Source organism: Rana temporaria, chromosome 1 (assembly GCF_905171775.1).
Source record: "Rana temporaria chromosome 1, aRanTem1.1, whole genome shotgun sequence".
Taxonomy (NCBI): domain Eukaryota; kingdom Metazoa; phylum Chordata; class Amphibia; order Anura; family Ranidae; genus Rana; species Rana temporaria.
The window spans coordinates 248,362,194-248,506,372 of NC_053489.1; the positions used below are offsets into that span (position 1 = coordinate 248,362,194).

At 43.9% G+C, this 144,179-nt stretch overlaps 2 protein-coding genes across 5 annotated transcripts; both read left to right on the plus strand.

The window, feature by feature from the left end:
* Positions 1-6,277: 6,277 nt before the first annotated feature.
* Positions 6,278-54,340, plus strand: LOC120940369 (leukotriene B4 receptor 1-like). 4 transcript variants are annotated; one of them, XM_040353177.1, is made up of 3 exons: positions 6,278-7,218; positions 42,749-42,794; positions 53,090-54,340. In XM_040353177.1, exons 2-3 carry the CDS (start codon positions 42,786-42,788, stop codon positions 54,131-54,133), a joined length of 1,053 nt encoding a protein of 350 aa, XP_040209111.1. In that variant the 5' UTR covers positions 6,278-7,218; positions 42,749-42,785; the 3' UTR covers positions 54,134-54,340. The 4 variants fall into 4 exon arrangements, with proteins under 4 accessions (XP_040209111.1, XP_040209128.1, XP_040209138.1 ...); XM_040353194.1 differs by having other exon boundaries at positions 42,752-42,794; XM_040353204.1 differs by lacking the exon at positions 6,278-7,218 and adding an exon at positions 17,440-17,792.
* Positions 54,341-121,476: 67,136 nt separating this feature from the next.
* LOC120940389 (leukotriene B4 receptor 1-like) lies at positions 121,477-137,234 on the plus strand. The gene is made up of 2 exons (XM_040353214.1): positions 121,477-121,639; positions 134,866-137,234. The coding sequence occupies exons 1-2, from the start codon at positions 121,628-121,630 to the stop codon at positions 135,904-135,906; spliced, it is 1,053 nt and encodes a 350-aa protein (XP_040209148.1). The 5' UTR covers positions 121,477-121,627; the 3' UTR covers positions 135,907-137,234.
* Positions 137,235-144,179: the final 6,945 nt, after the last annotated feature.

Consider the following 144,179-nt stretch of genomic DNA (forward strand, 5'->3'; position numbering starts at 1 on the left):
CTTCTCATTCTCAGCCTCAGCCTCGGACGAGAGGACATCCGTGATAGGCGGAACACTGAACAGAGGCTCTGATGGGAAAATTACTGTTCCGCCTATCACGGAACAGCCTGAGGAGGAGGCGCGGCTTTTGAATAATGGATGGCCACCGTCTGACATCTCTGCAAACAGGAGAAGGTAGGGAGATCGTCGAGGCATGTTTACAGATGGCACAGTGAGGCATGTTACAGATGGCACAGTGAGGCATGTTACAGATGGCACAGTGAGGCATGTTACAGATGGCACAGTGAGGCATGTTACAGATGGCACAGTGAGGCATGTTACAGATGGTACAGTGAGGCATGTTACAGATGGCACAGTGAGGCATGTTACAGATGGCACAGTGAGGCATGTTACAGATGGCACAGTGAGGCATGTTACAGATGGCACAGTGAGGCATGTTACAGATGGTACAGTGAGGCATGTTACAGATGGTACAGTGAGGCATGTTACAGATGGCACAGTGAGGCATGTTACAGATGGCACAGTGAGGCATGTTACAGATGGCACAGTGAGGCATGTTACAGATGGCACAGTGAGGCATGTTACAGATGGTACAGTGAGGCATGTTACAGATGGCACAGTGAGGCATGTTTTAGAATATAAAAAAAAAAATCACTAACGCAATTACTTTTTCGGAGAAGTAATTTGTAACTGTAACTAATTACTTTTTTAAAGTAAGATGAGCAACACTGCCCATACACACGATATGAGTTTCCGTCGGAATAAACTCTGACAGGTTTTTCCGACAGAAATTCCGCTCAAGCTGTCTTGCATACACACTGTCACACCAAATTCCGACCCTCAAAAATGTGGTGATGTACAACACTACGACGAGCCTAGAAAAATTAAGTTCAATGCTTCCGAGCATGCGTCACATTGTTTCCAAGCATGAGTGTTTTTTTCTCCGTCGGAGTTCCATACAGACAAACGGAACATGTTCTCTTTCTAACTATCTGATGAAAAAATTCCTTCTGACTTTTTCCATCGGAAATTCCGATCGTGTGTACGAGGCATAAGAGGGGACCCTCACTCTGGAGAGATTTCCTATTACTTCCTGTTGTGTCTCTCGGACACGAAGGATAATCTCCCCAACAGGACATCCGCAAAAATCTGAGAGGGAATCTAATCATTGCCTACTTATTCCAAAAGTAGAAAGAAGTTGTGGTCTTAGATATACTTTAACCTATCTGTACATTTTTGATTAAATGAGTAAATAAGGAGAGAAAAGGCTAGGAATAATTCTTATACGACTGAGTGGATGTTAGTGGAAATATCATACCTTTTGGGATTAAGAAACCACTCAATTTGCTGACTCCTGTTTCAGACTTCTGGACCTAGTAGTTGTGGTCAGCTTGCAAAAAAAAAAAATGATTGCCCAGTAAATAAGTGCCATGCCGAGCATGTTCTGAGGGATGCATTAAGAATTCAAGGAATGAGAAATGCTTACTGTACATGTACAACTCTATTTGATCTAAAAGACCTCATTTGCATTTACTTCCCAGGGAGCATTGCCTGAAGTCTCTGTAATTGCATTTAATGCTCCAATTTACTTTGTGAATTGTGGAACGTTACCATAGGACTACAGTGCTACAAGGTTTTTACCATATATATTTTAGCACCCCTGCCCTGGTTCAAATCCTGTTCAGGACACTCTCTGCATGAAGTTTGCATGTTTTTCCTCTGCTTGCGTGGGTTTCCTCTGGATCCATTATAAATTGGTATGAGTATCTAAGCATGGGACACAGGGACATTAGATTGTAAGCTCCTTGAGGGCAAGGACTGACATGAATGTACAGTATGTTAAGCACTGCATTAACTTGTCTGTGCTGTATAAATGTCTGCAATAAATGATTCAATAAATATATTGGAGGATCCATTACAACAATTACTTTGACCAAAATTTCCATAGTATCTTGTAAATGTGATTACAGTGACCAACAAAAAGCCATTAAATGCTAAATGCTAGTAGCCTCTGGCTAGTTTTGTAGCTTGTGGTAGAAACACTTTAAAGCTATTAAGAAGCAATGCAATGGTTCTGATTTACGAAAGGCAAATAGTCTGTTCACTGTGCAAGGGAATTGTCACTTTGTACGGGAATTTTCCCTTAGCTTAGTGGATGAGATAAAGTCAGGGGCAAACCTACAGGGGTCGCCATTGAGACCTGGCCCCATGTTCCAGGGGGCCCGTGTGGCCCCGCCAGTACGCCTGGATAGGAGAGTGGCAGCATGTAGAGGAACCAATCCCTCCATGTAGCCGCTGAATGCTGGCTTCTCCTCTCTCTCTCTCCCGCAGACTTTCAGCAGCTGCAGGACAGAAATGGAGGGCATTGGTTCCTCCACATGCCACTCTCGCCAACTCCCTATCCCTGTCCTGTTGCCCTGGGCCCCTGTATGCTTCCCTGCCCCCCCTCTCTGTAAACCCAGGCTGCAGCGATGCTGATTTTCCCCTCCCACTGGCTGCTGTGGTGGATCTGTCAGGATGGAGAGTGGGGAAGGTAAATGTGTCATTTACCGGCCCCCTCCTTTTCTTAATGAATAGAGTCAGTGTTTGGTAACTGTGTTTACTATGACTTTATGACAGAGCTATTCCTGTCCATTCATTCTGTGCAGCTGATGAATCAGTCCTCAGCCCCTTTTCTCTGTTTAAAACGTGAGACATCAGGGGTGTTTAGACCCCTGATAATTCACCAAAGCCACCCCAATGGGGGTCCTAAGAAATATGTGAAGAATAATTTTATTATTTTATGAAATAAAAAAAAAATAAAATAAAAGACTACCAACACCAGTGGTGGAATTACCAGGGTCACAAAGATTGCACTTGTGACTGTGCTCTGGCGTTCCGCCACCATGGGGGGATCCCAGATGGCAGGAAGGTGGACCCCTGGTGAGAGTAAAGGGCCCCGGAATCAGTGGGAAGGGTCCTGGTCGGCCCTTCATGGTTTCTTGCATGGGGGGCCCTGAAGGTTCTAGTTACACCTCTGGGTAAGGCTTTGCTGGCTTGATGACCACTTCCACTATCAAATCATTTTGCAAACAAAAAAAAGGAAACAAGAAAAAAGGCTACTCAGAGAGTAACCATAGGCCGGACTTTGGAGGCATAGAAAACAATGGAGAAGTAGAAAAAATATAACAATATTTATTGAAAAAAGTACATAGTATAATCAAAAGTGTTCAAAAATTGGATAAAAATCATAGAAAGATTATACAATTTGTAAAGTGAGACCTTGTGCGTCAACACGTTTCACCATTAGGCTTCTTCAGGACACGATCAAGGTTCAAAGAGGTAGCAAAAAGAAAGAACGAGTCTCACTGTCTGGAACGAAATATATTCGAATTACAAATCCAATAAATAACACATACAATACAAGCATATACTTGACTGTCCTGAGGAAAATAACTGACACATGGGGACATAGCGAGACCACGGAATACTTTATAATATATATTCAAATATATTTTGTCCCAGACAGTGAGACTCGCTCTCTCTTTTTGCTATCTCTTTGAACCTTGATCGTGTCCTGAAGAAGCCTAACGGTGAAACGCATTGACGCACAAGGGCTCACTGTACAAGTTGTATCCTTTTTATATGCCTTTTATCCAATTTTTAACACTTTTGACTATACTATGTACTTTTTTCAATAAATATTGTTATATTTTTTCTACTTCTCCGTTATTTTCTATGCCTCCAAAGTCCGGCCTATGGTTACTCTCTGACTACCCTTTTTTCTTGTTTCCTCTCTAAATTTACGGATGTGGCAATGTGAGTGCTTCCTTTTCTCATTTTTCACAGGGTTTTTTTCCTTGCACGTAATTGTATATGTTTGCAAAGTTAATTTTTACCACATTCACTAAGTTAAAGGGAAAATGCCAAATTCATGCATTAAATAAATACATAAATATCAACATGAATATGTTATGTTCCTAATACAAAATGTTGCATCGCCTTCCTAAAATGTATTTCTGAATTACCTGATAATGATAATTGAACAACATTTTGGAAAAGGGAATTAAGAGGCTCATTGTTTTTGGGGAATAAAATAGTTTTTATTTAGAGCAAACACGGGTATTCATAAAGAGTGACGTAGCCTAGCTGTAAAAGTCCATTGTGCCTATGCACAACAAATGTATGTGTGGGCAACAGATTTCTTACCTGTTGGAAACATTTGTTGGGGAAAGCACCATGTGTGGAGGCGCACTAAGACAAGCACTCTATCCTCAGTGCAGCTGAGCTCCCTCAGCAGCCGAGGAGTATTGAAGATGGGTGGGCGGAGACTGATAGGGATTCAGAGACACTAGGTCACAAATAAATCCACTCCCCCTGTGATTGATAACAGACAGTGGGCAGATCCACAGCCAATAGACAGCTTGCTATTGGATATAGAATCGGCCCACTGTCTACTGTCTATTACAAAGACCTGATGGGGAACTATTTTCTCAGCTATCTCATTAGGCTCCACCCACTGCAGCATCATTGGTTGTTAGGAGGCTGTCGACTGCAAAGCCAACACTGCCCTTAAATCAGAAAAAAAGTGTCAGTACCTACCTGTAACAGTCTGCCTTCAACGAAGGGTCCTTAACCGGCATTTTCTCCCTTGCCTCTTTGCAGTGCCGGTTTTAGGCCATCTTGATTGGCTAGCACAGGATGACTTCACTCTTGTGCATGTTCAGATGTCATTCATCCCAGCATTCAGGGGCTGTGCATGCGCAGCTCAGTGAACAACCTCAGAAAGACTGTGGGCAGCCAGGTAGATAGTCTGCGTGCAAATGTTTAAATTTTACATTTAGCTTAAAGTGGATGTAAACCCACTCTCATCCTTTCTAAACTACTGCCATAGTGCTGATCTATAAGGATATACATGCCTCCTGCATGTATCCTCACCTGTCAAATATCTCCCCTCTGTCTGTTACAAGAACTAAAAAACTGCAAATTCTGTGGGTGGATCTGTTGTCTGGAGCTCTGTGGGTGGAGTCGTGATGTCAGTAGACTCCCCGCCCTCCTCTACACTCCCCTTGTCAACATGCATTTTCTCCTATGTATTTCTTACACTAAATTCTGCTATGATCACTAACATCCAGTCACATCCATGATGATGTGCGTACACACCATCGTTCCAAAAACTGATCGGGTCAGAACGCGGTGACGTCAAACACACGATGTGCTGAATAAAACGAAGTTCATTGCTTCCAAGCATGCGTCGACTTGATTCTGAGCATGCGCGGGTTTTGAACCGATGCTTTCTGTACTAACATCAGTTTGGATTGATCGGGCCATCGGTTCCATTTTAAAGCATGTTTTAAAATTTTGGACCGAAGGAAAACAGACAGATGGGCTATACACATGGTCGGTTTGGACCGATGAAACTGAACCTCGGTCCAGTCTCATCGGTTTTGTCCGACCGTGTGTAAAATGGCATTGCAGTGGATTGATGGTAGAAAAAAAATATCTTAAGGCTCGTACACACGGTCGGACTTTCGACCAACAAACTTCAAAATCAACAAGTTTTCACATTTGTCCGACCGTGTGTACGCTCCATCGGACCAACTTTTTCGGGTTTCGTTGGACCAAAAGTTCGGTCTGCAAACGGACAAACTTTACGACAACAAAAGTCTGATGGTGCTAGTCCGACCTTGTGTACAGCAAGTACAAACACCCATGCCCAGAACCAATGTTAAAATCAACCAACAATAGCAGAAGTTAACCAAAGGGTGGCGATAAAGAGCAGAAAAGAGCAGAAAAACCATGTGATGTTGGGAAAGTTTTAGAAAAGTTTTCAGAAAAGTCCGAGCGTGTGTATGCTATGGGTGTGACCGGACAAATCACTTCGGACAAAAATCCAAGGGAAAGTTTGTCGGATGTCCCGTCCGTGTGTACGAGGCTTAAGACATTATTGAAGTCACAGCAAGCAACCCATCACCCAACCACTACAGGGTTGATGAGGAAACAGCCAAACAGTACCATATATTGGGGATTATTTACGAAAGGCAAATCCACTTTGCAGTACAAGTGCAAAGTACAAGTGCAAAGTGCACTTGAAATTCCACTGAAAGTACACTTGGAACTGCATTCGCTGTACATCTGAGGGGTCGATCTGAAATGAAGGGAAGCTCTTCTGATTTTATCATCCAATCATGTGCAAGCTAAAATGCTGTTTTCTATTTTCCTTGCATGTCCCCCTCGAATCTACAGCGACTGCACTTCCAAGTGAAGTTTTAGTGCAATTTCAAGTGCACTTTGCACTTGTAGTTTGCACTTGTAGTGCAAAGTGGATTTACCTTTAGTAAATAACCCCCATTGTGTTATTTACGTGTACTGTACATGAATAATTATGTATGAGTCCTAATAGTGGTTACTTGTTTTTTAACTTTTTGTACAATAAATACTTTATATTTTAACCCATTTTTTTTGGAGTGGTAGGTACAGTTAAAGTCCTCAATCTAGCTGTTAGGGTTTATTTTTTGTGTATTATCGAAGCAATAAAACATGCATACTCACACATCCAGGTCAGGATTTGAACCTTTTTATTTGTGTTTATGATTCATTTATTTTTTTATTGGCCTGGGTATGAAATAATTTCCCTTGCCTTTAAATGTGTCTCTACCTGTCTGCTCTGCATTACATTTTTGCGCAAGACCAAAGAAAAGGACCGGTTTCCAGTAAATCATGCCAGTCTTGCTGAGTTGTTAGGAATCAGCACTTTCTACTTAAACTGAGTTACTTGTGTGTGTTTACCAGGAATTAGCACTGTAATACTTGCTCACTCCTTACTTTCGACACATGTTGTACTTATTGCAAATGCTTTACTGCTCAGCAGAGGGTGCTACAGGCCTGAATTAGCACAGATGTAAAGTTCTGTTTTTTTAAGGAACATGAAAACAACAGGTAATGCATGTTTAAATATTCTGCAGGATATGGCATGGCTGCTGCCAAATACCTATGGGACAGTTAATCTTACTGGCATAGACGCAGTACTGATGGCAATCATTGTGTAAAAACATGGTTACACTAGTGTCACTGAGTACTTGTGCCTTCTGAGAAAGCCATGTGGGTGGAGTAGAGAGCAAATGTGTTCTTCACTGATTGCAAGCTATCAGCATCACATTGGATTAGCTGTGCTGCTTGACTTCACTATTCTGGGATACCTTCTGACACTACAGAAGTCAAAGGATATATACCATAAAAGTGAGTATATCTGGTGAATAATACTTTCACTTCCTGTGATATGGTTACTAACATCTATTTCAGTTAGGGTGTGTTAGGAAAAGGCAGATTGAGTAATTATATAGTCTTTTTCCTTCCTTTATCTTTCACAACCTTGTAAGATTGCAGATGTTGCGATATGCTGTACGATGTGTATGACATTTTTTTTTTTTGGACAGATATCTCATTCTACTGAATGATATAACTTCTCATGCCAGTTACCTTTAGGCTGGATTCACACCTATGCATTTTTTGTGCTTTTTGTAGATCTGCACTACAGCCCATTTAACATGGTTTCCTATGGAACACGTTCTGTAGAGCAAAATGCAAAAAGCATTTAAAATGCATAGGTTTGAATCAACTTAACGACCAGGTTTCCGTTCCAATGACCAGGTCATTAAACAAACTGGTCGTTAATATATTTTATAGATATATTTTAAGAATTCTTAACTACTGTACTATATTGTGAAAAAAAAGATCTAAACACACAACTCCAGCTCAATAATGTTTTAATTTGCATAAGTACAGAACACAAAACGAAAATTCTGTACTGTACTGTACAATACAATGATGTATAGCGTGTCGGTCGGGTGGGGAGAGCTGGTCGTAAGTCTGAGTGGTCGTTAAACAGGTAGGTCGTTAAACAAGGAGTATCTGTATATTACAATTATTGTGTTGCAAATAAGAGATTGCCAAGAGGTGGTTTCATTGTACAACAGTGAGAGATTCAAATTGACCATGTAGCTTAGTCCTTATAGCCTAAGACCCCGTACACACGTCCGAGAAACTCGACGGGCAAAACACATCGTTTTGCTCGTCGAGTTCCTTGTGAAGCCGTCGAGGATCTCGGCGAGACAAAATTTCCCATTCTCTATTTGGCCCGACGAGATCCTCGTCGGTTTCCTCTGCGAAAAGTGTACACACGGCCGGGTTTCTCGGCAGAATACGTCTCCCATCGAGTTTCTGGCTGAATTCTGCCGAGAAACTCGGTCGTGTGTACGGGGCCTTATAGTCCTTATAATCCTATAGGTACATTGGTGGATCACTTATAAATGAAATGGACAAAATTCATCTAGATTGTAATCTCTCAGAAGCAGGGTCATCCCAACCCTCTTTTTTTTTGTATTGTATTGTAGCCTTATGCCCTGTACACACGATCGGTTCATCTGATGTAAACGGTCTGATGGATTTTTTCATCAGATATCCGATGAAGCTGACTTTTATTAGTCTTGCCTACACACCATCGGTTAAAAAAACGATCGTGTCAGAACGCGGTGACGTAAAACACAACGACGTGCTGAGAAAAATGAAGTTCAATACTTTCAAACATGCGTCGACTTGATTCTGTTCATGCATTGATTTTTAACCGATGGACGTGCCCACAGACGATAGTTTTTTTAAGCATCAGATAATTTTAAAACAAGTTCCTAGTTTTTTCACTGATGGATAAAAAACCGATGGGGCCCGCACACGATCGGTTCGTCTGATGAAAACGGTCCATCAGACCGTTTTCATCAGACGAACCGATCATGTGTACGCGGCATTACTCTCGCTTCCTATTCTGTAAAGCTCTGCACAAATGGGTGGTGTTATATAAATCCTGTATAATATTAATAATAATCAATGGATGGACTTTTTTGAGTCAGACTAACTATGTATGTAATGACACAAAGGGTGTTGTATCATGTATAGTTTCAAAAGTGTGATTAAGAAGCACACTATATAACAAGATATCTTTGTCACATTTGAACCTATTGTCCAAAAACATAGAAAATTATGGCCTATCTAGTCTACCCCATTAATTTTATGTATATATATATATATATATATATATATATATATATATATATATATATATATTCATACATACATACATACATACGGTGGGTATAGAAAAGAATCACCCTCTTTAAAATAATCACATTTTGATGCTTTGCAGCCTGAAAATGAAAACAGACACAATTTTTGTTTTATCCAGCTGTATTTATAACATCCAAGTGAAAGATATAACACCAATGTGTCAGAAAAAAATAAATGGATAAAAATCCACATAACAGAATCACTGAGTTGGAAAAATGATCACCCCCTTGTGTTAGTATTTTGTTGAACCAACTTTTGCTTTATTACAGCCTTTAGTCTGTTAGGATATGTCTCTACTAACTTCTAGACTTTTCAATATTTGCCTATTCTACTTTGCAGAACTGTTCAAGTTAAAGCGGAGGTTCCGACAATTTTAAAAAAAAAAAAAGCCAGCAGCTACAAATGCTGCAGCTGCTGACTTTTAAACTATGGACACTTACCTGTCCAGCGTGCCTGCAATGTCAGCAGCAGAGGACAAGCAATCGCTTGTCCCTCGGCTGCACCCGCCGCCATCCTCGGTGAGGGAATAGGGAAGTGAAGCGTTGCGGGTTCACTGCCCGGTTCCCTACTGCGCATGCGCGAGTAGTTCGGGGCGTCTTCACTGGTACTCGCTCTCTCCTGGGAACAGTGTGTTTCCCAGAAGACAGCGGGGGGTAAGGGCGTGACTGCCGCAGTAGTGTATTCCCAGAAGTGGGTGAAAATACCTGTATTACACAGGTATCTGCACCCCCCTCCCCCTGAAAGGTAAAAAATGTGACACCGGAGACTCCGAAAAGCAGAAGTTCCATTTTTGGGTGGAACTCCGCTTTAACCACTTAAGGACCGCCTCCTGCACATATACGTCGGCAGAATGGCACGGCTGGGCACAGGCACGTACAGGTACCCACTGGCACGCTCACACGACATGGTCCGAAGCTCCGTGACCGTAGCTGCGGGACCCACGGACCCGATCGCCGCCAGGCATCTTTTCCCTGATATAGGGAAAGACGATCAATGATGTCACATGTCCAGCCCCACCCCCCTACAGTTAGAAACACATATCAGGTCACAGTTAACCCCTACAGTGCCCCCTAGTGGTTAACTCCTAAACTGAAATTGTCATTTTCACAGTAATCAATGCATTTTTATAGCACTTTTTGCTGTGAAAATGACAATGGTCCCAAAAATGTGTCAAAATTGTCCGATGTGTCTGTTTTCCTAATCAATATGCAAACTGCAATCTGCATAGGTGTGAATCAGGCCTAAAGATTTAGAACTACTTTAAAGTGTTTTAAGACCTGATTTACACCTATGCAGATTGCAGTTTGCATATTGAAGGTGCATTTTGCGTTTTTCAATGCACGCTTTTGATTCATTGAAGTCTATGGAACCAAAAACCATAACATGCATGGATGTGAACTTGACCCATAGGAAACCATGTTAAATGGACTGTAGTGTGTTTCTGCAAAACTAAAAATGCACAAAAAAATGCATAGGTGTGCCCCAAGCACCTTGCCCCAATGTTGATGGGGACAAGGGCCTCTTTCTGACAACCCTTGCTCCGTGGTTGTCAGGGTCTGGGGGGCTTATCGGAATCTGGAATCTGGAAGCCCCCTTAAACAAGAGCGCCCCCAGATCGGCCTTCCCCCTATGTGAATGAGTATAGGGTACATTGTACCCCTACCCATTCACCCAAAAAAGAAGTGTGAAAAAATACAGTAGACAGTTTTTGACAAGTCTTTTTATGAAAAATATCTTCTTATGCATCTTCCTCCTCTGGATTTCTCCTTCTCCAACTTCTTCTTCCGCTCTTCTTGTTTCTCCGGTCTTCTTTGCTTGGTGTGCTTCTTCCTCTGCCGCTGCGTCCCACTGATCTGTCCGTGACGATGTCAAGAATTTTTTAGATAACAGTGGGGGCGTGGTCATCAGATGACGTCATCCAGAGGCCCCACCCCCTGTGACCTCACAGACCCTTCATGCCCCGTGCGGTGATGTCTCAAGGGGGGGGCCTCTGGATGACATCACCATATCTAAGAAAAGCTTGACATTGGCGCGGACAGATCAACGGGACGCAGCATCAGAGGAGGGTCGAAGGTGGGAGCGGAGGCACAGAGAAGGACAAAGAACACCAGAGAAAGAAGAAGAGAGGAAGGAGAAGCCCGGAAGAGGAAGATGCAGGAGAAGATGCAGGAAGACCAGAGGGAGAAGAAGATATTTTTAATAAAAGACAAAAACTAAAAATCTAAAAAAATCTACTGTATTTTTTCACACTACACTACTTTTTTTTGGTGAGTGAGAAGGGGTACAATGTACCGCATACTCATTCACATGGGGGGGGAGGCCAGGATCTGGGGGCGGCTTCCAGATTCGCCTGCAGACCCCAACAACCACCAGCTAGGGTTGTCAACATGGGGGCAAGGTGCATTGGGGTGGGGGTTGCTGAGCAACCGTCCCCTTCCTTTCCTGACCTGCCGGGCTGGTATGGATTTTGAGGGGACCCATGGCATTTTGGAAAAAAAGTTGGCGTGGGGGGAATCCATACTAGACCCAAGGGCCTGGAGACCCCACGCAGTTTTTTTTTTAGCCGACAATTCTTTTTTTTTACATTCAGCTGTCAGCGTTGTCTCTCTCTCTATAATAATATCACTAAATTTATTTCTCAATGGAAATCACTCCCTATCTCTTTTTTTAACTGCATTGTGACCATTAAAATGGCTATTATACCAAAATGACTACAACTATATGCAATCGGCGGACTGACCCATCGGGCACTGCCAGTAGGGGACCCCATCCATGTTGCCAGCCGCCCATAAATATGGGGATGTCGGCTATACTTGTAACAAAGCCGTGTGTCTCTGTTGTATTCTAACAGAGCTCAGCGAGCACAGCTCCCTCCCTCCACAGAAATGGTAGAGACCAGGCCCGGATTGGCCATAGGGCAAACCGGGCATTTGCCCGGTGGGCCACGGCCGCCGGGCCACTGTTCTGACTTGCAGGGCCAAGGCAGGCTGCTCTTTAAGCCCGCGCCGGTCCTCCGACCTTTCCGCGGCCGCCCGCTGCCTGTTTAGCTTCAGGCTCAGCCTTCGGCGTCGGCATCAGCAGCTCCTGAAGGGGGAGGGACTAGAGGAGACACCGCAGCCACCAGTGAAGTTCAGCCGTTGGTGCCGGGGGGCGTGACCAGGAAGGGAGAGGAGCCTGTTCCAGCCTGTGTTCTGCCGATGGGATCTCTCAGCAAAAACGTAAGTGCAGCCCCTGTAACCTGAATAGGAGGAGCGGTGGCTGCATATAGAAGAATAATTCTCTCCATCGCCCCCCCGCGGTCTCTGAATGCCTGCTTCTGCTCCTCTCCCTCTCGCAGGCATTCAGGTACTGCGGGAAGAAGATGGAGAGAATGATTCTTCTATATGCAGCCACCCCACCGCTCCTCCTATCCTGCTTATCTCTGCTGTCCCCCCAGTGCTCTCTAGTCTCTACCCCCCCAGTGCTCTCTAGTCTCTACCCCCCACAGTGCTCTCTAGCCCCCCCAGTGCTCTCCACCTCCCCCATGCTCTCTGCTGCCGCCCACCTCTCTTCCTGTGCTCTGCACCTCCCCCCTGTGATATCCACCTCCCCCATGCTCTCCGCTGCCCCCTGTGCCCTCCACTTCTCCCCAAGTGCTATCCAGCCCCCCCTGTGCTCTCCACCTCCCCCATGCTATAGGCTGCCCCCCTGTGCCCTTCACCTCTCCCCTTGTGCTTTTTACCTCCCCCTGTGCTCTCCACCTCCCTACATGCTCTACGGTCTCCCCCTGTGCCCTCCGCCTCTCCCCCTGTGCTCTTCACCTCCCCCAATGCTCTCCAGTCCCCCCAGTGCTCTCCACCTCCCCCCATGCTCTCCACCTCCATCCTGTGTTCTTCACCTCCCCCCTGTGCCCTCTGCCTCTCCTCCTCTCCCTATGCTCTACACTTCCCCCTGTGCTCTTCACCTCCCCCCAATGCTCTCCAACACCCCCAGTGCTCTCTAGCCCCCCCCAGTGCTCTCCAGCCTCACCTTCTCTCCACCTTCCTCCTGTGTTCTCCATCTCCCCCCATGCTCTATGCTGCCCCCTGTGCCCTCCATCTCTCCCCCTGTGCTCTCCACCTCCCCCATGCTCTACGCTCCCCCCTGTGCCCTCCGTCTCTCCCCCTGTGCTCTCCACCTCCCCCCATGCTCTACGCTGCCCCCTGTGCCCTCTGCCTCTCCCCCTGTGCTCTCCACCTCCCCCCATGCTCTACGCTGCCCCCTGTGCCCTCCACCTCTCCCCCTGTGCTCTCCACCTCCCCCTGTGCTCTTTTCAATTCCCCCTAATTCTCTACAGAATCCCCCCTCCTCCATCTCTCCCCCTGTGCTCTCCACCTTCCCAATGCTCTACGCTGCCCCCCTGTGCCCTCCGCCTCTCGCCCTGTGCTTTTCACTGCCCCCTGTGCTCTCCACCTCCCCCATGCTCTACGCTGCCCCCTGTGCCCTCTGCCTCTCCCCCTGTGCTCTCCACCTCCCCCTTTGCTCTTTTCAATTCCCCCTAATTCTCTCCATCCCCCCCAGTGCTCTCTATACCCCCCAGTGCTCTCCAGCCCCCCTCTTCTCTCCACCTCCCTCCTGTGCTCTCCACCTCCCCCCATGCTCTACGCTGCCCCCTGTGCCCTCCGCCTCTCCCCCTGTGCTCTCCTCCTCCCCCTGTGCTCTTTTCAATTCCCCCTAATTCTCTACAGCCCCCCCCAGTGCTCTCTATCCCCCCAGTGCTCTCCAGCCCCCCTCTTTTCTCCACCTCCCTCCTGTGCTCTCCACCTCCCCCCATGCTCTAGGCTGCCCCCTATGACCTCCATTTCTCCCCCTGTGCTCTCCACCTTCCCAATGCTCTACGCTGCCCCCTGTGCCCTCTGCCTCTCCCCCAGTGCTTTCTAGCCCCCCAGTGCCCTCTAGCCTCCCCTGTGCTCTCTAGCCTCCCCTGTGCTCTCTAGCCTCCCCTGTGCTCTCCAGCCCCCCGGTGCTCTTTAACACCCCAGCCCAGTGCTTTCCACCTCCCACATGCTCTACGCTGCCCCCCTGTGCCCTCCGTCTCTCCCCCTGTGCTCTCCACCTTCCCAATGCTCTACGCTGCCCCCCCTGTGCCCTCCGCCTCTCCCCCTGTGCTTTTCACTGCCCCCTGTGCTCTCCACCTCCCCCATGCTCTACACTTCCCCCTGTGCCCTCTGCCTCTCCCCCTGTGCTCTCCACCTCCCCCTGTGCTCTTTTCAAATCCCCCTAATTCTCTCCAGCCCCCCCCCAGTGCTCTCCAGCCCCCCCAGTGCTCTCCACCTCCCCCCATGCTCTACGCTGCCCCCTATGCCCTCTGTCTCTCCCCCTGTGCTCTCCACCTCCCCTATGGTCTACGCTGCCCCCTGTGCCCTCTGCCTCTCCCCCCAGTGCTTTTTAGCCCCCCCTGTGCTCTCCACCTCCCCCATGCTCTACGCTGCCCCCTGTACCCTATGCCTCTCCCCCAGTGCTCTCTAGCCCCCCGGTGCTCTCCACCTCCTCCCATGCTCTACGCTGCCCCCTGTACCCTCTGCCTCTCCCCCAGTACTCTCCAGCCCCCCATTGATCTTCACCTACCCCTGTGCTCTCCACCTCCTCCCATGCTCTCTGCTGCCCCCCCTGTGCCCTTCGCCTCCCCCCAGTGATCTTCGCCTCCCCCAGTGATCTTCGCCTCCCCCATTGATCTCCGCCTCCCCCATGTGTTCTCCTGCCCTCCCTAAGCTCTCTGCCCCACCCTTTGTTTTTGCTTCCCCTTGTGCTCTCCAACCCCCCACTCCATGTGCTCTCCAGGCCCCCATGCTCTCCAGCCCCCTTGTGCTCTCCTCTTCCTCCCTGTGTTCTCTGCCTCTCCCCCGTGCTCTCACCCCACCCCATGTTCTCAAGGTTCTTCCCGGTGCTCTCTGCCCCCCCGCTCTTTCCCTGTCCCCTTGCCCCCTGCACCTTTGCAGGGTTTCCCCCTCCCCTCTCCCGGGGCATTCCTCAGGATGAAAAGTGGAGAAGGAGCCGGTTAAGATGTCATGGGCTGCTCATTTGAAAATGCCCGGGCCTATTTTTTGTGCCAGTCCGGGCCTGGTAGAGACTGCTGGATCCGATCGACTCTGCCTCATCCCTCCTTTTTCCTGCCCCTGTCCACACTCCATGCAGCCCATGTTCTGCATCTGAAGGGGACGTGGGGGCGGGACAGCTACAGAAGCCGCGGACTATGCCAGTGAGCCTTCTGGGATCATCCAAGTAAGTTAGTACTGTCATTGTGGCCGGATTCTAGCCCTCTCTCTCTCTCCCTGCCCTCTCTCTTCTATATTTCTCTCACTCCCCCTCTTTCCTTTTTGTCCTCCAGCCAGTGCTGGGACAAGGCCATTTGGTGCCCAGGGCGAAGATGGCAAACTGCAATAGAACAAAGGACTATTCCCCCTTGAGTGGGACTTTGAAAGCCACAGACACTGTGAGGCCTTGTACACACGACCGAGTTTCTCGGCAAAAACCAGCAAGAAACTTGCTGTTTTTTTTTTTTTTGCCGAGGAAACCGGTCGTGTGTACACTTTTCGACGAGGAAACTGTCGAGGATCTCGTCGAGCCAAAAAGAGAGCATGTCTTCTTTTTCCTCGACGGGAATGTGGAAATTTGGCTCGCCGAGATCCTCGACAGCCTAACAAGGAACTCGACGAGCAAAACGATGTGTTTCGCCCGTCGAGTTTCTCGGTCGTGTGTATGAGGCCTGATGCGTATAGAAGCAATAATTTGTTACATGAAAATGTAAATTGACATTGAATATGGTTGCTTTAAAAGCACTATAGCGCTAATTATAGCACCTGCGAAATGACCTAAAACAGCCGCTGCTGTCTCTCCAGTGTGAAAGCCCAAAGGGATTTCACACTGGAGAGGTGCGCTACCAGGACGGTAAAAAAAGTCCTGCTAGCAGCATCTTTGGTGCGATGAAGGAGCAGTGTGTATACCGCTCCTGGCCATTGAAATCAATGGGGCACTGCGGCTATGACGCCAGCAAAGTGCCAATACAGTGGCGCTTTGCAGCCGGTTTTAACCCTTTTTCATCCGTTAGCGGGGGTTAAAAGTGTCCCGCTAGTGGCTGAAAACCTCCGCGAAAACGGCGTTAAGCGCCACTAAAAATAGCAGTGATTTACCGCTGACGTCGCCTCCGCCCCAGTGTGAAAGAGGCCAAAGAGGTACAATTAAAGTCTCACATCTTTTTGCACATTCCTTTATGGAGTGACTACTTGCTTTAATTCACATACAGTTCATACTCCAATTTTATGCACTTTCACAGTGGGGGTGCCACTTTTGGAACACATGAACAGGGGGCAGCAACAATGCCAGTCAGAGATGGCAAGCATGGCTCATTTAAAATAACGCAAAACCTTGTTTTATCTGCTGTTTTTTTAATAAGACACAGTAGTGTTCATTCACCTTGCCTCAGTCAGCCTCTCAGTGTAGTGACGTCACGCCGCTGGCAGGGAGGACTATGAGACTCCTTCGTAGGGGGAGACACTAAACTTCACAGTGAAGAGAGGTGACGATCCGCACTCGGAGGAGCGCCCTCAGCATACATTTTGTACAGTGCTGCTGCCCGCTCGCTATGACACAGCCAAGTGACACACTGGCGGGCGGCCATGGCAGAACTTCACCTGCAACTGCGCCCCCCCCCCCTCCTATATTAAATGGTACCGCCCAGGGAACTTGTTCCTCCCGCCCCAGCCTTGTACCGGCCCTGCCTCTAGCAGTCAAACATTTTCACCAACCTATGCTAGTATAAAAAGAAAAGAAGAAACCGCGCTATTAAAAAAAAAAAATTATAAACTGAATAGTGAAGCAGCAAACCACCTGTGGAACATATACACAGTAAATCACATACAAAAATCAACAGGTTGCGCTAATAAATCAACAAAATAGTGAATTAATAACTTCATGTAAAATGCATCAATAAAAATTATTGAAAACAGTCCATAGATGCTGTGAAAGTGGATCCTGAAAAACTTCACCAACTGTCACTGAAGTGATAACAATCAGTGCTCCACCAATAGCTGTAGGGCCTGCTCACCGGCTCCTATTCATCCCTAATTACAAGGGATTAATAATGCTTGTGGCTATGAAAGTGGCAGCCATCCCTGCAAGTTATTAGTCACAAAATGCCCTAATAACTATTAGGCATGGCTTCCACTTTCATGGAGAGCAGAGGGAAATGCATACAGGTAGAAGAGCAAACATTTTCAGGGGCTGTATTGTTTGCAAACTATTCACATCTAAATCAGATCCTCAAATCTGAGACATAATATGACTGTGTGTGGGTAGCATTTGACTGATAAGTCTAGACTGTGTGATAACCTTATCCAGCCATACCTGTGTCATAAACTAGGCGTATTATAGGCGGTGCTCAAGTCTCATTTGTAATAGTAAATGAATCAGATGCAACCTCCTCTTGAGTAGCACTGGCCAAACCTGCCTCACCTGTTCTTCCTGAACCTCTTCTCCTTGTGTATTGAGACTTCAGGCTGATAAGGAAACCGATCTAATAACTATCCCGGATAAGACCCTGAAACAAAGATTACATCTCAGCCTACACGGTACTAAAGACTGATTCAGTGGGAGATCAACTGGACCCGGTATAAAGGCCTTGGCTGGGCTATAGCCAGAAGCGTTATTGATACCTTGTAATGAGGGATCAATAGGATCCGGTAAGCAGGCACTACAGCTATTGGTGGAGGCACTGATTGTTATTACTTCGGTGGCGGTTGGTGAAGATTTTCAGGATCCACCTTCACAGCATCTATGGACTGTTTTTAATCATTTTCATTGATGCATTTTACATGAAATTCATTGTTGATTTATTAGCACAACATGCAGGGCCGGTGCTACCACTAGGCAAACTAGGCAGCCGCCTAGGGCGCACTTCTGCCTAGGGCGCCAACCACTGGTGTTCCTACTCTCTTCGCTCTCCAGCAAGCAACCAAGTCTCAGCATTAGCAGGCAGCCGCACATAGTGTCAGAGGCGCAGTGGCGGTGGAGGACTGTGTCTGTGTCCCGCTGGTGAGGCTGCATTTGATGGGCGCTGGAGAGGCTGCATTGATGGGCGCTGGTGGGCTACATTGAGGGGCGCTGGAGAGGCTGCATTGATGGGCACTGGTAAGGATGCATTGATGGGCGCTGGAGAGGCTGCATTGATGGGCGCTGGTGGGCTACATTGAGGGGCGCTGGAGAGGCTGTATTGATAGGCGCTGGTAAGGCTGCATTGATGGGCGCTGGAGAGGCTGCATAAATGGGTGCTGGTAGGTTGCATTTGATGGGTGTGGGTGAGGCTGCATTTAATGGGCGCTTAATTAAAAAGGTGGGGTATACATGGGCAGGGCAAATAGGGTGGAGTCAGGGGTGGAGCCAAGGGGAGGAGGCGGCAAAATTAGGTTTCGCCTAGTGTGTCAAGAATCCTTGCACCGACCCTGACAACCTGTTTGTGAAAGACTCACCCGGGACAGACGCTTTCGGAGGGGACTGTATGCTAGCCTCTTGCCTACCGATTATGGGCCCTGGATTTTAAGGGAGCAATACTCTTTGTTAGGTGTATGACTAGGGACCCTTGAAGTAATGTTACTTTGGATTCAAGTCCATTTTCCCCCAAGGCACACAGACTATGGGAACCTTATATATGTCATATTATAAATAGTGACTGTTTCATACTGCTGGGACTCATAACAGATGCTGATGTCATCAACTGCAGCCACCTGTCTGTCTGTTGTCTGCTATAATGTGTTTATTGTGAATAAGTCTAGTGTGGGCTCCAGGGGTCTTTCACCCACTGTTTGTGCTATTTAACTCTGCTATTGTGTGAAGGAGTTCTGTGTTGATATTTATGATGTGTATTGCATAGTCAGTGAGCCTGGAGACGACAAGGCTGAACTGAAAGGCCATATCCTTGAGTCACCTAGTCTGGTAAAATGATTAGTCAATTAGCTCATGTTAATTAGGTTTTTGGTTACAGTTTGAATTGTCATGCTGGTGTATATATTTGTGTGGGATCTGAAATAAACCAGTTCATGTTGAGCAACCATACGAGTACTGCCTAGTTTCTGGTTGTCAGTGGTTTGGAAAATCTGATATCTATATTCAGACTGGGAGGAAGCGGTATATGAGGAAAGCACTAAAGCGGAGTGTGGGACGTTTCATTACACTGTTGAACCTATGCTAGTAGTTGGTCCCATCATGTTCCTAAGTGGGTTCACACTGATGCGCTGCAGTTCAGTCGCAGTGCTGGCGTATACGCAGTTTTCCCCCATTTTAGCCGCAATATACTTCTATTAGTTTGCACATTTTTTTTGCCACGTTTTCTGAAAGCACACCAAATGTTCTGTATGCTGCAACTTTGGTGCACTTTCAGAAAACACAGTAAAATTACACAACCTAATAGAAGTCTATAGGACTACGGCTAAAAATGGCGATAAAATGCAGGAAAACTGTGTTTACGCCAGCGCTGCGACAAACTCCAGCACACCAGCATGAACCCAAAGGCTTCTTCACGCTTGCAGCAGGCCCTCCCGCTCAAATGAAAAGTGATCTATGCTCAGGCCACTTTTCAGAGGCATTTGACAGGCAGTGAGGAGGTGGATGCTTATTCTCACTGCCTGTTTAAACCTCCTAAAAGCTGTTCTGACTGACTAAACACCGGTCGGATGATGGTGTGAAGTTTACTGAGGAGAAACAGGAAGTGAGAAATTCAGACAAAGAAAATAAACATTTAGAAGGGAAATCGAAGGAAAAGGGTAAGTGAACCAACAATGCACTAGCTTAAAGTAACCTATTTAGAAAATAAAAACGAACCTTTACAACCCCTTTAAGGCTGGTTTCACACTAGTGCGAATCGAATGCGGATCCAATGCGAATTGCACAGGGGGTCCTGTGCATCTTTTGGTCCATTTCAGGTCCGCATTCAGGAGAAGTACGGGAAAGCTTGTTTGGCTGTACTTCTCCTGTGAATCACAGGAGTGGTTAGTTCTGCAGTCCTGTGATCTGTTTTCAGCCGACATGCTGGCTATAGTCCACTGTCAGTTAGCATTACATAGCCGGTCCAGGCTCTGGAAAGATCCCAACTTTAAAGTTCAGATCCCCCAGAAGCCTGGACCAGCATCTGCTCTAGCATCTCAACGAGCCGCTGAGAGCCTGAGCCAGCTGCTTCCACCCGCTCCACAGCCCAACGCTCCCATGAGGGGTAGAGCATACAGCCAATTACTGACAGTCACAGCTCTCTGCTCAGAGTGGCAGTGTTTGATTGCACAGATCAAAGCCTTATGCCGCATACACACCATCACTTTTTGTGATGAAAAAAAAACGAAATTTTTAAAAACGTCATTTAAAATGACCGTGTGTGGGGAAAACGTTGTTTTATGTCTTCTGAAAAACGACAAAAAAAAAATCGAACATGCTTCAATTTTTTGTGTCGTTTTTCAAAACGTCGTTTTTTGTGTCACAAAAAATGATAGTGTGTGGGTAAAACGACGTTTAAAATGACGTTTTTAAACCCGCGCATGCTCAGAAGCAAGTTATGACGGGAGCTTGAATGGAACAGAGTGCTGTCGTACGTGCTGAACGTAACCGCGCTTTGCTAGAGCATTTTGAAAAAACGATGGTGTGGAGCTGCGGTGGCTCAACGCGATTGGCACTGCGCTGACAAGCCATTCACCTCTGCAGCTAGGGGTTCGGATCCCGGTCTCGGCTACATGTGAATTGAGTTTGGTGGTCTCAGCCCGGCTCCCGGTGGGTGTGCTATGCGAGGTAAGCCTGCGCTTAGTACGCCCACCCCCTCCCACAAAAACCACCACACTTACACGCACTCGAAATTGGGTTAACATCACGCACTTTGACCACGCGGTCTCTAAAAAGAGAGGCGAAGGACTAACGGGGCTGGTTGAGCGGGCTAATCCTCTCACTCCCTTATAGGGAGTCCCTCTGCCCCGTTGGGCTTCAAAGCGGAGCAGGTAGGGCGGGCTGTGTGGGAGGACCCCCTCACACACCTGCCATTGCCACCCGGGGCATGGAGAAAGGTGGCAGATTGCCTCTGGGGGAGGCCTGCCTACTCCCAACTCCTGCAGTCTGGCTCCTCTCTCGAGTACACGCACAAAATACACTTTAAAAAAAAAAAAAAAAACGATGGTGTGTAGGCAATGTCGTTTTTTAAAATGAAGTTTGAAAAACGTCATTTCGTTTCATGATAAAAAACTTTGTTTTATTTCATCACAAACAACGACCGTGTGTACGCGGCATTAGAACTGGCAGGGAACACCCAGGTAAAGATGATTTTGGAAAAAAACAATTGCATGGTCATGCAATCCTTTACCCAAATGAAATTTTGATCATTTTTTCTCCACAAATAGTGCTTTCTTTTGGTGGTATTTGATCACCTCTGCAGTTTTTATTTTATGTGCTAAAAAACAAAAGAAGAACGACAATTAAAAAAAAAAAGCAACATTTTTTATTTTTTGCTATAATAAATATCCCCCAAAAATATATAAAAAAACATTTTTTCCCTCAGTTTTGGTCGATATATTCTTCTACATGTTTTTGTATATACTTATTGGTTTGCACAATAAATATAGCGGCTACAAAATAGGGGATAGATTTATAGCATTTTTATTTGTTTTACTAGTTTAACGCTACCCCCTCAGGAGCTGCTGGTTTGTTTTGGGATCGGCATATTTAAGTTACCTCTCAGTGTTGTCCAGGGGTGTAGCTGATGAGTAGAGTAGTGAGCGAATGTCCAGTCAATAAAAGAAGGTTTTTAAATGCTTTATTTCCAGGCCCAACATGGCCAACATCAACATGAGGTAGAGCAAAAAGGTTGATGAAGCGATAGAAAACTTTGCGGTATCAGGCCTGGATAGGAAGCGAGCAATCCTGCTCTCAACAGCACAGTAGTAGTAGTCACAGTTCGTCGCCACTCTAGCCAGAGTGGGTGAAGTGCCCCCGGACAGACTTCTGCCACAAGCCTGGCAGCCGTAGTGTCACTTTAGATTGCTGGGAGGAACAGGCCTCTCTCACAGACCTGGCTCTAGTGACCTCTGCCACAGGTCTAATACTTGGATGAGCTGAACGGATTGAGCGAATCCTCCCAGTAGATTTGATTAAGGTCCCCGGGTGACAGGAGAAATGTACCTGTCAATGTCCCGATCACCAGATCCCCAATGGTTCGTTCAAGCCCTATTGGACAACCTGCCTCCAGGTTCTCCTCAAGCCGACCCCTCATCGAACGGCACCCAGCCTGGGATCTCCTCAATAGAGCGGGGGACCCAGCAAGTCACTGGGGCCCCTTTCAGCAACATGGAGCTCCGCGTAGCATGCGACCCCGGCCTGGTAGGCCATATCCCTGGGGTCCATTGGATGCGCACACCCTAAAAGTGGGTGCCGCACCTGGAACCTGGAACCCGCGAAGAACCAACAAAAATGGCGTCTGCCACAGATATACCCTCCCTCAGCGTGCCCCGCGAGGGAAAACTCCTCTAATTGGCTGCTGGGGAAAAGCAGCTCTGCCAGAACCCCTCTAGCGCCACCTGTCGCCCAGGGGTGGAATCAGCACCCCTGGAGCGCAGACTGACCTACAGGACAGTTCAGGAATGACAGCAGCCCAGAATTTAGCAAATTGCGAATGGGAGCAAAATAACTCTCCCATTCCCCACTAACTTTAGCGTAATGCCCATACTGAAAGTAAGGGGGCGCTACACTAGTAATGTCAGGCATGAGTAAATGCCAATGTTTTCCCAAAGCTTGTTTAAGGTAGTCCCAGTGTGTACCATAATTAGTCACCAAGCCTACCCTATCTGTATTAATTTTGTCTTTTCTTTCCTCATCCAGTTCTAAACCTAGGATCTTTTCTCGTGGTTTTTTCCATGCTTTAAATTTAGCTTGTTTTATCGTAGATTTGGGGTACCCCCTCTTCCTAAATCTTTGGCCTAACTCCCTACTTTCCTTATGAAAATCTTTTATTTGAGTACAGTTTCCATTGATCCTAAGGAGCTGTCCAGTAGGGATCCCTCTAATCAGTGCCCATGGATGGTGGCTGGTGGCGTGGAGGAGGGTATTTCCTGCTGTAGGCTTTCTAAACATTTTGGTCACAATTTTTGTTCCTTCTTTGCGGATCAATAGATCCAGGATTTCAATCTGTTCCTGGTCTACCTTGTAGGTGACAAAAAAAATGTTGGTGTTTTTGTTTAATTCACCCATAAATTGCTCAAACTCAGGCATAGCCCCCCTCCACACCACCAGGACATCATCAATAAATCTTGGCTACATGTTTCTTAAATGTTGTGTGTTGGTATACCTCCTGTCGCTCCCACCAGCCCAGATGTAAACAAGCGTAGGATGGGGCACAGGAGGCTCCCATAGCTACCCCACGCTTTTGACGATAGTATTTGCTATCGAAGACAAAATAGTTGGTGTTTAGGACCAACTCTAACAACTCCACTAGAAATTCATTTTGTGGGCTGGCCAAAGGATGTCTCATGTCCAGGCATTGAGATACTGCCTCCTGTACATAGGATGGTAGTTCTTTATTAAGATGTTTAATTCTCTTATCAATGTATTTGCCGATCCTCTCTAATGGTCCACCCATTCCCAATACGATCGGCCTACCAGGCGGTTTGTTTAAATTTTTGTGTACTTTTGGCGTAATGTAGAATGTAGGTGTGTTGAAATGTAATACTTTAAGGCAGTGTTTTTCAACTCCAGTCCTCAAGGCACACCAACAGGTCATGTTTTCAGGATTTCCTTTAGATGAAACGACTTTTGTGATTACTAAGGCAGTGAAACTGATCAAATCACCTGTTCAAAATAATGGAAAGCCTGAAAACATGACCTGTTGGTGTGCCTTGAGGACTGGAGTTGAAAAACACTGCTTTAAGGAATAGGAAATTCTTCTGAGTTAGCAGACCTACTTGTAATGATTTTGTAAGACGGTAATTGATTTCTTTGACAAAATTAGGAAAGGGGTTGTCCGGCCATCGTTCATAACATTTGATATCATTCAGCTGTCTGTGAATTTCCTCAAGATATTCATTTTCTGGCCAGAGAACTACATTCCCACCCTTGTCACTAGGTTTTATGATACAATTTGATACTTCTTTTAATTCTTGGAGGGCTTCCAGAGGATGAAACATGTAAACTCTTTGGGATCAGAACCCCCGTACATGTTGAGCTTTGTTACCCCCGTATTGGCTCAGTGATATCTATACTTTGAGCCATAATGCAGCTTGCTGGAGGACACCATATGGAGACATGAATTGCTTACATTGAGGACAATCATCACCCTCCATTTAGAGTTGATTTATAACCGTTTGGACTGGAGACTGGAGATTATTATTATATACCTTGTTTGGATATTGGCATCAACTATTGTTTCACCGGACAATTACTACATCTACTCTATTAATGAGCAGCGCGCTCAGTGCTGTGGATACACACAGATGGATGGATTGGCTGCGATCCCTTTGAGCAACTTGTGACAGCATATTGGATGGAATAGCTGCGATCTCTCTGAGCTATTTGTGACAGCAAACAGTGAGTAAACCAACTTTATCTTTGGATAACTACTGCTATCACTGTTTTCAATAACCATCACGCAACCTGTCAGCTTACAAGCTGTGCACCCAAATCGATCCATTGGATACACATCCAATGGATCGATTCAGATCTTTCATGAGCAACACCTGCTAGTCATATAGAGAACAACTTTATGGACACAGTTCTCTATATCATAATTGCTTTGATTGAATGGACTATATCCGTATGATATGGGAATCCGTTTAACTGTGGCCACATTACTGCCATTCAAGAAATTGTTCTTCTGGTGAACAATACTTTGAATACCTATAGCACCTTGCCATCTCTCCTATGTCTCCCAACAAATAATTCCAAGATTCAATGAGATCAGACTCATATGGATACACCTGTTTGATATGTTGATCTCTATGGAAGGACTTTAAATGAATCAATCAGGTTCCCTGTCCCTCTGGTACTTCCATTGATATCTTGTCTCCTACTAGCTATCTATTCAAGTGGAGTGGTGTCCCTTATCATTTTACCTCATTCTTGTGGTTTTTGTATATTTATTTCCAGGTGATTTTTTTCAGTGCTGCTTTTTCCACAGTGGACACTCATAGCCTGTTATTACAGGGAATCACTGTCCTGTGTGGGAACTATCAGGGATATATTTAGTTAGTAACTTGGCTCTTTATTTAAGGGGGTGTCTGTGATTTGTGGGAGGGTGGGTGTGCTATTCATGTATCTCAGTTCTCTTGTGGGGAAATTGAGCTTGTTTAGTCACCAGGATATGCCGTTACTGGGGTTCTTCTAATGGGGAATGATCTGGGTAGGCCCACCTATTATCTATAGGGGACCATTTTTTTATGCCTTATATATGTTTTTGATATAGCTTTAATAAAATTTGTAGTTAACACTTTAGGGTGTGCAGTGGTCTGTTTCTTTTTTTCTTTTTGGTTATACTCTATATTTGATTGCACCCCCCGATAATATCGGTGAGTACTGCAGCTTTTAAAATCAGGTGGGAATACCATATTCTCTCTTTTTTTCAACTAGTAGACTTAGAGTAAAGAAATATAGTAAAGAATAAGAATTGAGCAGTTCCCACCTATAGTTATATCTTGCCCCCTTACACTAAGGCCTCGTACACACGAGAGGATATCTGCTGGAAACGGTCTGCTGGACCGTTTCCAGCGGATAAATCCTCTGGCGGATTTGGATCTGATGGCTGTACACACCATCAGATCGAAATCTGCGCGGAATACATCCGCGGTGACGTGTCGCGCCGTCGCCGCGACGATGACGCGGCGACGTGCGCGACGCTGGAATGTAAATACTTCCACGCATGCATCGAATCATTACGACGCATGCGAGGGAGGGGAGCGGACGGACTGATCCGGTGAGTCTGACAGACGACTGGATCAGTCTGCTGGACTGGATTCCAGCGGATAGATTTTGTAGCATGCTACAAAATTTTTATCCGCTGGGAATCCGTCAGCTGGATTTTTATCTGCTGGGAAATGTCCGCTCGGACGTACAGACGACCGGATCTATCTGCTGTAACTGATCCACGGATCAATCCCCTCATCTGTACGAGGCCTAAGAAGAGACAATAATTCTATTCATTCAATTAAAGAGGGGGGCTATTGTACTCATCAATTAAATCATTAGCCGTATGGCAGATGGAAATGACAAATAAGAGGGGAGTTAGTGAGATCTTATACCATATAAAGCTAATACATTTAGCAGAGATAAGAAGATTCAATAGTGCCTCCCAAACCCCAGCTGGGCCGAGCACACCAGCAAAAGAGCAGGAAAAGGGCCCAAAAGTTCTATTAACCGCATGATCATGAAGTGTCAGATCCAGCACGTTGATGGATTTGTATCTATAAGGGGACATCTCAGTTAACAATTAAAAAAACTTTCCCAGTGCAGACCTGGTAGAAGATGTAGGCAACGTATGCAATCCCTGAGTAGTGATGAATGTAGGCGCATCTGGATTATGTCAGTGATCAGTAACAGAAAACCACATCAATCTTCTGGTGAAGCAGGCCGACACGTTCTAGGGTCCACAGACTGGACCTTGGACGTCTATGACGTTGTGGGTGGTAGGCTTGAATGGTCGTCTGGTGTGTCTAATCAATTCGGAACTTCTACTGGGTCTTGCTCCAGAAAGAGAAAGAAGTCAGGGAGTTGGTCCGGATCTGATAGGACAAATTTACTGTTGCCGCTTGTCACCTGTTGCTTCAGATAATATTTGTTATTATATTTATGATTTAATATCTCGCATATACGATATATGGTTAACCTCCCTGGCGGTATGATTCTGTCTGGAATTACGTACCAAAAGCGGTACATTTATTTTGCAAGGAAATTGGTGTTTTATACTGTAGGCCTGTAATTTTTAGAAATAACTCACTTAAATCTGACCAAGCAAGAGTCTTGTAGGCATCCCGGGTATGATTTTTTTTTTTTAAAACAAAATTATAAATTATAATATAATAAATAATTATAAATAATTATAACAAATAATAATATAATTATAATAAAAATTATTTAATAATGTAATCAACTCAAAATCACTGAAATTTGCAGTTGCAGAATTGTCGCTGTCATTATTTTATTTTTTTTATGACGAATTTCCCCGCAAATCGCTATCGCACAATTCTGCAAGTGATTATAATTTATTATCGCTGTTTTCTAGCTGATCTAAAACCATTTTTGACATAAAGGGACACTTTTGGACAATCTACAGTTTGCAGGCAGAAATGACATTTTTTATTATATAAAAGTACATGCAGGACACTGGGCAGACCACTAGGGACAAGGGGTGTGTGTATTTTTTACATACAGTACTGTAATCTATAAGATTACAGTATACTGTATGTAATGTGTTTGTTTACTTTTTTGAATTTGGCGCCGTTCTTCGCCCCCGTGCGTCGTAACGTCGCAGGGAACGGAGATCGGCGTCACACGGGGACTGTGAATCGAGCGAGGAGGTCCCGCTCGCTCACACAGCGGGTGGCATCGCTGGATCCAGGGACAAGGTGAGTAAACCAAGCCTGTGGATCCAGCGAAAGGTAAGCCCGTCCAGCCCGAGCGCGACTCGGGTTTGCCGATCCTAACATGTAAAACCAACCCCGAGTCGCGCTCGGGTTTACCGTCAGGGGGGTTAAAATAAGGGTTCTGTGATTAGAGTGAAAGTTTCAACATAACACATTTATTTAGAGAAAAGATATTAGCTATCTAACATACTGCATACATATACAGTTTTAAAGTAAGGGAAATAAAAGTTAGTTTCAAATACAAGATAAGCACATCACACTAAAAGTATTAAGAAAACAAATTATGACAAAGTAACTAAGTGCAGGGGAGAAGATAGATTCTGATGTTACCTTGACATCCCGGGCCCGGGAAGTTCTCATCATCTCTCTCCAATTCTATTGATGAGACCCCCTGACTTTATAATCCTGATGTCACTTCTGATTGGCTGAAATAGCCTTTCCTTTTATGGTCACAGCTTCCTTCCACCTTAACTTTGTCCCTGAGGCCCACTCTGATTGGACATTACTATCCTTTCCAAATATGGGCAACATCCTAGTTCTATCTATTAGCTATGTATAGGTTTGAAGTTTAAACTAATTACCTCTAGCTCTTTAGACCTCCTGTCTATTCATGGAAGAGTACAGTCGTTTCCAGGTGACACCATAAAGTGCAAACCTTTCCCACTGTGATTTCTTCCTGACTTGCTTTGTATGTCAAAAGATGTAGTAGATTGGTCGTCTCCGGCCATCTTCTCACAAAGCAATCATGCATATCAAATACGGAGAGTGCTAATTAGATATATTCAATCCCTAACTGTAACTTCTATTTAAAGTATCAGAACTTCTCCCCCACCACACATGTACTGTTATCGTAATATATATTTATACCTATGTACAATTATGGCGATTAGACATTAACAATTCACCCAGGGCAACAGATGACCCCTTGTGGCCAGTTGAGACAGATGAGACTAGGCCACACTTTAAGTGAGTAATTGTTTATGTCTAATATCCATTAGAATGTTAAGTTTCTCCCTCTGCCATTTTTTTTAGAAGTCAGCCAAGATATATCACCATGCCCGTCATGAAAATCAATACCCCGCATTGCAATATGAGAAAACCTTTTCATTCCATTTCCCTCCAGGTCCTAGTGGTGACTAAGCTAAAATCCCCATCATGTAAAAGTTCATTTAACCTTTCCTCGGTTTTCACCATATCATTACTAATTTGATTGTGGAGGTTTACTGACAAAGTATACATTTTTACATCAACATGGGGTATGTATGTGCTAGGATCTGGGACCTCAGGGGTACTCTCAATGATGTCAACACTGGTATGGGGTTTCTATAGTTTGCCCAATAGTACTGTACTCATGTGGAATGAAGCAAAAATTTGGATAGGGTATTTGGACACGACTGACCCCCATAGAGGAATGTCTGGTGATTGGTAACGACACAGTACAGTCCATCCATGTGGTAGGTGACCCTTGTGCTTGGTGTTCTCCATTTTGACCACTTCACTGGGCAGTTAGCCTCCATTTCACGTGGAATGGTTTCTTGAGGTGGTTGGCGTGGACTTTCCAGTTGGGGGTCCCTTGCTACGTTGGCTGTGGGATCCGGGTCATTGTTTAGACCACAGACTGGAGTGTCAGTTTCAAACACATCACAACGGCATACGTATCTATTGTCTTTGACAGTGCAGCAGGCAGTGTGCGGTGCTTTCCATCGCCCTTGAACTTGAATGAGCATTTCGGGGAGGTGCAGCCTTTCCTTGTACACGTCATTCTCGAGGTATCCGAGGGAGTGTATGGACGCCATTGTGTTAAAAGTAGTCCTCTTGTGGATGGAACACGGGCAGCGACATTGTGAAGGATATGTACATTAGGTCACGGTAGGTGCACAGTGACTGGCTTTTCTTGCAAGAAAATGGCCCTCTATTTGGGTGTGGTGTCACTATCCCTATACTTCGAATTGTGGAAACTGGCAAAGGTTTGCACTTGTCTCCAAAATGTACATTCATTCCACCACTAGTATTAGTGTGAGTACAATACCATTGTGTAAGATCTGTGTCTTTTAAGATAAAATTTCCATACGCGGTGCATATCACCTCTTGGCCCATACCATCCTCTCTAGCTTTATGTTATAAACCGTAAAAAAAATTAAATAACAAAACCTTTCCTCCCCTGCAAGCCCCTCAACACCCTGCAGAACTGGTTTCAGCACTTGCCGAACCTTTTTATTCACCATTTCCGATATGCCGGCGAATCGCTGTCAAATCGGCTTGGTTCCAAATTGACATGTCAGTTTCAAAAAGTTCTGGGATGGATGCTAGTATGCTGTCCGTGCCCTTTAACTTTCTGGATCTGAAAATGCCCCTGTGGTTCTGCCAATGGATCCTGAGTTTGCTTGCCTGGGAGGTAATACAAATCTACTAGCAAGGAAGAGTAAAACAAAGATACATTTGTCCGGGCACATGAGCCGAATTCGGCCATGTTCCACTGGGACAAATTAAGTACCACCTGCACATGAATAAACTTAACGTTATTAAACATTATTCCAGGGATTGAGTTTTCCGTTAGGCCACTAGGTGGTTCCTCTTGCAGTGTTGGGCATTCCAAGGAGGTTGGTTTGTAATAGGGGATTGCAGCTGTATTTTTGGACAAAATTGTAGGAGTAGGGGTGTTAGTCTTTGGGGACACCTGCAAGGTACTTTTCCCTGGGACGTACTGAAGAGTGGATGCATGAGTGTTGCTGGACAAGGGGATGGAGAAGAATATTTCCACTCTCCGGCATCCCTCAACCGTGTCTCTTGAATCAATAAACAATAAAGATCCGTTGTGAAAGCTCATGGCTCTGTTCTGGTAGTCCGTGATTTTCCCAGCAACGCCATTCATCCAAACTAGATGATTATCAATGGGACTCCACCAATAAACTTGCTTCCCTGCAGTCCCTACAATGGCCACAGGCAATAAGACGGATTCCCCCTCTAGACAGTAGACCAGATTCTGGTCAACGATCACGCTGATGAGCGGTCCAGTCTTCTCTCCCTTGGTATGTCCGATCAAATGGAGCAGGATCACAATCCACATCGACTTCATGGCTCTAAAAGGGAAGAAAGCAAAACATTTTAGTTGCAGAATTTTGTGAAGGCACAAACAATGGGGCACAAAACTGAGCCCAGTAAATTCAAAGGAATTTCCCAGATCTCCCCCCCTTGTGCTCCTTGTTTGGCCAAACAATCTGCTACGTCATTTTGTTCCCAGTATGGGGCAGTGCCTATATGACCTTTTACTTTGCACCCCCATGTTTTGACTGGCAAATTTTGCACCAATGTTACAATATATTTCACCAGGAATACGTGTTTACGTGGAGACCCATCTGAGGACATGTACTGGTGGGTGTGCCAGAAGGGCAGAAATTCTGTAAGAGTCTTACAGACCCATGCAGAATCTGTGTATAAAACAATTTCTTGATCCCCTTTCATCATTTCTAGGGCATGAGCAATCGCAGCCATCTCAGTGAATTTTGCTGATTTGACTTGACATGACCGAAAGATTGATGTTTGGGTCTTTGCCTGCGGATCGATAATGTATATTCCCAATCCTGCATGTGGGGAACCCTCCACGTAAAAACATGATCCATCTGTGAAAATTGGGACTGCCTTTTCCGGGACCTTTTCATTTGCTGACAAAGGTCTAGAGAAATGTTGTGCCGCTGATTGTGGGGTGATAGCACATTCATGTGGTGTTCCTTGGAAAAGGAGGCCATGGGCAATAGTGGAACGAATATATGTTTGTTTGACTTTAATGCCTTGATTTTGGGGCAACAGAGCCCAATGGGCCTGTCTGGCATTGAATACATTGCCATCTTCCACTCTGTCTGTGAGTAGAAACTTAGTGGGCATGTGCAGAATGACTGTGTTAAGTCCTATGATGTATGTGTAGTATTTAACTGCCCACAACATGTCAAGAAGGTGTTTTTCACATAGAGAGTACTTCCTTTCCACAGGAAATAATGCTTTAGAAACATATAATATGGGTCTTTGTTGCCCATGGATTTCCTGTGCCAGAACAGCTGACAGGGCTGTCTCTGATATGGCAGTCTCAATGTGAAAGGGCAGTTGGTACTCTGGGTTGGCTAATACTGGCGCTTGTGCTAAAGCTTCTTTAAGCTTCTGCACTGGATTGGTGTGTTGCTCCTTTTTCCCCCAAACATACAGTGGTGCGGACTTATGCGCACCATCAGGGATGTAACATTATATGGACAACATTTAGAACAGTTAAAACAAAACAAAAATGTTGATATAGAATATTAAAGCTTCCCTATATCATTTTGGGGATGGGACAAAGTTCCAACAGTTTTTTCTTCTCTTTTGACACTGGATAAATGTTTTATATAAATGTGTGACATTGTAGCTATTACCAACTATGACAATAGTCAGCAACAGTCATGTGACTAGTTTCCTGGTATAGGTGACATTGTATCCTCTCTACAGTTCTAATATTGGACAGTCATCATATGTATGTGGTCATGGGTAATTTTTTTTTATGTTGCTCAGTTTTCTTTTTGTGCCATAACTAAGTTCAAAAAGCAATGCTTAAAGCGGGGGTTCACCCTGTTAAAAAAAAAAAAAATATTTTTTTTTATTAGACCATTACATTCGGCATCGTAGCGCGAGCTACGTTATGCCGGTCTTACATTTTTTATCCCCGTACTCACAGTGCTATGGCTCATTGAAGATTCCGGGGAATGGGCGTTCCTATGGTGAGAGAAGGTGATTGACGGCCGGCCCTGGCACGTCACGCTTCTCCGGAAATAGCCGAAATAGGCTTGGCTATTCACGGCGCCTGCGCATAGCCTGTGCGCAGGCGCCGTGAAGAGCCGAGACCTACTCCGGCTGTCTTCGGGGAGCGTGACGTGCCAGAGCCGGCCGTCAATCATCCTCCCTCTCCATAGGCACGCCCATTCCCCGCGGGAGTCGGATTCTTCAATCAACGATAGCACAGTGAGTACGGGGATTAAAAATTTAAGACCGGCATACCGTAGCTCGCGCTACGATGCCGAATGTAATGGTCTAATGATGTGAAGGAGGGTGAACCACCGCTTTAAAGATCATATAGATATACTGGGACTGGTGAGACTCATAGTGATTGGCAAATAACAGAGTATAGTACAATTGTACTTAAGTAATTTAGTATAATTATTCCTGAAGCCACAAGTAACTGGTAACAGCACACCTATCCGCATTCGGAAATCGGGTCCTGTTTGCCTTGCTTCTGGGACAGCCTTCCATGGCGATTCCAATTGGATACATCATACAGTAATGGTCTTTGGACCACCTTTATTGGCTTTCTGTGCTTGTACTTTATTAGTGTGGGCAGAGTTAGAGAAGGAAAAACACGAGTACTTTTACGACATATGCCTTCCAATGAATGCTTATCTTGTCATTCGGAGTATTAAGGACCTTTGATTAAAATTGTTATAGATATACTGTGACCTAATATGAGGCCCTTTACATTGCCATGTGTAACAATTTAAATGATTGCGCCCATCAGCCAGCTAGTCTGATTGCCATCTCCCATCTTTCTTCCTCCTTTGTCATATGTCTGCAAGTAACTCTGCCCCGCCTTCTGCGGATTGCCCCTGTGTGTGTGTGTGACCCTTCCAGTTTCCAGGGGGATCTTGTTGCCATCGCAACTCACCACAAACTCCTTTTACTGACGCTGTGTTCAGTTATACCAACCCTGATGGGTTGAAGCCTGGGGTGGTGCCCCACTTTTGGGCATATAGCTCCGTCCTTGGCTATCATGTGTAGCTGCTGTATGAGTCCTGCCTTTAGCAGACTTGGGAAGAGGTCATCACTTTAAGAGGTCTCCGTGCAGATTTAGGCAGTGTCATGTAAGCAGACAAAAATAACTTGATTTCAGAATGCGGATAGGTGTGCTGTTACCAGTTACTTGTGGCTTCAGGAATAATTATACTAAATTACTTAAGTACAATTGTACTATACTCTGTTATTTGCCAATCACTATGAGTCTCACCAGTCCCAGTATATCTATATGATCTTTAAGCATTGCTTTTTGAACTTAGTTATGGCACAAAAAGAAAACTGACCAACATAAAAAAAAATTACCCATGACCACATACATATGATGACTGTCCAATATTAGAACTGTAGAGAGGATACAATGTCACCTATACCAGGAAACTAGTCACATGACTGTTGCTGACTATTGTCATAGTTGGTAATAGCTACAATGTCACACATTTATATAAAACATTTATCCAGTGTCAAAAGAGAAGAAAAAACTGTTGGAACTTTGTCCCATCCCCAAAATGATATAGGGAAGCTTTAATATTCTATATCAACATTTTTGTTTTGTTTTAACTGTTCTAAATGTTGTCCATATAATGTTACCCCTACTCCCCTCTTTTTTTTTTTTTTATTTCACCATAGCAACCTCCAGAATCACCAAAAATAAAGTGATATAGGAAATGAAGAAAAATAGTTTTCCTTAGAAGAAAAAGGAGGAAATGTTAAATGAACTTTTACATGATGGGGATTTTAGCTTAGTCACCACTAGGACCTGGAGGGAAATGGAATGAAAAGGTTTTCTCATATTGCAATGCGGGGTATTGATTTTCATGACGGGCATGGTGATATATCTTGGCTGACTTCTAAAAAAAATGGCAGAGGGAGAAACTTAACATTCTAATGGATATTAGACATAAACAATTACTCACTTAAAGTGTGGCCTAGTCTCATCTGTCTCAACTGGCCACAAGGGGTCATCTGTTGCCCTGGGTGAATTGTTAATGTCTAATCGCCATAATTGTACATAGGTATAAATATATATTACGATAACAGTACATGTGTGGTGGGGGAGAAGTTCTGATACTTTAAATAGAAGTTACAGTTAGGGATTGAATATATCTAATTAGCACTCTCCGTATTTGATATGCATGATTGCTTTGTGAGAAGATGGCCGGAGACGACCAATCTACTACATCTTTTGACATACAAAGCAAGTCAGGAAGAAATCACAGTGGGAAAGGTTTGCACTTTATGGTGTCACCTGGAAACGACTGTACTCTTCCATGAATAGACAGGAGGTCTAAAGAGCTAGAGGTAATTAGTTTAAACTTCAAACCTATACATAGCTAATAGATAGAACTAGGATGTTGCCCATATTTGGAAAGGATAGTAATGTCCAATCAGAGTGGGCCTCAGGGACAAAGTTAAGGTGGAAGGAAGCTGTGACCATAAAAGGAAAGGCTATTTCAGCCAATCAGAAGTGACATCAGGATTATAAAGTCAGGGGGTCTCATCAATAGAATTGGAGAGAGATGATGAGAACTTCCCGGGCCCGGGATGTCAAGGTAACATCAGAATCTATCTTCTCCCCTGCACTTAGTTACTTTGTCATAATTTGTTTTCTTAATACTTTTAGTGTGATGTGCTTATCTTGTATTTGAAACTAACTTTTATTTCCCTTACTTTAAAACTGTATATGTATGCAGTATGTTAGATAGCTAATATCTTTTCTCTAAATAAATGTGTTATGTTGAAACTTTCACTCTAATCACAGAACCCTTATTTTAACCATATATCGTATATGCGAGATATTAAATCATAAATATAATAACAAATATTATCTGAAGCAACACACCTTAATGCTGAAAGGATGGCCCCAGGTGTCGGTTTCTTCCGGCCTGACGGATCAGGTCCAGCAGGGGATGGACCACCTCTGCAAACTTTTCAATCAGTGGAACAAACCTGAAAAGTTGTGGATGGCCCTCATCCACTTACTCTCTTTGTTGGGAAGCTCCAATGTCTCAGTACCTTTATCTGGCCTCCTAAAATCCATGGATAACTTATACCTTCCGGTGCCAAAGTCAAAGCCACCATCCCTTAACGACTAATGCGTCTTGTGACATCCTTTCTAGTCACCCCTACCTGACTTCACATATGTCTCATGTTTGTAATAAAAGGGGGTCTATTCCACTTTGGCCAGCTTGTGGATGCCAGAAACAGGGTTTTAAGGCCTTTCCAAGATTTTCTAAATGCTTTATATCTCCCTACGCTTGTCTTCAATGAATACTTACAGGCGTGATACGTCATTAGGCCCAATCCTTGACTGTCTCACATGAATTACCTAAATTAACGCTGTTTGAGAAAACGCGCTTGGGAGGTCCATTCAGCAAAAGGTTAATTGCACAAATTTAAAAGCTACAAGTTTCAATGACAACAATATTTTCTCAAACACCCATATATGAAAAAATGGGAACAAATACTGGGAGAGTAATGGCCCCTGAAGATGTGGCAACAAATATGATCTCAAGCTGCCAATAGTTTGATTCGTACACTGTACAAAGAGAACCAATACAAGATACTTTTCCTCTGACACTAGCCTCCGGACAAGCTATGCATTCTAAATTTCCCTGCTGATTACAGATGCTGGAGATGTTGAAAAGCCCTTGGGACTATCCAACACATATCCTGGTATTTCCCTTGTAATAAACCTTACTGGCAACTTTCTTCTACAGTACTTCTCTTCTCTCTATTGTTACTTCCTCTAGCTTTATTCCCTTTACTACTATTCATCTATTGTTAATTCCCCTAGCTTTCTTATCTTTACTACTATTCATTTATTTTTCTACTTAACGTCCATACCTAGTCTTGCCAATCTAAGTCAGCTTTCCTACCTTCCTCATTTAAACATTATGCTTGTTAATTCACACAGTGAAACATGCACACTGAACATTCTCACTGACGCATCCATCTTCCCCTAATAGGCTTATTACCAAATTTATCTTGCTGTTCTAAGGACATTGCGAGTCAACTGTATGTACAATTGTTCTATCCTTATCCTTACTGCCTCAGGGTAGCTGTTCTGTTAGTTTATTCAATGCTTTATCTGCTTTCTGTTTTTTACAGTTGGCACTTAAATTGCAACTTTTTAATATTATTTTTTTAAATATCTCCTAAAAAAAAAAAAAGCTATAAAAAAAATAATAATACATTTACAATCACTTTCATACTGAACTCCAGACAGATGAAATATGTATACCAGACCTTCTTTGCCTGCCAAATGATTACTGTTTCTGTCAATTCACAGCCATTATGGAGGCCTGATTTTTCTCAACTGCAGTGAAAGGTATACCTTTTTTTACCAGTTAAGAAACATGCACAATGGTACATAACGATAATGGTACTCTGCAGATTTCAAAATCTCAGACCAATGTTTTCCAACATGAGACTAATATCCCTAATAGAAAACAACATGGTCCACAAAAATACAGAGTACTTGGCTATGTTGTCACGTGATTCTTTAACTGCTTGCCAGCCCCCAGCATTTTATAGCCTTTTCCAGGAACATATGGATTGCTGTTTTTCAAAAGCACAAGCTCTTCGGCAGAATGTATCAATTTACAAGGATGAGACAAACCACTTAACACTGGCAGGGGTAGTTACATAGGAGGTGAGGTTGAAAAAAGTCCATCAAGTCCAACCTATGTGTGTGATTATATGTCAGTATTACATTGTATATCCCTGTATGTTGCGGTTGATCTAATCGTTTTTTGAAACTATCGATGCCCCCCCACTGAAACCACCACCTGTGAAAGAGAATTCCACATCCTTGCTGCTTATACAGTAAAGAACCCTCTATGTAGTTTAAGGTTAAACCTCTTTTCTCCTAATTTTAATGAGTGACCACGTGTCTTGTTAAACTCCCTTCTGCAAAAAAGTTTTATCCCTATTGTGGGGTCACCAGTACGGTATTTGTACATTGAAATCATATCCCCTCTCAAGCGTCTCTTCTCCAGAGAGAATAAGTCCAGTGCTTGCAACCTTTTTTTATTCATGCAAAACCTTTATCCCAAAAGGAAAAACAACTGTTTGCTGTAACCAATTATAAAGTATGAGCTGGAGTTTGGTTTCAATTTGTTATTGTATCTAAATCTGCTAGTACATCTAGCACTACCCCTCCCCCCCCCCCGACTGATAATGATGCTGTGCCCCCTCTGCTCCTTCATCCAGAGCAGGAGCACTGTAATACAGACAGAAGGTGTGTTACTGGCCAGACCACCAGGTAAAAACAGGGTAAAAGTCAAAGATAATAAAATGAATGCAGTCAACATATTTATTTAATGATTGGTTAGCTGCCATATATTACATTTTTGTTTTGGAATTAATACAGCTTAAAGCTTTGCCGGATATCTAGAGAATGTGAATTCTGGTCAAAAAGGGCAGAGGGAGACGTTCTTTATTTAATAACTTGCAACATAAACAGAGATTTTTAGTGCAAGTACGGTATCCTCTTTCTTTGGGGCCCTCCTCCCCTCCCTCAGCATTTTTGTATTAGGTCATAATAACCTGTAAATATTCTCCTAACTGTTCAGCTTGCATCGCACTAATGGTTTCACAAAATCTTCTGCATAACACTACCCACGCATGCACACTGCGGATGCCATTCACATCAATAGAAAGATCACCTACATGCTGCAGATAGGCTTTCAAGGTAAAAGGGCACATTATAGCAGGCAGTATTTAGCCAAATGACAAGCCCCTGCCATGCCTCCTTCAACACGAACCATGAAAATTAATTTGCAAAAGACTATTGATTTAACCCATTTTTTTATCACTACTTTTCCATTATTTTGGCGTTACAAAATTCTAAATAAATGGTGAATTCATACCAGGCCACACACCATCAATTTGGGGGGGGTGCTTTGGGGCAGCTGGGCTCTGCGCCCCCCACCCCAAAGCACCTTGTTCCCATGTTGATCGGGACAAGGGCCTCTTCCCGATAACCGTGGGTGGTGGTGGTTGTGGGAGTCTGCGGGTTCTTCTCCCGAAGCTGGGTCCCGCTGTTGTGTTGGCTCCCACTGTCTGCCATTTTCTTTATAGCCATGGGACGTGGCCATCAGGTGACGTAATCTGGAGACCCCACGCCTGACAACAGGGCTACGATGGGGGACATTATTCATTTTTAATAAAGGACTATTTTTGACACTTGTTGGGTGAATTAGTAGGGGTACAATTTACCCCATACTTATTCATATGGGGGGGGACAGGGATCACATTGGCCCCCTTGACAAGGAGGGCTCCCAGATTCTGAGAAGCCCCCTGCCCGCAGACCCCCACAACCACCGACCATGGTTGTCAGGAAGAGGCCCTTGTCCCTATCAAAGACAAGGCCCCAGAGCACCCACCCCAGATTGTCCCCCCCTTTCCTGACCGTGCTCAGCTAAGGGTCTGGTATAGATTTTGGGGAGACCCCACGCCAGTTTTTTTCTATTTTGGCATTGGGTTCCCCTTCAAGATCCTTAGAGCACAAGTCGCATGCCACAAGTCAGATCGGTTAAGACGATGATCCGACTTGGATTACATTCAAATCAATGGTCTGAAATCGTGCCCAAGCCAGACCAAAGTAGTGCAGGAACCTTTTTCAACGTCGGATCAGTTCAGAAGGCTTTCATAGGGAACGATTTATTTATACAGGTCATGCGACACGTGTTCCCAATGTTGGAGTGTATGTTGCACCAGTGTGAACCTGGCCTAAAACCTAAAAGCTGATTGGTTACTATGCACAGCTGCACCAGATTCTGTGTGCACCAGTTTTAGTAGATCACCCTCATTATGTATACATACATAACTCATGCGGTAATCTCATTTTCTGAACATGACATTAAAGGCTAGCTTTAGCTTCTTCTTTTTTTAACGGAGTAAAGAAAAGTTAACATTTCTGGCAAATGTTTATTTCTGTCCGAGACTCCATGTGGGAAGTTTTCCCATAGCAAACCAACCCTCTAAAATGCAGTAAGCATATTCCCTGGAATTCATAAAGTGTTTCATAGACATATAATTCTTCTGCACGCATCCCTGTATCACAAAAGTGATTGCAACCGATTCATACAGTATCAGGGAACAGACAGATGAATTTGTCACAGGAAGCATCTGGCAATGAGTTCACATCCGACAAAAATGTTATAGCCTTCACATCCAGCTTTTGTCAGGTGAAAAATCGAAATTGGCTGTCGAAAGCACCATACTAACGATCCTAAAATCGTCAGACGAAATTTTTCTTTCCGATTTTTGAATTGTGTGTACGAGACTTTAGTGTTATTGCCACCACCAACACACAAACACTCCTTCGCCCAGCCACTGTGGCCATCACACAGACAGCAGCCAAAGAGTTTTGTTTTTGAGTGGGTGGAGAATAATAGGCAACTATAAGGCCCCTTTCACACTGAGGCTTATTTCAGGCGTTTTAGCGCTAAAAATAGTGCATAAATTACGCCTGAAATAATCCTGCCCCAGCATTCTCAATGTGAAAGCCAGAGGGCTTTCACACTGAGGCGATGCACTGGCAGGAGGAAAAAAAATCTCCTGCAAGCAGCATCTTTGGAGCGGGGTGTTTACGGCTCCTTCCCATTGAAATCAATGGGAAACCGTGGTAATACCGCCAACAATTCGCCTCTGCAGATGGTATTAACCCTTTTTCGGCCGCTAGCGGGGGTTAAAACCGCACCGCTAGCGGGTGAATACCGCGGTAAATACAACGGTATAGCAGCGATAAAAATCCCGCCGCTATACCGCCACCGCACCTCCACTGCCCTGTGTGAAAGGGGCCTAAGACTATTTCCCCATCAGGTCCACCTTGTTTATATTTAATACATAGCAACAGTGGGCAAGACTGCTATTGGACTGACTAGCAGCTATAGAATCTAGCAGCACAGTGGCAAAGTGGTTAGCACTTCCACCTGGCAGCACTAGTGTCAATCCCAATCATGACACTATCTTCATGGAGTTTGCATGTTATCCCGGCGCCTGTGTGCGTTTCCTCATGGTACTCTGGTTTGCTCCCACACTCCAAAGACCTGATGGTAGGTTTATTAGCTCCTTTTAGGGACATTGTAAGCTCCTTGAGGGCAGGGACTGATGTGAATGTACAATATAGGCGCAGTTCTTGAACTGTATTTTGCGCTTAACAAATAATAAAATAAAATAAAATAAAATATATGTAAAGCAATGTGTAAATTGACACCGCAATATAAAAGTACCTGTAATTAATAAATAAATAAACTGCCTTCTGCAGTCATTTAAAGGCAGGTGGACCTGATGAGGAACCCGTCACCATCATCGTTAAAAAAAGCCCACACTGCGGAGCCATGGGCCGGCGTCCTGGGAGCGCCAGATGTGACCGTACATGGTTGATGGCTCACTCCTGATACATTAGCAGTCTGGTTTGTCCCTCCTGTGCAATAAGTTCAGCCTGCTTCTCCTTCCTATCTGCTGGTCCATCCCTCCCTCTGAACTCCCCTCCTCTTCCTCTCTTGTGGGCACCCACGTGACGTCACCTTCCCCACCACTAACATTAGAGATCTCGGAAGTAGGCAGCAACAGCGGGGACCATCCTCCTTAGGCTGATCTGGGTACTGATTTATTTTTTTTAGACTTAGGACTTAAAGCGGGAGTTCACCCATTTATTAAAAAAAAAAAAATTTCCCCTTAGATTCCTGCTCGTTTTGTCTAGGGGAATCGGCTAGTTGTTTTAAAATATGAGCAGTACTTACCGTTTTCGAGATGCATCTTCTTCCGTCGCTTCCGGGTATGGGTCTTCGGGAGCGGGCGTTCCTTCATGATTGACAGTCTTCCGAGAGGCTTCCGACTCTCCGACGGAGAGGATGCATCTCGTAAACAGGTAAGTACTGCTCATATTTTAAAACAAATAGCCGATTCCCCTAGACAAAACGAGCAGGAATCTAAGGCTAAAAAGTGCTCTCTAAGGGTGAACCTCCGCTTTAAATGTGATTGGATGTAAAAGGATGCAAGTCCATTTACGCATGCCTGCCTATAGACTAACAATGTTTGAGGATTGATTTTCACGCCAAAAAAATGTGTGGAACATATAAACTTAACTTATTATAATAAAAATAAAAAAATATATATAATGAAAAGCTGCTCCCCTAAAAATATAAGAGGACAATACCTCATTAGATTTAGTGAATGTGTGGTAAGTAGGGGGCGCTAGTACAAAAAAATCTAATCGATCAGTGATAGCAATTACAAAATTCATGTGATATCAATTAAAAAATAAACAACAACTATCAATCAAAGCTATATAGCAAAGACCCAGTTGGATCAATAGTGAAAGAAAAAGATTCACAAGAGAACCTCTATTAGAAGAGTGATGTGCTCCCAAAACCTTAAATCAAGAAGAAAATAAATTCTTAATAATAATGTCCATAAATTTCTGTAGTAGTAGTGAGCCACTTAAAAATAACGGAGTTAATCTTGCAATGGACCAGAAGATAAACATGCAATCTTCTCATGAACTGCAGTGCTTCAAAATCCTTCCACCAATTCCGCAAAACGACACCCAAAAGTGTAAATAATATATGCGCTTACCACAGCGCTTTGACTCCTTTAACTAAAAAGAAAGTCAAACACGCTTGTGCAGTTGTGAATGTCTGCAAACATATAGTGCGTCCTCCAGTGGTTGACACAGGCAAATCTTCTCCCAGTAATCTCAGGAATGGAATAAAAAACAGAAAAACAGAATAAAAAACATATAGACTAACAATGAGCTTCCATTCAAATGTGCCAGAAAAACTGACATAACATGCAATTCAGGTTTACCTTCATGTTTTTGCTCAGGGTAGAACAAACATGTTTTCTTTGTAAATATGTTTTTTTTTGTTAAATCAAAAATACCTGTAAATCTGTAACTGTAAGTCTGAAGAGTTCTTCGAAGGGGTGTGTCATGAGATTTGACCTATGTTTATATTTTCCACCAAAGCCCTGCGATTTTCAGTTTTGCTTTTAATACATAGGTTCATATTTATAAAGCAGTGAATGCAACTTTCACCAAACATTCACTAGGGGTGACTTAATCGCTGTCATCTAATGCAGATGCACCTGCAGGGAATGTTTAGTGAATGTCACTGCTTTATAAATATGCCTCTTTTTTGTCAGATTTAAGATGAACAGATTCATGTTGTAAAGTGACTGATTATATGTATAAGTTTACTTTAATACTATAAATAACTCTTACATTTACCCAGCAGGACATCCCTTATTCTTCGGGGGGACTACAGCACCATGTCTGAAGTAAGTAATAACGCTCACAGGGCTCTTAAATTTTACTGAAATGATTATTGAATGGTTAATCATAGATAACTCAAACTTCTACGTCTATCTTAAAGGCCCAATTTTACGAAAAATACTGTATTCTAATAATTTACATATTTTTTTTCTCAACACTTAGGCATCGTAAACACAGCCGAGAATCTCGTCAGGAAAAACCTGTCATTTTCCCTGATGAGATTCTTGGCAAGAAACTCTTGCCGCCCGAGTGTACAGATTTTCGTTTCAAAAGAACCGCGGTTCTCTTGAAAGGAAAGAACGTGGTGAAGTAATCGCGAACGATGAGCATGCGCTCGTCACATTCGATGCCGTTGTCGCCATCTTGCTTCACCCTACCTATGCTGTGGAAGCTACCGCACATGCGTCAAAAGTCATTTCGAGCATGCGCAGGTTTCCACAGCGACAGGTAAGTATACACACTTTCGGGTTTCTCTTCGGGAAACAGGCCGACAACAATCTCAACGAGAAAAAAGAGAGCTTTCTCGTCAAGATTCTGCCCAGATTTCCTGACGAGAAACCTGAATGCCTCGTACACACGAACGGGAATCTCGGCAAGAAGCAGTTTTCTTGCTGTTTTTTTCCGAGAAAACCGGTCGTGTGTACGAGGCCTTACATACAATCCAAGTTGTTTAGCAAGTGTGACAAATGTGCACAGCATACATCCACATTATGGCGTATGCACCCCTTTGTTTGTACTCCTCTAGCATTGACCCTTGAGTGCTGTTCCTTGTCATTCCATCCATTGCCATCTTCCATATCACTTTGTTTGAGTTCATGTCCCTCTTCAGCCACCGGGCTGGCCACATATGCATAGGAGTTACACCATCCAGGCATCTGGCTCAAATCTTGGCAGATGCTGCAAATGGGCTGAGAGACATGCAAAGTCTATTCTGCCAAAAAACCCTAGGGTTGATTTACTAAATCTGGAGAGTGCATAATCTGGTGCAACTCTGCATTGAAACCAATCCACCTCTAGTTGTTTTTTTTGGCAAAGCTTACTTGAACAAGCACAGTTGTGCCAGATTTTGCACTCTCAGTTTTAGTAAATCAACCCCTCTATCTCTTAACATTTTTTTTTTATTATTTTATTCTTTTTTTGTAATATTTAAGTAATGTTCTGCTTTGATTAACTGCTTGCTGACCAGCCACTGTCATTATATGGCGGGAGGTTAGATCCCCTGTGTGAATCGCCGTAGGTGTACGCCGGAAGCTTTAGGGCTATGGGACACGCTACCGCAACGCTACGCGGGAGCCGATGCGCGTGGCCGGCGGCCACGAAGTCCGCCGGCAACCCGCGATAGCTCCTCAGAGAGCCAGAACGGGGATCTGTCAATGTAAACAGATCCCTGTTCTGTCAGGGAAGTAGAGAGAGATCTTCTGTTCCTAGTGATCAGGAACAGTGATCTCTCTCTACTCCCTTTCGGTCCACTCCCCCCACAGTTAGAAACACCTCCATAGGACACACTTAACCCCTTGATCACCCCCTAGTGTTAACCCCTTGGATGACATTTACACAGCAATCAGTGGCTATTTTTAGCTCTGATCGCTGTATGAATGTTAATGGTCCCAAAAAGTGTCAAAAGTGTCCGATCTGTCTGCCGCAATGTCGCATATATAAATGCCATAAATATATCCCCTATTTTGTAGAGGCTATAACTTTTTCACAAACCAATCAATATACACCTATTGGGATTTTTGTACCAAAAATATGTAGAAGAATAAATATTGGCCTAAACTGATGAAGAAATTTGTTTATTATTTATTATAGCAAAAAGTAAAAAATATTTTTTTTTTTTTCAAAATGTATGCTCTTTTTTTTGTTTGGGTACAGCATTGCACGATGGTGCAATTGTCAGTTAAAGCGACGTAGTGCGGTATTGCAAAAAATGGCCCGGTCAGGAAGTGGGTGAATCCTTCCGGGGCTGAAGTGGTTAAAGCAGTGCAAGGACGAATGATGTTTTGAAAACTCTAGCAATCAATCAGAACTCAGAACAGTTCCTGATGTCTGAAAAGCTAAACATAAGTAATTGCTTTAGGCTTTTTCTGTAGTGTGAACTTTACTAAACCTAAATGAGTGTTGTTAACACTGCCATAAACAACACAATCTTCCCCATTCAATAGCAGCAGAATAATATTAAGTAAACAGCACAAATAAAACAAATAACACAACATAAATCCATCGAAAATAAACACACTATAAAAGTAAATATATATATACAGTATTATACATATATAAAAATTTCCTTACAGCATCGCTCACATGGTGCATGCTGATAAAATTGTGTACCCCAACTTTAATATATAGAAAAGTTCTGTTAGAAGATTTGCAGCACCTTGTGTATTTATTAATACGTACTTCCAAAAAGTGTTTTTTCCCTTTTATTGGTTGAACCAAATGGTCTTTTTTCAGCCAGACTAAGGCCTGTACACTGCTGCTGGTAAATGGACGTTTAGGAGCAGTTGGGAATTTTTTTCAACTGCTCCTGAACTCTCCTCTATGTTATCTTATCAGTACATATATACAGGGTTGTTTATAGTAATTTCTAGGCAGTTGTGGTTAGAGGCTTTTTTGGAACGCAAAAAAATGGGCTCAGAAGCTGAGTTTAGAGTCATTTTAAGCGCCAATCGCTTCTAAACGCGGCTAAGCATGGTAACTCGCATTTAGCCGCATTTGGTTTACAGGAGTTTTTTGTTTTTGGCAATTTTTTTAAGAAACGCTTCTAAACGCAAATGCGTCAAAACGCAGCATGTAAACGGGGCAAAACGGACGTTTTAAACATAGGTTAGGATCTGTCAAGTTAAATTGTTCAGGAGAGGTTGTAAAAAGGTCCAGTGTACATGAAGCCTAACTATGGAAGCAAACACACATTTTGCCTTTTTTTTTAACAAACGTTAAATGCAGCAAAACGCACAGTAAAAAATGTGCAAACTGCAACACGCCAACAATCAGATGATGGTATCAGTGACATATCATATATGTATGCAATGTATGCAGTGCACATGGGCCCCAAGGGATATAGGGCCCACTATGCCCTCACACAAGGCACAACAAATTCTGTTCTTTTTACCCTTCTGTGTCCCCTGCAGCAGAATTTCTGTTTATGCCAGGAAGGGGGCAGGTGCTAAAAGCAGTGGCATCACTAGGGGTTGGCTGTTGGGTCTATAGCCCCAAATCTGGGGCCCATAGCCCCGAGACTCTTACTGAAGCAGTCCCTGCCTAACCACCGGGCCACCAGTGTGACAGGCGGCTGCATGAGGAAGCCGAGCAGGCGGATGAGAGAAGCGAGTGGGCAGAGATGACACTATCTATCTCACCGCGCCCGCCCCGCATCACTGCTCTTCTGCCCTGCGAAGTGACTGGGTATACGGTAGGAGACAGGCAGCGTTGCGCTGTATTATTCCCCAGCTAGCAGAGAGCCAGCAGGCCAGGAGCTCCACTGACACTCTGACCCCACCCCATGTAGACCGCATGTTCGGGACTCAGGGGGCCGCAGGATAGGAGCTGAGATCATAGTGGGAGGGAGCAGCAGCCGGCAGTGGTGGTGAGAGCCAGAGGCTTTGGATCTGGGATAGGAGTGGGACAAAGCAGGTGCCCACTGTGCTGAAAGCCAGCAGATGGTGAGCCTGGCTGGCCAAGACCAGGTAGGTCTTTAGTGTGGACTAAATACTGTGGCTGAAATGTTCACTAATTGGAGCACTAGCACGGACCACCAGTGGTACTGGCACATCTTCCACACATGGAATGGCACCCCTTTTTTTAATGTGCTGCCATGCCTGCATTTCCTACAGAGAAAAGGTGCATGCAGCATTTTGAAAATGCAGCGGCCTTGAAATTGCATGGTGGAGATTTACGATTGTGGTAAAGAGCAAAATCTGGTGCAGCGTTGCATAGAAACCAATCTGCTTCCAGGTTTTATTGTCAAAGCTTAATTGAACAAGCTGAAGTTAGAAGCTGATTGGCTACCATGCACAGCTGCACCTGATTCTGAGTGCTCCAGTTTTAGTAAATCTGCCCCATATTGTCTGGTACCCAAAATTGTAGTTATACCATTCTAAAGCCAGCCCTAACAATCGTGTCATTAATCAATACATTTCCCTCTACTAAAGAACTGTAATAGTGGCGGTTGTTGAGGTTCTTCCACCATTTTCTTTCAGGATTTTCCAATATTTTAAAATGATGTTGAAATATGATGTGATTCTGAATGGTAATGTCACACAAAAGGAAATATTTACTATTATGCCTCTGAGGCCTCGTACACACGTCCGAGAATCTCGTCAGGAAAAACCTGTAGTTTTCCCTGACGAGATTCTTGGCAAGAAACTCCTGCCGCAGGAGTGTACTGACTTTCATTTCAAAAGAACCGCGGTTCTCTTGAAAGGAAAGAACGCAGTGACTTCAACACGTATCATGAGCATGTGCTTGTCACATTCGATGCCGTCGCCACCATCTTGCTTCACCCTACCTATGCCGTGGAAGCTATCGCGCATGCGTCAAAGTCATTTTGAGCATGCGCGGGTTTTCACGGCGACAGGTAAGTATACACACTCTCTGGTTTCTCGTTGGGAAACAGGCCGACAAGAATCTCGACGAGAAAAAAGAGCGGGTTCTCTTTTTTTCTCGTCGAGATTCTGGCCAGATTTCCAGAAGAGAAACCTGAATGCTGTTTTTTGCCGAGAAACCCGGTCGTGTGTACAAGGCCTGAGACCTGCTGATCCAAGCACTCTTCCCTTCAATACTGTTCCTTTCAGTGTCTTATACTTCCCTGGAATAACCTCTTGCATTCAGTCTGTCCTCCATCTCTAATAGTCTTTCTTTGTTAATCCGTTCATTGTTTCTATGCAACTAACTCGCAATGAATTGATTCTGAATTATGGATTTAAATACTAGAGGGAGTTAACAACTGGAATGTAATAATTATTGATTTTTATCAATTATAGAAAGCCTGACTGAGGAACAAATGTCACTTTTAGACATTTTAAAGTGAACGTCTCACAAAATATTTGCAGAGCACCATAGATGGATAAGGCTAGAATGAATATGATATTGTACCTTGCCAATATATAGTTATTACAAAATGTGTGTCATCCAAATAATGGAAACTTTTAGTTCCTTAGAAAAGTTCTGTTTTGCAAGCTAGCATATTCAGTTTTGTAAATCACATGTAGGAGTGGTTATATTGGTTATTTTTGTAACGCAGCATTTTTAAACATTAATAGAAGAAGGAATGTAAACACTTGGTCTTTAGTTAATCTTTCTTGTAAATATTTCCCAGGCCCAGGAAGGGCCTGGGAGCAGCCATGGATGGACATTTCAGGTGGAATGGTTGATGTCTTGGGGTTGATTTACTAAAACTTGGAGTGCAAAATCTAGTGCAGCTGTGCATGGTAGCCAATAAGATTCTAACTTCAGCTAGCTCAATTAAAGTTTCACAAAGAAAATTGAGTACTGTCCGTGGGGTACTAATATGGCTACAATCACGTCAAACTTTCACAATAAAACCTTGAAGCTGATTGGTTTCTATGCAGAGCCGCACCAGATTTTGCACTCTCCAGCTGTAGTAAATCAACCCCCTGGTGTCTACTGGTACAGAGTAAAGCAACAGAGAGAGAGGGGGTACAGTTATCACTTCTTAACCCTGAATGCCAGCAAGGGATCCTGTAGGGGAGAAGGATATTGTACACTTGTGATACTACTCAAATCGGACACATATGCTAATACAGTCACAACCTGGGAAAAGAACAGGCACAATTGATTGCACTGAGGTCCCAAATTAAAGTAAACATGTAGCCAGGCTAGGAGTGGTCAAGTATTTACATATACATAAGCAAATAATGAGCTTTAAATTAAACCCTTATTGACCTCTATAGATGCAGCCACTGAAGAGCAATAAATCCTCAAGTTTCACAGCAGAAGCACCAATATTGTTTAATTTGTTCTCTCAGTAACTCTGCTCCAACTGTTCCTCCTTCCAAGCAATGAGACAGCAGCCTTCCAGCACTTTAATCTCTAATACAGGTGTCTCCAAACTTTTCAAAGGCCCAGTTTACTGTCCTTCAGGCTTTAGGTGTGTGGAGTGAAGCCTCGTACACACGACCGAGAAACTCAACAGAATCCATCAAGAAACTTGGTGGGAGAGCTTTTTTGCCGAGGAAAGTGGTCGTGTGTACGTTTTTCATCGAGGAAACTGTCGAGGAACTCGACGAGGAAAAAAGAGAACAAGTTCTCTTTTTCCTCAACGGGAGTCTCAATTTCCTCGTCGTGTTCCTCGTCGGGCTGGTTTTCGGTGAGAAACTCGAGCATGTGTATGCTAAGAAACCCTTGCATGCTCAGAATAAAGTATGAGACGAGAGTAAAAGTAGCATTTGTAATGGAGATAACACATGTGTCATGCTGTAACAGACTGAAAAGTGCAAATCGTCTCCGACCAAACTTTTACTTAACACGCAGTAATATGAGATTAGCAAAAGCAGCCCCAAGGGTTGTGCCAGTGGAATCGAACTTCCCCTGCCATTGTATGTGTTGTACGTCACCGCGTTTGAGAACGATGTGATTTGGTCTTGACAGTGTGTACGCAAAGCAAGCTTGTCGAGTTCCTCGACAAGCCTAACAAGGAACTCGTCAAGGAAAAGTATGTGTCTTTTCCGACGAGTTCCTTGGTCGTGTGTACGAGGCCTGAGAGTGGGGGAAATAATGCCCCATCAATGGTGTCAGTGAAAGGAATAGTGCCACATTGTTGGTGCCAGTGGGAGGAATAGTGCCTCATTGTTGGTATGAGTGGGAGAAATAATGCCCCATCAATGGTGTCAGTGGAAGGAATAGTGCCCTATTAATGGTGTCAGTGGAAAGAAAAGGTGCCCCATCATTAGTGTCAGTGGGATGAAATATTGTCCCATGAATGGTGTCAGTGGGAGGAATAGCGCCCCATCATTGGTGTCAGCTGGATCAAAAATGTCCTAAGAGTCGGATAAAGGCAAGCAATGGGCCGTATCTGGCCCCCAGGCCACAGTTTGGAGACCACTGCTCTAATATAATAGAACCAAATTAACCAATTCTACCCAGCAACACTAAATAAAAAGTGTACAATAACATGCTATATGTTGAGCACCTGTATTGTGTTTGTTGAAAACTCATCACTAGACAATGGAATATTAACTTTATTGTAGGAATTTTACACAATGCACATTTGGTTTTATATATTTATCCGTTTACGTATTGCATGTAAGCACTTTGTTGTTAATTGTAAGAGTTTTGCAAAATTTCAGTATTGGTTAATGAATTTTGATATATTATTTGTTAGTGAACAAGAAGCATATTGTTGTACACTATTTATTTAGCACTGCTGGGTATAATTGGTTCCTTTGGTCCTACTATTATACACACATTATTACAAGGGTTTTTTTTTTTGTTTGTTTTTTCATAGCAGCTGCACAATTCATTCAATTAATATTCACACTCGTTAACATTAATAGGATCATGGAGTGGGGTTTGAATTTGAATTCTCTAGTATAGACAAAGAAAGTGTTCTGCGAAGGGAAAGCAGAGGCAGCTGACTTGGTAGAAGAATGATTTCATCAATTTTGGTACACACTGTACTTCAATAAGGCCAACTAGGATGGATGGTAGTGAGCTTGTCTACAAGTAGGTTTTTTGGTTGTCATAGTAAAGTGAAGCCGAATTAAAAAAACAAAAACACACATGTTATGGTTATAGTAACTAACCACCAGACTAAACACATTATTGCATACATCTATGGAGAAAACATCTTGTTCCTTGTTTTAAGTGATGCAATGCTACTTCTCCCGGCACCTTCAGAAGCACAATCCAGTTGGGGTTCTGTGCCATTCAAGAAATATGTCTCCTCCCCAATCCACTAAAGAAACACAAAAGGATCGACTATTTGTTTCAGAGCTCAATTAGACTTTTTTGTTTTGAAATCCTAATGATCCCTGCCAGACTCACGACCCTTTGCCCTTCCTTATATTCTGAAAGTAAGCCCAGTGGAAGGTAGAAGGTGGCCTTGTTAATGTTTGAAGGAAATGCTAAAATGCTCAACCCTCTGTCAAAAAAACTAACAAAAAAAAACCTTAAAAGTCTTAATACTATGTTACTGGTGGCATACAATGTTAACAACCCATAAAACAAAAAAAAAACTTAGTGTAAACAACAACATATTTAACATATAAGGCATAACGCACATTTAAGATAGAGGGCCAAGCAACCATAGCGTGCAAAAAGCGGAGTATTATCTATACAATTCAGCAACACATATTTTATTTCCATAATACCAGATAAATACCACACAATTGTAATTCCACTAACATAACATTTATTACACCATATTTTTTAAGTGGATAGATATTATGACATTAAAAATTACACTCATCTGGCTGTTTGATATTTTCCATACACAGCCCAATCCTGTCCCTAATTTAATAACTTGTGACCACCATGGAGTTGGGCCTTTACCTGAAGAAGCCTTCCCTTTACAGTTCTACACCAGCATTCTGCAGCATAGCAGCATAGACCTAACACTGTCCCTGAGCAGATTCAGCAGCCTTTCCCTCACATAAGTGAAGCACAGTGACAACGAGCCAGATACACCTAAGACTTTCCCTAAGCAGCAGATTCCAGCAGCCTTTCCCTATCATGAGTGAAGCAGAGTGACGATCTGTGCTGTGTGCCTCTATCTAATATAGAGACTGGTCACATGATGGGTCACATGCTGCACTGGCCAATCACAGCCATGCCATAAGTAGGCATGGCTGTGATCAGTTCCCAGTCACAGTAGTAACACGAATGGCTATTGGCTGCCGTGCAGCACACCAAAACATACCCAAACTCCGAACCCGAACCTGGACTTTTTCCAATTATTCGGGTCCGGGTTCGGGGAAAAACCCAAAGTCCGTACCGAACCCGAACTTTACAGTTCGGGTTCGCTCAACCCTAATCTTAAACACAGAAATTGTAATTGCTTATAAGGGCAACGCTGCACATGCATATGCTTCGTTTTTCATAAACCAACCGTTCCCTCTAGTACAGTGGTTCTCAACCTTGCTAGTGCCGTGACCCCTTGATAAAATTTCCCATGTTGTGGGGACCCCTAATAGTAAAATTATTTTCTTAGTGTGGGTTGTCAGTACCCAAGGCAAGACAAGTAGTTTGCGCCCCTAACCCATGGACATTTAGCGCTCCCTGAGTCCCTTCCACTCGTATAGTAAAACACTTATGGTATATTTTAGGATGTACCACTCTTTCCCTTTGTTCTCCTTTTTTTGCCTTTTATAGCTCTCTATCCTAATTTCTTGTTTTTATCCCCCATCCCTCTTTTGCCCTCTTTCTTGTTTTTTCTCCTATTCTTTCCCTCACTTTTTCTTTGTTCCTCCCCCTCTTTTCCTCTCCCTTTCATGTATTCTCTATTTTGTTTTCCTTCTCTTACTCCTTGGTTGGGGGAATGGGATGAGTGGCAGTGCTAGCGGGGGGTTTGGGATGAGTGTCAGTGCTGGTGGGGGGTTTGGGATGAGTGTCAGTGCTGGTGGGGGGAGTTGAAATGAGTGGCAGTGCTGCGGGGAAGTTCTGATTGGCCAACGTAGGTGCTCTTGATCAAGGTCACCTGCTGATTTGAGAACTGTAGTGGGGACTTTTAATGGCAACTATAATCACAGGTAGTGTTACTAATTGTGTCTCCAACTTTGTGGTGTCTCGTAGCAGTGACACCTATGCCGAAATCAGGAGATAGGGTCTCCTCCAGCCCCTCCCATTCCTCACCAGTTTGCTAACCTCTAGTCTCTGCCCCCAGCCATGCCGTGAACTGAATGGGTGACTGCGAAAAGGGTGAGTGGGCAGCCGCGTGCTCTAGGAACAGCCCAGCTGGGTGGCCACGGACTCCAGGGACAGCCCTGCTAAGCGGCTGCAAAAAAGCTGGGAGAGTGGTGCGGGCTTCAGTAACAGCCCAGGATTTGGTGACCCCTGGCAAATCATCATTCGACCCCCAAGGGGGTCCCGACCCCCAGGTTGAGAACCACTGCTCTAGTATATCTGGATTTACAATGAAATGATAATAGACAGAATAAGTACTACCATACTATGAAGAAAGTTTTGGCAACAACTATACCTGATTAATAAGCAATCATTAATGTTATGTTTAAAAAATTGAAAACTGAAATTTAAATTGTTTTTGCATGTTTTCTTTTAATATACTACTGTTAAACTCTTTGAATATGCTATAACATCTTCCACATCTATGTTTTTCTATATCCAGTACATGGTTCCCGGTCAACTGGCTACCAGCAATTCTTCCTTCACAAACTCAACCTTGTATCCAATGACACCTCATGGCTACTCCCAAAAACTGGGCATTGCGATCCTCTCAGTTGCCTTCATCATTGGTTTCCCAGGGAATGCATTCATCATTTGGTCAATTCTGAACTGCATGAAGAAGTGGTCTGTCACCTGCCACCTCATCTTACATTTGGCCATTGCAGATATCATCGTAATCCTAACAGCACCTGTATTCCTACATCTCCTATCCACTGGCAGCTGGATATTTGGCAATATAATTTGTAAGCTTTGTCATTACATTAGCTGCCTCAGTATGTATGCCAGCATCATCCTTATTACCTCTATGAGCATAGACAGATACTTTGCTGTGTCAAGACCCATGAGCTCTGTAACTAGGACAAAGATGGTTTTTGGCAAAGTCATATTGGCTATATGGGTTTCGTCATGCTTGTTAGCCATTCCTATGCCAATTTACCGCGCGGTAGAGACTGTTAACAACAAAGAACAGTGTAGGCACATTCACAGCTCTCCGGCACACATCATTTTTCAATATGTGTTTGAGACAGTGACTGGCTTTATCATTCCATTTACAATCATCATGTCCTGCTACCTCTACATTGGATTGAAGCTGCGTAACGCTAAGTTTCAAACCAAACATAAAACAAGCCGGCTGGTGGTGATGATCATAGTGATGTTTGCCATCTTCTGGCTTCCTTACCACGTGGTGAATATAATAGAGGTGTCAGGGAAAGTGTTCTCATCAGACAAGCTAAGAAAAGTTGCTTCCATTGCCAGACCTAATGTCACAGCTCTTGCATTTCTCAGTAGCAGTGTAAACCCTATTTTGTATGTGTTCGCAGGAGGAAGCCTAATTAAAACGGCTGGGGTGGAATTTATGGCCAAGCTCTTTGAAGGAACTGGCCCAGAAATGAATAGTGTTTGGAAGATCTCTGATTTCTTTAGGCAAAAGAATCATGAGGAAACTATGGAATTGGGGAAAACCAATAAAACGAATGACGGATAACTCCACAACTGACAAAGAGAAGATATTCTGTGAAAATATGTCTTACCTCCATGCTGCAACTCTGCTGATCAACCAGTTCTTTGCAAGCATTTTCCAGTCCTCACATTCAGCAGTCCTCTGCCAGCAGTAATTGTTGAGCCTCGTACACACAATCAGATTTTCTGGCGGGAAAAGTGTGATGACAGGCTGTTGTCGGAAAATCCGACCGTTGGTATGCTCCATCGGACAATTGTCGGATTTTCCGCAGACACATGTTGGACAGCATGCTTTAAAATTTTCCGACAACAATTGTGTGTGCTTGGATTTTCTGATCATGTGTACAAAAGTCCTTTGGACAAAATTCCAAAGTACAAGCATGCATGCTCAAAAGCAATGCTCACCGTAACACAACATTAGCAGAAGTTGCCCAAAGGGTGGTGCTAAAGAGCTGAAAAAACACGTAGTTTTGTGCTTGTTGGGCGTCAATTCTTTGTCGTTTGTATGCAATAGACATGTGCATTCCGAATCTGAATTTTGGGTATTTTCGTTATCATTTTAACAAACGAGAACGAACGCGCAGAATCCGAGATCCGACATAAAAAATGCTTTATTTTCGTTTTCGTTGCTATAACAGTTCGATATAGATAGGAGATTCGACATGACGCTGACAATAGCAATCTGTGTCTATCGAACCTGCGGTCGTATGTGCCTAACCTTAACGCTATTAGTCCAATTCTACATAGAGAGGAAAGATTCGACATAGAGAGAAAAGATTTGACATAGAGAGAAAAGATTCAACATTATAGAGATGGGGTAGACCATTCTACATGAACGACAAAGATTCAACGAAGCAGCGAAAAACATTCAAATGTCAAATCTGTCATTGAAGGCTTATGGTGTCTGTCGAAAGTTCTAAGAAGATTCGACAAGCAGCTAAACTGTACGACGCCACAATCATACATTTCCGGTCAAATGCTCTGCCCATAGGCTATAGAAGAATTCGAAAAATACAGGTATATGCGCAAGAAAATAATAGTTATGTCCTCTGCCAATTAGCAGCATTTGGTATCATAACAGGACAAAGTCTCTGAGGCCGCGTACACACGACTGGTCCAAACCGATGAAAACGGACTTAAGTTCAGTTTCATCGGTCCAAACCGACCGTGTGTACGGCCCATCGGTCTGTTGTCCTTCGGACAAAAATTAGAGAACTTGCTTTAAAATCGAACCGATGGGCGGCTGACCATCGGTCAAAACCGATGGTTAGTACACAAAAGCATTGGTTCAAAACCCGCGCATGCTCAGAATCAAGTCGACGCATGCTTGGAAGCATTGAACTTTGTTTTTTTCAGCACGTCGTGTGTTTTACGTCACCGCGTTCTGACACGATCGTTTTTTTAACTGATGGTGCGTACGCACATCAGACCATCAGTCTGCTTCAGCGGTGAACCGATGAAAACGGTCCGTCGGACCATTCTCATTGAATGGACCGGTCGTGTGTACGCGGCCTGAGAGTCCATGTGAAACTAATTATAGTGTGGAAAGGATGGGAGCACAATGTCCAGGGGCTCTGAGGGCTGCCGTCATGGGGGAACAGAAACCTTGTTCCAGACTGCAAACAAACTAGCAGTGCGCCAGCTCAGAAAACGCGTCCATTACCAGGTGACGCCATCTCCCTGCTGCAATCCCTACTTTGCTTCTCAAGCCTCGATCTGACGCCGAGTTCCTCCAGACGCCGGCTTCCACCTGATGGAGTGATACCAGCCCTGCGAGAGCTGCCGTAGCTGCTTGGATTCAGGAAGCAGAAGTGGTCACCCTGACTTCATTTGAAAATTTATATGCTCGTTTTTACACACCTAAATGTGAGTGCATATACTATATAATAATTAAAGCGGGAGTTCACCCGAAATTTTTTTTTTAACATTAGATTGAGGCTAATTAAGGGGAGCAGAAACGGGTATTTTTTTTTAATTGAATGCAGTACTTACCGTTTTCGAGATAGATGTTCTCCCGCCGCTTCCGGGTATGATCTTCGGGACTGGCCGTTCCTATTTGATTGACAGCCTTCTGACGGTCGCATACATCGCGTCACCAGTTGCCGAAAGAAGCCGAACGTCGGTGCGGCTCTATACGGCGCCTGCGCACCGACGTTCGGCTACTTTCCGAAACTCGTGACGCGCTGTATGCGACCGTCGGAAGGCTGTCAATCAAATGTTAAAAATTATTTTTTTGGGTGAACCTCTACTTTAAAGTGTTTATCCAACGTCTACTCTTAGAGGCGCCTCTTTTCTTGTTTATAGAAGAATTCGAATGTTGGTTGACTAGTAATAACAATTTATAAATATTAGAATTCTTTTATAGCTTGTAGGCAGAATATTTGACCGGAAATGTACGATTGCGGCGTCATACAGTTTAGCTGCCCCGTCAAATCTTCTTAGAACAATTGAGACACCATAAGGCCCCGTACACACGTCCGAGAAACTCGACGGGCAAAACACATCGTTTTGCTCGTCGAGTTCCTTGTGAAGCCGCCGAGGATCTCGGCGAGCCAAGTTTCCTCATTGACTAACGAGGAAATAGAGAACATGTTCTCTATTTGGCCCGACGAGATCCTCGTCGTTTTCCTCGGCCGAAAGTGTACACACGCCGGGTTTCTCGGCAGAATACGACTCTGATCGAGTTTCTGGCTGAATTCTGCCGAGAAACTCGGTCGTGTGTATGGGGCCTAAGCCTTCAATGACAGATTCGACCTTAATTAATTCGTTTTTTTGGACGAATGCTTTTTATAACGAAACAAAATTAATAAAAACGAATTTCGGGAGTAACTAAATAAATAAATTTTTCGGACGAAAAACGAAATTCTGAAATGAAATATTTCAGTGTGCACATGTCTAGTATGCAATACCTGTTCCTGGCCAACGCCCTTCGGAGAAAAGTCCTTTGCTTTGTCTGCAGAAAATCCGATGGTGTGTACGAGGCTTTAGATCCATCGAAAAGAAGAATCTGTAAGTAGTACAGACAATGCAGTCCACAATGATCCTGACATAATTATGGAAGAACATGTAGCCACTATACCAGCAGATTAAGACAAAATACAGTATACGCTTACACAACAGACATAAAATTGGCATTAAATTGCACAGGTTTCCCACCTTGGAATTCTCTCTCATTCCCACATCCTCCCAATATTTGTAATGTACATGAAATTTCATTTTATAAGATGAAGCTGGAAAAATGTGCTTATATTTAAAATGTGTTTGGCTTTGTAGCAGACCTACTTGTCAAATTAAGTAAGGTCATTTATTTAACCTCTTTTAACTCATCATGGGGTAATTAGTTTGTCATTTTACATAAACATCTTGCAGATCCTCGAATTGCTACATTTCAACACATCAAACTGCCACTGAGATGTAAAGGCCAGTCTAGGCCTCCCTTAAAATGATATCAAACCCCAAAAACAAACATTAAGGCCTCGTACTCACGACCAAACATGTCTGCTGAAACTGGTCCGCGGACCAGTTTCAGCGGACATGTTCGTTCGTGTGTAGGCAGTAACGTACAGAATTCCAGCAAACAATCGTCGGCCAGACCGTTTTCCAACGAACAACTGTTTCCTGGTCTTGCTTTAAAACAGTCTGCTGGAATCGTGTCCGTCAGACATGTTCGGTCGTCTGTACACAAAAGCAGCGTACAAAAACCCCGCGCATGCTCAGTCCAAATGAGGAGACGGGAGCGCTCGTTCAGGTAAAACTCGCGTTTCTTTGGGATATGGCACATTCGTCATTAGAAACCTTTTATTCTAGCAAGAGAACAATGTCTTAAAAAGGCGCACTAAACCACATTTTAAAGCCTCGTTTTATTAATTCTTCTCTTGCTAGAATAACCCCGTTCTCTTGCTGATGCAATTTCAATAGAGTTGTCCCATACTGAAATGTCACATTTCTTGCTTGTGATGTAATCCTTTAATAATGTTTTCTATGCCAGACGTGTGTTTTGGTTGGTGGTCCTCCATAATTTAGAGTAGTCATTTTTGTAAAGGAATGTTCATTTTGTTTTAATTTTTTTTTTTGTTTCTAGTTATGTCACCATTTAAACTATTTTTTTTTTACATGTTTTTTGAAAATTTTTTTTTTTTTTTGGTGTTTCATTAGAGAATATTAAACCATGTTGGCACACCAAATGTCCCCCCCCCCCCCAAGGAGTGTGTCCTTTGTAAATTACCCATTGTATATTTATTAAAGGTTTGCTGCCTAATAATCCCCACAGTATATCAAACAATAGACATGTTTTCAAATGAAAGCAAAAGGCCTTTTATTCAGGCAAATGTCATCACAAAAAAATAAAAAGAACGGCAGCACTAGAATAGATAGCAAACTATATGCAAACTTGCATTTCCAACATGGTGAAGGATAAACTTCCAAGCCTCAGTAGCCAAACACAAAAATATGAAGCAGCAGCACACAAACAAAGGAACCCAAACTGTGGTAGTACAAACACGATGTCCTTTATGTGGAAGGAAATGGAAGGCAGAAAATCAACGTTTCCTCCTCTTTCCAGCCTTCCCTCCAGGCAGCCTTCCAGCGGATCGAACACGGGGTCTTGCAGGTGGGGTTGATGTGGCAGCAGGAGGATGGTGTTCCGCAAGCCGGGCCGGGTCACATAGCCCAGTGTCTGGGGTCAGCAGGCCCCTCTGCATCCACCAAAGGACCTGGTTCATCAGGGCCTTTGCCAGTCTTCTCTGGTCCTCCTCCCCTTCATTTAAATCATGGGCCAATGAGGCACTGAAGGCCTCTGTGGGGTTGAGGGGGGCCCTCATGATGGCGCTTGCCTCCTGGATCATGCGGAGGCTTGCCTCCTCCACAGGCCTCAACTGCCTCCTTCGGCCTGATGGCCTCACCTGGGGGGGAGAAGACTGGCTGGTGGTGGTTCTCCTGGCCGGGTGGACCTGCTGCAGGCCACTGGGCCCAGCCTCCTCCTGGCTGCCACTGACCCCGGCCTCCTCCTGGCTGCCACTGACCCCGGCCTCCTCCTGGCTGCCACTGACCCCGGCCTCCTCCTGGCTGCCACTGACCCCGGCCTCCTCCTGGCTGACAGACACCTGAGGATCTGCCACCTCCTGGCTGATCTCTTCTTCCTGTGTGGAAAAAAAAAGAATTTTTTTACAATTTCGCTAAATAAAACCACACTCATTTTCATGTTTTTCGTTCAGTATTTTCTGTTCATTATTACTTGAATACACTCTACTTCTGACCCCTGCAGTTGTCATCCCTGACACCTATTTGTCTGTACACCTTTTTGTTTGCTTTTTTCCAGCTTGGTTTTATTTTTACAATATCTAATCATTAATCCACCAAGAATTATTTACGCCATAAATATAGAGGAAACTACTATACCTCCTCATCGAAGGGTGGCAGATCTGCATCTCTGTCAGCCAGGCCCTCTTCCTCCGACTCTGCAGGGCTGTGGTCATCTGGGGAAGGTCCGCTGGAAGGTAGCATGGAGGAAAGGTTGGAAGAAAGACTGGACATCGTTTTCCTGCCTTCCATTTCGTCCCGCAAAAAAGCCATCTGTTTATAATACCACAGTTTGGGTTCCTTTGCTTGTCTTGCTGCTGCTCCCGATTTTTTGATTTTATTAGCTTTGTATGCTCTCCTGTATGTGCTTCTGAGGTTGGCAAGTTTATCCTTCACCATGTTGGCAGTGCATCCTGGCACCCATGTTTGCATATAGTTTGCTAGCTCTTCTAGTGCTGCCGCTCGTACATCTTTATTACAATATAATGCGTGTTTTGAATTCCACAGGATGGGCGTGTCCTGATATTTTTGTAGTAAGGCCTCTATAGCTTCCTTGGTTTGTAGTTGGTCCATTTTACTTTTTGAAATATGATATTTTTTTTTGAGTCTAGATTCAAAAAACATAAACCAAAGAAAAATAAATATTCAAAAGGATCAGCGTTGACCTTGATATAATATGTGTCTTTAAATTTATTACCTATATCTAATTACAAACACAGTCTCTCTTGTTGAAACAATGATTGTCAGCTCGGCCGCATTGGTTGTACCAAACATTGATTTGCTAGATGCAGAGCCATTGTTAACATTGCAGTAAATATTTTTAATATTGAAAAATAAACAATGCTTACAAATGACAGTATTCATCTAGGCACTCTTTCCTGTGTAAATCTCATGCCCCTGACAATGGATGACATAAAAGACACTTCCTAATGACCTCTGTACAACCAACACTTGAACAATACTTTGCCTGATCTGAATACACCATTCAAAAACTTGTCAATGAGGTACAGCATTGTTCACATCTCTATTTTGTGAGGTGTCCAAAAGCATTTGGATACCAAAATAACATTGTGGTACCCCATAGACAGAATAGCTTAAAAAGGGTGCAACCAACAGCCCAAACCCCCATCCCATGTGTCTACATTTTCAAGGCCTCTGCTGATCACATTTTTAATTTCCTTACCTTCCTGTCTCTCGCTCCTCGTTTCTCACGCTCGCCTAATTACCGCGTAAGATGCGTAATCACGGCGTAAACCTTTTAAACACTCCGCGTATTTATGAAACCCCGCCCTCGTCACCTTTGCGAGGCCCCTAATCAATGAGTTTAGGAAATATGGCGTTAACTGTGTATGTTCTGGATGCGCTCGAAGATTCTCCGCGTAACGGACGTAAACACGTTGTTTGCATTCTCTACACTCCGCGTATGTATTAAACGCCGCCCTCTTCTCCGCCCATGGCGTAAGAATTCATCTTTTCCACGCCCATAATCTCTGTGGGAAAGGAAAGATGGCGATGTCACACGAGCGGGCACGATGCTCTCATGCCACAAGTGAAGGGACAGAGGCAGGGACGTCCCGATCAAGGAAAAGAAGATATAAAGCCACTAATATGCGGTTCCAGGAAATGGTGGAGTTAGTTTACATCATGCGAAAGAAGGACTATGATGGGGAATTAGGGCCATACAAGACCCCTAACCGCCGAAAGGCACATATTATGGACAAGGTGGCGAGGAGAATGCAGAGGATGTTTGGGATCACCAGGTCCAAGGAACAGCTGAGGAAACGATGGTCAGACTTAAAATTGAGGGAGCCACATCAGATGAAGAAAATACTTAAAATTCTGCGTAAAAGTAAGTAAATATATATTGGGGTTGGGGGGGGGGGGGGGTGGTGATTGTCTGCAATAATGTGTTGCCATGTATATTTCACCATCTGCCTCCTTGGCCAGCTTGTAATTTTAAAGACATGTTGTTATTTATTTTTTAGAACATAAATAACTACATATTTACAAACAGTGTTCTTAGTAAACAACGTAACATCACATAGTTTATCAGAAAGGCTCGGTTATTACAGGAACAACACACCTGGACATGGCTCACTGGCCAAAAACTTTGTTTGTAAACATTGTGTAAAAGCTAGTTCTAGAAAAAAAAAGTATGAGAATGGGAAAGGCAAACAGGATTCATTCTAAAAACAGTGGTAATAAAGCAGATGTTTTCACATCTGCAATGCAGAGCACCTGTGTCTCCCCAAATCAAAAATGGGTTTTGGTAGGGTCTCCCAGAAATACAGTTTAGGGGGGACATCCATGTGTGTCACTTTGCTAAAAAGGGGCAGGATCAGAGCTTGCCATATAGAAGTAATTGCAAAATGTAGGTTTGGTGAAAGATAAAAGTAACTAAATGAAAGCATCTTCTAAGCAATGTGTGCGATTTATGCTCTCCAATATCTGTGTGCTGATGAGTCTACATTTTTTTTGGTTTATTTCAGGGGAAAGAAGTCGCCAGCATTTGGAGGAGGCAGAGAGGGCCAGACAAGGCCAAAATCTGCCATCTCAACATGTGGAGGAGGAGGAGGATGTGGAAGGAGAAGAGGATGTGGAAGGAGAGGAGAATGTGGAAGGAGAAGAGGATGTGGAAGGAGAGGAGGATGTGGAAGGAGAGGAGGATGTGGAAGGAGAGGAGGAAGGAAGAGAGGAGGAAGAAGTAATTTTGGACTTAGAAGTCATAGCAGATGAAGGGCAAGTGGCGGAAGAACAATTTGGCGAATTGAAAGAAGGTGGATTGATGGATGAAGGAGGAGTCCAAGATGATGGGGAAGTGGTGGAAGAAGGAGGAGTGATAGAAGATGATGGGGAGGTGGTGGAAGAAGGAGGAGTGATAGAAGATGTCGAAGAGGTGGAAAGGAGAAGCCCATCAGGTCAGTGTCACCCTAGCTTGATTCCAAAAAACATATGTAGATAGGCCTCATTGAAAAATAATATTGTAAATGCCATTTTTTTTTGTTGTTTTAGGGGAGGAGGATGGTGTGCCAATATTTTCACGTGCAAGTGCTGCTATAATTATTCAGCAGGTAATGGAGTGCAGCACTGAAATGCACAATATGCGTGAAAGGATGTTTCTCATGGAACAGAATGTAACAAATGTCCTTTTGGAATGCAGCACGGAAATGGACAATATGCGGCAAAGAATGATGGTGATCGAATCTAATTTTAAGAACATTATTGACATGATGGGCCGTGTCAAAGACTGAAACACCCCCCGCCCATCCCCCGCCCCCACAAACATTTTTACAGTTTGAATAATGAATACGCCAAAATTTGAATATACACACACAGTGTGCCAACATGTGCTATCTGCCATCACAGAATATCTAATGTCTGTGCTTTGTGGGTCCAACCCCCTCCTCCATCCTCAAGTAGTTGAGAGGAAGGGTTTGCTCCCACAAAACACAGACATTGATCACCCATGATGTCAGATAGCACATGTGGCCATTTGTCTGTTGAACCAATGACATTTGGCGAGTTTGCACTGAATGTGTGTATCTTCCAATTTTGGCGTGTTCCAGTGTGAAAGCACACCATGACTGACTGCTGTTGTGAGTTTTTATATTTTTTGAATTGGATTTTGTTACTTTTTGACCATGTTGAACATTTTGGGATACTATAAAGTTTAGACCATAAAGAATAAACAACGCCAAAAAATTTTTTAAATATATATATAGAATTATAAATCTCTCTAATCACTGAATTTAGTGAAGTAGAGATTTGACTTCAAATTCTCACCTAAAAATTTTCTTTTAGAAAAACACACCAAAAAAAAAAAAAATGGTTCAAAAATTATTGTTTTTTGTGCCTAAAAAATATGGCCAAAAAAAAAATTAAGGCGGTAAACACCCCACCAAATCTAATCTATATATATATATATATGTAAACAATAAATCTAACTATATTTGATGAAAAAAAAAGTGAACTTGTTAATAAATGTATAATCTGCATAATATTTTTGGTTGAATTACCTGAAAAAAAAAAGAAAATTTTAAAAAAATTTTGAAGACTCCTAAGTACAAAAGCAGGGAGTAATGAAAAAAATATAAAATTATTTTTGGGGTCATGAACAAGCAAAAATTAAAAAAAATTGACCTCAACATTTACAAATGGAGTTGCTTCTTATTTCTAGACTCAATACCCTGTTTGTAGATGAGTGAATAATGTGCAAAATGTGGTTAGTTACTAAAAGTGGAGAAATCAATTATGCATTACAATTGAAGAAGTTAGTTAGAGAACCAGGAAGACAGAAAAAGAGAAAAAGCATTAATGACAAACAACTGTATAAAGTCCAATGGTCTAATTATTTATTATTTTTTAGAATATTCCTTTCTTTGGGGGCCGAATTAGAAAGAAATATGATCTGGCATAGCAATGGCCCCCCGACCCATGAAGTACTCAACATATTTGTCGCGTACCTCACGAGCTGATTGGGGGGCCAAGCCAGCGCGACCAGTGTCCAGCCCGGGAAGGGGATCTGAGGGTAGTCTTGCCTCAGAACCGATGTCGGGTAGGTACGTCTGGGAGTGCCTGCGTAAAAAGTTGTGCAAAATGCAGCAGGCAAATACAACGGTGTCCAATTTATATTCCGCCAGATGTATCGATGTCCTGAACAGGCGGAACCGGTTGGTGAGTATCCCAAAGGCATTCTCGACTACCCTCCGAGCCCTGGCCAACCGAAAATTAAACACACTCCTCTCTGAGGTGAGGGTCCTCTGGGGAAAAGGCCGCATGAGGTGAGGACCAAGCCCAAAAGCCTCGTCCGCTAGGAACACAAACGGAAGTCCTTCCACATTATCTTCATCTGGTGGCAATGCCAGACCACCAGCTTGGAGACGATCATAGAAATCAGTCCGTGCGAACACTCCCCCATCAGACATCCGGCCGTTCTTCCCCACGTCCACATATAGAAACTCATACTGTGCCGACACCACCGCCATCAACACAATACTATGATAACCCTTGTAATTATAATAGTACGACCCCGAGCGGGGTGGGGGCACAATGCGGACGTGTTTCCCATCTATTGCTCCACCGCAGTTTGGAAAATCACACCGCTGGGCAAATTGGGAAGCCACAGACTGCCATTCCTGTGGTGTGGAGGGTAGCTGTGGGGACAAACAAAATTAGAGATTTAGTACTTTGTAACAAATACATCCTACAAGCATCCTTGTGACAGTTCACAGTATTAAAATTGCATTAGAAAAATGTGCATGGAGAATTTGGGAAATGAAATATATAGGGCCACTTCATTAAGAGACTCCACAGCCCTCTGATGGGGACAATAAAAGTTTGAAGGGGGGGGGGGGGGCACAAAAACCAAAAAGTCCTGTTAGAAAAAATGGCAAGGTGGGTTTGTCCCTAGGATAGCATGCTGGACAGGTTAATATTGGGTAAGGGACAAATATGCAGGTAGGCCAAGAATAAAACATGTAAAGCTGATATCAACATGCATAGGGAGAAAAGGTAACGTTAGTTAAACACACAGCATATCTGGGAAAATAAAAAGAAAGTTAGTTGGCCACATTATTAGAGCCAGGAAACTTACCTTAATATACTCCTCATGCATAACTTTGATGATGGCAGCACACGTGTCCGGTATGATGACCCCAAGCGCCTGCGGAGAGATGCCTGTCGAGAACTTGAGGTCCTGCAGGCTCCTCCCAGTCGCCAGGTACCGCAACGTGGCAATAAGCCTCTGCTCGGCCGTGATGGCTTGGCGCATCACAGTGTCCTGCCTCGTGATATAGGGGGACAGAAGATCCAGCAGACGGTTGAATACGGGGTCCGTCATGCGGAGAAAATTCCTAAAGTCATTAGGATTATTCTCCTGGAGTTCCCTAAGCAGAGGCATATGTGAGAACTGGTCACGCTGGCGCAACCAATTCTTGGTCCAGAAACGCCTCCGCCCCCTGTTTCTGGCCAAAGTACTGGACAAATGAACATATCCAGCAGCCATCCCATAAACAGCACCAACTCGCGAAAATTGACGCTGCTGCTCCATCATGGCTTCAAACCGGCCGGCTGGTCAGTCAAGAACACACTGAAACAGAAAGCACTCGCAAATCCAGCACTACCTGCGACAAACGCGTGACAAACAGATACGAGCGCACAGGATGCAACTGCTAAAGCAGAAACAACCTGCTTGCCTATAGCCGAATGACAACTACGTTACCGCAAGCACACGCACTGAACCCGTGAATACACGCTGTCAAAGCCTGGAGACCGAGAAGCGCGAATCAGCTCTAACCAAACCTTCACTAACACGAGCAAACACGTAACTAGCAAAAGAGGAACAGAGGGCGGCGCCATTAACTTTGGTCTTCCCCTTTATAGTGACGTCGTACGTAGTTTACGTGCACGCGTTCCGGTACGACGGGAATTTGGTCCGCTGGTGTGTACACGCCAGCGGAACAAAACACAAATCAGCCTTGTACGCCGGAAACTGTCGGGCAGACAGTTTCCAGCGCACAGATCCGGTCGTGAGTACAAGGCCTTACTGTATTGCAGCTTACCAGTTCTTAGATGTGGTGCATGCAATTGTTTTGTTTTTTATGCTTTCTGTTCTTTTTTTTCCCCCTGGCTATCCAGTCAGTAAGGCCAGCCATACTCAGAGCAAAGTTCTTTTCTGCAGCCAAGGGTCAATTCCTTCATCAACACAGACAGTGCTGACAGGGGAATCCCTCCCGTGGGTCCATTGTATTCTCTCGGTTGGGAGCCGGGAGAACACAGTGATCAGTGATTGTTGCTAGGGGCTGTATCAGCCGCTAGCGATAATTGCATGTGAAATCCGTCACGCTGGTTTTACCCAAGTTGATGGACGGATCATTCATTCATTCAGCCTGCCCATACATGGTTCAAATCTCAGCCAATTCTTGCTGAACTGGTTCGAGATTCGAAAAACGCCTATGGCTGGCTGCAGATGTAGCAGTTAGATTGTTGAGACAAACCATTTAACACTGACAGGGGTGCTAACAATGGTCAGCTTTTATTTATTTATGCAAAACTTTTATCCCAAAAGAAGAAAAAGACTGTTGCTGTAACTGTTTAAAAAGTGTTAGCTGGAGTCAGGCCTGTCGCTACAGGACAGGCAAAACAAACAATTGCTTGGGGCCCCGAGCTGGCCTGGGGCCCCCAACTTCCCCTTCCCAGTCTGTAGCATGGGAAAGTCGAGCTCCTCTTCCTTCCTTCTGGAGTCCTGTCAGTGCGGCCGGGTACCCGGCGTGGTACAGGAGATTCGGTTTCCTGTTCCCGGCCGGACTGACAGGAAGTGCACACTGAGTGCTCACATCCTTTCAGTCCTGCCGGGAACACGAGGAACTGAATCTCCTGTACCGCGCGGTACCCGGCCCGGTCCTGGCACTATCTGATAGGGACTGGAGACCCATAATGATAGAACACCGGACTAAGAGGAGGAAGAGGAGCTCGGCCACACTACAGCGACAGCCTACAGGGAAAAAGGGGAGGTGAGAATAGAAAAACATAGGGACTAGGGAGGGGGGGGGGGAAAGAACATGGGAGTAAAAAATTAGTGTATCGCTAACGTAGGCTTCAAACGGCCCTGGCTGGAGTTTGGCTTTAAAGGGGTTGTAAAGGTTATTTTTTTATTTTCTAAATAGGTTCCTTTAAGCTAGTGCATTGTACCTTTTCCTTTGATTTCCTTCTTCCTTTGTCTGAATTTCTCACTTCCTGTTTCTCCTCAGTAAGCTTGCCCCATCATCCAAGCTGTTCTGGCTGAGGGTTAGTCAGCATTCTCGCCCCCTCCCTTGGGACTACATGCCTACGGGGAGACACTGTGAACACCGCATCAATGTAGTCCCAAGGGAGGGGGCGAGCACGATGACTAACCCCCAGCCAGAACAGCTTAGATGATGGGGGCAAGCTTACTGAGGAGGAACAGGAAGTGAGAAATTCAGACAAAGAAAACTAAGAAAAAAAACATTTAGAAGAAATTGAAGGAAAAGGTAAGTGAACCAACAATGCACTAGCTTAAAGGAACCAATTTAGAAAATAAAAAACAAACCTTTACAACCCCTTTAAACTAACATTTGTTAGTTTATCCAAATCTGCTAGTACATCTAACACTACTCTCCCCCCAAGATTATCAATGCTGTTGTCCAAAGGTGTCACTGTTGCTCCTTTATCCTAGGGGCACTCTAATACAGGAAATGTTTTACTGGACAGATCATCAGGTAAAAACAGAGGGAAAACTAATGTAGCCACCACATCTAAAGCTATGGTAAGCTATAATATATTAAATTTTTGGGTTTATTACCACTTTAACCTATTTTAACACCTAAAAGCATCTAAATATGTTTATTGGAACATTTATACCTACAATACGATTGGTATATCTGTCTACACAGTCCTTCAATTTGCCTAACTGGCAGGCTGGTGTCCTTTCTCTATAGCTTGATCACCTCCCTGCCTCCAGCAAGTGACTGGACAGTAAAGTGTCTCTTTCACTCCTTCACTCTGCTCTCTTGTGCTGTCAGAATGCTCCTTTGCCAATTTGTGTGCACTTCAAAACAACTGACCCTTACACTAGTTGCATGAAACAATTTTTTTTTTTATCAAACACCCAACTACAATAAAATTGGTGTTTTTTTACTTTTGTCTATAGTTCAACTTAAATGGTCAGTAAAGGATTTTTTTTTTAGCTAAATAGCTTCCTTTACCTTACTGCAGTCCTGGTTTCATGTCCTCATTGTTCGTTTTTGCTTTCATGTTGCTGTAATTCCTCTCTGTTCTGGACACTTCCTGGTTGTCTGTTTCCTGATAACCACAGTACTGGGAGATTTCTCACTGTGGTGACTAATCAAGGAGGTGTGATTACTGTGGGGCAGATCCACAAAATAATTACGCCGGCGTATCTATTAATACGCCGGCGTAATTTTAAATTTCCTGCGTCGTATCTTTGTTTTGTATCTACAAAACAAGATACGACGGCATCTGGGATCGATCCGACAGGCGTACGTCTTAGTACGCCGTTGGATCTTAGATGCAATTTTTCGGCGGCCGCTAGGTGGCGTTTCCATCGAATTCCGCGTCGAGTATGTAAATTAGCTAGTTACGGCGTTCCACGAACGTACGTCCGGCTGGCGCATTTTTTTACGTCGTTTGCGTTCGGCTTTTTCCGGCGTATAGTTAAAGCTGCTGTTATGAGGCGTACTCAATGTTAAGTATGGCCGGCGTTCCCGCGTACAATTTTGAATTTTTTACGTCGTTTGCGTAAGTCGTTCGCGAATAGGGATTTGCATAGAATGACGTCACCGTGGTGAGCATTGGCTTGTTCCGGGTTAATTTCGAGCATGCGCACTGGGATACCCCCACGGACGGCGCATGCGCAGTTAAAAAAAAAACGTTGTTTACGTCGGGTCACGACGTATTAACATAAAACACGCCCCCATTACATCCATTTGAATTCCGCGCCATTACGCCGCCAAAGATACACTACGCCGCCGTAACTTACGGCGCAAATTCTTTCAGGATTAAAAAAAAAAAAAGTTGCAGCGGCGTAGTGTATCTTAGATACGCTGCGCCCAGCGTATTAATGCGCCAAGGTACGTGGATCTACCCCTGTGTGTCTAAAACCCCTCAGCACCAATCCAGTTTCGTTTTACAATCCATCACTGCCCTCTATTGGCTCTCTGGCTCTGTACATCAGAGAACCAGGAAACAACAGCAAAAACTAAACTAAACTTAAACTGCAGGCACATTATATGATTGTTTTTTATCAATTTTTAATCATTTTTAAAAGGAATCAGTTAACTATTATGTCTCTATACCCTGTAAACAGTCATTTCAGCTAAAACATTTTTTCCTTTAGTGACCCTTTAAGTGTAAGCTGCTCCCAAACACTATCACTTCACTGGACTGCATGTATTCTTTTGTATTTATTTATTTATTGTATGTTATATAAACATTTTCACAAATGTAGTTTTATTTTAGCCTTGGGGACGTTTAGAACCCCTGTCAGGTATTACTGTGTTTATTACCCCTCTAAGTGTAGGCAAATCCAATATTTTATATCGCTGTCACAGAACTGAAGTTGAGGGAAAATCATTAAATGGGATTACCTGTTCTGGTGGCAGTAGTCTTTAGGCTCGGGTTACCCCTATGCATTTGGCTTTTGATCGTTTCTACAGTGCATTTTGCATTTTTGAACACATGCCTTTGATGCAATTTTACCGCGATTTGCGTTTTGCATTTTTTTAATGCTTTTTTTTTGTAGGCTAATTTAGGGATCTTCAAACTACAGCCCTCCAGCTGTTTCGGAACTACAATTCCCATGAGGCATTGTAAAACTCTTACAGACATGACTAGGCATGATGGGAATTGTAGTTCCTGAACAACTGGAGGGCCGTAGTTTGAGGATCCCTGGGCTAATTTGTTGTTGGGCAGATTAAAAAAGGCTGAACAAAGCATAGATGTGAATATGTCCCATAGGAAACCATGTTAATTTTTTATTTATTTCAGGTACTTATATAGCGCTGTAAATTTACGCAGCACTTTACATATACATTGTACATTTACATCAGTCCCTACCCTCAAGGAGCTTACAACCAAAGGTCCCTAACACACATTCATACATATACTAGGGCCAAATTAGACAGTATCTGATTAATCTACCAGCATGTCTTTAGAGTGTGTGAGGAAACCAGAGTACCCGGAGGAAACCCACGCAGGCACATGCAAAAAAGCACCAAAGAAACACGTAGGTGTGATTGAGGCCTTAATAAATGTCCTCCTACTAGAGCTGGGAAACTAGACCTAAAGTAGGAGTTCACCCAAATCCCAACTAATTTTAACCTACTTACAGCCACATTCTACGCCTAATCTATCTAGCCCTGTAAAGAAGAAATTGATGTACTTACCTGTTCTGCTGCTGCTCAGGTCCCACACTGAGCTGTTAGCGGCGGCTTCAGTATGTAGGCGTGTGCAGGAGAGGCAGCCAACAACGGAATCCCCATAGTAAGTCTATGGGCGACGCCACTTTCCAGGCATTTCCCAGCCCTTGTCGGTCCTCTCCTGCACACAGCATCTGCTGCCGGAGACCGGACCGTCTTCAGAAAAGATATATATTTCTTCTTTACTGGGATAAATAGATTAGGTGTATAATGTGGCTGCGGGTAGGTTTACAGTCCTGACACAACTGCTCGCCTCCCCCCCCTCAAGAGGCTTTCTCCACACCAGGGAGAAAGCCTTGCATTACTGTGTGGAGTTACAGACAGAAGAACAGGAAGTGAGGATTTCTCAGAAGAAATAAGGACATTTAAAAGCAAAATCGAAGGGTGAGGTAAGTGAAGGAGGACTGCACTAAGGTAAAGGAAGCTATTTAGGGAAACATTTTTTTTACCTTTACAACCCCTTTAAAAAACTATAAGTTTATTTTTTCCCTTTCATGTGAAATACACAACATTTTTAAAAAAAAATATGTTTTATCTTTCTAGTTCTTTGGAGAAGGTGTATACATATGACTCTATAGGCAGTTTCTATTGCTTAGAATAGGGGGCAATGCACAGACAGAGACAGACAGAGGACATTATCATGCAATGAAGGTTATTTACAAAAGGCAAATCCACTTTGCACTACAATTGCAAAGTGCACTTAAAATTGCCCTGAAAGTGCACTTGGAGGTGCAGTCGCTGTAGATCAGAGGGGGACATGCAAGGGAAATAAAAAACAGCATTTTAGTTTGGATAATAAAATCAGCAGAGCTTCCCCTCATTTCAGATCTTCCCCTCAGATTTACAGCGACTGCACTTCCAAGTGAACTTTCAGTGCAATTTTTAAGTGCACTTTGCACTTGTAGTTTGGAATTGTAGTACAAAGTGGATTTGCCTTTAGTAAATAACCCCCATTGTGTCACCCCAGCCTTGAGATCTTTAACCTTTGTATGTATGTTAACCCTAACAATGAATTTCTCTTATTTTGTTCCTTTTGGTCTATTATATATACAGTGTACCATTAAAAGTGTTTTGTTATATCCGTTTGATAAGTGCAAGTGATAAGTTTGTGCAAAAAAAATATCTGTTTCTTATGACAGAAATTCAGATCTATCCTGTGTTTTGTGCTTATTTCATGTGTTATCCCAAGAAAAGTATTTAGCGCTTGCAGTTCTTGTCTTGGAACTACTGAATGTGAAGTAGGGGACATGTCAGAGATCTACTGTTCCCAGTGATCGGAAACTGCGATCTCTATTATGTACCAGGCAGCCCATCCCCCCTAAAAACGCATTTTTTTTTGTAAAAAAAAAAAAACGGTTTCATGAATTAAAAAATACCAAAACAGTAAAGTTAGCCCAATTTCTTTGTAAAATATTAAAGATGATGTCACGCCGAGTAAATAGATACCTAACATGTCATGATTTAAAATTGCGCACACTCATGGAATGGCGCCAAACTTCGTTACTTAAAAATCTCCATAGGCGACGCTTTAACATTTTTACAGGTTACCAGTTTAGAGTTACAGAGGAGGTATAGTGCTAGAATTGTTGCACACGCTCTAACGCATGCTGCGACACCTGACATGTGTGGTTTGAACAACGTTTACATACGTGGACGGGACTTACGTGTGCGTTCGCTTCTGAGCACTAGCTACCAGGGACAGGGGCGTTTTAATTTTTTTATTTTTTTATTTTACTTATTTATTTATTTTTTACACTTTTTTTAAATTTTTTTTTTCTGATCGCTTTTATTCCTATTACAAAGAATGTAAACATCCCTTGTAATAGGAATAGTGTGTGACAGGTCCTCTTTAAGGAGAGATGCAGGGTCAATAAGACCCCACATCTCTCCTCCAGGCTGGAAAGAATGAGATCGTGAAAAAAAATTCACAGATCTCATTCTTACTAGCCGCAATTGCGGTTTGTTTACTTACGGGTACCCGGGCAAGTCATCACATCGCGCCCGGGCCTCCGACGGTCATAGAGATGACTGGTGACCATCTGGTCACCAGCCATCTCTATGCCTCCCATCCGGCGCACGGCGATCATCTCTCCGGGCCCCCGATGGCACGGGAGAGTCTGGAGAAGCACCGGATGGCGGCGGCAGGGGGGGATGTCCCCTCCCGCCGCCTATAAGAACGATCAAGCGCCGGGGAAGGACCCTAGTGAAGTGAGCAATTATAGGCCAATCTCGTTGATAAACAACGACATGAAGATAATGACTAAAGCCTTGGCCAATAGACTGGCCTCCTTTATTGGATCTTATATTAATAAGGATCAGGTGGGTTTCATCCCGGGAAGACAGGGACCGGACCAGATACGGAGAGCAGTGGACGTTATTTCCCTTATGAGGTCGGGCTGGGATGGAGGGTCCCCCCAAGAAGGCTACCTGCTGTCTATTGATTTGCAAAAGGCATTTGATACGGTAGAATGGCCTTACCTTTTTGAGTTGCTCCGTCAATGGGGTTTTGGGCCTGACTTTATAAAAATTTTGGAAGCACTGTATTCCCAACCGATAGCACAGGTTAGATTTCAGGGTTATTTTTCGGCGAAATTCCCCATCAGAAAGGGAACGAGACAGGGTTGCCCCCTCTCCCCCCTTCTTTTCGCGGTGGCCATAGAAACTTTGGCCATCGCGATCAGAAATCACCCGGATATACAGGGGGTTCAATGCGGACAAACAACACATAAATGTGCCTTGTTCGCTGACGACGTACTCCTTTTTCTTACAGCCCCATTTACCTCGACCCCTAACGTAATCCACCTCCTTAATGATTTTGGCAGCATATCAGGTCTAAGAGTTAATATGTCTAAATCGGTAGCACTCAATGTATCCCTCCCGCAATCACAAGTAGATAGCTTGAAAAGTAACTTCCCATTCTCCTGGAACTCTACATCTATCCCTTATTTGGGTATTAACCTCACTTCACAGACTGAATTTCTCCACAAACATAATTACCCACCCATGGTTAAAAAGTTAATGGAAGATCTACGTCAATGGTCTTTATATAATCTTTCTTGGCTAGGTCGTGTAAATGCAGTTAAGATGACCCTCCTACCCAAGATTTTATATCTTTTCCGCTCCCTCCCTATCCCGGTTACTAAATCATATATTGATTCTCTCCAATCTGCTATAACTAAATTTATTTGGGAGAAAAAAGGGAATCGCCTTTCTAAATCCGTGCTTTTTAGGCCCAGGCTGAAAGGGGGCCTTGGTCTACCGAATTTATGGTGGTACTATCGTGCTGCCCAACTTAGCCAGTTTTCCATAATTTACCTTAAAGGTCCCAAGCCAGACTGGGTCTCCATGGAAAGAGCAGCGACCCCGGGATTCACCCTAGATTTCCTTTTATGGACCCACCCTAGGAACCGACCTCCGATTCTAGCTCCTACACTATCCCACTCTATGTCTCTTTGTGACTCATTGCATAAACTAACTTCAGTGGTGTCTCATTGGCACCCTCTTGCACATATCTTCCATAATCCTCGATTCCCACCCGGTTTAGATATTACAGCCTTCAAATGGTGGCTGGACAAAGGTTTATACAGAATTGGCCACTTTTTTAACTCGAACGGACCCCTCACATTAAATTATTGCTCCTCTAGACTAAAAATGCCCCCTTCTGAGAAATTTCGCTTTTTTCAAATTTCCCACTTTTTACACCAGATTAAGAAGACCTGCACGGAACAACCTTCTGTGACCCCTTATGAGCAGTGGTGTTCCTCAGCCATGGACACAAAGGGGGGTATATCTTTAATTTACTCAGCTTTGGCAGAACCTCTGGAGAAAGCGCTTTACATGAAGAATTGGGAGCGTGACCTTGATCTGGATTGGTCACTGGAAAGATGGCACTCCAATTTGGCTCGCTCCTTTAGGGGCATTTTGAATGTATCACTTACCGAAACGTGCCTCAAGGTCATGACCCGTTGGTATTTAGTTCCCACCCGGATTGCCAAATTTTACCCGCAATCCTCCCCTCTGTGTTTTAGGGGTTGTGGACTTTCTGGCTCATTCCTTCATATATTGTGGGAGTGCCCCAGGATTCGTTCCTTCTGGCACAAAGTTTTCCACCTTATTAGAAAAGTCACGGGAATAGGGGTTGCTTGTGATCCTGTAATTGCCTTACTCAACAGCCCTATCCCCAAAATTCCCAAAAGCTCACAGACGCTGATATTTTTTATTTTATTAGGGGCAAAGATGACTATTACCAAGGCTTGGAAATCCCCGTCGGTCTCTATTTTAATGGCCAAGAGAAAAATCTCGTGGATGATGTCCAACGAGAGGATTTCCAACATGATCCTTGATTCCGCTGATAAATTTAAGCTTATCTGGGAACCTTGGGCAACGTATGTCGGAGTCCTCCTCTGATTCCATTCGTAAGCCCTTGAAATATATGATTTGCTAGGCTCTCCGTGTAACTCCGTTATCCTCTTACTTCTTGATATTCTGTCTTCTTCTCTCTGTTCTGTTTCCCCCTATCTTTTTCCATTTCTTTTCTTTTCTTCACTGTACTAGTATCTACAATGTGATTAACGTTATAGTTCAGGCCCGAGAGGGTCCACTTCGTTCTGATCTCTTATTTGCACTCGGTTTTGACTTTTATTTGTTGTGTTTTTTTTTTGCAATAAGGGTTTGTGAAGCTTTGTTAAGGTCTTTGAAAGTTTTTATTTTGTTTGGTTTTTTGTTGTTTTATTGGTCATAACAATCTCTTATGACCCATATGTTTGGTTGACCCTCAGGTCCTCCTCGAGCTTGTTTTAGTCCAAGGCTATACATAATATAAAAGGCCCATCCTTAGTTATGGTGGATTATTTAGGCTATATGTTCATTTTGGAGGATTCTCAGTTCCCCACTCCCGGGACAGTGTGTTCCCTCTAGGGGCTCGGGGGGAGGGTGGACTTGGAGTTTCCGTCACTATGGTCGAGTCTATATGTGATTTCTAGCTTATGTTAATATGGATAAGGCTATATTCTGTCTTCTTTTGATTGGGACTTATTGTACCTTTATGTATATTGTGCAAATCTTTTCAATAAAAGACATACATTAGTGAAAAAAAAAAAAAAAAAAAAAAAAAAAAAAAGAACGATCAAGCGCAGGATCGCCGCTGGAACAAAATGATATCTGAATGATGCCTCTAGGAGCAGGCATCATTCAGATATCACCGCACAAAGTACAGGACGTCCACCCGGGATAAGAGATCCCCTTTTTGGACGTCATATGACGGTGTGCGGTTTTGAAGTGGTTAAGGGGACAAATCCTTCCAGGGCTGAAGTGGTTAACCACTTGTCATCCGCCTGCCGGGAGGAAGACCCTGTTGTTCTGGGCGGACGTCATATGACGTTGCGCCTTTACAAGCCACTAGGGGGCCCGATGCGCCTGCCTGGCGGCCGCGATGGTCGCCGGACACCCGCGATTGCCCAGTAACTGAGCAGGACCGTGGATCGGTGTGTGTAAACACACAGATCGACGTCCTGTCAGGGAGAGGGGACCGATGGTGTGTCCCTTGTACATAGGGACAACCATCAGTCACCTCCCCCAGTCACTCCCCTCCCCCCAAAGTAAGAATCACTCCCTAGGGAATACATTAACTCCTTGATCGGCCCCTAGTGTAACCCCTTCCCTGCCAGTCACATGTATACAGTAATCAATGCATTTTTATAGCAGGGATCACTGTATAAATGTGAATGGTCCCAAACATGTGTCAAAAGTGTCCGATGTGTCCGACGCAATATCGCAGTCATGATAAAAATCTTTTTTTCAAACTTGTCCCTCTTCTTTTGTTTATAGCGCAAGAAATAAAAAACGCAGAGGTGATCAAATACCGCCAAAAGAAAGCTCTAATTGGGTACAGCGTTGCATGACCACGCAATTGTCATTCAAAGTGTGACAGCGCTGAAAGCTGAAAATTGGTCTGGGCAGGAAGGGGGTGAAAGTGCCCTGTACGCAAGTGGTTAAGGAATAATGATTTCAAATATATAACATTTTTGTTCTTCGGTTTAGATTTACACTTTTATTGATAAGTGAAAAAACTCTCTTGGATCAAGTTAAGGCTCTTAAAAAAACAACTTTGTTGCCAAAGTGAAAGTGCCAATCAAAGCTGCTCCTGTAAAGAAGAAAGTAATAACTAATAGAGTTGAGCGGACACCTGGATGTTCGGGTTCGGGTTTTTTTTTTAAAAAGTTCGGGTTCGGGAACCCGAACCCGAACTCCGAACCCCATTGTAGTCAATGGGACACGGACTTTTAGTAAAAAAAAATAAAAAAATGCGCGGAGGTCCCCGCAAATTCAATAACCAGACCCTTTAGGTCTGGTATGGATATTAAGGGGAACCCCGCCATCAATTTAAAAAAAAAATGACGTAGGGTTCCCCCTAAATGTCCATAACCAGACCCTTCAGGTCTGGTGTGGATTTTAAGGGGAACTCCACCCCAAATTTAAAAAAAAATGGCGTGGAGTTCCCCCTAAAATCCACACCAGACCGCTTATCCGAGCACGTTGACCTGGCCGGCCGCAGAAAAGAGGGGGGGCAGAGTGCGCCCCCCCCCCCCTCTCCTGAACCGCACCAGGCCACATGCCCTCAACATTGGGAGGGTGCTTTGGGGTGCCCCCCAAAGCACCTTGTCCCCATGTTGATGGGGACAAGGGTCTCATCCCCACAACCCTTGCCCGGTGGTTGTGGGGGTATGCGGGCAGGGGGCTTATCAGAATCTGGAAGACCCCTTTAACAAAGGGGACCCCCAGATCCTGGCCCCCCCTGTGTGAAATGGTAATGGAGTACACTGTACCTCTACCATTTCACGAAGGAAGTGTAAATAGTAGTTTTCAGAAAAAAAACACACACACCGTAGATCAAATTACTTTATTAATTAAACCAAATAAAAATCCAGCGGTGAAAATAGACGATCGATGCTGTTTGCTGCTCCAGCGTCGGTTGATCTCTCCAGCGACGGGTGATATCTCCAGCGACGGGTGATGTGTCCAGCGATTGGTCCAGCGATGAGAACCCCGTCCTGCTCTGACGCAAGGGCTTTCCCAGTGACGTAGCAGAGTGTGCATCAGAGGGGGACGGGGTCACGAGACGTCAAAGCATCGGCACGTCATTCGCTGAGCTGTGCTGAATGGATGGATGTTCTCATCGCTGGACCAATCGCTGGACACATCACCCGTCGCTGGACACATCACCCGTCGCTGGACACATCACCCGTCACTGGACACATCACCCGGCGCTGGATAGACACAATGTTGGAGCAGGAAACAGCATTGATCGTCTTTTTTCACCACTGGATTTTTATTTGGTTTAATTAATAAAGTAATTTGTGTAGAACAAATTACTTTATTAATTAAACCAAATAAAAATCCAGTGGTGAAAAAAGACGATCAATGCTGTTTCCTGCTCCAACATTGTGTCTATCCAGCGCCGGGTGATGTGTCCAGTGACGGGTGTGTGTGTTTTTTTTCCTGAAAACTACTATTTACACTTCCTTCGTGAAATGGTAGGGGTACAGTGTACCCATTACCATTTCACACAGGGGGGGGGGGCCAGGATTTGGGGGTCCCCTTTGTTAAAGGGGTCTTCCAGATTCTGATAAGCCCCCTGCCCGCAGACCCCCACAACCACCGGGCAAGGGTTGTGGGGATGAGACCCTTGTCCCCATCAACATGGGGACAAGATGCTTTGGGGGGCACCCCAAAGCACTCTCCCAATGTTGAGGGCATGTGGCCTGGTGCGGTTCAGGAGAGGGGGGGCCGCACTCTGTCCCCCCTCTTTTCTGCGGCCGGCCAGGTCAACATGCTCGGATAAGAGGTCTGGTGTGGATTTTAGGGGGAACTCCACGCCATTTTTTTTTAAATTTGGGGTGGAGTTCAGCTTAAAATCCACACCAGACCTGAAGGGTCTGGTTATGGATATTTAGGGGGAACCCTACGTCATTTTTTTTTAATTGACGGCGGGGTTCCCCTTAATATCCATAAAGGGTCTGGTTATTGAATTTGCGGGGACCTCCGCGCATTTTTTTTTTTCCCGAACTCCGAACCCGGACCCGAACTTTCAGCAATTATTACAGTTCGGGTTCGCTCAACTCTAATAACTAATTCTTCTGAAGCCCATGTTGCCAAACAGTGAAATACTGAAATTTGTGCACTTTTTTTTTTTTTATATATATACTGTATATAGATTTAGATACAAGAATAGGCTATTTTGTAATAAATTGTATTCATTCTGCCATCTCCTAAAACTTTCTGCCCTAAATTGCCTCCAGGGTACAGCGCATTGTTCAACAAGGCACATTACTGAGGAATTCAGAATCGTATCTTTATAATGGAAAGGAAGGAAATATATTTTTAGCTCTCATAAAGATACATTTCAAACTCAGAAAGCTTCTTTTATCACTCTGGGAATATTTGTGTTCCACTAGTACTGGTTTCCTAGTCATAGAACGTTACAACTACTGGCATCACGCTAATATAAAGGAAGCCAAACAGCGCTAATGTTTCCCTATGCCCAGGTGGTTGGTAAGTTGCCATTAAATAAGCTTCAGATGTCCCAGTGGAGGAACGCTCACTGGTGGACCAAGATTAGGCAGCCAGTAGCTGGCAGGGGTTCAATATGTAAATATGCGGTGAGTTAGTTATTATTTTGTTAGATAACATGAAAGTAACTGTGTGTTTACTTTCACCCCTCTGTGTGTCCTGAGACCCTTCTTTGAGAAGGAAGAGTTGGGGAATACAATATTTTATATACAGTATCTCATAAAAGTATCTTTTCATGAAGAAATGACACTTTGCTACAATGTAAAGTAGTGAGTGTACGGATTGTATAACAGAGTAAATTTGCTGTCCCCTCAAAATAACTCAACACATTATTGTCTAAACCACTGGCAACAAAAGTGAGTACACCCCTAATTGAAAAATGTCCACATTGGACCCAAAGTGTCAAGGTTTTGTGTGACCTCCATTATTTTCCAGCACTGCCTTAACCCTCTTGGGCAGGTCCTAAGTCTGTTTGTCTTCAGCAAACTGTTTGAGGGCTATCTTGTGCACCATCTTTAGAAGTGGCTTTCTTCTGGGACGACAGCCGTAGAGACCAATTTGATGCAGTGTGTGGTGTATGGTCTGAGTACTGACAGGATGACCCCCCCCCCACCCCTTCAACATCTGCAGCAATGCTGGCAGCACTCATTTACGTATATTTCCCAAAGCCAACCTCTGGATATTACACTGAGCACATTAACTTCTTTGGTGGACCATGACGAGGCCTGTTCTGAGTGGAACCTGTCCTGTTAAACCGCAGTATGGTCCTGGCCACCATGCTGCAGTTCAGTTTCAGGGTCTTGGCAATCTTCTTATAGCCTAGGCCATCTTTATGTAGAGCAACAATTCTTTTTTTCAGATCCCCAGAGAGTTCTTTGCCATGAGCAACACTGTATCCTGGCCTAGGCCAACAAGGCCCAGGCCTAGGACAGCACTTTGCAGGGGGGCAGCACGGAAAGAGTCCCTGCCGGCTTGTGCTACACTGTTAGTGTAACGCAAGCTGCTTCTGATTTTGACTGTCCTATCAGTCTGGACCAAAAACCTTCCTCACTGTGCTATGTGTTTCTGCTGAACCATTCAACTTTAGTTTTAACCGCTTAAGGACTGCCCCATGTACATATACTCGCAAAATCACCTACCTGTACGTGATGTCTTTGTTCGGTTTTGGGGCACACGCATGTCCGCATGTCCTGCTAAGCAGGAACATGGATCCCTGTATTCCTTCAGTTAAACCATCCGCAGTAAGAAAGTACTCCCAGGGAACACGTTTAACCCTTTGATCGCCCCTGATGTTAACCCCTTCTCTGCCAGTGTCATTAGTACAATGACAGTGCATTTTTTTTAACACTGATCACTGTATTGGTGTCACTGGTCCCTCAAAAGTTTCACATAGACCCTTTTCACACTGGGGCAGTGCGGCGTTAGCGGTACCACTGTGCTTTTTGGATGCTAGCGGGCTGATTGTAACCCTCCAGAAGGAGTTAAAAAGGGGTTAAAGCACTTGCTTAGAGCTGCTTTAAATCGCTTTTAGGGAGATTTTAAGGCGCTTTGAAAGCGGCGGTTTTTCATTTCAGGGGTGGTGGAGGAGTGGTGTACACACCGCTCCCGCACTGCCCCAAAGATGCTGCTTGCAGGACTTTTTTCCTGTCCTGTAAGCGCACCGCTCCAATGTTAAAGCACTCCGGCTTTTACACTGGGGCTGCAGAAGAGACAGTTTACAGGTAATTTAGAGGTGCTATTTTTAGCGCAAAAATGCCTGTAAATTGCCTCTGTGTGAAAGGGGTCTTATGCCGCGTACACACGGTTGGAAATTCTATTGAAAGAAGTTCAATGGGAGAATTTCGTTGAATATTCAGACCGTGTGTATCCCCTTTCTGACTTTTTTTGTCGGGAATTTCCGACGAACTTAGATAGAGAGCAGGTTTTCTATTTTTCCGACGGAAAAAATTCCTATCGGAAAATCCGTTCGTCTGTATGGAATTTTCGTCAGGAAAAAAAATCATGCATGCTCTGAAACAATTCGTTGCATTCTCGGGAGCATTTAACTTCTTTTTCTCGCCTCATCGTAGTGTTGTACGTCACCGCGTTCTTAACGCTCGAAAGTTCAGAGAACTTTTGTGTGACGGCGTGTATGCAAGCCAAGCTTCCACTTATGTGTACAGAGTCAGATTTGTCTGCCGCAATGTTGCAGTCCCGATATAAAAATCGCTGTTCCCTGCCATTACTAGGAAAAAAAAAAAGAAGGACATAAATAAATCCCATAGTTTGTAGATGCTATAACTTTTGTGTAAACCAATCAATATACGCTTACTGGGATTTTTTTTACCACAATCATGTAGCAGAATACATATCGGCCTAAATTAATGAAGAAATTAGGTGTCTTACATTTTTTATTGGATGTGTTTCATAGCAGAAAGTAAAACATATTTTCAAAATTGTCGCTCTTTTTTTGTCTATAGCGCAAAAAATAAAAACCGCAGAGGTGTTCAAATACCACCAAAAGAAAGCTCTATTTGTGGGAAAAAAAAGGACATCGATTTTATTTGGGTACAGTGTCGCACAACCGCTCAGTCAGTTAAAGCGACGTAGTGCAGCTCCTGGGCTGCTATTGGACTACTGTTCTGTCTATCATAGGAGGCGGGACTTTGAAGTAAAGAGGCCGCTGAGATTCTCCTGTATGTAATCTGTTGGCGCTCGTCCCGCCCCCTCCCTGTCCCCTCCGAGGCTGCAGATGGACATCAGTCAGGCTGCACTGATGGTAATGGTAAGGCTGAATTTATGGCAATTGTGAGGCTGCATTGATTGCAATGGGGAGGCTGCATTGATTGCAATCATAGGCATTCGCAGGGGGTGTGCCTGGGCACACCCTAATCATCAAATGCGGCGCAGCTTCCCCCTGCTGATATTTCACCAAAGCCCCTCAACGGGATTCTTAAAAAAAATGTAAAAATAATAAATAAAATACAAAAATTGTAAAAAAATATATTAAAAAATAAATTTAAAAAACTACTGGTACTATCCACTGCCCTACTGACACGTCCATGTTTTAATACATTTTACATTTTTTATATGTTCACAAATGGAAATAAATGCGCAACCTTAGGGTAAAGCATACAAAGTGCAAAATGTGCAAAAAAATATTAATATCGTGATAAATGTATCAATAAAAATTTAAATGAAAAAATAAATAGAATGTCCTGATAATAAGTAGCCAGGTCAGATGCTATTCATATGTTCCAAACTCCAGGGATATATAAATGTGAACACACTTCTTCTGATATCTCCCACGGCAAAAAAGGAATAAATGAGCCGCTTACCAAATTTGTTGGATCTCTATCACGGAGATCTAATATCCGCCTCCTTTCCCAGTATACGCCTCTTACGGAGAATTGCAGCGTCGGGCGGAGCAGAAGATCCTGACGTCACCACGCTCCAGCTGGCTGGCTTGAGCCGCAGCTGTGTTTATACTTATGTCGTTTTGAAATCTTTGCTGCTACCGACTTGTTATGATGTCAGTTATCCAGGATATCAGTAAAGGGTACTTCTTTTAAGAACATACTGCACTACAAAGTTTCCTTTTCTCCTCTTTCATACCTGCTGTTTCATCACGCTCCACGAGCGATATTATATGCCCTGACAACAAGAAGGAGATCATTTGGAATCCCTAGAGGGTCGGTGGAGGTGTTTGGATACTTGGATCTCGTTATTTTGCTGCTGGCCAGAGGGAGTTTGTTTTGATGTTGCGCCCTATAAGATCTCTGTGATAGAGATCCAACAAATTTGGTAAGCGGCTCATTTATTCCTTTTTTGCCGTGGGAGATATCAGAAGAAGTGTGTTCACATTTTTTTGATACATTTATCATGATATTAATAATTTTTTGCACATTTTGCACTTTGTATGCTTTACCCTACAGTTGCGCATTTATTTCCATTTGTGAACATATCTATTTTTGCTGAGTTTTCCAGCCATATTTTATTTGCAGCTCCAGTCACTTTATCGTTCAGGACTTTATCACATGATTAGATTTTTATATCTATTCTCACTTATCTATGTACCTTATTAGGTTAGGGCTGATTATCCATGCTCTACATTTTTTATATATATATATACACACACACACACACGTTTGTTTGAGTTTTGGGGTGCACACCCTAATGCAATGGGCTGTGCACACCTATGATTGCAATGGTGATGCTGCATTCATGGCAATGGTAAGGCTGCTTTGGAGCAATGGTAAGGCTGCATTGATTGCAATGGTGAAGCTGCATTGATTGCAATGGTATGGCTGCATTCATGGCAATGGTGAGGCTGCATTTAGGGCATAGGTGAGGCTGCATTCATGGCAGTGGTGAGGCTGCAGATGGGCATTGATAAGGCTACATCAATGGGCACTGACCCTTATTTTGCTTTATTTAAAATTAAAAAAAACATTCATATAACTGTCCTCTTAAAGTGAAGGCGCGTGTTATACGCTGAGAAATTTGGTATATCCAAATAACACGCTCATCCTTAATCCTGAGCAGTGCTCTGGGATGCGTTGGGAGCCACAAAAGAGATATATATCCAACTAACATGCCTGAGCTCACACTTCACCACACAGCCACAAAGGCAAGATAATTCTTGTTGGGCAGTGTATAAGTTGCTCGGACGAACACACTTAGACCGAATTTTAATGGTTCAAAGAATGTCAGGCAAAATGGTTGCCCTCACGCATGTTCACTTCATCAAATCTGGCCCACTTTGAAAAATATTTGGACACCCCTGATCTACAGTAAATCTTCTGCTCCCTAGAGTAACAATGCTGCTCCCAAAAGGCGTCTCTGTTACACCTCCATCCACTCCTCCTCCTTTACCTTGTAGTGGAGACACCCTAAGATAGTAACCAGGTTTGTAACCAGATATCTAGGTGAAAGTAAAAGGAAAAAGGCTGCAGTTACCACATAGCATACTAGTTTATTATGTATTATTTACCTTAGATCGAAGCCCCCGCAACCGTCCTCGACCCCCCTTCCGGCCGCGGACATCTCTCCCGGAGCTTACTTCATGTGCGCGGGAGCCGCCGGTAAGGGCACATCTAACGACGTGCCATTGCTTCAGTGCGCATGTGCCGATCACTTTGGCACATGCAGACACAGGGGGATATCTCCTAAACTGTGCAGGCTTAGGAGATATCAAGGGTAGCTACAGGTAGGCCCTAAATATAGGCTTACCTGTAGCATAAAGTTCTTAAAATGGGTTTACAACCACTTTAAAGCTGTATTAAACCCAAAAGCAAATATGTATTATTTTGCAGCTTACCAAGTCTTAGCTGTCATGGCTGCATTGGTTTTCTTTTTTTTTTTTTGGACATTAAAGCTGTTATTACAAAAAAGCATCTCTCTTCCAGATGTGTATCAGTTTACAACAATGTGACATACCATTTGACAGTGGTAGGGGTGCTTACAATGATCTGCTTTTATTTGCAGTATTTATGTGAAACGTTTATACCCCCCAAAAAAAATGTTTGCTGTAACTGATTATAAACTGAGCTGAATTTTGTCTTTAATTGTAACTAAACTATCTAAATCTGCTACTACTGTACATCTAGCAATGCTGCTGCCTGCCTATGTGTGCAACCACCACATCGAACGATTGGTAAGCTGCAATATATTACATTTTTGATTTTGGGTTTTAATACCGCTTTAAAGATTGGTAAGCTGCAATATACTGTATTATATTTTTTGGTTTTGTTTTTAATACGACTTTAAATTGAATTTACAAAGTGTATTCAATGTTTACACAGATGGCTGCAACTGTGTCTCTCCATTAATGTAATAAGTAAACATTAATGCGGCAAGAGTGTTACTAAATTAACCACATCTCATTAATCTCTATGCTTCTCACATTATTGAAGCCGCCATGAAAGCACAGCCATATTTTTTCTATGTTATGATGAGAGTAACAGATTAGGGGCCCGTTCACACCAGGACGCAGTACAAGAAATCTGCTTTCTGTGTTTTTTCCTAACGCACTAAAGTTGCGATCTGTATCAGGTGTCAATGTTAAGTTAATGACACCCCAAACTCAGGTCGCAAACAATGCGTTTGCTGCACCAGATCACATGATACAGAAGTACCATGTGATCCCGTTGCAGTGCGCTTTTTAAAGTAGTGCATGCATTACTTCTTGCCGCTGTCCAGTGCGATTCAGGTCATTCAACATGAATGGACTCAAATTGCACCGCTCTGCACCACTTGCGAATCACACTGCACATTTCTGTCTGATTCCCTGTGTGAACCGGCCCTAAATCTGACTCCAAGTTATAAACTCTATCAGATTTGATTTTGTTTTCTGTGTCTCTGACGGGGTGGTTTCCTTTATTGTCTGCTGTTACTGAACAGAAAGTAATGTTTTAGAGGAATTTCATCCACCCAAATTTCAGTCGCTTCCACCACTTACCTTTGGTGCTTTGTTAAGTTCAACAAGAAAGAATTGGGGTAAAGTACCCCAAAAAAACAAAGAGGGAAGAGGGGAAAGAGGAGGGGCTGGGAGAGCAGAGGTAAGACGAGATAAATTGTTGTTCAGCCTGGGCAATGTTTATCATTTCTGCAGAAAGACTCCAAAATAAATTAATGATTTATGCCGACTGGAAAACGTGTACCCAGGTCAAAAATCCACCTCTTCTCTACCTGTTGCAACACCTTGTCAAAGTCACCCATTCTTTGCGGTAACTTGAGGACTATTGTACCCTTCACATGTATCCCCTCCACTCTACCACTGTGTGCTTCCCTAAAGTGTTGTACCATAGGGTTCAATTTCTCCTCCTCATTCACTGATGTGACCTTTTTCTTTTTAATCATCCATGAATGTTCCCCAATCCTTACTCAAAGGGGTCTCTTAGTTTTACCGATGTAAAACTTTTGACATATGACATATGACCCACTCTTTGGAACAGTTAATGATTTTTTTTATTTTGTAGATCTTGGTTCTTTTCATATTGGTAAACACTTTTGTTTTTTCCATGAAAGGGAATATGTTGCAGTGCCCACAGGGGTACATTCCAACTGTTTATAGTAGCTGATTCTTTGAGGGGTCTAGTAAACTCTAAATGGACCAATAGCTCATCTGGCCACCATCTGGGCATATGGTCCTTCTATCCACGCCAGCTGGGAATTAGAGGTGAGAATATGCCAATCGATTAAGGACTGTTCTAACTCTCTCCCACTGAATTCCACATTTTGTCATGTACATAATGTAGCCACTCCCCTCCTCCACAATGCTTCCAGAGTTAACCGTTGTGAGTAGCTCCTCCCTTTTTGTTGTTAAAGCTTTTTTTTTTGGCTTTCTTCTGCACCGTATGGGGTATACTCACTCTCTCTCTCTCTCTCTCTCTCTCTCTCTCTCTCTAAACTGCTTCTAGAGAGAGCCATACTCCTTCCTAAACTGGTCAACATCTGAACAGTTACTCCTTATTCTGAGGAAATAACCAGTAGGTAGGTATCCCTCAAACAAGGGGCTCGGAATTGTGGCTTGTGGCATGTAAATGAGTATTAGCTGCCATTTCCTTTCTACATGTGCTTAGTCGTTCTTGATCAATTAAGATAGACAGGTCAAGGAATGAGATCTGTGAATGATGGTATCATTACAATTGAGCTCCATCATGAACTCATAAAGTCCCTCAACTGTTCCTGTCCAGACCATTAGCACATCGTCAATGTAGCACGCCCAGGCAGCCGCGTGGGCACGGTACATTGACGAGGGATACACTATTTGTTCCTCCCAGAGCCCCAGATGTAAACAGGCATACGCCAGTTCCCAGGGTGCACCCATAGATGCCCCCCTAATCTGTTGGAAGTAGGTTACCAGAAACGTAAAGCAATTGTTCCTGAGGACAAATTTCAGGAGCTTACTGAGAAATTGGTTTATGCCTTATACTGCATACTGTGTTGTCTGTCTCTGTCTGGGCCCTTGTGTATAGAATGATTTTAATATAACAACGTTGTTATAACAGTGTTTAGTGGAGGGTCCCAAAACAGGGGTGGTGCTGTCTCTTTAAGCAGGAGTAAAGTGAAGATAGCCTCTCACCACTCTGAAGTCAGTTGCAAAGCTTTCTCCTCTTCTAGGACAGGTGGAGAAGTCTGTTATCAGGTTACCAGTCCTTGCTCAAAGACGATAATATTATTGAGGATGGTTTTAGTCCACTGGGACACCCAAACAGCCTTGCTCAGGGGTAGGAGGCACACCTCCCAACTTTCTGAGATGGAAATGAGGGACACCTATCAGCAAAAGTATGCAGGCATAGGACACACCCCCTGCCGTGCCCCTTAAAGAAGAATTGTACAAAAAAATAAGATTGGTTAAACCCACAAGTGCTTTTTTACCACTGCTATTCCTTTATATTAGCTTTTGGAATTTACAAATGCAGCAATTTAGAAATCAGATGAAAGGTTTATTGCTAGGGTTGCCACCTTTTCGTCAAGCCAATCCTGAACACTTTAGTGGCACACAGCAATTTTTTTGTAGTATTGTAAGGCCCCTTTAACACTGGGGCAGGAGGCATGGTGGCGGTATAGTGCCGCTAAAAATAGCGGCGTTATACTGTCGGAATTGCTGCGGGATTTGTCTGCTAGTGGTGCGGTATTAACCCCCGCTAGCGGCCGATATAGGGTTAATACCGCCCTCAATGCGCCTCTGCAGAGGCGCATTGCGGGCTTTATTACCACGGTTTCCCATTGTTTTAAATGGGAAGGAGCGGTATACATACCGCTCCTCTCACCGCTCCAAAGATGCTGCTTGCAGGAGATTTTTTTCTCTCCCGCCAGCGCATCGCCTCAGTATAAAATGCCCTCGGGATTTCACATTGAGAAGGCTGGGCAGGAGTTTTTCAGGCGCTATTTTTTAGCAATGTACCGCCTGAAAAACATCTCAGTATGAAAGGGGTCTAAGAGACTTAGGACACCTTTGAGTTACCCTAGGAGAGTAATATGGAGGCACGCATAGCGCGCTGTAGTGAACAGTGGATGTGGCTAAATTGCGTTAACAGTGGAGAAGGGGGGTGGACTTAAAGTGGCATGGTGTGCCCATAAAATATGATTAGATTAATAAAAGAAATGTCACAGTTAAAATATGAACCTAGCTTACCTTAAAAGTGGACACTGAGAGTCAGTGGGGCAGCGGACGGTGTCAGTAGAGCAGTGGATGGTGTCAGTCGGGCAGTGGACGGTGTCAGTGGGGCAGTGGACGGTGTCAGTGGGGCAGAGGATGGTGTCAGTGGAGCAGTGGATGGTGTCAGAGGAGCAGTGGATGGTGTCAGTGGAGCAGTGGACGGTGTCAGTGGGGCAGTGGACGGTGTCAGTGGAGCAGTGGATGGTGTCAGTGGAGCAGTGGATGGTGTGAGTGGAGCAGTGGATGGTGTCAGTGGAGCTGTGGACGGTGTCAGTGGAGCAGTGGACGGTGTCAGTGGGGCAGTGGACGGTGTCAGTAGGGCAGGGGACGGTGTCAGTGGGGCAGAGGATGGTGTCAGTGGGGCAGAGGATGGTGTCAGTGGGGCAGTGGACGGTGTCAGTGGAGCAGTGGATGGTATCAGTGGAGCAGTGGACGGTGTCAGTGGAGCAGTGGACGGTGTCAGTGGAGCAGTGGATGGTGTCAGTGGAGAAGTGGATGGTGTCAGTGGGGCAGAGGATGGTGTCAGTGGGGCAGTGGACGGTGTCAGTGGAGCAGTGGATGGTGTCAGTGGAGCAGTGGACGGTGTCAGTGGAGCAGTGGACGGTGTCAGTGGGGCAGTGGACGGTGTCAATGGAGCAGTGGATGGTGTCAGTGGACCAGTGGATGGTGTCAGTGGAGCTGTGGACGGTGTCAGTGGAGCAGTGGACGGTGTCAGTGGGGCAGTGGACGGTGTCAGTGGAGCAGTAGATGGTGTCAGTGGGGCAGTGGTGTGTCAGTAGACCAGAGGACTTTTAATTGCCAAAAAAATAAAAATAAAAGCAATCCACAGAAGAAAGAAGATATTAGATAAAGGCTACTGAGTGAGCACTGGACAATTAAGTAATTATGCCAGGATGGTACTGCAAGGAGAACTAGACTGTGATCTTCAATCAGCAGCCATGTCCCTGGAAAGACCAGCATGACAAGTCCCACACTGGAGAGCCTGTGGACTGAACTGCAGGAAGGTAAAGACCCCTCAGCTCTGCACTGCAGCTGTCAGTGTCCCCTTAGCTCGCACGGCAGGCTCTGTGTTTGTTCCTCCCGCTGTCCAGACAGGTCACATGCTTATGCTCGGCTTGCAGAGGGGAAGAGCCTGAGGCTGTGTGTCTGCATGGAGTAGGCACTGGTGCGTCTCTCCCCCCTCACAGCACACAGTCGCTCCTGCAATGTGTCACCGCACAATTTACACAGCACCAGAGACTCAGCTAGAGCGTCGGGCAGTGCAGGCAGGGAGGGAGACACCTGCGCGGGGAACCCTATTACAGTGTAATAATAGGAGACTTCTCAGCACTGTGTCCGTGGCTCAGGCGGACTGATACCCGGACACAGGTTTCAAAACCCATACTGTCCGGGTGAATCCTGGACGGGTGGCAACCCTATTTAGTGCTGGAAAACACTTTTTGATAGATAAAAAGTGCATTTTATATACAACTATATAGATCAGACCCAAATGAGGGACCCATAATAAGGAATGAGGGACAGAAGGACATTGTGCCAAATCAGGGACAGTCCCTCAAAATCAGGGACAGTTGGGAGGTATGAGGAGGTGATTTTGGTACCAGACTTTCAATGGTCCTGTCTTCCCTTCTAAGCAGATTTGATACACTGGCAGACCAGACGGTTGTCTGCAGATGATAAAGGGTTAAAATCTCCACTGGTCAGCCAGTGGAGGGCACCCAATCATCTGTAAATCTTGGACTCTTGGGTCAAAGTTCCTTTTTGCTCCCGGATGTTATATGCAGCCATGGCCTTTTCTTAAGCTGATGTTATGTTCATTTTGACACAATCCACATACCCTCTGTCTGGTCGAAAGAGTCACAGAGTCTCAGAGTCCCCAACATGTCAAGAAGGGCGCTGTTGAATATTTCCGGTGTGGGTCCACTTGTGGATGGTAGGGAGTTGTGGTGAGTTTGCTCTCGAATTCTCTGTTTGATCACAGTGGATTTGTTGGGGCAACCCTTAAAGCGTTTGTTAACCCCCCCCCCCCAAAAAAAAAAAACACACAGATTCTGTTGCTTTAAAGCATTTTATACAGCACAGTTCTTGTGCTGTATAATTTGGACCCCTGTAACAACTAAAAAACCTGGCTGATCCTGGCAGTTTCTACCCTCCCCTATGCAAACAGACCACAATATTCACGGCTGCTGAGCCATTGACATTGTGGTCCCCATCCTCCTCCTGCTGCAGGAATAACATACACATTAGTGTCATATCCATTCTGTATGCTAATAGAAAGCCCGGCTTTCTCTGCGTTTCATTAAAAAAATACCTCCTTCACCGTATCTCACGGCAGCTCCCGACGATCATGTGACCGGCTGTGTCTTCTCTCTCCTCTCCTCCCTGCACCCCGCTGATGTCAGCAGGGAAACCTTGACCCCGCCCCCTGGTTCTGCAAGACGGGCAGAGAGGTGGAACAGCTGCTTACAGGTATTTTTTTTAATGAAACACAGAGACAGGAGGGCACTCTATTAGCATACAGAACGGATAGTGTATATTACCAAAAGTGGTATAACAACTACCTTAAGGAATGATGAACTTCACCAGAAGGACCTTGGCCACTGTTGTTGCTTTAGCTTGTTGGTCTTTTGTTGGAAAGGCCTGGGTATAATGGGTAAAATGTCCTGTCACCACAAAGAAATTTCCTTGTCCACTCTGGGTTCCAGACACAATTCAATGCATACTAACTCTATGGGTCTTTGACTTGGGATGTCCTCCATTGAGGCATCTCTGGAGGACATTGTTTTACTCTGGAAGCAGTGTGGGCAACAATAGCAGTAACTCCCAAATTCAGCCTACATGTAGAACAAGTAGAACCATTTTGTCACTAACCTAAAAGTCTTCCCTTGTCCAAAATAACCATGGTCATCATGCAGAGTGGCTAACACGGTTTCTGTATGTTTTACCAGGAGAAACAATTGCCACTTGTCTTCAGGATTGTGTGAGGGCCTCGTCTCTGTCACATAGTTTAATTTAATGTCTGTGAAGTCACAGTAGAGCTTAGGGACACCTACAGCAGTGAGTCCAATGGCCAAGCAGTGAGTCCAATGGCTTTAGCCCCTGGCACTCATTAGAAATAGGCTGCCTCGCAGCCATTTCTATCTGTGAAAGCAGGTCAGTCTCCTCTTCATCCTTCAGATTAGGGGGCCTGTAGCATACACCCACTACTAATTTCCCATTTGTTTTTCCCCAGGAAGCTTCAGACACAAGGATTCCACCTCCTCCCTTGCCCCATTAGTAATGTCACCCCTCATCAAATCACTTTTGATGTACATGCACACTATTTCCTCTCTTCAACCTACCTTGTTCAAGCCGATGTGTGAGGTCAAACCAGGTTTCTGATACCCCCACAAAGACAAATTACTCCTCATTTATCAGTAGTTCCAGTTCTGTCATTATATTAATCAAACTCCTAGCATTTGTGAACATGCCTTTTAATTTTGTAACTGCGCATATTATATGCTCCTTGGGTGTTTTGAGGCTGCAATAGGATTCTCTCAGCCTGTATGCATTAATCAATCTAGCTACATTATTAACACACCAGTACCACAGCACCCTCTGATCCTTGGTCACTGTCTGAAATAGCTTCCTTTGATCCCTCCCCTCACCATCTAGGTTAAAAAATCAGAGATACAAAGCAGGCACATTGGATCTCATTAAAAACTGTCAATGTTCCAAAAATGAAAAGAAGCACATTTACATTCAAGCCACTCGAAGACAGCTTGGTAGAGGGTAACCCATTATGTTCAAGAAGCATGCATACTAGAAGTCAGCAGTCCTGAAGATGGCATGTAGGGACAGGCCGAACACTCCCCTGTTCAGTTCGCAGCAGAACTCCCGAACAGGGCAAATGTTCTAACCTGAACAGCAAACCCCATTGAAGTCTATGGAAGCCGAACAGGAAAAATCAAAAGTGCCCATTTTGAAGGTTTTAATGCAAGTAATTGCCCATAGAAGGGCTATGTGGGTTTGGGTACTGCCCTGGGGGACATCAATTACATCTTTTTTTTTTTAAGCTATAGTTTTTTCAGGAGCAGTGATTTTAATGATGCTTGAAGAGCAACAATGAAAATGAAAAAATCCTTTAAATATCGTGCATGGGGGGGTCCCCTTAGTCTGCCTGAAAAGTGGGGCACTTGTAGCATATACATAACATGCTACAGAAAAACTGATATTTCTAATGAAAATCACATTTAAAATGACTCACGGTCACAATTGCCACCACCTGGCTTTTAAAAAATTAAGAGAAAAGCATCCCCCCCAGTCCATACTAGGCAAACCCCCCCACACCAATTTTTTTTTTAAACGGCGTAGGTCCCCCCAAAATCTATACCAGACCCCTATCCGAGCATGCAGCCTGGCAGGTCAGGAAAAGGGGGGGACGAGCAAGCACCCGCCTCCTAAACCATACAGACCCTCAACATGGTGTGGCGTGGGTGGGTGCACCCTGTCCCCATGTTGATGAAAACAAGGGTCTCTTCCCAACAACCCTGGGCTGTGGTTGTCGAGGTCTGCGGGTGGGGGGCTTATCGGGAATCTGGAAACCCCCTTTAATAAAAAAGTAAAAAAAAAAAAAAAAGAGTCACTCGATGTAAATCCATCATCAATCATGACGCCCAACAGACCCAAAAAATAGAAAAAAAAAGAGCTTCAGCCTTCTGGGAGGCCTCCAGCCAACTTCTCCCCCTGCACTTTGACAGCTCTTATATATGCAGGGGGAGGACCCACTCGGTTACATCACCTGGTGGCACCGCCCCTTCTGATGTCATGTTTTTTTTTTTTTTTTAATAAAGGGTTTGTCTCCTGTTTTTCTTACTTTTTGACACTGTTTTGGTGAATGGGTACCATGTACCTGATACCCATTTACATGGGGGGGCGGTATCTAGGAGATTCCAATTCCCTGCCCCAAAGCACCCACCCCCCCATGTTTAGGGCATGTGGCCTGGTATGGTTCAAGAGGGGAGGGGGCGCTTTCTCACCCATTTTCCTGACTTGTCAGACTGCATGCTCGGATAAGGGTCTGGTATAGTAGATTTTCGGGGAGACTCCACGACAATTTTTTAAAAGTTTTGGCATGTGTTCACCGTAAAATCCACGCCAGACCCAAAAGGCATGGTATGGACTGGGGGGGGGGGGGAAATTGTGCCGGCAATTGTGACCGCAAGTCATGGGATTTTTTTCTTCAGAAATGTCAGTTTTGCTGTAGCATGTTCTGGCCCCCAGGCACGATGGGCCAAATTCTCAAAAACGCTGCCTAACTTAACTTTCAGCAGTTAAGTTACACAGGCGTTAAATTTCTACCTAAGTGCCCGATCCACAAAGCAATTACCTAGAAATTACACGCCGTGTAACCTAAGTGCCTCCGTCGCAAGGCGGTCGTCTCCTCGAGGGGGCGATTCCTATTCGAATGAGGCGCGCTCCCGCGCCGGACGTTCGGCGCATGCGTGTGACGTCATTTTTCCCGACGTGCATCGCGCGAACGTACTTTACGCCGGGCTTTGTGGATTGCGACGGGACAATAAAGTTGCGTCGGGAAAAAAAAAAATACGCGCCAGGAAAAAAAATTCAAAATTTAAAAAAAAACGCGGCGATCGAAAAAAGGGTCTGGTTTTACATGGTGTACTAACTTTACACATTGTAAAACCAGCCCTAATTTTACGCGTGCAAATCGTAACTTATGCAGAAAACACAAAGCTTAAAAGCTTTGTGGATCTGCTTAAGTCCTCATTTGCATACGCAAAGCGGCATTTCGACTCGAAATGCCCCCAGCGGCGGATGCGGTACTGCATCCTAAGATCTGACAGTGTAAGTGTCTTACAGATGTCAGATCTTCTGCCTAACTTTGGAAAAATCCTTTTGAGGATCGTTTCCAAAGTTAGGCACAGGGATACGCAGGCTGAACAGCAGTTCCGCATGCGTATCTCCTTTGAAGATTTGGCCCGATATGTTTAAAGACATTTTTAATTTTCATTGTTGCACTTTAAGCATCATTAAAATCACTGCTCTTGAAAAAACTATTTTTTTTTTCATACATTTTTTATTTATAAATGTCCTCCAGAGCAGTACCCAGACCCCCCATTACCCCTTTTATGACCAAGTATTTGCAAATAATGCTGTTTTTTTTTCTTGTTTTTTACAGGCACTTTATTTTTATTCAGCTGTCAGCGGGGAAACCTATTGACAGCTGATGACTCATCGGTTGTTAAGGACGCGGTGGCCGGCTTCCCGGCTTTCCTGCCCATTCCTTAACAACAAAAATAAAGGGGTACTTGAAAAGTAGCCCTGGGTCGGACTTTAGAGACATAGAAAAAAATGGAGAAGTAGAGAAAAATATTACAATGTTTATTGAAAAAAATACATGGTATGAACAGAGCATTCAAAAATAGATAAAAAATCATATTAAATAATACAAAGTATAGAGTGAGCCCTTGTGCATCAATGCGTTTCACTGTTAGGCTTCATCAGGACACATTCAAGGTTCAAAGATAGCAAAAGAAAAAACAGATCTCACTGTCTTGCAATAAAGTAAGCATTGTACATATCCAATAACAGAGATATTCAAAAGATATAATCCAACAAAGGGGCTAGTTCCAGTAGTCTGTATGTGAATACTTTAGAGACGGCTAGCTCTGCTAACACAAGTAGACCAAAAATCTCAATGGAGTAGTTTACAATCAGGGGCGAAGTAGTACCACAAAAGGATGTCGCAGGACAAGTAGCCAAGTTATAAGGTATTTGAGCTTTAAAACCAGAGCAAATTCAGGTGTTCAGCGAACTGCCGAACAGGCAAATGTTAGGCCCAAACTCTTGCTCGGGCATGTATAGTACCTGCTCTAAATGAACACTAAGAGCAGTGCCTGCTGCCCCCGATTCCTTGTGTCCACACTCTGCGTGAGTCAAGAAAGGGGCATAACGCATGTTGTTCCCGAATACACTCTATTCATACACCCCTAAAAGTGGGTGGATGTACGCGTTCCTGAGACTGATACCCCTGGGATTGGCTGTAAAGTACCTGGCTACTTAACTAGCAGAACTTAACTAGCAGATTTAAGCTGGCTAACATTGAGGCCTGTCTGTAAGGTGATGCACGTGAAGCTGTCCCTTTAAGACTGAGCACAAGGGATGGTTGACGGGCTGTTACGTAAGGGGTAGTCTCTATTGGCATTAATTGTGGGCAGTAAGGGATTAGCCGTGGTTGTTCCACTCACCACTTCTAGCAACAGATCAAGTCCCATTCACTTGGCAGTCAGTTGTCCCAGAAGACTCAGTGACTGTAGGCACACACAGCAACAGGTCTCCCAGCTCTGGTCCAGCACTCAGGAATAAGGTATTGCACTGACAAAAAGCTGTACTTAATTTGTTTGCACTAAAGATGAATACAAAGCCGTTTTTTTTTTATCTGACAAATAAGGTCTCATGCACACTGGTAAACACTGACTATGGTGCACGAGGCTGTGGTGTTTATCTGCAGCTAGACGGCACAGGCACACTGTCCAGCCCTGCTGTCGGCAGTCTGTCAAACTCTATGAGAGTCTGACGGGGCTGGGTGGGATAGCATGCAACCAGAGACAAATGCCTGGAATTTAGGCTGCTTGTGTTCCAGGCATTTGTCCCTGGGCTTATACTGCATATACTGTATATACTGCTTGCTGTCAGATTCTTATAGAGTTTGACAGGCTGCCAGCAGCGGTGCTGGATGGTACGCCTGTGCCCTCCAACTGTGGCTAAATGCTGAAGCCTCATGCAGCAGGGCTTTTACAAGAAAAAAGGTATTAAACAAACACACACTGTAGATGTAAATCAAACATCAATTACATTGTCAAACAAGGTACAACAAACGTTGTCATGAGCAGCGGACACAAACTAATTGACCTATGCCAACAATTCTCTAACCAATGGACTTTTGCCATGAATGGCAACTTCCCAGCCAGTTTTATGAATGACAAAAAACCCATGCTGTTTTGTTTACAAAGGAAAGCCAGGGATTAGAAGTGTCATTTAAGGGCAATTGTTTTTTCTTTTTAATGCCACTTCACATGCAGTTTTAAGTAAAGTTCACCTTTATGAAAAAAAAATACAACATAATAAATGTACATACAGTATGTTGCAGGAAAAAAGTGAATTTTCATTATTTTTTCATCAGTGTGTAGCGCATCCTTCATAGGAGCCGCTGGTGAAAATGAGATTCCCTGCCCTGCACAGCCAGGCACACCAAAGACTCACTGCAACAGCAAACAGTCCTTGCACCTTTATTTTTTTTTATTTTTATTAGGGGTATTGAATATGGATGGAGATACAAGCAGGGGCGGCCCGTCCATTAGGGGCGCCCAGGCGCCACACCCCCTATACAGGAGACACGAATTCCAATGGAGGGGAGGTGTTTTTTAGAAGCAAGTGATAAGAGCTGGATGCTCTAATAGGATTCAAAAATAGGGGTAGCTCAGGGCGCAGAGCACTGCAAACCGAGCACCCCGGTTGTCAGATTCTTTTCCTGGCCAATCAGGAAGCGGAGAGCAGGAGAAGGGGAAGTCATCCATGATGCCCGCCGCCTGTTGCCCGGGTGAGGCGCTGCCCGCCACAGATGGGGTAAGTGCTCCGGACCGGGGGGGGGGGGGGGTTTTGTGTGTGGGTGCATTGTTTGCCTCCTCCCCAAAAAAATGACCACCAGCCGCCACTGGATAGGGGTATTATGATACAAAGTCATTTCAGGAACACTCAACTATTTTCACTCTCTATGTACACTCCTTTTCCTCCAGCACTTCACTTGCTTGCAGAAACCCTCAGGCCCAGCTGAAATACTGTTTAATTTAGGTGGGATATGACAGGGCACTCTGTCAGATCCAGCAAAAGCCCATTACAGGCAGGGACCGCGTTTGTAGAAAAGTCCCAGTGTCCAGCTGCCTTCCTGTGGCTACTGATCCCAGCACCACCTCTTCAGGCACTGCCAGCCCACCTGGCTGCAACTGTCCCTTTTACTAGCCCTCCTGGCTAGTTTTCCAAAGTCCTCCTAGATTGACTCTACAGTCATCCCAGACTGTCACTCCTTAGTCCTCCCTGACTGTGTCACTCACCAGCCACCCAGCTGTCTTCTCCCTGGAAATCTCCTGGACGTACTCGCTGGTTTCTGCTGTCTTCACACTTGCTCCCTGAACAGGACTCCTCTGTGTTTTTGAAGAGGATGCATCCAACAATCCAGCACCTGAGCCCCAGTCCCAAGGTCACCCCCCAGACTAGAGGTCTACCCTCAAGGGCCTCCAACAGCCTCCGCAGCACTCCATCTCCAGTTTCCACCCGAAATCACACTGCCACTGCTGAACTGACCCAGAGTATTTAAGAGATCCCTCCCCCTGCCAACCCATTTGGTTGGGGCCCTCATCAGTACTTCAGGCAGCTCCTCCTAACCTCCCTCCCATTCTTCTTAAATTGTCTCCAAAATTCCAGCAAATAGGGGAAGGTAACAGAGGGGGTTGTTTTAGAAGATGAGGGTTTACATGCACTTCAAGGGATCCCCCAAGCATCTTGTTTTCTTAAAGGGATTGTGCATTCTTTGCTACCCTTTATGCCTTGTTGAAAGACCCAGTCCCAATAGAAAAGTATTAAAAAAAAAAAATTTGTTTGCATTGGTACATTCCCCTTATGTAACTTCCCTTGCTCTTTTTTTTTTTTTTTTTACCAAAAGCTTAAAAACTGTCATGCCTCTGGGAGTAATTGTAACTCCCAGCCTTGCAATGCCTCATGGGAAATGTAATTTCACAACAGCTGGAAGGCCCCATGTTGCCTACCCCTGTTCTAAACTCCACAGATGCACCCCAACTGCTGTATGTGCAACAAGACATTTTCGGTGGTTGATTTAACAGACAAAATGGGAAAAAATAGGATAAGTTCACTGTAGGATTTTACATCGACTAAAACAAGTCTCCTGGAAAGACTTCTCTTTATATTCCCCTGGGCATATGTTTTTCCTGCCCTCTTATTAAACAGCCCTACCGTATGTCTCAGATACATCTAAGGCAACAATTAGTAAATGAGTGAGTCTGCATGAAATGAAATATCAATGGACAGATATTTGTTTTTCTAAAAATGTAAAAAGGGAAGACATGTAATCGAGTCGATAAATCATGGATATTTTGGTGCCTCCTGTTAAATCTTACAGCCTTGGTTCAAAATTAATGATGCTTTTCTACAAATCTGGGCCTACCTCCAATAAAACAATGTCTGCTCTGCAAATATTTCCAACATCTGTGCAATATATTGGGAGGCATGTCAAGGACTGTTGCTTGATATTTTCGTTTTACATTTGTAACTATATTTATTAAACATCATCCATTTATTACATAAACATTATTACATTTTTTATTTATTTTTGTTAAATAGGTTTTTGATAGCAGGTTATTATTTTTGTATAATTTAAAAGAGAAGTACAGCCAAATAAAACTTGTTTGGCTGTACTTCTCTTGTGGATCACAGGAGCACAGTTGATTCTGAGCACCTGTGACCTGTTTTCAGCAGACAGCGGGCTGAAGTCTGCTGTTGGCTGACGTCACAGAGCTTTTCCAGGCTCCGGGAAGATCGCATCTGGATCCGTCCACATGCCTTGACTGGCGAATGGCCCAGCCTTTCAGCAAGCCACTGAGAGCTTGAGCCAGCTTCTCCTGCCCCCTCCACAGCTCAGCGCTTAAGTGAGCAGGCAGGGGGGGGGGGGGGGCACTGGCAGCTCTCTGTTCAGGGAGCTGTGAGAATGGAGTAATCGGTGATGTTCGATCGCTCGGTTCTTAGTGTTAGAGGTGCCTTGGTACAGATGCAGCATCGGACCGATGATGCATCCTCCTAGGTAAGTATAATTCTTACAAAAAACAAACCAATATACATGTCTTTTGTTGCTTAACAAAAAACGCTAATAAATGGAGTTATGTATTTAAATAAAAAAAATGAATGCATAAGTTCCGCGTTTTGTTGGAGGAATTGTAAGAAAAAAGGAACGACCATGCACATCCGGTGGGATTGCTCGAGAATACAAGAATACTGGGAGGAAGTGCTAGAGCATATAGAAGAAATAACAGGGGAGAAGATCTTGCGAAACCCCCTGACTTGTTTATTTCACAAAACAAACAAAACAAAAAACAGTATGGAGTAACTTTGGTCCCAGTGCTGCTGAACGCAGCAAAGGGCTTAATTCCAAAAAACTGGTTACACCCAAAGAGGCCATCAATAAAAGAGTGGATACAGCGAGTAGAAGACTATATAGCAGAAATGGAATACCTAGGTCGAGGTGAGCTGGGATGTGAGGATAGATATAGAGTAAAATGGGAGAAATGGAGAGCTTTTGAAAGATCAACAACGCGTCAGCCTGTTATAGCAAGTGGGTGTGGAACCCTTTTGTATTATAAGTACTACTACTTAGAACTGGACATTTGCTACACTTGAGGTTGTTTTTTGCACTTATGGATCATCTCACAATTTATTTGTTTTTTATTGTGGTTTCTTATTGATACCCTCCTGAGTGTGTATATTTGGTATCAATTCTGCACATATTGTACACATTTTGGGGTAGATTCAGCTAGGGACCGCATATTTTTTTGCGGGCGTAACGTATCCTATTTACGTTACGCCTCCGCAACTTTGACAGGCAAGTGCAGTATTCACCAAGCAAAGTTGCGGCGGCGTAGCGTAAATAGGCCGGCGTAAGTCCACCTAATTCAAATGTGGAAGATGTGGGCGTGTATTATGTAAATGTATTGTGACCCCACGTAAATTACGCTTTTTCCGAACGGCGCATGCGCCGTCCGTGAAAGTATCCCAGTGCGCATGCTCCAAATTAACCCGCAAAAAGCCAATGCCTTCGACGTGAACGTAAATTACGCCCAGCCCTATTCGCAAACGACTTACGCAAACGACATAATCGACGGAAAATTCGACGCTGGCCCGACGTCTATATTTAACATTGGCTGCGCTTCAAATAGCAGGGGTAACTTTACGCCGGAAAAAGCCTAACGTTCGTAGTTAGCTATTGTATGTTGGCCCTCCGGGCCTAGATAGCGGTCCAATTGGGCGATCCTGTGCTAGAATGGCGGTTATCCCTTTTGGGGACGACTCTAGAGGGAGCGCCCATAGACATAAGATATGTACATGTCACGTGTATATTTGCAATAATTTGTATCTGTTTAAGGGCCCTCCAGATGTTGATTGCGAGTGCTTTTCTTCCCCTTCCCCCACCCCCAATTTTTCTTTTGTATACCCCTCTCCCCAATTTTTTTGAAAACTTAATAAAATAACATTGGAAACGAAAAAGCCTAACGTAAATGGCGTATCTGTACTGCGCCGGCCGGGCGTACGTTCGTGAATAGGCGTATATAGCCTAGCGGCCAGCGTAAGTATGCAGTTAAGATACGACGGCGTAGGAGACTTACGCCGGTCGTATCTTAGCAACATTTAAGCGTATCTCATTTTTAGTTGCAACGGCGCAGATTCGGACTTACGACGGCGTATCTTCAGATACGCCCGTCGTAAGTCTTTCTGAATCTGGCCCATTATCAGCAAAAGTTGATTTCAGCGCATCACTATTTTTTCCTTTTTTTTGTATCATTCAGGTTAACACTTTAGCTGTACTCCGCCCTGAGGAAATGGGATTTGTTACCACTGTTGGCCTGTTCAATTATGAATAATTTTCTAAGAATGGGTGTTTTCATCTTCTTCTAGTCTTCCTTCCAGGTTTGCTCTGTATGGTTGTGTTCTGGACATTTTATACATAGGCAACTCCTATCCTTATATTGATTAGTGGTTCCAAATTAATAATGACTATTGCATTAGGGAACAGACACAAAGTTACACTCAGCATCTTGCCAAATAACTGTTCTGTTTTTTCGACACAATTTAAGTTTTTTATACACCTGATTATGTAGGTATCACATTAATATTACAATTGTACTTTTATGGTAACAAGGGACGTAACATAGGCAGGCTAAATTGTAATCAGAATTCGAAACAATGTAAACATGTACTGAAAACATTATTAGTGCTGGGTGCACAATATACAGAATTTACAAATTTCCTTTACAGTATCCCCTATTTTGATCAATATTTTGATCATTAACCATACCTGCTATCACCTTTAACCTAGAACCTTCACACGCATAGGAGGAGGTAGTCCTGGCCAAAAAGGCAAACTCCATTGTGGAGAATATAATAGCCGAGAGCAGCTTTTTCATTACAAAATGATTTTTTATTGTGAAAAACAAATGATTGATCAAAAAAATATTTACAGAGTAATTGGCTGGACACTTGTGTGGCCATAATGGCCTTGTTTAACCAGTTGCTGATTGCCTACCACATACTTACTGGGCAGGGCGGCTCTATTGCACAAAATCTCATACCTGTATGTGATATTGTGCAATAGCCACTGGGGAACGCACGCGCCACCGGAGCCGCAAACGTGCGCTTATTGGCCACAGGGGGGAGTCGATCATCGTGTCCATCGGACGCGGTCTCTGCCGGCCACCGGCGATCGCTCCCCACAGAGATAGAATGGCAGTCTGCCGATGTAAACTACCACTGTTCTGTCAGGCATGGACACTGTGATGTTGTGTTCCTGCTAATCAGGAACACAGATCACTGTGTCCATGCAGTGAGCCCACCACCCCCCACAGTAAGAAAGCACAAACAGGGAACACACTTAACCCTTTACTCGCCCTTGATGTTAACCCCTTTACTGCCAGTGTCATTTATGCAGTGTCAGTGCATATTTTTAGCACTGATCACTGTAATAATTTTACTGATTCCCAAAATAGTGTCAAAAGGGTCAGTTAGGTGTCCAATCTGTCTGCCGCAATGTTGCAGTCCAGCTAAAAATCGCTGATTACTGCCATTACAAGTAACAATAAATAAATAAATTAAAATGCCATAAATATATTCCCTATTTTGTAGGCGCTATAACTTTTGCACAAACCAATCAATATATGCTCATTGGGATTTTTTACCAAAAATATGTAGCAGACTACATATTGGTCTAAACCGATGAAGAAATGCTATTTAAAAAAAGAAATGTAAATACCGTATATAAAATAATAAAAAAAAAAAAAATGTTTTTTCAAAATTGTTGCTCTTTTTTTTTGTTTATAGCGCAAAAAAAATTTAATCGCAGAGGTGACCAAATGCCACCAAAAGAAAACTCTATTTGTGTGAAAAAAATGACATTCATTTTATTTGGGTACAACATCACCACACAATTGTTAGTTAAAATAACGCAGTGCCGTATCGCAAAAAAATGGCCTGGTCATGAAGGGGGTAAAACCTTCCGGGGTTGAAGTGGTTAATTGTGGACTTGCTGACTTATCAGCATAGTGAAACACAGACAATTCTACATTAAATGGAAGACATAAAAAAGACAAATATGACTTCAACATGGCTAAACTACTTCTAAAATCACATAAAAAAAATATATTTATATATCTATATATAGTTATAGATCTATATCTATATATAGATACATATCTTTATGTATCTATCTATCTATATATCTATCTATCTATCTATCTATCTATCTATCTATCTATCTATCTATCTATCTATCTATCTATCTATATGTGTATATTTATATCCCCTACAATTTAGGCATGTGAACAAATAGTACCCCAGATTGTGATTCCAAGACGAAAACAAATCAAACACAGAGGTACTTTCATTTAGTCATTTCTGCAGTGTCTGGTGTGGATCCAAATGACTTTTTCCTTCAAGCTTTGTAAACTGTACATGAATTAGATGCTGTATTGAGTCTCTAAACATTTCCTTATATATAACTATCTCTTAATAAACAACAAGTCACAAGTTGGCTTTAGTTTATGAGATCCTTCCAAACTGTTAGGCGCTGTACAGACGACCGGATCTATCCGCTGGGATTGATCCACGGATCAGTTCCAGCGGACAAATCCGGTCGTCTGTACGGCCTAGCGGATATTTGTCAGCGGATAAAAATCCAGCCGACGGATTCCCAGCGGATAAAAATTGTCTAGCATGATAACAAATCTATCCGCTGGAAACCTGTCCAGTGGATTGATCCGGTCGTCTGTACAGACTCACCAGATCAATCCGTCCGCTCTCCTCCCTCGCATGCGTCGTAATGATTCGACGCATGCGTGGAAGTAATTACCTTGCAGCGTCGCGCACGTCGCCGCGTCATCGTCGCGGCGACGGCTCGACACGTCACCGCGGATGGATTCCGCACGGATTTCGATCTGATGGTGAGTACAGCCATCAGATCGAAATCCGCCAGAGGATTTATCCGCTGGAAACGGTCCGGCGGACCGTTTCCAGCGGATATCCTCTGGTGTGTACGGGGCCTTAGGATCTGAAATTGGGGAGAAAACATAAATGAGTTTGTCAAAAACCTTAAAGCGTACCTCCAGTATTTTTTTTTTTTACTTTCCGGCTAGTAAATCTTCTGCCCTTGTTGTTTTAACTTTGGATAGTAAAACATTTTTTGTCTGCCAGTAAATACCGTATACAGCCCACTTTCTGTTTCTTGTCTGGTAAAAAGCCTAGGCATATGACATTATGCACAGCTCTAGCTCTCTCTTTCTCTTGTTTGCCAGGAAGGGATACAATATAAGCAAGTGAGCAAAACACTCCCAAACCAAATCTCATAGGGAGAGATTCCTATATCGCCTTAGGAGTTTAATAAAATATCAAAAATCAAAAAAGTGCAGCGCAAAAATGTCCAATCAAAATTCCACAGGAATAATAAAATCAGTCCCATCTTAATCTCATCGTAATCTAAAGAAGCCCTATATTACAAGTTTTCCCTATAACTTGTATTTCATTTCCAATCAAAGGTTGTCCAAACCAAATTAAATCTATCTATATTAATAAAATTGTTAATATCATATCAGATATGAATACTCAAGCGATAATCTAAATTTCACATCCTAATTTTTGATGTTCAAAGCGGTACAATTGTTTTGCATGGAAATTTGGCGTTTTATATTGTAGGCCTGCAATTCTCAGGAATAACTCACTTAAATCTGTCCAAACAAGAGTCTAGTAGACATCCCGGGTATGATAAAGTTTGAAACACAAAATCATAAATTATAATATAATAAATAACTATAAATAATTATAACAAATAATAATATAATAATGATTAAAATGATTCAATAATGTAATCAAATCAAAAACACTGAAATTTGCTCAGTTGCAGAATTGTCAGTTAAACCGATGAGAATGGTCTGATGGACCGTTTTCATCGGTCAAAACCGATTGTGTGTGGGCGCCATCGGTTAGTTAACCATCGGTTAAAAAAAGCCAACTTGTTTTAAAATTAACCATGCATGCTCAGAATCAGGTCGACGCATGCTTGGAAGCATTGAACTTTGTTTTTCAGCACTTCGTTGTGTTTTACGTCACCGCGTTCTGACACGATCATTTTTTTAACCGATGGTGTGTAGGCGCGACGGACCATCAGTCAGCTTCATCGGTTAACCGATGAAAACGGTCCATCGGTCCGTTCTCATCGGATGGACTGATCGTGTGTACGCGGCATAAGAATGTGTTGCACCAACCAGTGTCAACATATTCAACACCTGAAAGAGAAGTTAGGATTCAAGATCCCACAGCCACTAGACCCATGAACCATATGGGGTGGGAAAATAAAGGACCTAGGGGCCCCAAAGTCGATCGTGACTATATTGATAGTGGAGGACAAAGATATCAAACACCACGCAATAATCATGCAAAGAAACCTTTTAAAAAAACGTTCTGAAAACCATACTGGGAAAAGAGAAAATTACCCCTAGGGGCTTTGTGCTGCAGCAAGGAATAGAAACGTACCAAAAAATATATAAAAGTATAAATTTATTTAAATATGTTGTACGGAAAAAGCCCCAAACAGTAGGGACTCAAGATATGAGCTTGGTAAAAAACATAAGTCATACATGGCAAATAAAAACACAAGGTAGAACAAGTACAGACATAGCATAACAGTACTGTAAGTATACAAATACTATGGGCGAAAAACACCCCTACACGTTTCGACCTTTTATAAGTAGCGGTCTTCTTCAGGGAGTATTAGTTAGACGCTGCCATAGGTTCTGTAAGAAAGAAAATACATACAAAGAGAGATACATATAGATAAGTGGGACATAATAAACAGAAGAACACAAAGAGGGCCCGCCACCCACAGCCATATAGGTAGATGGCAGGATGCGGGTAAACCTCCTACAAAAGTGGACTAGTGTAAAAAATCCCACTGCCACTCACCCAAGACGTCCAATGGAAGGCGTAGACCCGGACCAGATGAACCACTGCCGCACCATCAAACTCCCCCGGGGGGTACCAGAGGGGTGGAAAAAGGGGAGAGGAGCTCCCCTGGGTCAGTGTAGAAAAGGACTCCGAATTCAGGTGCACCACCAAGAGAGGTACCGCCCGGGCCTACGAGAGGTCACCAGATAGCACGCCAGGGCCGCGCCCCGAGGCGGGCCGGAGGGGGGGGGGCAGGCAAAAAGGGGGGGGAAGGAGGGCAAACCGAGGCGGGGAAGGAGCACAGGGAGGGGGGGGCGCAACGGGGCCGGGGATGGCGGATCAAGGCCAAGCAGGTGGGGACGAGCACACGCGCCTGGCTGAGTCACAGGGGGGCCCGACACCACCGTGTACACTGGGATGGGTAAGTTGGGGTGCGGGGGAGCGCTCCCCTCCTAAGGTTGCGGTGAAGACCCTGTAATGTAAATACACGTATATGTATAAGACTGGGAAGCATGTCTAGAAAATAAAAATGGTAAATATATGAGTACACGCCAGGCTGAACAAGAAGCCTGATGTGTAGGCATGAAAATTGCGTGAGGGAGATGCACAGGGGAGAAAAAGAGATGTGGGAATGAGGGGAAACAACAGAACAACAATAGGACACAGAGTGAAAACAGACCAAAAATAATGAGCCTGGTAAAAGTACATAAAACAAAGCAAAGAAGGTGTGTAAGTGACTGAATGAATAACAATGAAGAATGCAATGTGTGGTCTAGTGAAAAATGTGGAAGTGTATGTGAAAGGGATGTGGTAGAACAGCAGTGTGAGGTGGGAAAGCAAAAGAAAAATGGAAAACAACAAGGGGAGAAAAGAAAAGGGATAAAAGGGGAACAGGAAATATGGGGAATGTTACAGTGAAAAAGAGAAGAAAGAGGAATACAAATGAAAATAAAAATAATAAAAAAATGCTGATAATAATCCTGTGACTATAAGTGTATGAGTGATCTATGGGTGTGTGTGCATGTGAATGAAATCATGAAAACAGGTGAATAAGAGGAAGGTGGTAAAAGAAACTGCAAGGGAAAGGGGCTAGTATGGAAACAAATGAAAAGGTGAAAAAATACCTGTGCTATCTGTAAAGCTCACAGAGGTAAGATGGTCGGATGGTAAAATGGTTGAAACTGTAGCCTTCCTGTTAGGGAGGGATGTTGAGACACCTATTGAAGGAGGTGCTGACGTCTGTTGAAAAGTAAACGAAGTAGAAGAGTAAGATAATAATGGGGATACCGGGGTGGATGGCAGGTTTGCAGGAAATGGAAAAGAGAGCCAAGGCTCCCACTTACCTTCCTGCAGCCAAAATCTGTCATAACCACCAAACACAGTCGCCGTGGGATCTGGATTTGTCCCAATGAGGCTGGCTGCTTATATAAGGTATATCTTGAACAGGTGAGGGAGTGCACTCCCTCTACACCTGTAGCAACCCCACCCTACGATGCAGTAGGGGGCGGGCCCGGATGGACCCAACCCTGCCCGGGAACCACACCCACCGCTGGGGCAGGTGTAAACATCACCGAAGATCCCCCCCACCACACACCCCCCCCCCCCCCACAGGGAACCCCCCCATCCACGGGAACGCCGCACCCACCCCCCCCACACGGCCAAACCCCCGCCCCCCCCACCCACCCACCACGCACGCAGCAATACAGCGCGCCCAGGCCGCCATGAGGCGGCAAGTGGTGGCCTCCCCGGCGTTCCAGAAGGGACTGCTAGGTCCCCGGTGTACCAACTCCATCCTCCTCGTCCATGGACGGCAATGCGCAGGCACGCAGGTGGTGTGAGCCGCGCGCGGTCACGCGAGGCGTCGGCGCCATGACGCCATCGCGACCCCGCGCGCTCGGCAAGGGCGCGTGCTGGCCGCTAGGGACCTGGGACGCCGCCGGCAGGCGCAGAAACTCCCCCCAGTGGCCAGCGGGAAGAAGGCCACCAGAGAAAAAGCGTCTAACTAATACTCCCTGAAGAAGACCGCTACTTATAAAAGGTCGAAACGCGTAGGGGTGTTTTTCGCCCATAGTATTTGTATACTTACAGTACTGTTATGCTATGTCTGTACTTGTTCTACCTTGTGTTTTTATTTGCCATGTATGACTTATGTTTTTTACCAAGCTCATATCTTGAGTCCCTACTGTTTGGGGCTTTTTCCGTACAACATATTTAAATAAATTTATACTTTTATATATTTTTTGGTACGTTTCTATTCCTTGCTGCAGCACAAAGCCCCTAGGGGTAATTTTCTCTTTTCTCAAGACATATCAGGGGTGTGCAGCACTTTCTATCCATGGGTTCCAATACCCTTTCCTCGCTGAAAACCATACTGGAACCGACACAATTCGGAAAGAGATTATAGAGAAAATAGAGGACCGCCTTACCCACAACCCTCTTATAATTAGCCATCACAATATTCACAACAGTATATTTATCCACAGCGAAGCCCTGTGCCCACACATAACAGATTTGAACCGATCCGACAATATCAAGATCCTTATTCATATTATCCACCCGATCAGTATAATCACTCTACACAGAGGCCTTTTTTAGACAGAGAGAGGAGGGATCACTCACCGAGGAGATACCCTCAGGAAGAATATCGGTCACCAAGGAGATACCCTCAGGCAGAACATCGGTCACCAATAAGGAGACCCAAAGAATCCCAAAGATCCTCAAGAAGAACACAGGACGAAAGAGAAATAAAAACTCCCGAAGGAAAAGAGGATGTCAAGCAGGAACGCGAAACCAAAAGAAAACAAGTGGAAAAGGGGAGGGTACCTTCAACATAAGTGGCAAGACTCTAACTTCAGAGGAGATAGCGGTTTTGGATGGTGGTCTGAAACATGCTCCTGTATAGAATTTAAACAAATTCGATACATATATTGCTATACAAAAAAATTTCAGAAAAGTGAATATCAAAAAATATTTTTGGAGAAACCCTTTCAAAATTGGGCATTCTAAAGATTTAGAAAATGATCCAGTACAGCACAGTTACCTGCGTAACAATTCTGTATATAATCCGCAGGTTAGTGATAATCAATACATTGAGGTCTTTAAGAAACTGGTGCTACGAGACCTTGACACTTTAAAACTCAAGAAAATATCTGACCCTATACACATCAAGAAGGGTATTCAGAGTTTAAAAAAAATTGGAACGATATTGTAATACGTCCTGCAGATAAGGGGGGGGGGGGGTAGTCATTCAGTCAAAAGAACAATATCATCAAGAATTGAATAAACAACTACAAGATGCATCCACATATACGATGTTGTTTGGAAATCCAACCTCTAAATATAAAACTGAATTAAAACAACTACCGTATTTATCAGCGTATAACACACACTTTTTTCCCCTTAAAATCAGGGGAAAATCGCGTGTGCGTGTTATATGCCGATCCATGCTGTCTGAGTGAAGAGGAGCGAGCTCCTCTGAATTACATAGAGCCGTGATCTCCTTCCTGTGTATCCGGCACTCCGTCGTGCACAGCCACGCCTCCTGGCCCCGCATTGGACCACTGTACTGTCTATCATATGAGCAGGGGCAGGAGGCGTGGCTGTGAGTGACGGAGCGCCGGGTACACAGGAGGGAGATCACGGCTCTATGTAATTCAGTGGCGCTCGCTCCCCCTCTTCCCTCGGAGACAGCAGGGATGATCTGACAATGTAAGGTAAGACTGCAGATGGGCACTGAACAGGCAGGGCATTTTGGTAAATGTATAGGCTGCAGATGGGCACTAATCAGCCTGCAGTGAGGAGAAATGTTGCAGATGGGCACAGATCAGGCTGCACTAAAGCTGCAGATGGGCACAGATCAGGCTGCACTAAAGCTGCAGATGGACACAGATCTGGCTGCATTGAGGCTGCAGATCGGCACAGATCAGGCTGCATTGAGACTGCAGATGGGCACAGATTAGGCTGCATTGATGCTCAGATACCATCATTTTGCTTCAAAGTGGTTTATTAAGAACAACTTTTTTTTCCTGAAACTTCCCTCTTAAATTGGGGTGTGTGTTATTTACACCGTTCCAAAACTCCATAAGGATAAAGATAATCCTCCCTGGAGACCCATTGTAAATGGGATAGACTCCCTTACTTCAAGAATGGGACAATATCTGGATTTCTTAATGCATCCGGCAATACAGCAAGCTAAAGCCTATCTCAATGATACGAAACATGTCCTACAATTATTAGAGGAAGTTCCAGTCTCAGAGGGGAGAACACACATAGCGACAGCGGATGTATCATCCCTATACACCATTGTGCAGCACCATCAAGCGTGTAGTGCCACAAAATGGCTATTGAGGAATTATACTATGTTGGTCTGTAAACAACGAAAATTCTTGATTAAGTGTTTAGAGCTTTGCCCAATGGGGGCGAAGTTTGCCCCCTCGGTAGCCAATGCCTTTATGGCGCAATGGGAGGAGAGCCTAATATACACCAATACTCCAACTGAGCTCACCTTTTACAAAAGGTACATAGATGATGTGCTGATAGTGTGGAACGGTACCAAAGAGTCAATTGAAGAGTTTCTCATCCAACTCAACACCAATGATAAGAATATCAAATTAGTGTTTAATTTGATATTCCTGACAAACAGGTAAACTTTTTAGATTTGGAGATCATGCTGTCACATAATAAACTTACCACCAAGACTCACTTTAAAAACAGATACCAACAGCTATTTATCACTAAATAGTTGCCATTTTAAACCATGGCTGTATAACATCCCTAAAGGACAAATGGTACGCATTAAAAGAAACTGCACAAATGAGATTGACTTCCTCTCTCAAGCTGAATTTATAGGCAGGAGATTTAGGGATAAAGGATACTCTGAGGAATTTATACAACAACAAATTCAAACCGTATCAAGACTGAATAGAAACACCATGCTGCAAGGAAAGAAAAAACAACATCGACAATCGGAGGCACCAGCTTTAATACTGGATTATAATATTCAACATAAAGATGTAGAAAAGTTGATTAAAAAAAACTGGCATATTTTAAAAAGTGATAAACATCTGAAAAACATTCTGCCAGACAAACCCAATATTATATATAAAAGGGCACCGACTATTAGGGAAATTCTGGTCAAGAATGTAATTGACCCTCCTCCCCATAGCGGCTATACCTTTTTTGCAAGGAAAGGGTTCTTTCCCTGTAAATATTGTTATGCCTATATCCATACCAATAATCCGCAAATGTGAAAAGAACAGAGTTTGTGGCCACAAAGACCGGAATAAGCCATCCAATTAGGGATTTTATCAGTTGCCACACTGCAAGTGTCGTGTATGTTCTACAATGTACCTGCAATTTACAATATGTGGGGAGAACCAAAATACCTTTAATGGTTCGCATCAAGGAACATGTCAAAAACATCATTAATGGTTTCCCCAAACATAATGTTAGTAGGCATTTTGCAAAAGTCCATAATAAAGACCCTAAACATCTATCTTTTTGGGGTATTGATAAACATAACAAACCATGGAGGGGGGCTCATCTGGTTAGATCCATCAGCCAGAAAGAATCCCACTGGATCCATTCCCTCCATACCCTTGTGCCGGATGGTTTAAATGCAGAGTTCGATCTGAACTGTTTTTTTTTAGTAATTTTTAACCTCAATTTGAATAGTTTCTCATTATTTATATTTTTTTTACGGTAATTTATTACATTATTGTATTTGTTGTTTAGGATATTTCGCCGCATGTCTGTGCGACCTTGTTTATAGCTGAGCCATATATTGTCACTCTGTTGTAGACATATGCCATTTCTGGTCCGCAATCTTTATATTTATTTATACACTATCATTTGCCTGCCCTGGACAATATGACGGATTGGACCTGTCAAGTTGTCTGCAATGTTTGCATTTATCCAAGCTGTGGTAGGAATGCCTGTAGATCGTCATTATTATGACAAATGTAGTCTATTTAATTTCCACCTAGAAAATGTCCGCCGTGTATGGTGGAGACATTGGCTCCATTAACATGGCCGCTCCATTTAGGTATATTCCACCATTAAAATGGCCGCCGCTATTGTTGGAGACAAGTTCTTTTCCAAAATGGCCACCGATTCACTTCCGTTTTGAGTAGATAAAAAGAAAACTCACACATCCAATCAGATTCCTCTGATGAAGTCACGTGAGGTGACACAACGCATCAAAAATACTGCATGTGACCAAAAGTGACGCGGAGTCCGTTGGTATCACGGTTTTATCCCTGTTTGTTTTTTATCCTGCTTGCAAGCGCCCATTTGTTTTTATACAGTAAACCTTCTTGTTTTTTCTAGTTCACGATGAGAGCTTTTCTTTTTCCCTCTCTCTGGTGATTGATTCATCCTTATTGTAAACATCCATTTTATTGAAGACCAGCACCATTACTGTTAAGAGCATCAGGAAGCTGCACACTAAGGACAACATTTCTGCAGCAAGCCGTCCTGTAGCTACATAAGGCACATGATCTCTGGTATTGAGGTAAGCGCTCTGTGAGCCCACTCATTTAAGAGGACCTTCATTTGGGGTATGCTGAAAATCTGGAGCACATAAAGTTATATTTGATTTCTCATCAGCACTAGCACTTTGGACTCATTTATTATTGATTCAATTCTATTGTATATCATTGTTTTTATAGCGCTCATTAGTTTGTACACTTATACACCATCATCCTTTTTTTGTTATTTGGACTGTGTCACATACTATTCCATTATTGTTTAGTTGCACATTGCACGTTTGCACTTTATTGGTACACACACTGTTGGTTTTTAGCAGTGACCTGTATATTCTAGTAAGTGTTTGGAGGTTGCGCTCATCACCATTTTGCATCCTCCCCACAATAGCTAACCCCCTCTGGGAAGCTCTCTCCAAGGGGGTTACCTTGCGGGCGCGCTCCCTGTCATACACTCTGTGTCCATAGACATGACAGCCATGGGATGCATTAAGGTGAAAAAACACGAACCTTTACAACCACTTTAACAGGGTCACAGACAGCAATAAAAACTGACAGGTGTTCTAATCCAACTCCACTCTATCCAAAATAAAAAAATTAAAAACTTTTGCCTCTAGTTATACTTTGACATCAAAATTTCCCTTTATGGCCAGTGTTAATTTGTCTGTCACCCTTGATTCATCCTACTCACATAGATACCTGTTCTGCTAGCTATTTATTCTGCATGATTCTTATGCCGCGTACACACGGTCGTTTTTTGTGATGAAAAAAAAAAGAAATTTTTTAGCATGAAAAAAAACGACGTTTTTCAAACTTCATTTTAAAAAACGAGCATACACACCATCGTTTTTTCAAAGAGCTCTAGGAAAGCGTGGTTACGTTCAGCACGTACGGCGGCACTCTGTTCCATTCAAGCTTGCGTCGTAACTTGCTTCTGAGCATGCACAGGTTTAAAAACATTGTTTTAAACGTCGTTTTAGCTACACACGGTCATTTTTTATGACACAAAAAACGACATAAAAAATTTAAGCATGCTCAAATTTTTTTTGTCGTTTTTCAGAAGACATAAAACAACGTTTTCCCCACACACGGTCATTTTAAATGACAGTTTTACCCAGCATTAGTCCTTGTAGGCTTGGTAACCCTGTAACTCCTTGTAAAGCCCTGTTCACTTTAACCATTTATCTAGGGGCTCGGTATAGGCGGAACCACACCTTTGGTTCATATATTTTCTAATGCTCCTCTTGCGTTGGGCATTTTTGAGGTCATCTTACTTTTTTTAATTTAATGCCCATAATGACTGGTCTGTCTTTTTCTCTTCTCTACATGTGGCTAAACTCTCTTGCTTCTATCTAAACTACTATTACAGCAGATGTGTGCTTCATATAAACTATTAACAGCACTATTCTTCCCTTTCTTATCTATCTAACACTCTGATGGACAGTAGACAGTGATGACATATAACCACCAATCAATACAGTTTGATTAAGGGGAGTAAAATAGGTACCATTTGTCCCAATAATGTCTTACAGATCAAGAAAGTCTGATAATTCAAATGTAAGCAAAGGTCTTACCTCAGTCAGCTAATTATCAGAAATTCCTGGATCATCTCAAGCTCCTTATTTAAGAAGGTGTCTGAAAAGACTTCTGACAGACAGAATGTCCGAATCTGAGATGGTCGAACACACCTCAGCTGGGATGTAGTTTCGCTTGGCTTTCCCCTTGACCGACAACCCCATAACATGCCCTTTCACCGCTACTGGTATCACTTCCCCCACAGACACACCACTCTCGCTTTTTTCTGGCTTATCCGGCCCCGTTATTTTCCTTTTGAGTGACCCAGACATCAATGCGAGCAGCCGGGCACAATTTCGGCCCGTAGGAGTGATCGGTGCGCTAGGTCCTGGGATAGTTACGAGGCAGGGTCAGCAGCCTCCAACACAACTCGGGTGACCACTGATGGGCCTTGGACATCACCTTCCGGGGGGGACAGTACCATTCTTGTCCCAATCCACTTCTAGGGTCTGTGGGGGTAGGGTTGGAGGGACAACCTTGAACAGATGCTCCCTGCAGCGTCCACAGACAATCCAAGGCCTCAACAGCGTAGTCAGCGTAGTCAGGCCAGAACACTTTTCACAAATCAGTCCTAGAGACTCATAGCCTCCAGCCGTATACAAAGCAAGCTGGCCATTCGGTGCATACCGCACTCCAGACAGGTTTTTCCCCACTCGGGCCAAAGCAGACGCCCAGAGCGTACTTTTTTCAATCCGCAATTTCACTTATGAATTGCGCCATCTCCTTCACTAACCCACAATCAGAGACACGTGGCGGCACATCCGTATCCTGCTCTGCAGAGAGGTAGCTCCTCCCTCTGCCAACGGATTGGTGCAAATGTTTCCTGGAAACTGTGGCGTCCTCCTTCTTCTCGCTGCGGCGTGACAAAACTGTAATGGAGTCCATTTTGGGGCCTGTGTTAACCCACACATCGTTGGCGGGAAGAGTCAAAAGACCAGGCTGATTCTTTCCCATGAGCATTGAGACCTGTTTGTTCTTCCCCACGTTGGTAGTACACACGACAACACAGTCTATAAGAAGGGTAAATGTTACTGGTGCCCTTCCCATGGAGCCAGGCGAAGTACGGATGGAGCTGAAGCCGGTTGCTATGGGCGACTGCTGAAAAGACAACACCTAAGCCCCACGTTGGGTGCCAAATGTAGAAAAGTATTTAGCCTCTTCCAGTCGAATAAGAACTTTCAGGGTCAAAGATAGCTGACATCTTTCTGTATGTGGTGGATTGTGAGGCATAGTGGGTGCAAGGTGGTTAAAGTTATTGGGAGCCAGAAACTTCTTGGATGTAAAAGAGGTTTTATTTTTCTTAAAAAATAATTATATTTTAAGAGGGAAAGAGGGTTAGGGCCAGGACACCCTTAAGCAGCTGCAATTTCAATTGACAGATTCTGAGACTTCAATAGGAAGACAGTCATACAGTGAAAGGCCCCCAGGCAGGCACCACATCTGTATGTGCAGGATTGCTGTCTCCTATGGCAACAGTCTTTAACTCGTAACAGTCCTCTTTGCTTCACTACAACTTCTACTTGTAGTTCTTCAGCCCCTTGAGCTCACGGTCTCTTACTGGACCCTCATTTACTCTGAATCCCTGGCGCTCCTCAAAGCTTTGCGGTAGTATCTCCCTCAAGCATCACTAACGCTTCCTTGCTGGGTCCCTAGCTTGGCACTCCAGATACTTCTAAAGCTTGACCCCTGCCAACCCTGGCTTGACTCACGAGGCTGCTCTGCAAGCTTCACCTCCCTGACTTGATTACTGCCTAAAGTTTCCTGATTCTCCACTGTGCCGTTCGGTGAGAATGCTGTTCCGGGAACTTTCAGTTACTCACTGTGATCCTTGGTAAAGGTGGTTGGTCCCTTAGTGGTGACAGCTTCCCTTTTACCTCCGACCACTGACAGGTTCTCCGGCCAGCAGAACTGTCACTTCTGTTTTGACTGCAAGCCGCAATCCCAACACTGCACTGACCTCTTATGCCCCATACACACGATCGGAATTTCCATCGGGATAAACTCCGATGGATTTTTCTGACGGAATTCCGATCAAGCTGTCTTGCATATACACGGTCACACCAAATTCCGCCCGTCCAAAACGCAGTGACGTACAACACTACGACGAGCTGAGAAAATGCTTCCGAGCATACGTCGATTTGATATTGAGCATGTGTGTTTTTTTCTCCTACAGGGAGTTCAACACAGACGATCGGAGTTTGCGATAGAACCTTTTTTCATCGGAAAAAAAGAGAACATGTTCTCTTTCTAAGTCCGTCGGAAATTTACGATGGAAAAACTCTGATGGGGCATACACACTGTCGGAATATCCGATGAAAAAATTCCGTCCGACTTTTTTCATCGGAAATTCCGATCGTGTGTACAAGGCATTACTTCTGGATAGGCCCTCACACAGCCTGGCAGCCAGATGCCCCCGGCATAGGCCCAATCTCCGGGGCATACGACACACGCCCATCCAGACAGCTGTCCAGGTGGCACAGAACACAGATCACCTGACCTCACCCAAATATATAGGTTCTCCCAGCAAGCCAAGGGATTTAAGAAAACCCCTGATCATTGGCTGAGATACCTCATATACCTATAACCTGAACTTGGGTTGCCCTTCTCATATCTAGTACCACCAAGAACCCAGCCACCTAGTGGTAGAAGAGAAAAGTACAACCAGGCCAAACTTAGGGAGAAATCAATGGATCTCCAGCAATTGACCAGGGTAACTACTCCTGGCAAGTAAATTTGTGAGGACCTCCCTGACTAATTGGCCTTGGCCACAGAGAGGTGTGTACTCGGCAATCCCCAGGAAGAAGAGACTGCGGGGAAGATCCGCTGGCTTTTTTAGAGTTCCTCCCAGAGATCTCTTCTGTCATACCAAGGATCCCTGGGATATGTAGTCCAGGTGTGATATCACACAACAGAACTGCCAAGCTGAAAAACTACTCATCCCAAAATCCTTTTTGCTTGGTCTCCCAGATATGACAACAGGTACTGGTACCCAGTAGTAGAGGGACAGCACCGTAGATGAAGAATGACTGGGGTCATCTGCATAATAGCGTAACTGTAGTACACTGTCGCTACAATTATAATTGTACTTTTATGGTAACAAGGGGCGTATCATAGGCAGGCTAAATTGCAATCAGGACTCGAAAGAATGCAATGTGTAAAAAAAACCATAATACATACAAAATAAAATACAATAATATACAGAATTTACAAATTTCCTTTACAGTTGCTTAACCACTTCCATACAGGGCACTTATACACCCTCCTGCCCAGACCACATTTCAACTTTCAGCACTGTTGCACTTTGAATGACAATTGCGCGGTCATGCTACACTGTACCCAAACTCAATTTTTTATCATTTTGTTCCCACAAATAGAGCTTTCTTTTGGTGGTATTTGATCACCTCTGGGATTTTTATTTTCTGATAAAAAAAATAAAAAAATGACCGGAAATTTTGAAAAAGAAAATGTATTTTTTTTGTTTCAGTTACAAAACATTGTAAGTATGTTTTCTACTTCACTGATGGGCACTGATAGTACTGCACTGACGGGCACTGATGGGCACCGATGAGGTGGCACTGATGAGGTGGCATTGATGGGCACTAATATGCAGCACTAATGGGCACTGATAGGTAGCACGGATGGGCACCGATAGGCAGCACGAATGGGCACTGTTAGGCGGCATGGATGGGCACTGATAGCACAAACCCCCCCCCTGTCAAAAGAGCAGACGATCGGCTCGATATCCTGAAGACGTCATATGACGTCCAGTCAGGATATTGAAACCACTTTGCCGCAGTCATTTTGCTATATGGCGGGCGGCAAGTGGTTAAATGGCTCTCATACATGATGTCACTCATACATGCGCACAGGAGTCACTTCATCATGGCACAGAGCTGTGCCTTAAATTTACTCTGAGCTGCATATCATATCACAGAATGTGGCTGCAGATGGAATGTTATGATTGGATGTCTTTTCTGGTGACTTCAAAGAGTGTTAACTTATTTTCTTGTATTGATTGCTTTTTGTTAGTGGGGAGTGGGAGAGTTACCTTGCTCCCATTCAGCGTTTACTTAAATTTGGGGACTTCTGTCGTTCCAGAAAGTTCGCTGGGTCAGTCTGTGGACAGGGGGCGCAGTTGGCGCCAGAGGGGTTCTGGTGGAGCAATTCTTCCCCAGCAGCCAATTGGAGGAGTTTATGCCTCGCAAGGCATGCTGGGGGAGGATAAATCTGGGACAGGGGTCATGTGTTCGGGAGTCTTCGCGGGATCCCTGTTCCAGGTGCGGTACCCACCTTTAGGGTACGCGCATCCATGGACCTTCCGGCACGGCCCACCTGGCCAGAACTGACCTCTGCATCGAACCTCATCCTGATGAGAGAAGGGACCTCAGCGTTTCACTGGGTTCCAAGGCCTGTTGACAGAATCCCAGTCTGGGATCGGGTGTCCGGACCACTGCAAGGTATGCTTGCTGGGGACTCTTTATAGAAAAGTCTACTGGGAGGATTCTATTTTCCTTATTCACCCAAGTCTTCTATTGAAATTGGCCTGTGGCAGGGGTTCCAGAGTCGGGTCTGTGAGAGAGACCTGTTCCTCCCAGTATTATTCAGAAGTGGCGCTCCGGCTGCCAGGCCTATCATAGGGGTCTGTCCGGGGGAACTTTACGCACTCCAAGCAGAGTGGCGACGTTCTATATCCAGGCCTAATACTGCATGGTTGTTTTTCTTCCTTCATCAACCTTGACCTTCCCAATGTGTGTTGATGTTGGCCGTGTTTGGCCTGGGCAATAAAGCATTGAAAACTCTTTATTGAATGTCTGGACCTCCATTCACTGCTGTTATTCTCACAGTTACACCCCTAGACACTGCCAGGTGAATTTTGTAGGCCGGTCCCAAATCAAACAGTGGCTCCTTCGGGGGTAGCGCTACATTAGGTATTGGTTGTAACTGGATTTTTGTAATGGCCATTAAAATCCACTCTAGTGTGGTATAATTTTGCAATGGGGAAGATAAAGTGGTACGAATGTATATGGCCTGGTTGGGGTGTTGCTACACTCCCTCTGAATTGTTCTTGTCATGTACTAAATAAATGTCATCTCACTTCAATTTGGTTGTAATTGTCCTCAGCCCTTATTGTATTTTTAGAAATATCAATGCTGTTATGGCTCTTTGACCCTAAGCTCATTTTAATGGAACAGATATGAAAATTGTTGAATAGTACCTTAAGCAAATTCATGTCAAGAATAATGCCGCATACACACGACCGTTTTTCATGGCGAGAAAAATGCAATTTTTTTAATTGGACGTTAAAAATGGTCGTGTGTAGGCTTTAACGACGGGGAAAAAAACGTGCATGCTCAGAAGCAAGTTATGAGACGTGAAATTAGCATAATCAGCCCAAAGGGTGGCGCCATTCGAATGGAACTTCCACTTTATAGTGCTGTCGTACGTGTTGTACATCACAGCGCTTTGCTCGAGCATTTTTTATCACGATCGTGTGTATGCAAGGCAGGCTTGAGAAGAATCACGTCGAGAAAAACTTTTTTTTTTTCAGGACAAGTGGTCGAGTGTAGGCGGCTTAATAGGGTTCTCCTTCAGTGATATGGAGCTTGGGGAATATTGAAGGTCTCTTCAGTAATAAATCTATATATTTATATATTGGAATTGATACTCTTCATGTTGGGTTGCAGTTTATGGTATAGAAGACCACGTTGTTGCAGTGGGACAGATTTTAGAGAAGCCCGGTGGTTGGGTAATGTTGCCCACATTATAGACAGTGCAACACACGATTTATGACGCTCAACTTTATTTGATTTATGATTCTAGAGTCTTGGAATCTACAATTTTTTTTTTTTTTTAAAACATCTTCAACTCTCTCCTTATTGGATTACCTTTACATAGGCTATGCCCCCTTCTGTCCATAATGAATGCACCTGCAAGACTCATCCACCTTACCAACCATTCAGTGTCCTCTACCCCTCTCTGCCAATCCCTCCACTGGCTTCCACTCACCCACCAAATAAAATTCAAAGTACTAACAATAATTTACAAAGCCATCTATAACTCTACCCCCAGCTACATCACTAACCTAGTCCCAAAATACCAACCAAGCCGCTCTCTTTGATACTCCAAAGACCTCCTGCTCTCTACAGCCCTTATCACCTCCTCCCATGCTCACCTCCAGGATTTCTCCAGAGCTTCTCCCATCCTTTGGAACTCCCTACCCCAATCTGTCTGACTTGTCCCCTAATCTATCCATCTTTAGACAATCCATGAAAACCCTTCTCTTTAACGAAGCCTATCCTGCCTGCTTCTAACTAATACACTGTTTTACTTCCGTCCTCAGCTTATCCCCTACAGCTATTACCTTTTGTATCAATTGACCCTCCCTTTTAGATTGTAAGCTCTAATGAGCAGGGCCCTCGGATTTCTCTTGTACCAAATTGTAATGCAACTGTAATGTCTGCCTTCATTTTGTTAGGTACTGTGCAAACTGTTGGCGGTATATAAATCCTGTATAATAATAATGTAGCACTACCCCCGGAGGAGCTGCTGGTTTAGATTTGGGTTTTGCACGTTACCTTAACATTCGTTGTCAGGGGAGGAAAGTCTATAGAAATTGCAATGTCCACACAAGATGTAAAACCTTCAACTGCTAGGTTTTATTTTTGCTGCAGTAAAACTTGTGGAGAAAGTAGAAGGTAGAAGGAGAGAAGGGGGAAAGGTTCAGGTATGCGGTACAGAATGCACAAAAATATTTAAAGTTCCAATCAGTCAGTCACCACTCCCTCTTGAGTGGGTATTGCTCACCCGGATAGACCACTCTCACATGGCCTTGCAGTCGGGATTTTTTTTTTTCTTAACAAAAGACATGTAGCAGAATACATTTTGGCCTAAATGTATGAAAAATGTTGATTTTGTTTTAAATTCTTTTTATAATTTTTTTTACAAATAAAAATCTTACATACTTTGCAAAACAAGTTGCAAGTCATTCATAAAAAATACAAGACATTCTCAAAATACACGTAAATACATACAAAATACATATAGGTACATAAATGGATCCGTCCTCTTAAAAATGAATCTATGAATCTATACCACAGCATGTACTCTTAATTCTCCTGGGCCATCTAGCTAATAAACAAGAGAAAAGATAATAAGAGGAACATGGAAACAGGCCCATTCCCCCTTCCCCATAAATATGTATGCATAAACGTACACCCATACACATACGCAAAAAAAATGATTTTATTAGATATGTTTTATAACAGAAAGTAGAAAATAGTGTTTTGGTATTGATGATCAAATACCACCAAAAGAAAGCTCTATTTGTGCGGAAAAAAAATTATAGAAATTATATTTGCGTACAGTTTTGCATGGCTGCGCAATTGCCAGTTTTGCTGAATAGCAAAAAAAATCCTGGTCATGAAGGGGATAAAATCTTCTGGAGCTCAAGTGGTTAAAGCTGAACTCTGGGATAATCAAACATTGTCTGAAAGCAAGAGGCATGTGTATTCTTATTTGAATCTCGGTGTTCTTTGTGTATTTCCTTCAGATCTGTGCAGTAATCCAATGTGAAACGTTACCTCTGTCCAGAAGCTTCCTGTAATAAAGACCTGTCACTGCTGCTCTCTCTGCTTGTGTAGGATGACTGGTCTTGTCTCCGCCCCCTCCTGTAGTTTTCCACAGGTAGCATATAGTGGGTGGAGTCTGCTGGGCCCCTCCCACAGTCTGCACAGGCTATGTACAGCAAAGCGATGATGTTACTGCTAATTTTATAAGGTAATATATGGGTTTGTAAAGACATTTGGCACACACAAAGTAATTTTTATCCTTTTGTGGCTATTTAGGATTTTTTATTTTTTTTATTAAATATTTTAAAGAGTTCAGCTCTAAACCCCATCCAAAGAACCACAACCAAAACCTTTCCACATTCATATGTACAGTGTATTATAATTTTTATTTGCTGTTTATATTTTGTATTTTGGGGTGGGGTGGGGTGAATGGGGCATGTACAATTCCATGTACAGAGCACAGACTATAAATTGTCGCTGTCGTCTGTACTCGTGAAATCACTCAACTAATTTCTCTTGCAACAGAGGATGGTTTTGCTTTCACGGCAGGAAATCTTTGTAATATCCTAGATAGCTGTTAAGCAACTAGTTCAAGTTATCAGTACAGCCAAAGGAATTGAAGCTTTTCATCCTACTCAGCTGCTGAAGATTAACTGCTGCATTATGATCGGGGTGGTAAGTAGCAGTGGCCACAATGATTGACTTTAGCATGATGACAATTATATTGTATAATATTGTATATAACATGCCACTTGGCAGAAGTATAATACAAGTTTTTTTTATTTTTTTATTATTATTATATATAATAATAAAAGTGAGTACTGGTAGATACTTGTGCATTAATTCTTTTTTTGTTTTTACATATTTCTGTAATATTGATTTAACCCATTTCACTGCCATGGTCATTTACATTTTTCAAAAGTACTACTTAAGCCCAAAGAAAAAAATACATTAGACACTCAGAAAAATGTATATTGTATGAAGCAGAGATCATACAGCATGAAAGTTATGCATAATTTTCAGTGTCACACAATAGTCCTACAAATATGTTTGTCAATTTTTATTTTTTTTTCTCGAAAAAATTCCAATTGTAATTAAAAAATCACTTGTAACACAGACAAATGCATTAAAATGTGTGTGTATATATATATATATATATATATATATATATATATATATATATATATACATACACACATACACACAATGTACAGAAATCCATCCTATATTTTATAGTGGTATTAGACCAAAAATGTAATATACTGCAGCTTACCAATCATTAGATGTGGTGGCTGCATCCATTTGTTTTTCTTACGCTTTTTTTTCCCCTGTATTCACCTGGTGATCTGGCCAGTAACACATCTCTTGAATTAGAGTACCCCTACTCTGGGGGGCCTTTGGACAGCAGCATTGTCAGTCTGGGGGAGGGGAGTGTTAGATATACTAGAAAATTTGATTACACTAACAAATTGAAGCCAAACCCCAGCTAATACTTTATAACCAGTTACAGCAAATCGTTTTTTTTCCTTTTGGAGATAAAAGTTTTACAATAATAAATAAAAGCTGATCATTGTAAGCTTCCCTTTTAGTGTTAAATTGTTTGTCTCATCCCTGTAAACTGATACATCTGAAAAAGAGCGTGTTCTTTTGAAAAACAACAGACTTAGGCCCTGTATAGACGATAGTACGTGTCCGATGAAAACGGTCCGCGGACCGTTTTCATCAGACATGTCCGCTTGTAGATTTTGGTCTGATGGCTGTACACACCATCAAACCGAAATCCCCGCGGACAGACAGCGCGGTGACGTGGCGGTGACGTTGACGCCGCCACGTCACCAAACCAGGAAGTAAAATACTTCCATGCATGCGTCGAATCCATTCGACGCATGCGGGAGATTTCTGTCCGCTGGTTAGGTGTACTAACCAGCGGACATGTCGGACGGACGGGTTTCCAGCAGACAAGTTTTAAAGTATGCTTTAAAACTTTTGTCTGCTGGAAACCTGTCTGCTAGGCTGTACACATGGTCGGATCTGTCCGCTGAAACTGGTCTGCGGACCAGTTTCAGCAGACATTATCGGTCGTGTGTACAAGGCCTTATGCAGGCCATACATGGGTCGAATTCCAAGCAAATTTTCAATTATTTTTTTCAGATCCTCAGGGAGTTCTTTGCCATGAGGTGCCATGTTGAACATCCAGTGACCAGTATGAGAGAGTGAGGGCGATAACACCAAATTTAACACACCTGCTCCAAATTTCACACCTGAGACCTTGAAACACTAACGAGTTCCACGACACAGGGAAAATGGATAAGTGGGCCCAATTTGGACATTTTCACTTAGGCTACCCCCACTACCGGCCGAAAAAGGCTTAAAACAGCGCTCTGCCAGCAGTTCGGAGGTGCTGCCCATTGATTTCAATGGGCAGGGGAGCTTTAGGAGCAGTGTAAACATCACTCTTACAGCGCCTCAAAGATGCGGCTGGCAAGACTTTTTTGAGTGTCCTGCCAGCGCACCGCTCCAGTGTGAAAGCCCTCAGGCTTTCACAATGGAGTGAAAGGAGCGGCGCTTTGCAGGCGCTATTTTTAGCGCCATAGCGCCTGCAAAGTACTTCAATGTTAAAGTAGTCTTAGGGGTGTACTCACTTTTGTTGTCAGCGGTTTAAACATTAATGACTGTGTGTTGAGTTATTTTGAGGGGACAGCAAATTTACACTGTTATGCAAGCTGTACACTCACTACTTTACATTGTAGCAAAGTGTAATTTCCTCAGTGTTGTCACATGAAAAGATAGAATAAAATATTTACAAAAATGTGAGGGGTGTACTCACTTTTGTGAGATACCGTGCAGTGGTAAATGACTCCCTCCCTCTTCATTCCCATGAACCAGCCAAAAACAATGGGAGTGTGATATTACATGTAGATTGATGGAGGTTTCACCTTCCTCTTATTCTAAGACACAGACCAGAGTGGTGTGACACAGCCTGTGACTAGAAGAAATCCATACACACCATGTTATTGCTAAATAAAACATTTAAGATTTTATTTAAATATATATATTTGTATTACAATTTAAAACAGTTCATTGTTGCTATTTACTTATTTTTACTCCATATTCCGAAGGCTGCTTTTTTTATTTTTTTGACCAGCAGCAGAGGACTAGAAGCTCCTCCTGCTTATGTTTCCCTGCAGACAGGCTGGGAAGGAGCTAGGCCATGTAACAGCTGTATACCAATTAGGAAAAAAGGTACTTAGATATTTTTTTTTATTATTAAAATTATTACAGTGTCATTATCCACATACAAAAATAGAAGGGAAATTTTTAATTACAGTTTAGTATCTCTTTAACCACTTGCCCACCGCCCACCATCGTTATACGTCGACTAACCCCAATATCCTCTTTAAGAGTGGACAGTCGGCTTTTAGATAAAAGTGGTCTCTGCAGTGGATTTTCCACAAGATCACTTTTATCTGTGGCGGGAGAGGGCACCCGCCGCACTCCAGTGCCTTCCGCCGCTTACGGGAGCCGCCGGCAGAGGCAAAGGTGATCGGGTCCACTCTCCTCTGTGGTATGAAGCTGAATGGGGGGAAGATGGTCCCCACCCAGCTCCATACCATTGCAGGGCGGAAGCGACATCAAAACGTAACTTCCGCCCATAGCTCTTAAAGGGACTTTTTTTTTAATTACATTATTTTTATTTATTTTTTTATTGCATTTTTGTGTAAATATAAGATCTGAGGTCTTTTTGACCCCAGATCTCATATTTAAGAGGACCTGTCATTCTTTTTTTCTATTACAAGGGATGTTTACATTCCTTGTAATAGGAATAAAAGTGACACAAGTTTTTTTTAAAAGAACAGTGTAAAAATAAAAAATAAAAAGTAAAATAAATCATTTTTTAACTCGTGAGTAGCGCCCACATATGTAAATGGTGTTCAAACCACACATGTGAGGTATCGCCGCGTTAGAGAGAGAGCAATAATTCTAGCCCTAGACCTCCTCTGTAAATCAAAACATGCAACCTGTGTGACAGAAAGTATTGCAATGACCGCCATTTTATTTTCTAGGGTGTTAGAAAAAAATATATACCGTATTTGCCAGTGTATAAGGCGAACGGGCGTATAAGACGACCACCCTAATTTTACTTTTTCTTTACGATTTTTTGCCTGTACTTATCGTATAAGACGATCCCCCTTCCTAGGCTTCATATTTTATCCTTCTGGAGCCTTATATTTCTTACTTCTTGCTGGAGTCAATCACGGCGAGCGATGTATTCTATTAATGAATACAAAGCCTGCTTGGATTGGCAGAGGCTGTGACATCATCAGCCCATGCCTCTCTGACTCTCAAAGCCAATCCGGGCAGGGTACTGTATGTAGCCTGCTCGGATTGGCAGAGGTTGTTACTCCAATCCGAGCAGGCTCTGTATTCATTTCAATACATCGCTCACCGGGATTGGCTAAACGGTATATACTGTATGTAGCCGAAGCTACGTACAGTATTACCGCTCATCCAGCAGGCATCCGAGCACCTGACCCGGCGTATAAGACGACCCCTGATTTTTGGCCAGTTTTTTTAAGTGTAAAAGGTAGTCTTATACGCCAGCAAATACAGTATATATAATGTTTGGGGGTTCAGAGTAATTTTCTAGCAAAAAAACACCAAATCTCAAAACAAGGCTCTGTCCTTAAGTGGTTAACACAATATTGAAGACTGATTGCAAAATATTTTCCAGTATTGCTGTGTGTGACTATTCTAGGGGGCGACTCACAGATGTGATACAGTATACAGATTTCCTCTTTATAAACATGTAGGCAGCTTCCCGATCTTGAATTCACAGGGCCAGATTCATAAAGAACTGAGGTGGCGTAACGTATCGTCTTTACGTTACAGCGCCGCAAGTTTTCAGCGCAAGTGCCTGATTCACCAAGCACTTGCGTGTAAACTTACGGCGGTGTAACGTAAAGCTGTCCGGCGCAAGCCCGCCTAATTCAAATGGGGCGTACTCCGTGTGAAAATTTCCCGAAATTTCCCGAAATTGCGCGAAATGACGTCGCCCGACGTAATGTTTTGAATGGCGACATGCGTAACGTACTTTCGTATTCCCGGACGTCTTACGCAAAAAAAAAAATTTAATTCGACGCGGGAACGACCGCCATACTTTAACATGGCTCGTCTAAAGTTAAGCCATGAAAAAGCAGGCCTAACTTTGCGACGGGAAAAACCGTCTAGTGACGAGCGACGTAACGAACGCGCGTACCTTCGTGGATCGCCGTAAAAGCTAATTTGCATACCCAACGCTGGAAAACGACGCAAACTCCACCCAGCGGCGGCCGAAGTATTGCATCCTAAGATCCGAAGGCGTACGAAGCCGTAAGCCTGTCGGATCTTAGCCAAAAGCCGTCGTATCTTTTTTGTGAATTACAAATAAAGATATGACGCGGCAAATATGAAAATACGTAGATACTCCGGCGTATTTCCTCTGTGAATCTGGCCCACAGTTCCTACTTCTGGATACACAGCAGCACTACATACAATTTTCACCCACACTTTAGTGACTTTTTTTGTTTCATTCATAGAGAACAAATAAGCAACATTGCGTGCCCTCTACTGATCACTGACAAGCTGGCTATCATTATACAAATTTCTTAATCTATTATCTTTAGATTTACCTTCAACTATGTAGTACAAGGGTCTGCCTGACAGTATACATACTAAAAGTGTTCAGGTTTGACCTTATATTATATGGCCTTGGTAAATCTAAAGGACAATTGTACAAAAAAATTGTATAGTGTATGGCCATCCTAAGACTGATTTAATACATTAAAAACAGAAAAATTCTCCCACTCTGCCTATATATAGCTTTATCTTAGGTAGGAGTGACTATAGTTTGGTGGGTATTGTGAGCAGTGCCACACTAACATTTATAACACACAATTGAATACATTAATAACATGTTGTTGCGATGTGTTACAAATGTTAATGCCAATTGCAACGCAACGTAGTGTGCATTGCGTTAAGGCAGTCCTTTCATTTGGAACAGGCTGCCAAAACACCACAGTGCACCTAACCCTTTTTTCAAAGCAGCACACCACACCAGTATTGTTCCATTCATAGTTAATTGGTACTACAATGCAAAGCACTTAGAGACACTTTGAAATTAATTGCTACAGTATAACACATTGGTCTAAATGTGTCTTATTAGTTTTTACTATGTAGTGCAACCCTGGGTGTTGGCTTTATTTAGTATGTGGGTACAGCTCTTAACAGGGATGGACTGGCCATTGGGACTACAGGGAGTTTCCCGGTGGGCCGATGGCTCAGTGGGCCGGCTTCAGTGACTGCGGACTGCCGCCCCCCTTGCCGCCCCCCTGTCTCTCCCTCCCCGCAGCGCTCACCTGGGGGGGAACAAAGAGGCAGGGGGAGGACCAGAGGAGCAGGGGGGACGACAGAGAAGCATGGGGGGAGGGGACAGCTGACTCAACAGCTATGGCCTGAGAGTTTCTCACTTCTGCCTAATCTTGTCCCATAAGGGGGGAACCAAACTGATTCTTTGCCCCGGGTGAAATAATGTCCAGCTTCCCCACTGGTACTGCCTATAAGAGTACCAGTACCAGCCGTTCTACTCTAATAAAGTAGAACGGCTAGTGGCTAGTGAAGGGGGAGAGGGGGATTGGGTGGCGGGAGTTGTCCGGCCATGGGAGAGACCTGTCAAAGTGGGCCAGTCTGGATAAAGTCCAGGGCCAAATTTCTGTCTCAGTCCAGCCCTGGCTCTTAACAATCTGGTGACACCCTTGATCTCCTATGACACAATCGGTTGATTTACTAAAACTGGAGAGTGAAAAATCTGGTGCAGCTGTGCTAGTGTTGCCAACCTACTAGATTGAAATTTACTGGCACGACCCCCAAAATTTACTGGCACAGATAAGTTTTTACTGGCATTTTACAAAATTACATTTTAAAGTGCAAATTTCAGTATTTAGGCTACAAACAAGTACACTAGGCAAATAGCAATGTGATTTAAGGAAGATACACAGCCCCGCCTCCTCTTAACCCAGGGCCGGATTAACAATGGGGCTGATGGAGCTGCAGCTCCAGGCCCCTTTCTCAAGATAGGCCCATTTGCCCAAAAAAAAAAAAAAAAAAAAACATTTTTTTTTTTTTTTTTTTTTAAGAATTTTTTTTTTAAGATCGAATTTGGGGGGTTGTAGCTCGATGACCAGAGGTCACAGAAACCCCACATTTGGGGGTAGGCATGGGAAGAGCTACCCCACAACTGGTCAAAATATGGGACGGCTATCATTTATAGTTCCGGAGATACAGGCCTGCTTGCGCAGCCTGTCAGAAGCTACATTCAGAGCGGCCAATATAAATACAAGCTGACACACTGCAGCAGACTGATAGGATCACAGTGCTTATAATAATAATTTGTATATTACTCATGGTAATTAACCCCTTGCCACCCAGGCCAATTCTGACACTTCTCTACTACATGTAAAAATCATCATTTGTTTTTTGCTAGAAAATTACTCTATGGTGGTCTTTGCACTTTTTATGTTGCACGGTGTAGAGCTGCACGATTCTGGCTAAAATGAGAATTGCAATTTTTTTGCTTAGAAGATAGATCACGATTCTCTCACGATTGTTGCGGCGTAACATCATCTTTCACATTAAAACAAACAAAAAAAAAAATGGGCTAACTTCACTGTTTTGTTTTTATGGTTTTTATTATTCATTGAAGTGGGAAAATGCAGTGTGACATAACATATTGCAGCAATAGCCATTGTATTCCCTAGAGTCTCTGCTAAAATATATATAATGTTTGGCAGTTCCAAGTAATTTTCTAGCAAATAATATTGCTTTTTAACTTAAGAAACAAGTGTTGGACTTTAAGTGGTTAAATTTAGTTACAATGTTAGTTAGTTACAATGTTTCATTTTGTTTACAAACTTCGCAGACTGCCCAGATTTTTTCTTTACACACAGAAGTGCATCCCTTTGATCTAAGAAGGAAGGTTAGTTACAATGTTTCCTGTTAAAAACTTGGCAGACTGCCCAGATATTTTCTTTTGATAGCTGAAAGTCTCTCCACTTGTTATATGAAAGAATCAGCAAACTCTGCATTGGAGATCGTCAGGGGGGTTGAATCGAGATCACGATTTTTTTAACGATTAATTGTGCAGCTCTAGCATGGTATTTGCGCAGCAATTTTTCAAACATGTTTTTTTGGAAAAAAATGTTTCATTCATTAAAAAAACAGTTAGTTAAGTTAGCACAATTTTTTTTGGTATCCTAAGCGATGCTTTAAATTTTTTTAGGTTACATGTTTAGAGTTACAGAGGAGGTCTAGTACTAGAATTATTGCTCTCGCTCTAACGATCGTAACGTATGTAACCTGTGTGTATCTGGCTCTGATACTACCAGTGCCTACCCAGCCACTGACTAGTATCTCTCCCCAGCCTGTCCCCACACACCCTCTCACCTGTCCCCACACACCCTCTCACCTGTCCCCACACACCCTCTCACCTATCCCCACACACCCTCTCACCTGTCCCCACACACCCTGTCCCCACACACCCTCTCACCTGTCCCCACACACCCTCTCACCTGCTGACTAGTATCTCTCCCCAGCCTGTCCCCACACACCCTCTCACCTGCTGACCTGTGGATGGGGGAATCACTCCTGCAGTGTTATTGTGTTCTGCCAGTGCGTACAATGATCAGTGTTGCTAACTTTAGCTGGCAGCACTGATTGTTTTAAGAAAAAAAAACAGGCTGGTTGTACTCAAGTTGATTAATAGATTGACTTGTGAAAAACCTGCTAGCCCATACATAGATTGACTATGGCTGGTCTCTGCATAATTGGCGTAATTTCAATCCATGTATGACCCGCCAAACCACTACTCAGTCCCTAAATATCCTTCCACTCCTGTACATAGTGCTCACTGTCATACCCTCCACACTCCTCTCCTGTACATAGTGCCCACTGTCATACTCTCCACACTTCTCTCCTATACATAGTACCCACTGTCATACCCTACACACTCCTCTCCTGTACATAGTGCCCACTGTCATACCCTCCACACTCCTCTCCTATACATAGCGCCCACTGTCATACCCTTCACACTCCTCTCATGTACATAGTGCCTGCTGTCATACACTTCTCTCCTGTACTTAGTGCCCACTGTCGCACCCTCCACACTCCTCTCCTGTACATACTGCTCACTGTCATACCCTCCACACTCCTCTCCTATACATAGTGCCCACTGTCATACCCTCCACACTCCTCTCCTATACATAGTGTTCACTGTCATACCCTCCACACTCCTCTCCTATACATAGAGCCCACTATCATACCGTCTACATTCCTCTCCTGTACATACTGCCCACTGTCATACCCTCCACACTCCTCTCCTGTACATACTGCCCCATCATACCCTCCACACTTCTCTCTGGTACGTACTACCCTCTGTCATACCCCCTCACTCTTCCTGCACATACTGCCCATTGTCATACTCTTCACACTCCTCTCCTGTACATAGTGCTTTTTTCCGTACCCTTTGTACTCCTCTCCTGTACATAGTGCCCACTGTTAGACCCTCCACATTCCTCTCCCTCACCTGCACATACTTCCCACTTATATACCGTCCATACTCCTCCCCTATGTCGCTTACCCACAAAAACAGTTCTTTAAAATTATACTGAATATCCTCAATGTTACCAGCTCTAGAATGGACACACTTTTGTTAGTTCAACTAAAGGAAATCTCAGTTCTCATATTTGTTCTGCCCCATTATTAGTAATCATTTAATTTTGTGATTACTACTATGATGTATAGAGGAACATCAGGGGGTTTCTGCTACTCTAAATATAGCACTTATATAAAAAAGTGGCCCTGAAAATATTTTTTAAATGTTGGCAACTGTGCACTTAGGCACTGCCCAATGGCCACCGTCCACCGGGTCAGTAGGGGGCCCCATGAGAGGCTCCTGGGATCCTGTGATAATAAAGCGGTAGTAAACTTTCCTGACATTACTACTTTTTAGAGGCCCTGGGGTAGGTTATGCCACAATGTACAAGTATGCACAGCATATTAGCACATTAGTGTACACTTCAATTTTCAGACTGAGCCCTCCAGTGCTTGCGATGAATCAGGCGGGGCCTGGACACTTCCATCTTCACCCGGTCTTCCTTCTGGGTTCTGTGCCTTTGGTCACTTGCCTTGGCTGAGCTGCGTTCATTTCATTCCCACGCATTTATTTATTATTTATTACACCCCATTCACACCTCCGCAACAAAACGCCCGACGCCGGCCGCTCGTGCCGCTGGAGGGGAGAATTCCCATTGCTGTCTATGAGATGGTTCACATCTCATAGACGCCGTACACCTGCGGCATGAAAAAAAGTCCCGGACCCTTTTTTTCAGGCAGCATTGGCGTTCGGCCATACAAAGCAATAGGAAGGATTTGTAAAAAAAAAAGTTACACTATTCGCGGCAAAATACGCCGCGTACGCGGTGTTACTTGTCGCGGAGGTGTGAATGCAGCCTAAAAGGCCCCACCAAAATCCTCAGCACCAGGCCCATGATGTTCTTAATCTGGCCCTGTCTTAACCCCACGCCTGTAATAGACAGAATCCAGTGCTGGGTTGTGTTCTGTCTATTACAGGCGCAGGGTTAGGAGGAGGCGGGGCTGTGTATGAAAGTTCAATGTAATGCTGTTACAGTGGGCTATACCACTCAGTGATACCATGGCTAGCATCTACCTCCATGCTCTCTGCCACGGGGCAATCGCTGGAAGAACAGCTCTCGATCCTCTGTTCCTTCCCCTGTCGGGACCTTGTCATCATGGGACCACACTCTAGGATGTTTATAATTTGTCTTCTAAAGGCACCAGGCAACATATCTCTAAATGAGTCTTTAGGTTCAATGTATTCCGCCGATAAAGAGTGATATTTGAAAAGAGTCAGACAGAATCAATACAACTTATACAGAAGCATAATTAATATTCTGTATATATTTTTTTCAGGCTAGTATGATCTTATTCTATGTCTACAGATATTTTATATTGTTGTTTTACTGTTGGAACAATAAAGATGTAAAGGAATTGTTTTTACATAACAATTGTTTCATGTGGTTCCTGGTGCCAATAATGTCCCACACACCCACAACATATTTGTCTCTATATCTCTAGACAAATTTGTTTATTTTTTTAGTTTGGGCACAGTGAGGCTGCAATGTAGGGCACAGTGATATTGCAATGTGGGGCACAGTGAGTCTGCAATAGGGGCACAATAAGGCTGCAATGCATGGTTAGCCCGCAATGGTGGGCACGGTGAGCCTGCATAGATGGGCACAGGTGAGCCTGCATTGATGGGCACAGGTGAGGCTATGCTGAGGGGAACGGATAAAGTTGTTAATATTTATTTTTGTAACTTAATTCTGCATAAAACAGTGTCATTTCAGGAGATAATTTATGAGGGCGTGATTAGTGTCAGAATTAGGGACAAGGCATGGTAGGGGTTGGGCGGGGAAACTAACGGTGAGTAACCCTTGAGGCCTGGCTAGTGGCTCAAGACTTGAAATTTTGAGCCCTGTTCTATGGCATGCAATACCGCATGTGGCCAGAGGTGAGGGGTGCCGGGGAGTGTCCGTGTTCATCCGATCCGATCCGCAGACGGAAGGAAAAATAGGGTTTTCCTCCGTCTGCAGAATCGGAGGAATGCAGAGGCGGGCGAGATGTTCATCCGCTGACACCCGCGATCTCATAGGGACCAATGTATGTCCTTTTTTTAATCCGCAAACGGATGGATGAGAAAGCGGACATACGGTCCGCAAGTGTGAAAGGGGCTTTAAGGAGCAGAACGGCCTAGACACTAGAAAGCAGTGCTGAGCAATGTCATAGGTGGCCTAGCTAACCTCTACAGTACCACAGACTCTTGCTTGAAGTTCAGTCTTTATTACTACTTTGGCAAAGTAGGACCTGCAGCACCAATCACGCTTAAATGAGCCAAAGCTTTTTTGGCCATACTTCTCCTATGGACCACAGAAGCGCAGTTCGTTCTGTACTCCAGTGATCCGTTTTCAGCTGACGTTTTCAGCTGACGACACAGAGCCAGTTCAGGCTCTGAAAAGATGGTCGGGATCTGCCCAGAAGTCTGGACCGGCAGCTAGCTTAGCCTCTCAGTGATCCCCTGAGAACCTGAGCCAGCCTTTCCCCCCCTCCACAGCCCAGCGCTCCTGTGAGCACTGGAGGGGCAGAGCAGAGGGCCTCAGTCATGGCTCTGCTCAAAGTGGAGGGGAAGAATTGATTCTGTTTGATCGCTAAGTTCTCACTACAGAGCCGGCGGGGGACAGATGCAGCATCGGCTCAATGATACATCCACCTAGGTAAGTATCAATGTTTGTTTGTTTTTTAAACCCTGCACTTCTTTATTAACACTGAATTCAGGTAACACAATAAAAAGCACCTCTTGAGGTAGCTACACATGCATTAGAGCAACAATTTACCTTTAACAAGACTTAAAGGGGGAACTACACCCCCACCCTGTAAGTTGATTTCTCATAATTTCTGGTGTTGAATCTGAACTCATTTGAATTCAATGGGAGACAAAAAGTAAAAAAAAAACAGTATTGTTTGTTGATTGTCCAATAAGTAGCACAAGGGATAATGAATGCCCTGTGGAACCTGTACCAAAAAAAAAAAAATGAAAATTTTGAGTGGCGGTAAGCAACAATTTTAGTAATACCTAAAAGGCAACATTAAAAAAAAATGCAAGGTTCTTTTAAAACACATGCCTGTGGAAATCTCTTAACTTGCCTGTGAAGTGGCACTTCTGTACGATGTATACAACCTACTATAGCAAAATAGATTTTTACAAAGAAAAAAAACTGTATAAATTGCTGGAAAATGACAGCTTTGGACTGGTGATTCTCTTCATCTATACCAGACCCTTATCCTAGATGAGGGTCTGGAATAGATGTTTATTGGGGGACCCATCAAAAAGAGAAAAATGGCTATTGACCCCCCTAAAAATACATATAAGAACCTTTTCCTTGATGGAGGTCTGGTATGGATATCAAGGGGGACGCCATGAAACATAAAAAACAAAAAAAACAACAACATGGAGACCCTTCAATATTCATGTTTAGGATGGCACCCCATGCAAAAAAAAACAAGGAGAAAAGCATGGGGTCTCCCCCAAAATCCATCTCAGATTCTTATTCAAGCATGCAGCCTGACATTGTGCATCCCACCCCCTTCCATACCATACCAGGTCATATGCCTTGATGGGGAGGGTACATTGTCTGGCAAAGAACCTTGTCCCAATGACTGTTGATGCCCCAAGATACTACTTTTCTATATGAACAAGTAAGGCTTTGTAATTAATAAAAAAGAAAAGAAAAACAAACAAACACACTGACAATGAGTTTTTGACAAATGCATTTTTATAAAAAAAAATAGTACCACGATGTAAATCCATGATCAATTATGTCATTCGGTGATGCGGTGCCACATGAATCATGATGGAAGATGCCCACTAAACTGAAATGACCATATCTGGTCAGTGGTGTCACAGGGATGCCCAGCTCAGTATCTGTTGTGGATTTTTCCTTGTTTTTTGTGATGTATTTCGCCTTAAAATCAATATCAGCACTTCTGCAGATCCTCATTGCTCTGTGCCTGTGTGACAAATTGCGACACAATGTGGATGCATCTTGTAATCCTGCTATGAGATCATGTAAAGCACTGGCTGTCTGAGGAAATGCTGTGCAATAACCTCTGCACAAGCAGAAGAGAAAGAAATGACCACCTTGCATTAGACCAGAGTCAAGTATTACATTTTAGAGAGAAAATTAAAACATTTATGTATGTTTGAGCTAACTTTGTTTATTTTCTGTTGGCAGAGTACAACCCTTAGCCAGATGGCCACCGTGAACGCTTCCATGTCAAATTCCACTACAAGTCCCTCTGCTAGCCTTGGTATTGCCATTCTTTCATTGGCTCTTGTCCTCGGTGTCCCTGGCAATGCATTTGTCATCTGGACTGTATTGACTCAAGTGAAGAAACGCACTGTAACCTGCATCCTCATATTACATTTGGCTGTTGCGGACCTGGTAGTGATCCTTACAGCACCTATATTCATCAATTTTCTGTCCACAGGCAGCTGGGCATTTGGGAACGTAATTTGTAAAATATGTCATTATGTTGGCAATCTGAGCATGTACGCCAGCATCTTTTTAATCACCTTCATGAGTTTAGACCGTTTCCTTGCTGTGGCCAAACCGTTTACTTCTCATAAGGTCAGAACAAAGCCAGTTGTTCGAAGCATAGTATTCTCTATCTGGATATTAGCAACACTGTTTGCCATTCCAATGCCAATATACCGCTCAGTAGAAACCATAAACAACCGTCAATTGTGTACCACTGTCCGAGGTGTGGGAAATGGGGTAAAACACCATATGGTCTTTCAGTTTACATTCGAGACGCTGATAGGGTTTATTATCCCTTTCACAATCATCCTTTCCTGCTATATATACATTGGAATAAGGTTACAAAGTGCTAAATTTCAAACGAAGCATAAGACAAGCCGTGTGGTCATCATGATCATAATAACATTTGCCCTTTTTTGGCTTCCATACCACGTGGTGAATATGTTGCAGGTGTCAGGAGAATTGTCTTTATCGGAAAGGCTAAGAAAAGCATCTCTATTTGCTCGTCCGAATGCCACAGCCCTTGCATTTCTCAGTAGCAGCATTAACCCCATTTTGTATGTGTTTGCTGGTGGCAACTACATCAGGACAGCTGGATTTGGATTCATGGCAAGGCTCTTTGAAGCATCTGGCTCAGAGGCTAACAGTATACGAAAAGTTTCTCAAGTCTTTCAACAAAGAAGTAGAAAGCAATCTGCAGAACAAGGGAAACTAAAGGAAACTGTAGAGGATTAAGCATGGCTAACTGGCCACAAATGGGAACATTTTTAATAATTACACTTTGATATACAAAAATCACTATATTACCAGAGGTCCATTACCGGAGGCATAGTGTATAGCAAATTTGGGAAACGGATGCAAACATTTCATATGACCTCAAGAATTTCGTCACTAGAGGCGAAGACAACACCCCCTGCTAGGAGGACCTCTTTTACAGAGATAATTTTGATATTTTACTCATCCTATTGGCAAAAATATTTTGCTAATGTGTACCCACCTGGTCCTACAAGCTTCAGACAGACACAACTAAGCAGCAATGATTGGATCAATGACTCTAGTCCAGGGGTAGACAACATTAGAGAGGTAATGATCTATCTGAACAACATGGAAGAAGAACAAAAATCACTGCACTACTGCCCACCCATTTGCACCCATTCAAGTGAGATGCAACATGTACATGCAAAGTGCTAGTGCGAGGTCCAAGGGGTTAAAGCAGGTGGTGGGAAGGTAATAAAATGCTTTCTTACCACCTGCATTAACCCCTTGGCCGCTGTACTGCACACAGTTGCAGGACACTTGCAGAGCAGCCCCATTAACTTGATTGGGTCAAGCTTGGTGGGTGCTACACCTGGCCACTGCAGCTAAAGGGGGGCAGTTGGGTGGCAATAAAAACATGGTTCAACTGTGGGGCTTCACTGACCCCCACAAGTGTAAACAAGCCCTTACTGTCCTGAACCCTTATAATAGTTCATGCTCTGTTATAGATGGTGTTATGGCCCTTGATGACACCAGTGCACTTGAGTTTAGTATTGTGTGCGGGCTTCACTTTAAAGATCAAAATGCGCTAACCTGAACAAAATAGCTGAGGCATAATAGAGGAGAGGAGTCCACTGTCAGTACTCCACAACAAACCAGGGATCTGCTTTGTCTCTGTCACTTGCAGCTGCTGCTTGTGCTGCTCTGGCCCTATAAAGAGATACAAAAGGCAGAGTGATATCACTCCACCGGGGTCTGCAGCCAGAAATAGAGAAGTAGTGTCAGCAAATGCTTGCTCACACCGCGGGCGGTGTTGGTGGGTTGGCAAACCAAGGACGCTATCTACCCATCACCTGGCCATGATCCACTGGTAAATTGCCATCTGCAAGTTGCTGACCCCCTCTCTAGTCCAACTGCTTAGAGCATAAACAGGTATCTCTCCTTTACATTCTGGACATAAAGCATCAAATGGTGTAAATGATACTACATCTGTAATTATGATACAGCACTGCATGTTAATTAATCTTTGATTTATTAAAAAAGAAAATTGGCATGTAATGCCAAATGATAATTTCACATGTTACCTATTTTGTGTCTGAGTTTATCATTCATTTTAAAGTGTGTCAAAACCCTAACAGTGACATTTTTTATTTGCCTCTTTTGTGTCTGGTAAATATACCAATTAAAGCATTTGGGTATATCTGTTGATAAGTGCAAACAAATATATGATTATCCTGTCAGAAATTCAGAGCTGTCTGTGCACTTTGTAACATCTCCAGAGGGTAAACAGTCCTACTAGTTCCTCCTTTGGATTACAAAACGCATCACCCCTATCTCGTGAAAATGAGGAGGGGTGGTTGTGCTTTGTAGCTCATAAAAAGACAACTGGGCAGGGCTGACACCACTCCTTGTAATTTTTGTCCAGCAAAGGCTACAAGGCTATATACTGTATGTTGTCAGCTCACAACAGGAAATGAGCTGCTGGGTGTCTTTATTGTCATGATCAACAGGAATTTACAGTGGAACTTCACCCAGAAAGGGAAGTTTCACTTTTTGCCACCCCCCTCCCCACCCTTCTAATTTTGGCACTTTATGTTGGTGGGGAGGGGAATGGGTACCTGGATCGCCACAGCAATTCCACTGAAAGTTGTCCCCCCTGCCCACAACCTTCTGGGACACGTCATTGGTTCCACAAGGCTGTGGGACCATTCACATTTACCCTAAAAGGGAAGTTCCACCTTATGCTCCCCCCCCCCCCCCCGCCTTCTAATTTTGGCACCTTTTGTTGGTTGGGAGGGGAATAGGTGCCTGGTTTTGACAGGTACCCTCTCCCACTTCTGGTGGGATCGCCACAGCGATTCCACCGGAAGTTTTCCCCCCTGCCCACAACCTTCCGGGCAGGACATAGATTCTAGAAGGCTGTGGGGCCATTCACAAAGCACAGTGCAGCTCTCACATGCAAAGTGGGAAGCCAGCTGTGAAGCTGCAAGGAATCACAGTCAGCCTCCCATAGTAAACATGCCATCACTGGGGACCCGAACACCTGTGAGGACTGTGCTGGATCCCTGGACAGGTGAGTGTCCTTTTAAAGCGGAAATTTACTCACAACAACTTGATAAAAAACAATGTTCTTTAGCAAGGAACATACATTCCCCATTAATAATGACGCTTCCAAAATGAGTTTGGAAGCTGCTATTTTGCTGAAGCTCAGAGCCCCTCAACAGCAGCAGTAAATCTTTAGGCTGTCAGCAGATCACTTTCTATTTGCTCTGATTTTCGGCACAATGCCAAGAATGGAGAGAAAATGAGCATGTGCAGAACATGGTGAGACAGTGTATTACTGGACTTTAAACAGTATAGGCTGGGGGCCAGATTCATAGTCAGCAGTGTAAATGTAGGCGGGCATAGCGTATCGTAGTTACGCTACGCCGCCGCAACTTAGAGAGGCAAGTGCTGTATTCACAAAGCACTTGCGTCTAAAGTTACGGCGGCGTAGCGTAATTTTGCCGGCGTAAGCGCGCCTAAATCAAATGAGGAACAGGGGGGCGTGTTTTATGTAAACGAATCATGACCCCGCGTAAATGACGCTTTTTTCGAACGGCGCATGCGCGCGCATGCTAAGTATCACGTTGAATTTTCAAATTAAATTACGCCCGTTCAATGCCTAGTCGACGTGAACGTAACTTACGTCCATCCCCATTCACGGATGACTTACGCAAACAAGGTAAAACACGACACTGTTCTGACGTCTCCGACGTCCATACCTAACATGACTTACCCCTGCTTTATGAGGCGTAACTTTACGCCGGCGTATGTCTTACGTAAACGACGTATCTTGCTATGCTGGGCGCACGTACGTTCGTGAATCGGCGTATCTAGCTCATTAGCATATTTAACGTAAAAATCTACGGAAGCGCCACCTAGCGGCCAGCGTAAATATGCACCCTAGGATACGACGGTGTAAGAGACTTACGCTGCTCGTATCTTAGCCGAATTTATGCGTAACGGATTCTAAGAATCAGCCGCATAGATACGACGGCTCTCATTCGGACTTACGACGGCGTACATGGAGCTACGCCGTCGTAAGTCCTTTGTGAATCTGGGCCTAAATGTTTTACATATCTACACCTGCTGAAGGAACCAGCATGAAATGATCTAGCAGGACCTAATTTTCTGACTAAAGTTCCACTTTAACCACTTCAATACCAGGCACTTACACACCTTCCTGCCCAAGCCAATTTTTAGCTTTCAGCGATGTCGCAATTTGAATGACAATTGCGTGGTCATGCAACACTGTACCCAAACACATTTTTTATCATTTTGTTCCCACAAATAGACCTTTCTTTTGGTGGTATTTGATCACCTCTGCGATTTTTTTTTTTGCGCAACGAATAAAAACAGACCGAAAATGTTGAAAAAAACAAACGTTTTTATTTGTTTCTGTTAAATTATTTTGTAAATAAATATGTTATCTTCTTCAATGACTGCCACTGATATGGCTGCACTGACTGGCACTGATAAGGCGGCACCGATGGGGACCAATGAGGTGGCACCAATGAGGTGGCACTGATAAGCACTGATGATGGGCACTGATAGGCGGCACTGATGGGCACTGATAGGCGGCACTGATAGGCATCACTGATGGGCACTGATAGGTGGCACTGGTATGCGACACTGATGGGCACTCATAGGCAGCACTGATGGGTACTTGTGGGCGGCACTGATAGGTACTTAAGGGTGGCACAGATGGGCACTGATGGTCACATGTTTTGGAACATGCGGATGGCCATGGGGGGTGTACCTGGCCATCCACATGTTGAAGGCTTCCCTGGTGGTCCTGGTGGCTTCCCTGGTGGTCCAGTGTGGGCATCCGAGGGGGGGCTGTGCTGACGAATAATCAGCCCGAACCCCCTCTGTCAGGAGAGCCACAGATCGGCTCTCCTCTACTCGCATCTGTCAGACGCGAGTGAGGAAGAGCCGATCAACGGCTCTTCCTGTTTACATCGTGATCAGCCGTGATTGGACACGGCTAATCACGTGGTAAAGAGCCTCCATCGGATCTTTACCGAGATCGGTGTAGTGGTGTGTCAGACTGACACACCGTGCCACCTATCGCCTTGATGCGCGCCCCCACTGACGCGCGGCGACTGTTATCCTGCAGGACGTCAATAGATGTCCAGTCAGGATAACAGAACCACTTCCCGGACATCAATATACTATTGACCGGGCGGGAAGTGGTTAAAAGTCAGCAGCTACAGTATTTGTAACTGCTGACTTTTTTCTCAAACAAACTGAAGCTCCTCTTTAAAAGTGGATGTAAACCCAAAATATATATATATTTTTAAATTAAGGTTTGCACTTGTACAGTATAGGATTTCATGTCATCTGTGCCCAGTTTTGCCATGAACAGTTATTCCAGCTCTGAGCAATCCTCTTATCTTTTTTCAGTGAGATAAAAATGTCCAGACAGAGAAATAGGAGTCTGTTTCTCACCCTTGCTGTGAGCGACAGATGATTTACATGTCTCATGCACAAGTTTGAGAGAGACATTCTGTGTACTTCAGATCCCCAGCTCCTTTTTTCTCCAGCTCTCCCAGGATTGGCTGCTCCACACCTCAGCATGACTGGGTATGCTAAAGTCATGTGTTGACTTTCCCGGGTTTTGACTGGATGTTAGTGATCATGGAGAATAATCCACAAGACCAGCAGAAGTTCAGTGTAAGAAATATTGATGCCTGGCCAAGGGGAGCGTAGAAGTGGATGGGGAGTCTACTGACATCACAACCAGTGGCGGAACTACCGCCATAGCAACCCATGCGGGCGCTATGGGGCCCGCAGCCGAGTGAGGATCAGGGGGGCCCGGTGAAGGGAAGAGAGAGGAGAAGAAGAGGCGTGCTGAGGGCCCCATGGCCACTAGGGGGCCCCATCAGGGTTGGCAGCCTTGGTAAAAGCAGGGACAGTTTGTTGGAATCAGTGTTTTCTGACATCTATCACTGAATTGGCCACTACCGACATCATTTTGATGTACAAATCTCGAGATTGTAGCTGCCCCGCCTCTTCACTGTCTTCTCAGCCAATGGGAGCACAGTGTACACTCCCCCTTCTCCAGCGCGGCTTTTTTGACATACGAGCAGGAGATGCCGACTGCTGGAGAGATGAGAGGGAGGAGGGGACAGCCTGCAGTGTGGGGTGGATTGCTGCCTGAAAAAGGTAAGCTGGCTGAGCTGGAAGAATTGTATTATCAGTGCTTACCTATCCTGGTGAGGAGGGGGAGGCTGTGTAGCAGCAGGGCTCCACTTGCTGTTAGATCGTTTTTCTGTGTGTGAGAAGTGCCATGCTTCTGGGAGAAGGATGTGCTGAACTTCTCCAATCTTTGCTACATCTCCCTACTCATCACCTGCCCACCAGTACACAGGCACAGCCTCCTCTCCTGTATTACCACATGTGAGCTGCTGGGGCACTACAAGTACCAGCATGGCAGAAGGGGCAGGAGCAGTGTGTTCTATCAGGATGATTTGTGGGGAAAAAAGTGCTGGTGTGTGTGTATATATCGATAAATATATATCTATATATACACACACCAGCACTTTTTTTCCACAAATCATCCTGATAGAACACACTGCTCCTGCCCCTTCTGCCATGCTGGTACTTGTAGTGCCCCAGCAGCTCACATGTGGTAATACAGGAGAGGAGGCTGTGCCTGTGTATTGGTGGGCAGGTGATGAGTAGGGAGATGTAGCAGAGATTGGAGAAGTTCAGCACATCCTTCTCCCAGAAGCATGGCACTTCTCACTATATATATATATGCGGTCCATCCATTAAGGGCACCACCCCCTCTATGTAGAATGTATAGATTCATGCATTGCATGAATCTATCCATGGCCACCCCCAATTCAGGTGTCCATCCCCTTTTAGGACGCTGGGTGCCTAAATTGCGGGGGGGTTTGAAGCATCTGATTAGAGCCCTAGGCTCTAATAGGCTTCACATTAGGGTGGGCTTGGAGCGCAGAGCACTCAGAGCCCATCCAGGTGGGTTTAGAAAAGCAAATTGATGTTTGCTTTTCTAACAATGAACCGGCTCTCCGCCAATCAGGAAGTGCGGGTCTGATACCCATCATGTGATTGGCTGAAAGGACAGGCGCTCCTATTGGACGCCTAGCAGGAGAAAAGAAGAGGTGCAGGGAGTAAGCAGCTCGCCGCTGCCCGTCCCACATCTCACCGCCGTCACCCACTGCCTGACCTGCCACCAAGATGGGGCAAGTGTTGGTCAGACAACAGGGGTGGGGGGTGCTGAGGGTCACAGTGGCTGCATTTAATGGCACGGTGGCTGCATCTGTGCCCCATCAAATGCAGCCAACTGTGCCCCATGTGGGGGGCTGAGGGTCACAATGGCTGCATTTGATGGGGCACAGTTGGCGGCATTTGATGGGGCACAGTTGGCGGCATTTGATGGGGCACAGTTGGCGGCATTTGATGGGGCACAGTTGGCGGCATTTGATGGGGCACAGTTGGCGGCATTTGATGGGACACAGTTGGCGGCATTTGATGGGACACAGTTGGCGGCATTTGATGGGGCACAGTTGGCTGCATTTGATGGGGCACAGTTGGCTGCATTTGATGGGGCACAGTTGGCTGCATTTGATGGGGCACAGTTGGCTGCATTTGATGGGGCACAGTTGGCTGCATTTGATGGGGCACAGTTGGCTGCATTTGATGGGGCACTGTGGCTGCATTTGATGGGGCACAGTGGCTGCATTTAATGGGGCACAGTGAGGCTGCAATTGTTTGCCCATGAGAGGCTTCTGGTGAATTTAGTGGGTCACCAACTCTAAGCCACTCAGCATGTCACGGAGCTTGGTGCCTCTCCGCATGGGTTTGCCCACATTCATGTTGCATAAAAAAAAAGATGGTGGCCATCTCTAAGCCTGGGGGCCCCATAATCTCCTATTGCCCGGGGGCCCCATGAGTTGTCAGTCCGCCCCTGGCTGTCCGTATCAGCAGAGAGTGGAATTGCCCGCTGTAATAGCTTTCATTAGAACTTCCAGTGTTCCCGGGGCTCATGTCACATAGCTCCACCTCTTGGTCCGGCACCTTTGATCGACAGAACGCCGGTCCAGTGTCGGACATGTGACGTCATCAAAGGCGTTGGGCTAAGAGGTGGGGCTATGTGAAGATGAGCCCCGTGAAGTCGGGAAATTCAAATGAAAGCTATTACAGCGGGCAATCCCGCTCTCTGCTGATCCGGCCGGCTTGCCTCTTCCTCTGCACAGGTGAGGCTGTATTGGGCACAGGCAATGCTGTATTGGGCACAGGTCACGCTATATGGGGCACAGGCAGTTCAGACTGTATTGGGCACAGGCAGGTCAGGCTGTATTGGGCACAGGTCACGCTATATGGGGCACAGGTCACGCTATATGGGGCACAGGTCACGCTATATGGGGCACAGGTCACGCTGTATGGGGCACAGGTCACGCTGTATGGGGCACAGGTCACGCTGCATTGACACTAGGGCGGCTCTGGGGGGCCCCATACAACATTTTGCTATGGGGCCCTGTGATTTCTAGTTACGCCCCTGATCACAACACTACCCACCGGTCTCTGGACAACAGATCCACCCATGGAATCTACAGTTTTTCAGGTCTCATAACAGACAGAGGGGAGACATTTGACAGGTAAGGCTACATGCAGGAGGCATGTATATCCTTAAAGATACCCACTAGTAGTTTAGAAAGGATGAGAGTGGGTTTACATCCATTGGTGTTAATATGAATAATAGGCACTTGTGATTGCTTCATTGCAGGGTAGATTATTGAATCAGTTATGGATGCTTGTTTTATATTTCCTACTGCTAAAAGGTAAAGGAAATGTCATACTCCAACCAACCCAGTACCTGACAGCGGAGCATACATTTTGATGTATGTATAGTAGACTTTATGCATCTGGCCCAACTAAGTTAAAGCGGAGTTCCACCCAAAAAGGGACGGTGACCCCCTGACATGCCACATTTGGCAATGGATTTTCTATTTATTTTT